The sequence below is a fragment of the Mesoplodon densirostris genome, chromosome 4, assembly GCF_025265405.1.
Source record: "Mesoplodon densirostris isolate mMesDen1 chromosome 4, mMesDen1 primary haplotype, whole genome shotgun sequence".
NCBI classification, from domain to species: Eukaryota; Metazoa; Chordata; class Mammalia; order Artiodactyla; family Ziphiidae; genus Mesoplodon; species Mesoplodon densirostris.
In genome coordinates this window covers 77,685,236-77,824,052 of record NC_082664.1, presented here as the reverse complement: position 1 = coordinate 77,824,052, position 138,817 = coordinate 77,685,236, and the positions used below count along the sequence as shown (strand labels likewise).

The 138,817-nt window shown below is 48.1% G+C and overlaps 9 protein-coding genes, 1 long non-coding RNA gene and 1 pseudogene across 18 annotated transcripts; 7 read left to right on the top strand and 4 right to left on the bottom strand.

Moving 5' to 3' along the window:
• Positions 1-4,398: 4,398 nt before the first annotated feature.
• METTL17 (methyltransferase like 17) lies at positions 4,399-11,206 on the top strand. Its single transcript, XM_060098250.1, has 14 exons — positions 4,399-4,492; positions 4,644-4,797; positions 4,886-5,020; positions 5,936-6,014; positions 6,251-6,332; positions 7,096-7,169; positions 7,633-7,727; positions 8,092-8,162; positions 8,354-8,461; positions 8,733-8,801; positions 9,495-9,545; positions 9,802-9,894; positions 10,120-10,304; positions 10,419-11,206. The coding sequence occupies exons 1-14, from the start codon at positions 4,412-4,414 to the stop codon at positions 10,522-10,524; spliced, it is 1,383 nt and encodes a 460-aa protein (XP_059954233.1). The 5' UTR covers positions 4,399-4,411; the 3' UTR covers positions 10,525-11,206.
• A 1,552-nt stretch (positions 11,207-12,758) lies between these two features.
• Positions 12,759-14,726, top strand: SLC39A2 (solute carrier family 39 member 2). Its single transcript, XM_060098249.1, has 4 exons — positions 12,759-12,873; positions 13,038-13,168; positions 13,414-13,461; positions 13,909-14,726. Exons 1-4 carry the CDS (start codon positions 12,759-12,761, stop codon positions 14,539-14,541), a joined length of 927 nt encoding a protein of 308 aa, XP_059954232.1. The 3' UTR covers positions 14,542-14,726.
• A 6,283-nt stretch (positions 14,727-21,009) lies between these two features.
• NDRG2 (NDRG family member 2) lies at positions 21,010-29,760 on the bottom strand. Of its 5 annotated transcripts, none has more exons than XM_060098246.1 (16): positions 29,740-29,760; positions 28,037-28,103; positions 27,233-27,313; positions 26,124-26,229; positions 25,773-25,893; positions 25,528-25,590; positions 24,515-24,575; positions 24,226-24,312; positions 23,976-24,032; positions 23,697-23,800; positions 23,189-23,233; positions 22,841-22,892; positions 22,553-22,600; positions 22,264-22,299; positions 22,059-22,110; positions 21,010-21,819 (listed from the first exon to the last, which is right to left on the bottom strand). In XM_060098246.1, the coding sequence occupies exons 3-16, from the start codon at positions 27,305-27,307 to the stop codon at positions 21,653-21,655; spliced, it is 1,074 nt and encodes a 357-aa protein (XP_059954229.1). In that variant the 5' UTR covers positions 27,308-27,313; positions 28,037-28,103; positions 29,740-29,760; the 3' UTR covers positions 21,010-21,652. The 5 variants fall into 5 exon arrangements, with proteins under 5 accessions (XP_059954229.1, XP_059954228.1, XP_059954227.1 ...); XM_060098245.1 differs by lacking the exon at positions 29,740-29,760 and adding an exon at positions 29,459-29,548; XM_060098244.1 differs by lacking the exon at positions 29,740-29,760 and adding an exon at positions 29,099-29,185.
• Positions 29,761-34,460: 4,700 nt separating this feature from the next.
• TPPP2 (tubulin polymerization promoting protein family member 2) lies at positions 34,461-36,028 on the top strand. Its single transcript, XM_060098243.1, has 3 exons — positions 34,461-34,633; positions 34,883-35,036; positions 35,840-36,028. The coding sequence occupies exons 1-3, from the start codon at positions 34,461-34,463 to the stop codon at positions 36,026-36,028; spliced, it is 516 nt and encodes a 171-aa protein (XP_059954226.1).
• A 2,970-nt stretch (positions 36,029-38,998) lies between these two features.
• RNASE13 (ribonuclease A family member 13 (inactive)) lies at positions 38,999-39,460 on the bottom strand. Its single transcript, XM_060098242.1, has one exon. It carries the CDS (start codon positions 39,458-39,460, stop codon positions 38,999-39,001), a length of 462 nt encoding a protein of 153 aa, XP_059954225.1.
• An 11,325-nt stretch (positions 39,461-50,785) lies between these two features.
• Positions 50,786-51,253, top strand: LOC132489333 (ribonuclease 8-like). Its single transcript, XM_060098241.1, has one exon. It carries the CDS (start codon positions 50,786-50,788, stop codon positions 51,251-51,253), a length of 468 nt encoding a protein of 155 aa, XP_059954224.1.
• Positions 51,254-65,772: 14,519 nt separating this feature from the next.
• On the top strand, positions 65,773-71,616 carry LOC132488102 (ribonuclease 7-like; annotated as a pseudogene).
• A 264-nt stretch (positions 71,617-71,880) lies between these two features.
• On the bottom strand, positions 71,881-80,023 carry LOC132488404 (uncharacterized). The gene is made up of 4 exons (XR_009531746.1): positions 79,939-80,023; positions 79,500-79,574; positions 74,127-74,250; positions 71,881-72,027 (listed from the first exon to the last, which is right to left on the bottom strand). It is a non-coding gene; the product is annotated as an uncharacterized LOC132488404 (long non-coding RNA).
• ARHGEF40 (Rho guanine nucleotide exchange factor 40) lies at positions 78,295-99,900 on the top strand. Of its 4 annotated transcripts, none has more exons than XM_060096528.1 (24): positions 78,295-78,490; positions 81,063-81,260; positions 81,881-83,132; positions 83,279-83,446; positions 83,580-83,700; positions 84,410-84,506; positions 84,617-84,697; positions 84,808-84,924; positions 88,856-88,951; positions 89,057-89,172; positions 89,531-89,657; positions 91,297-91,419; positions 91,521-91,664; positions 92,161-92,771; positions 92,893-93,127; positions 93,489-93,575; positions 94,176-94,391; positions 95,096-95,266; positions 96,074-96,251; positions 96,979-97,083; positions 97,322-97,465; positions 97,973-98,103; positions 98,520-98,564; positions 98,803-99,900. In XM_060096528.1, exons 1-23 carry the CDS (start codon positions 78,488-78,490, stop codon positions 98,559-98,561), a joined length of 4,563 nt encoding a protein of 1,520 aa, XP_059952511.1. In that variant the 5' UTR covers positions 78,295-78,487; the 3' UTR covers positions 98,562-98,564; positions 98,803-99,900. The 4 variants fall into 4 exon arrangements, with proteins under 4 accessions (XP_059952511.1, XP_059952510.1, XP_059952512.1 ...); XM_060096527.1 differs by having other exon boundaries at positions 98,685-99,900; XM_060096529.1 differs by lacking the exon at positions 97,322-97,465 and having other exon boundaries at positions 78,364-78,490; positions 97,961-98,103; positions 98,685-99,900.
• Positions 99,192-108,381, bottom strand: ZNF219 (zinc finger protein 219). Of its 2 annotated transcripts, none has more exons than XM_060096532.1 (4): positions 107,993-108,381; positions 101,534-102,941; positions 101,069-101,200; positions 99,192-100,794 (listed from the first exon to the last, which is right to left on the bottom strand). In XM_060096532.1, the coding sequence occupies exons 1-4, from the start codon at positions 108,215-108,217 to the stop codon at positions 100,190-100,192; spliced, it is 2,370 nt and encodes a 789-aa protein (XP_059952515.1). In that variant the 5' UTR covers positions 108,218-108,381; the 3' UTR covers positions 99,192-100,189. The 2 variants fall into 2 exon arrangements, with proteins under 2 accessions (XP_059952515.1, XP_059952514.1); XM_060096531.1 differs by lacking the exon at positions 107,993-108,381 and adding an exon at positions 103,239-103,326 and having other exon boundaries at positions 99,193-100,794.
• Positions 108,382-110,764: 2,383 nt separating this feature from the next.
• Positions 110,765-112,549, top strand: TMEM253 (transmembrane protein 253). Its single transcript, XM_060098240.1, has 6 exons — positions 110,765-110,872; positions 111,204-111,314; positions 111,407-111,463; positions 111,745-111,855; positions 111,971-112,117; positions 112,469-112,549. The coding sequence occupies exons 1-6, from the start codon at positions 110,765-110,767 to the stop codon at positions 112,547-112,549; spliced, it is 615 nt and encodes a 204-aa protein (XP_059954223.1).
• The last annotated feature ends 26,268 nt before the right edge of the window (positions 112,550-138,817 follow it).

Here is a 138,817-nt window from a genome sequence, read left to right as displayed (position 1 = left end):
CCATCTTAGGCCAGAGCTCTTTATCCCTTGATCTCTGAAGAAGCAGGGTTCTTTCAATCTGAACTCTGGGTCCAGCCTTCATGGCTCAAGTAGAAACTACCCTCCTTAGGTCCATACAAAGTCAACTTGAGAGCTCATCTGTATTCTGTTTGGAGAACATTTCTAAACTAGTCTCTTCCTGGCCGACAATTCTAACCCTTTCCTGCCCTGAAAACATTCTCTTCTTTTTTGTTCATGCCGAGGCTGTTGAAACTTACTCCTGCAGCTTAGTTTTGTTTGTTTGTTTTGTTTTTTGCGGTATGCGGGCCTCTCACTGTTGTGGCCTCTCCCACTGCGGAGCACAGGCTCCGGACGCACAGGCCCAGCGGCCATGGCTCACGGGCCCAGCCACTCCGCGGCATGTGGGATCCTCCTGGACCGGGGCACGAGTCTGCATCCCCTGCATCAGCAGGCGGACTCTCAACCACTGCGCCACCAGGGAAGCCCTTCTCTTCTTTTTTAAAAGTTCACCAACTATAGAGCATCCAGAGAGCCAGCAACACATCTCTTTCAGGAACTCATCCAATTCACTCAAAAAATTTTTGATCAGATGCTTATTAGGAATCTGCTATGACTATATGCCTGACTTTGCCTAAGTGCTGAAGATATAGCCAGAACTACCCTTAGGCCCAAGAAAGGAGAGCCCCTTCCCTGGGCCTCACATTTGAGGAAGCCCCACAAGTAACTAATGTAGACATATAAATAATAAATTTACTAAACAACAGATGTGCTTCTGTTACTTGGGATCCAGTGCAACCTATCATCCTAAACTTCTGCTTTCAGGACTGATGTGGCTCTAATCCAGGCGAAACACTTTTCCACATCTCTTGCCCAAATCCTTAAAGGTGACTATGTCGAGTGACAAGACTCCTTATAGATTGTGCCTCTTCCAGGATAGGAGACAGGCACTGCTTCCAAATACAGGAAGGACTAGGCAGCAGAAGCATATAGGGAAAAAAAAAAAAAAGACAAATCTGTCAAATTCTTCCTCTCAGAGAGCATGACTGCAGTGCATTTTTATATTATGATGTAACATGGTACAAAGCACCTATTTCTTTTTTTCCTTCATGTTCCAATGCACAGTTCTGAAGGTACTCAAAAATTAGCACAATATCCCCAATAGTTGTACATAGCAGCTGAGGCACAGTTTGCAATAGCCAACAATGTCTTTACTCTTAAATTTGTATATGTAGGTTTGGACAATATGTGTGAACTTGATATGAATTCTTTATAACTATCTATGTATCTAGATAATGTTTTAAGAAATGGTAAAAATCACAATGTAAGTTATAGTACTTTATATAATAAAATAGTCCTTAATATTTAATGTGATCATGTTAATTTAACATATGCAAGCCCATTACAGTGTGAGAACATGGTATATAAAACTACCAGTTCGGGGCCTCCCTGGTGGCTCAGTGGTTGAGTCTGCCTGCCGATGCAGGGGACGTGGGTTCGTGCCCCGGTCCGGGAAGATCCCACATGCCGCGGAGTGGCTGGGCCCGTGAGCCATGGCCGCTGAGCCTGCGTGTCCGGAGCCTGTGCTCCGCAACGGAAGGGGCCACAAGAGTGAGAGGCCCGTGCAAAAAAAAAAAAAATTAAAAAAAAAAAAAAAACCTACCAATTCATTTCCAAATCTAAGTATTGCTTTAAGAACTGTATTAACAATGCCAGTTGCTATGGACTTAACAGAGCAAAATATTTTCAAATTGCATTAACTTTTAAAAACTAATGACTACAATGATTCAAGAAAGACTGGCTAATTTGACATCAATTGCTGTCCAAAGAACATAAATTATGTAGAAATCTGGACTGTAACAACACAGTGATTTTGCTGAAATGAAGGCAAAAAAATTTTTCAGCTGTGCCTTTAGAAGGTCGATCTGTCTGCCCTGCTTCCTTTAAACAGAAGACGCCCCACACACCATTGATTCTCTGCTGCTTTCAACTCCAGTGACCTTGCCCAGACTTTGGAAGGAGAAATTGGAAGGGACATGATTATATGGAAGTTAGAGAGCTACTTCTGGTACAGAGGATTTGTATGACTATAGAAAGGAGGCTTGAGGAGAAGCACATTAGATTCCGAGGCTCTTCACATGTTTCTGGGTCACTGATGCTATCAGCATTTGAGGTCAGTGAGCAGAGGCTGGAGATTTCAAGCATGGGTGGGTCATGCATTTTTTGCCCCCTCCCATCCCAGGGGCCTGTAGATTCCCCTGTAGCCTCCTCTGCTTTCAGCCATACTTTCAATGACCATTTCCTTTTCTTTTCCCAAGATCCTTACCAACCAGGACTGGAACCATCTTTAGTTTGAACCATATTGTATCAAGAGCTGGAACAGAGCTAGAGAATGCTTCATAGAGAGAACATCAGGATCAGAAAAAGGAATAATCTTGATCATTTTCGAAAGCTCTGAATCCCCAGCAAGGAGCCAGAGAGGGCTCTAAGAAAACAGAAGATGAACAGAAGTGATTTCTGAATGAGCTGGAAATGAGGAAGAATGGAATAAGAACCATAGGACAGGAGAGAGAGCTGAGTTAGTTGGGGCGTGGTAACTAGAAACCAAATTCAAGATTGACTCAGGAAGGGACCTGGGAGCTGGGGAAAGTTAGGAAGAACCATGCCAACCACAGGGGGGCACTGAATCCCCATGGGCTAGCCTGGAGTGTGCAGGACCAACAAAGTAGAGAGGTCAGTCAAGGACAGCAAAGCCCTTCTCCCTTGCTCCCAGCAGACAGCATCTCTCCCTCTACCTAACTCTTGGGTTTCTTATAGATGCAGAGGCATCTGTAAGAGAGAGACACACAGTCACCACCCATTTCACACACATCCTCCATGACAGATACACACACACACACACACACACACACGCTCTCTCCTATGTACACACAACTGTAATTTATTCCCTCTTCCGAAGATTACCCTGCTAACAGTGTTATCTTTTTAGGCAAATGTACTGAGAAGACCTGCCCTCCCTTCCATAACAAGCAACAGCAGCTATTGCCAGTCAAGGCTGTTGAGTTCTTTGCCTTTTCCTCATGTTTATCTAGGAGCTGTTTGGTCCACTGATTCCAATTATGCTGTTTCTTTTCTTTAGTGTGGCATTTAAGCACTGCTTGCTGCCTGCCCTGTGTGTGGTTAGCCTCCCCGTTCCTGGCCATAATGGGGCCACCTGCTGCTGATCAAAGAAGTTTGATGATTTCTGGAAATTATTGGTAATCATGAGACAAACCCTCTTTTTTTTTTTTTTTTTTTTTTTTTTCGGTACGCGGGCCTCTCACTGCTGTGGCCCAGGCTCCGGACGCGCAGGCTCAGCGGCCATGGCTCAGGGGCCCAGCCGCTCTGCGGCATGTGGGATCTTCCCGGACCGGGGCACGAACCCGTGTCCCCTGCATCGGCAGGCGGACTCTCAACCACTGCGTCACCAGGGAAGCCCAGAGTACCTCATTCTTGATCTCCACCCTGAACTCCTTTCAGAGAGTGTTAAAGTTCAGCAGCTGCAGCAGCTCATGATTTAATCCTTGTAGAGGTAAATGGCAAGTGCCAATTTGTAGTTGGCACTTCGTAACTTGCATTCTAAGTACCAACATTATGCAGTAGACCATATGTTTAAAGGTGACGATCAGACTTAGACTGCCGAGGTTTAAATCTTGTTTTCACCTAACAAGCTCTGGGATCTTGGGCGTAATAGCCACCTGAACACTCACTTTCCTTGGGTGCAAAATGGGGTTACAGTAACCTACCCTATAGAATTGTGGGGACTAAATAAGGTAGTACCATATAAAGTGCTTGCCACACTATCTGGAACATAATGTTCTCATGGTGGCTATTCATCTAAGAGTACTGGTTTAATATTAAGAGAAACTAACATGCAAAAAACATTAAATATAGTATTACCTATTATTCTATTAAATTCGGACGCCTAAATCTGGCTTTCCTTATTTCACCTTTCCGATACTGCATTCTCTCCGTTTCACACAGGAGGTAAAAATCCCAAGACTTCAGCGTTCTCCAGAAGAGAAAAAAAAGAACACAGCTAGTTAATACAAACAGAAACTCTGCCTGTCTCCGCCGCGTTTCTAGAGACCGCAGCAAAGGGCCCGCCCCTTCCCCCTCCCGCCCTCGGAGGCGGAGACAAATCCCAACATAAGAGTCGAGGCCACCTCGCTTCCGGCTCGCTACGTCGGAACTGAGGCGCACGTATGCTCTTCAAGGAGATTTGACGTATCGATTGCTTATTGGCTACTAGCAAGCACTCGTTCTCCTCATTGGCTGATTCTGCTCCGCGCCGACGTTCCGCGGAGGATGTTCGCCGCGGCGAGTGAGAGGGTCACTGCACCTACATTTCCGGTGCCGGTTCACCTCTGGCTCCATGGCGACCGCTAGAGGACCGGCGTATCTGCTGACATTAGGCAGATGGCGCCGCGGCCTTGGAATAGCTCCCCAGTCCCGAGTGAGTGCTTACTTTCCCTGCAGTCGAAGAGTCTGTGGGTCTCAGAAACAGCTCCGCTCCGAGGAGGAGCGCTCTCGGCCGTCCCTCCCTTAGCCAGCGTCCGCAGCCATGCTTTCTGCCCCCCAATCAGCTTTTCTTTCCCCGCCTGCAGGCGCTCGCTGCCCTCGTGCCCGGCGTATCCCAGGTGGATAACAAATCTGATTTCCTGAGGAAGAGGCCCCATCGCCGGCACCCCGGCATCCTGCAGCTGTCGCGCGTGCGGCTGCCGCAAGTATTGGTTGACGCCACGCAGTTGCTGCTGCTGGGTGAGTAACGGGGGGAAATGGAGGCTCGAGAAGAAGTGGAAACTGGGCCTGCGTGCAAGTGATTCCACTTTTCATCTTTGGTCCTTAGAGAGCTCGATGCCCAATATGGAGAAGCAGGTGCAAGCACTGACCAATTATCTCTGGAGTCGGCATTTACCTGTAGAGCCAGAGGAGTTGCAAAGACGGGCTGTCCATCTTGAGAAAAAATTCCTGGAAAACGCAGGTAGGGCTTAAGAATAAAGAGTAGGCCAAATTGAAAAAGCAGAGGGAAATGAAGAGCAAGAAATAATTTCGCAGTCTCTTAAATAGATACTGCAATTTCTTATTTGACTTTCTGGCGAGAGCAGTTATTACAATGATGCCTTACTAAGAGAAGACATTATTTCAGAGATTGCGCTTGGGGCTTGAGTAAAAGTCAGTGAGTGCTTCAGTATCCTGTCAAAACTTAGATCTTTGGTTTTGTCCTCCAAGTCCACCGGATTAAGACCATCTAAGTTTTTGTTCAAGTAAAATAAAGTTCGTGTCCAGTACTAAAACCCACTACAGGGAAAGGAGAATAATTTATCAGGTTATTTTTATGGTTATGAGTTGTCTCTTATTAAGAGACCTGCCTTTTATTCATCTTGTATTCTCCAAACTTCTCATAGTATCTGGTTCATAGTAGGTGCTCGGTAGATAAGATAGTATTGAACAAAACACAATCATGAGACTTTAGTTTTTCAAGCCCCTTTCCTCCCTATAGGAGCATTAGAGACGTCACAATATTAAGTTTTGGGGAAGTGAAGAAATCCACAAAATACTGTGTTTATTCTAGCCTTTAAATTTTTGTTACACATCCTTTTAATATAGAACAAATCTGTGGGATAGAGTTGGTTGAGTTGAATAAACTGCTGTTAGAGAAAATATACTATCTGATACACTTTGGTGGTGGTGGTGGTCATTGTTATTCTTACCTGAAACTTTTCTCTAGGTTTGACTTCTCTCTTAAGCTTTGAGGCTTTTCCCAGATAGGAATTGGGGATGAATGGGCAAGCAGTCTATTCAAGTATTGGATCTGAGGGCAGGCAGTCTATTCAAATATTGGATCTGAGCCCTGTTCTTCCTAGGTCCTCACTTCCAGTCCTTGTTCTCACCCCAGACTCATGTCAGATGGAAAAACTTTGTAGAGGAGTGCTGCATGCTCTGCGTAGAACTACCTATCATTGGCAAGAGTTGAGGTAAGTGAGACTAGAAGGGCTGCCGAAGAAGGAGACTTGGGGAAGTACAGTTACACAGTTTTGTGTTTGAAAAAGTGACCTGGCTTGTAAGCCTCCCTAGGACTCTTCTGTGTTGAGAAGTGAAAGTGTTGAGCTGGAAGAGCCCTTTCCAAAGATTTCATTTCCTAAAAGTCTAGAGGCTAGCTACTGGATAGAGGTTATTTCCCAGTGGTATGACTCTCTGGTTTTTCTGGCAGCTACAATGAGGGACTGAGCCTGGTGTATATGGCAGCAAGACTGGATGGTGGCTTTGCAGCAGTCTCCAGGGCATTCCATGAGGTGAAATTTGCTCAATTTCCTACAGTCAGTTCCCTTATTCATAAAGTAGTTTTCTGGAGTAGGATACTTGGGACGTTGCATGTGCATTTTTTTTTTTTTTTTTTTTTTTAGGAGGTTCTCTATCCTCTGAAAGGATTTTTTTTTTTTTTTTTTTTTTTTTTTTTTTTTTTTTTTTTGCGGTGCGCGGGCCTCTCACTGTTGTGGCCTCTCCTGTTGCGGAGCAAGGCTCCGGACGTGCAGGCTCAGAGGCCATGGCTCACGGGCCCAGCCGCTCCGCGGCATGTGGGATCTTCCCGGACCAGGGCACGAACCCGTGTCCCCTGCATCGGCAGGCGGACTCTCAACCACTGTGCCACCAGGGAAGCCCGAAAGGAATTTTTGACCCAAGAAAGGTTTAGAAGCACTGTTTTAAGAGCTTTCTATTCTATAAAGCATTTACATTGAATCTTTTTTTTTTTTTGCTGTACGCGGGCCTCTCACTGCTGCGGCCTCTCCCGTTGCGGAGCACAGGCTCCGGACACACAGGCTCCGCGGCCATGGCTCGCGGGCCCAGCCGCTCCGCGGCATGTGGGATCCTCCGGGATCGGGGCACGAACCCGTGTCCCCTGCATCGGCAGGCGGACTCTCAACCACTGCGCCACCAGGGAGGCCCTACATTGAATCTTGAAAGGCATTCATATCTCATTTTCTCTGTTGTGGTCCCCTAATTCATGTTTACCAAGCGTCTACTTTCCCCACTGTGGGGTGTTGTATATTTCTTTAGATCCAAGCTCGACTTCCAGAGTTCCAGCCACAAACCTTGATGGACTTTGGCTCAGGTACTGGCTCTGTCACCTGGTGAGTATCTTTCTCTTTCTCTGTCACTTCTAGCCCTAGAGAGCCATGCTTACACCACATCAATATCAAGAGACTGGAGAACCAGAGGGAGAACAGGAAAGTTGGGGACTGGAATGTTTCTTCCCTCAGATTAGACAAGGCATGAGAAGGTATATGGATTAGGGCCAGAACATAAAGAAATGTCAAGTGAAAAAAAGATCCATGATTAGAAGGATAAAAAAGGAAAGAAATTTAGTCTAGGGTGGAGGTTTTACATATCATCAAGATTTTTTGTGTGCACAAATAGTTTTTGAGTCTGCCTTTTTTTAAGGAGTTGTAAATGAAATAAGAAAATAACGCTATTCGTTTTTCCAACTATTTTAACATAGCACTCTGTTTCTCCAGGGGTGGGTTGGGAACAGAGGGGTCTCTCGCAGGGATGACTCTGTCATGAGAGCTGGCGATTTATTTTTTGCCATTTTAGGGCTGCTCATAGTACTTGGGGCCAGAGCCTACGTGAATATATGTGCGTGGACAGCTCAACAGCCATGTTGGAATTGGCAGAAAAGCTACTGAAAGGTGAGGACAAAGTATAAGGAAGGGCTTTTCCAAAGTTGAAGGAATTAAAGGAGCAAAGGAGTACAAGAGAGGGTCTTTTATTGGGGAGGAGAGGAGAGGGCTAAAAGTTAAAAATGAGTCTGATCTTCCAGTGCGATAGTCCAGCAGAAGATGCTGGAGGCCTTTGTTGGACTGTGAGTGGGTAGGATAAGAATAACAGGACAGGTGACCCAATATTCTCCCGGCCCTTTTTTATAGTTGCTTACTTTATTGCATCTCACCCTCAGCTAGCGTTTTTCTTTGTTCTCGGGGCCATGTTTCTTATCGGAATGTCACTTCAGTTTACACCTGTACACTCATAGTTGCCACATCTCTACTTCTACAGGTGGTTCAGGATCTGGGATGCCTTATGTGCCAGGTGTCTTTTTCAGACAGTTTCTGCCTGTATCACCCAAGGCAAGTGGCGATGTTTTAAAGTATACTAAATGTGGAGTATGCACGTGGAAAACTGTGGCCTTGGCTTTGCAACCTAGTGTTAAGTGTTAGAAAATAAAAGAAAGCAGAAGAAATTTAGTGGGCTAGACCTTTGTTGTACTCTTGGAAGAGGGAGATGTCAGGTCTGTCATGTTCGTTGTCCTGTGCACCAGGTACAATTTGATGTGGTGGTATCAGCCTTTTCTCTCAGTGAACTGCCCAGCAAGGCCAACCGCACTGACGTAGTCCAAACCTTGTGGCGCAAGACAGGTCATTTTCTGGTGAGTAGAAACCCCTTTTTCCCTTCAAGTTTTAAAGCAGCTTCATGGGTTTCATGCCTTTCCTTCTCCCCATTGGAGCTTGTCTTCATTCTTGACCATATTTCTCTTACATAGATCCCTTTGTCCCTCTTTTAGGGTCTCCATCCACATCTTATATATAATGCCCATTTCTTTTAGGGTCCCTATTCCATCTGGGAATGTTCTTACAGAGCTCCTGACATTTATGTTTTCATGTAATTCGGGGCTTCTTATTTTCCCCTTTTGTAATCAGATATTGGTGGAGAATGGAACAAAAGCTGGGCACTCCCTTCTCATGGACGCCAGGGACCTGGTCCTTAACGTAAGGTTCTTTCTCCTTTTTTCACCTTACCCTCCATACCCTACCTATTCTCACCAGTTACTGGCACACCTGTGAAAACTGAAGGGACTCTGTCGTACAGTGGTGAGGATAACTCTCAAGATAGTAGGCATGTGAAGTCATTATGATATAGGGTAGTGGGGCAAACTTGGGCCTGTGGGTCAGATCCAGCCTGCCACCTGTTTTTATATGAGCCGTACTTGTTTGTGTGTCTGTGGCTGTATGTCTGTTGTCTATGGCTGTTTTCACAGTACAAACGGCAGTTGAATAGTTAGGAAAGAAACAGGCCTCCTCTGTGGGCCTTTTAAAAAAAACATGTTTGCCGACCCCTGATCCAGGGCATTTCTGAGCCGAGAACCTTATCTCTTTGGGACAGTATGAGCCAGTGTATAATCATAAATTTAATTGTTTTATAGTGGGATCTTTTTGAGAGTGGAGGTTGCTGACAAGGGAGAGCACCATACTATGTGCCAAGTTTCTGCCTTTCTCCTGCTGCAAAGAGAAAGTTCTTTGTCTGGAGTATTAAAGAAGCAGCCAGCTTAATTCAAAGAACATAGTTAATAATTACCAGAATTGAATGTTAGAGGAGTCCTCAATTTACTGAGTACAGAGATTGAGTTATGAGAATAGACCCCTCAGGCCCAACCTAATTTTTTTGATTTCCTTTGATTTCAGGGAAAAGAGAAGTCACCTTTGGACCCTCGACCTGGTTTTGTCTTTGCCCCGGTGAGTATTACTTCTCCCTTTCCCAGCACGCAAAGATCTGAACTCAGCTGTGGCCAGGAAAAATAAGAGGGTAAAGCTAAGCCACCTCCAGTACTTTGTGTCCCTATCCAGTTTCTCTCTTAGTGATTCCTCTGGCTTTCCTACCCTCTGCTCCTGTGCTCCCTTATCCCTAGCCCTTCCTGACTCTCACTCTTAGTTTTTCGGTTTTATGATCTGTTCTTTTGTCTTACCTCATGTCTTTTGTTTGTGTTCACAGTGTCCCCATGAACTTCCCTGTCCCCAGTTGACAGCCTCTAAGCCCCTGGCCTGTAGCTTTTCCCAGGCCTACCATCCCATCCCCTTCAGCTGGGTATGTACCCTGGGAATACTGTGGTAGGGAGAAAGTAGCCTGGGAGAGCACAATGAAAAAGACTCAGAGGCGGGAGGATTTGGAAAATTCAGAGAATAGCTTGGAGATTTTAGGCCCTGAATGTGCATGACTTATAGAATATGAAAAGGGCTGCATGAATGAGGTTCAAATTTTTTTTTTTCCCTTGTCTTTTACCTCTAAGCCATCTCTATATCCTTATCTTAGAACAAGAAGCCAAAAGAGGAAAAGTTCTCGATGGTAATCCTTGCCCGAGGGTCTCCGGAGGAGGCTAATCGCTGGCCCCGAATCACTCAGCCTGTTCTTAAACGGCCACGCCATGTGCATTGTCACCTGTGCTGTCCAGATGGGCATATGCAGCATGCTGTGATCACAGCCCGCAGACATGGCAGGTATAGAGGGTGTGACCAAAATTAGTGGAAGGTAGCAAGAACCTGCAGCCCACATTGACCCTCTGTTTTATATAGGAGAACCTGCTGCCCACATTGACCCTCTGTTTTATATAGGGATTTGTATCGCTGTGCCCGTGTCAGCTCCTGGGGAGATCGTTTACCTGTGATCACGCCGTCTGAGCTTCCTCCATCACCTGCTCAAGATCCCCCTCAGAGTTGACAAGGATGTGTAACGTGTTTTCTTCCATCATGACTGCCAAGGCTGAAGCTACCTGGTATCCAGGATAGGAGTGCTGGTACTTTTACAGCAAAAAACTAGTTAAAATAGCCTCCATTATAGTAGGCCTTATTCTTTTATCTCACTTGGCCATCCTCTCACAGATGCTTTTCTTTCTTGTTTAATTGCACTTTGCAAATGATTGCCTTCTAGCTAGAATTGTACTATGCACCTGGTATTTACACCTCCAAGGAAACACTCCCTAACACTCCCTTCCCTTGTGAGCATTGTTCCTTCCATGAAAGAAGGTCACCGTGTGATAATCTCAAGGACCACCAGAACCAGTCCGGAGAGCACCTAACACGAGCTTTGAAATTGTCTAGAAGTGAAGAATGCAAGCTTGCATCTACCCTGATCCTTATCTATGGCCCTATTTTCCACTTGCAAACTATAAGACCCCTTGCTGTTCTCTCTTAAGGGAGGGCACAGTCTTTAGGGCATTAGCCTGCTGTGGCCTCCTTTGCCTGGCAAAGCAATAAAAGCTACTCTTATACTTCACCGAAAACTCTGTCTCTGCGTCTCTGTTCAGCACCGGTGAACAGGGCTGAGTTTCAGCAACAGTACCCCTATATAGCTGTGTTTGCTTAGGTTTTAATAATAATTAAAAGTTTTCAAAGAATGGAAATGGATCTTGTGATTCTTAAAAGGTGTAGAAGTCTATTGTCTTGGCCTATCCTATAATGAAGAGAATCCTCAGATTTTCAGTGTTTCCCACACAAATCTCCAGCTCACCCTGTCCTGGAAGAATCCTGCTGCTTCCACCAGATTCCAGGACTTCCCACGGAGTCCTGGAGATAATCTGGAGTAGTGGGGAAAGCCATCCCCAGCTCCCTGAGAACTGGCTCAACAGGTCTCAGGGTTGTTAGGCAGGCCACCTGAATAGGGGAATCAGCAGCTGCTTGGCTTCTATTTTTTTCTCCCTCTTTCCCTTTCAACTTTCTCAGCTCCCTCAGAGTTCAGTTCATACATTTCTCTCGAGTTGATTCCCCTCAGGCCTGAATCTATACCCTCATATATCCAGGCAGGAGCCTTCAGTTTTCCCTTAGGCCTTGCTGTTTCAGAGCTAGAGCAACTTTCTTTGTCTTAAAACTCTCAATCCCTCTTCTATAATTTATATTAGGAAATAGGCGTAGTCAAAAGTTACAACAGGGCTTCCCTGGTGGTGCAGTGGTTAAGAATCCGCCTGCCAATGCAGGGGACACGGGTTCGAGCCCTGGTCCGGGAAGATCCCACATGCCGCGGAGCAGCTAAGCCCGTGTGCCACAACTGCTGAGCCTGCACTCTAGAGCCCGTGAGCCACAACTACTGAGCCTGTGTGCCTAGAGCCCGTGCTCTGCACCAAGAGAAACTACCTCAGAGAGAAGCCCGCGCACCACAATGAAGAGTAGACCCTGCTCACCTCACCTAGAGAAAAGCCCGCGTGCAGCAACGAAGACCCAACGCAGGCAAAAATAAAGTTTTTTTTAAAAAAAAGTTATAACAGTATTGATGTTGTAATACTAGAAATCTTCCTTCTAGCCATTTCCATGCCTGGAGCTATTTTTCTGGTGTTACAAGAGAGGGGAGTCCCCCTCCTCTGCTAGTTCCCACAGAGTGGTGGCAGCTCCACTTCCCAGGCCCTCCTTACCCCAAGTGGCCCCAAATCCCCTCTGAAAGGGTGCAGTTCAGGTATCAGCATAGCAACCTATAAGACTTGAGGTGGGGTAGAGAGGGTATGGAAGGCTTAGATCAAATGTCCTGAGTGAGCCAGGACCAGATTGTCCCCAACACAAAACAGCTGGGGAGAGCTACCATAGACTCCCGTTTTGGATTAGAACAGCCCCAGACTAGAACTAAGACTCCACAGCCCTTGGGTTAGAGCATTGAAAAGGAGGAGAAGACACAGCACCAGGCTGTGCCTGGCAGGGAGTCCGGAGTTTCTGATTTCTAAATTCAGGAAGGCGTCAGCCAGGGGAGGGGCCTCCATGTAGGGGAAGGGCGGGAAGCTGGGGCTGGGCAAGTTTTCTATGCAAGGCTGCGCAAGAAGAGGCCGCACAGACCAGAAAGAAGACCCAATAGCCTTCTGAAACTCCAAAGAGTGGACGCTCCAGCTTTGAGCACCTGAGACACCACTCCTGCTGCAAAGATTGTCACTCCATTTGTTATCCTGAGGCCTCTACTTACCCTGTACCATAAGGATGGAGCCCCTACTAGGAGTAAAAGTTGGCTGCCTGTTTTCCCTGCTGGTTCTCACTCTGGTCTGTGGCCTTTGCCCCATCTGCTTCAAATGGTTCCAGACTGCTTCAGCCACAGGTACAGCCCGACCATGTCTTTGTCCCCAGAACCTAAGCCTGATATCTTGCTCTGATTCTCTCATCATCCCCAAGCTTGGGACGTGGGGTGCTGCCTGTGGCTCTTTAGTCATTGTTGTCTGTCTCCTCTTTGGCAGCTGGATTGTAACTCGTGCTTTTTATTAGGTCGTCACCGCCGGGTCCTCAGCCTCCTGAGCTGCACTTCTGCTGGCATTTTCCTGGGAGCGGGGTTCATGCACATGACTGCTGAAGCCTTGGAGGGAATTGAATCAGAGATCCAGAAGTTGGTGATACAGGTGAGCAGCAGAGTTGCTAAGCTGCAGGGCTGCGAGGCCAGAATGGTGAACAGAACCAGGAGTAGAAAGGGGGAAAGTAGTGAAGCCAAGGACACAGGAGGAACAACAGGGAAGATGACAGCTCTTGCGTGGAATGATGGAAACAGATCAGATTGGCCTTTAAGGAAAGTGATGGAGCTGAAGGCACAGGACAGGAAGCTGAGCTGCTCTTTCCCTCGTCTAATTTGTGCTTTTTTTCTCCCTAGAACAGCACAAACAGTGAGGGGAATTCTGATGATGCTGATTCAGCTTACGTAAGTATCTCCCACCAGCCCCTACCTGGAGAGTAAGAACCAGAGATGCCTTTCATGCCCAGATCTTTTTGAGAGGATTTATGTGTGGAATTCCAGGAATTCCTTCTGCTCCTCAGCTGCGGCATTGTGGAGGAAAAGAGGAGCCACCCAATCCTTTTGGGCTTATGAAACCCCAGAAAGAACTCTTGTTTAGCCTTCCATTCTTTCTCTGGACCCTTTGACATGCTTCATATCATTTTCCCATATTTTTAAACCTATTGATATTGTTTCCCTTAGTTCCTCTGGTATTCTTGTTGTCGAATGTCCATGTCTACTCTTGGCTTCACTTCCCTTTTTTTTTGTTCTATTACCACACTTCCCACTCTCTTCAGTCTCCCAATCCCATGTCCATCCAATGCAGTTTCTTCCCTTCCTTTCCCATCTCACAACCCCTCTTTCTGTTCCTAGATGGAGTATCCCTATGGAGAGCTCATCATCTCCCTGGGCTTCTTCTTTGTCTTCCTTTTGGAGTCCCTGGCATTGCAGTGCTGTCCTGGGGCTGCTGGAAGATCAAAAGTGCAGGAGCAAGAATGGGGTATGGCTAATGTCCTTGAACCCCATAGCCATGGACCTCTACCCTCACCATCACGAGGTCCCCTGCGAGCCCTTGTCCTCTTGCTCTCACTCTCCTTTCACTCCGTGTTTGAAGGTCTAGCTGTGGGACTGCAGCCAACAGTCGCAGCTACCGTGCAGCTCTGTCTTGCCATCCTGGCTCACAAGGGGCTCGTAGTGTTTAGTGTAGGACTGCGGCTGGTGCAGGTAGGCACTGGATCACGTTGGGCCATGCTCTCCATACTGTCGTTAGCTCTCATGTCCCCCCTGGGCCTAGCCCTAGGGCTGGCTGTGCCTCAGGGAGTCTCTGAAGGGGGGCAAGGCTTGGCCCAGGCTGTGTTAGAAGGCATGGCAGCTGGCACCTTCCTGTATGTCACCTTCCTGGAAATTCTGCCCCGGGAGCTCGCAAGTCCTGAAGCCCCTCTGGCCAAGTGGGGCTGTGTAGCTGCCGGTTTTGCTTTCATGGCCTTTATTGCCTTGTGGGCCTGAGAGATTCCTGACTTTTCTGATGGATCTAAGATGATCTCCCTCCCCCCAAGAGATGCCTCCCAAATGACCTTAGCCTTCTGACATTTCTCCACTGAGACAAAGTGACATTCACTAGACATCATTCCATAACCTGGACCCCAGCTTTTCCCTACGCGAGATGCCATTTCTCATGCAGGACTGAGAAAAGGATGTTTCAGTTGAGTGCCTATAAATTAGAGGACTGATATAAAGACCATCACTCCAGATTTGACTCTTGTCCCGTTTATCCTACTGTGTGTAATAAAATGTTCATTTTATCCTTCCCCTTCAGCCATGCTATCCTTCATTTCTCCGGGTTACCTAGGAGGTACCTGGTACAGGAGGTGGTGGAGTGGAGAGCGGGAAGGGTGAGTGTGGGATGCAGTCTTATGTTCTGGAATTGGGCCTCCAGCTATTCTGTCAGTTGCAGGCCATGCCTCTCAAGACATGGGAGAACTGTTGAAATTGCAGCGACCTTCTACCACCTTATGCACAGGTGTTGAGAAATAGCCAGAGTTCCCAGCATTTAGAGAGAAGAGGTTAAAAAACAGAAACCACAGGGATCTAGATTTTTTTCCTGTGCTAACCACACCCACCCCACCCCCAGCGCCTATTATCCGTCTCCCACAAAGTGTCCAACACACTCTTGAGATAAGGCTAAATGGAGCCTATTTCCATCGGGTTCCTATGTTTCACGCTGAGCCCTGTGTGGCTTCAGGGCCACTCTTGCTCTTCTTTGAGTCTCTGTCTCTCTCCAGCTGCCTTGTGCTGAGGGATTAAGAAGCAGTGTGTTTGGAGAGGGAGAAAGGCACCAGAGAAATGCCTGGGGTGATTACTTGGCTCTGCCACGACTTAGCGGTTTTCCTTCTGCATGCCTGACCTGCCGCTAGGGCTCCAGCCCCTCCCTGCTAGACAGTTTGCCTTTCAGTGGAGTAACTCCCACAGTGTGTTGCTTCTCTTAGAAGCTGCTAAGGACATATACATTATGTGCAACTGAGAAGGAACAGGATGGCTGTTGCCCAGCCCCTGACCCACGAGATGGAGGAATATATCAGACTTAGTGGAGAAATTGGGAAAGAGAAGGTGTGCCCTGTGAGCTCAACAGCTTACCACTTTGCCCCTTCTCATATTTTCGGTGTGGAAGCCCAAGTGGCCTTAACATGGACAAGGTCTCCTGAGTTTCATTCTTGTCTCAGTCTGTCCTCTGTCCATCCCATTCCCCTCCCCATAAATTAAGATACACAAACCTCCTCACCAGCCCAGCTTACACACACAGGGATCAGTGAGAAGGCAAGCTTCAGGCAAAGCTAACTAAAAATGTCTGACATGGGAAATAATTTCCCTGAAGCACCATCCTATTCCGTTTTCCCTTCAGTATTAAATGCTCTCACGTGCAATACACTCACAGGTAGTAATAATAGAATTTCTACATTGAGCACCTGGCACTGCACTAGTGCCTTCACATACATTATCTCCCCTTCCCAACCCTGCCAGGTAGATCTTATCCCTGTTAAGTCTAGGGAAGTGCATTTAGAAAAGTGAAATAACTTGATAGCTAGCTGGGGTTCAAACCCGTGTTTCTGTGATTCTAAGAAAAGCTCAAGATGTAGATTCTCTTCTTCCTTACCTTTCCCTCCCCATCTTCTTCGTTAGGGTCTCATAAGAAAGCAGAGAACACATTGGATAAGTGAGGCAAGTTTAATAAAGGGAGTATATAGAAAGGTGTGGGCAGGGTTTAGACAGAGCAACAAAAGATGGTGTAATTCCCTGGGGGTGAATAATAACAACGCTGTTACCTAGGCTGAACAGGGGGAGCAGCTACCAGAAACTAGAGGGCCATCCAGTAAGAGGTGTGGCCTTGGTGCAGGGATGCAAGCAACCTGCAGGGACTTGACCAGGAGGAAGCCAGAGGAATACCCTCACTCTCCTTCTACTCTCTGACCTACTGCCAACGTCTCCTGTTGGCCATACCCAAACCAGGAATGAAAGAAGCCAAACCAAAGAAGCCAAGGATGAAATTGTCTGTTGGTGCACTGCAGACGCGTCAGCCTTGTGAGGTACAGGTCCTAAAGAAGTCTGGAGAGGCAAACAGAATACGTCCCACACACCATTGATTCTCTGCTGCTTTCAACTCCAGTGACCTTGCCCAGACTTTGGAAGGAGAAATTGGAAGGGACATGATTATATGGAAGTTAGAGAGCTACTTCTGGTACAGAGGATTTGTATGACTATAGAAAGGAGGCTTGAGGAGAAGCACATTAGATTCCGAGGCTCTTCACATGTTTCTGGGTCACTGATGCTATCAGCATTTGAGGTCAGTGAGCAGAGGCTGGAGACTTCAAGCATGGGTGGGTCATGCATTCTTTGCCCCCTCCCATCCCAGGGGCCTGTAGATTCCCCTGTAGCCTCCTCTGCTTTCAGCCATACTTTCAATGACCATTTCCTTTTCCTTTCCCAAGATCCTTACCAACCAGGACTGGAACCATCTTTAGTTTGAACCATATTGTATCGAGAGCTAGAATAGAGCTAGGGAATGCTTCATAGAGAACATCGGGATCAGAAAAAGGAACAATCCTGATCATTTTCAAAAGCTCTGAATCTCCAGCAAGGAGCCAGAGAGGGCTCTAAGGGAGCAGAAGATGAACGTGATTTCTGAATGAGCTGGAAATGAGGAAGAATGGAATAAGAACAGGCATGAGAACCATAGGACAGGAGGGACAGCTGAGTTAGCTGGGGCATGGTGACTAGAAGCCAGATTCAGGAGTGAACCTTGATTCTCTCAGCCTTGAGAGATAGGTTGTAGCTGAAGAAAATTAGAATCATGAGAGTTGAAAGATAAAAATAGGAGTGAAGATATACAGGTTAGGAAAGTAGATAAGAGGAGAAGCTAGTTGGAATAGTCACAAGAGAGTTTACATGAATCAGTTTTCAAGTCTTCTCAACTCCTGTGTCCCTTCCCCACCCCTCGTTCTCCACCCCATCTATTTTTTATATATTTAAACAGAAACAAAAACAAAAGAATGAGACCTCCAATTGCCCTCCTGCTTTGAGCCAGCTTTCCATTTTTGCACCAATAAATGATTTTCTGAAGCAACTCCCTGGAGCTTTCCACCTTTCCTTTGCTTACAAGTTGAGGATTGGGTTTGGATATTGCAGTTGTAAGATAAGAATTTGTGAAGAAAGGGAGACGGGGAACAGCATCAAGGGGAAACCAGAGTTTTGTGAATACCCCAGAGCCAGGCGGGAGGCCAGTTAGAGAACACACATCAACAAGATACACCCAGGAACAAAAACCAAAGAGCTCCAGACTAATTCTTAGGAGACAATTCATGCCACTTCGCCCTTCTCTGAAGGACAGCTTTCCAGTGTTTTTCCTCCCTCACCAGAGGAAACGGTCCCTGGCTCTGGGTGACAGAGTACAAGAAACAGCTGCCAGATTTGGAGTGGGCTGGTACATGTGAGTGTGCTGACCGGCCAGATGCCCTCACATTCCCCCCACTGACCTGAGGAAGAGCCCATGGTTACTAGCAAAGGTGAAGCCAAAGGGGTGCAGACAGGGGTTATGCCCACCCCCAGTCTGTGGGGATACTTAAGGACTAAATCTAAAGACGCCAGTTGTCAATGCTTTCCTTTTTATTTCAGTTTTATTCTGAGTTACTGTCTTTAGACTCATTGAATGTCAAAAACAGAAAGCATTCTACTTTTACTGTATATTTTTCCAACTGGCCAAAAATTCTGATGTTGGTGAGGAGAAAGTGTGCAAACGACTACATTGTTCTGGGCATGGTTTACCCTGACCACACCCCTGGCTTCTGGTCAGAATAGACTCTCACTTTCCAGTTAGTCCTAAAATCTCTCTAGAAAGGTCATGTCTCCCACTTTGGCTTTTCCCTATCAGAGGAGTACTCTTTAAAGCTTAACATCTATCCCTCCTGCTGTAGTTTCACTGCTTTGTGTGTTCCTTTAGAGAATCACCCTTTAATAACTCTTTATGAGTTCCAGAATTTTCAAGCTGACAACCCAAGGCTCTCATGACCGTGTTCTTCTAGTTTTAATCTCCTTCCCATAGCACCGTTGCTTAGCTATCTTGGGCTTCTGTTCCTAAAGTCAGGGAAACATTCCTTGAAAATGAGAGGAAGGGAGAAACAGAGTCCTAAGCCTGAAGTCGAGACAAAAGGGTGGTAGTTTGCGGTTCAACATATGTGAAGTCGCCCCACCTCTCCTCTGAGCCTCTGAGCTCTGATCTTGAGAATGGGCAGGAGCCACAGACCACTGCTGACCATGGTATCAGGCCCTCCTGCCATAGCTACTGCTAGAATCACAAAGAACAGCGGGGGACTCAGGAAGGGACCTGGGAGCTGGGGAAAGTTAGGAAGAACCATGCCAACCACAGGGGGGCACTGAATCCCCATGGGCTAGCCTGGAGTGTGCAGGACCAACAAAGTAGAGGTCAGTCAAGGACAGCAAAGCCCTTCTCCCTTGCTCCCAGCAGACAGCATCTCTCCCTCTACCTAACTCTTGGGTTTCTTATAGATGCAGAGGCATCTGTAGGAGAGAGACACACACAGTCACCACCCATTTCACACACATCCTCCATGACAGATACACACACATGATCTCTCCTATGTACACACAACTGTAATTTACTCCCTCTTGCAAAGATTACCCTAACAGTGTTATCTTTTTAGGCAAATGTACTGAGAAGACCTGCCCTCCCTTCCATAACAGAGCAACAGCAGCTATTGCCAGTCAAGGCTGTGAGTTCTTTGCCTTTTCCTCATGTTTATCTAGGAGCTGGTTGGTCTACTGACTCCAATTATGCTGTTTCTTTTCTTTAGTGTGGCATTTAAGCACTGCTTGCTGCCTGCCCTGTGTGTGGTTAGCCAACACCCTCCCCATCAATAACTAGCTCTATAACTTGTATAACTCTGCTGGTCACCTAATACTGCCCCCTTCTGCTCCTGGCCTACTGTATTTAAAATAGACTTGGTCCTGTGAGAGAGAGCGAGGAAAAGCTCAAGATTCAAGAACATATTCCATGCTCCACTTTTATGCCAGTGTATTGGCACCAGACACCAAGCTGCATTAGTCCTCAGCTCAGTTCCACTGAGGAAACTGTAATTGCCTGTGGGGTTTCTATAAGGTAATCTGGCAAATGACCTTGTAATAATCTATCCACAGTCCTCTTGCCAATAATGCTATATGGTTCCTTCTCATTTTTACTTATTATTTTTTTAAGTTTATCTTCATTTTTATTTATTTTTGGCTGTGTTGGGTGTCCGTTGCTGTGCACGGGCTTTCTCTAGTTGCAGTGAGCGGGGGCTACTCTTCGATGTGGTACGCAGGCTTCTCATTGCGGTGGCTTCTCTTGCTGCGGAGCACAGGCTCTAGGCACGTGAGCTTCAGTAGTTGTGGCACGTGGGCTCAGTAGTCGTGGTTCACGGGCTCTAGAGCGCAGTCTCAGTAGTTGTGGCGCACGGGCTTAGTGGCTCCGCGGCACATGGGATCTTCCCAGACCAAGGCTCGAACCCGTGTCCCCTGCATTGGCAGGTGGATTCTTAACCACTGCACCACAAGGGAAGCCCTCATTTTTACTTCTTGTGCCCCAAGAGCCCAAGAATCAGCCTGCATCAGCCACAAAATATCTGAAGTCCTCTTGATGATTGTTCATACTTGAAAAGCTTCTCAGAGAATCACAAACATAGTCTAATTAACTCCCTGATTCAAAGGAGAGATTTCTGAGAGGAAGTCTTCTTTTTTGCTGTGACTCTCCTGAAGGAGTCTTCCTACTGGGATAAACTATGAGCAACCCAACCCCTCTAGCAACTGCATGAGGCCTGGTCTACTGATTGTATCCAACCATCTAAAATGGAATCTAGGTGACCCTAGGGAGGATCCTGCCGGAAAATGAGTCACAAGATGTCCCTGAACACTTCAGTCAGCTTTCTACGCTTCCTTAAGATCACACTGTTGGTGACATCTCTGAAATCCTGTGGCATTTCTCAATGGTCCATTCCACAGATAGGAAGTATCCCAAGATCTGAGTAGCTCCTCCCACCCCAAACTTGAAAATACTATCAATATCGAGGACAATGCCATTCTATTGGAATAGGGACCAGTAACTATGAGGTCACATTTTGTGGTGTGTCGATGCTATATAAGCCCTCTCCCATGGTTTTTGTCACTTTGAGAAGAGAATGTGAGAGCTGGGCAGGGAGAGGGCAGGAAAGGGGCATGAGGCAGGCATACTCAAACAAAGAATAATAGAACTCAGATTCATCTACAGTTTATTGTTACAGCAGAAGTTGTGGGAGACAGGAGGGCGCCCCCCACACATAACGCACTGTGGTCAGAACCCCAAGGCAGCCCTTCCCACCGCGATGCCAAGCCCCAAGCAGCCCTGCCCAGCTTGGCTCCCTCCCCCCCTCCCACTCTAGACACACACTGTCTAGACAGCTACCAAAGTTAGAGCAGCCAATGGCCCCAGCCCCCTTCCTATTGCCCAGCTCCAATCCTTCTGTCACACTTGTTCACTGCCCACCACTTCCCATTCCAGCTTCCAATTCTACACTGAATGTTTCTGTCACATCCTGAGGACCGCTAACCCACAAGCAGTTCTCCCGACACACATTCATTGAGGCCCATACCCTTCAGCAGTTTGAAGGGTTCACGAGAAGCCATATCAGCTTTGGTGAGTTGTGCCCCAGCCCCGAGCCCCTGACTCCTGCAATATGGCAAAAGGAGGCAGAGTCTGGAGGAGGCGCCACGGACAACTACAACCCCCTCTTATCCCTTAGCTACAGACACCCAGAGTGGGGAGAGGGGATACGTGCCTTCTCTGCCTTAACACCATGATGGAGGGGGGTCATTTAGGGGTCTGGGTCCCTAAGAGATATTAGGACGTCTCTCCCAGGAGCTGAGGGGAATCACAGGTTAGAGGTCAAGGTTAGGGTAGCAATCAAAGATCAAGTTCCTCTCCGCACACGATCTGCCCCGCTTCCCTTGCTCACTCTGGCCCAGTGCCCTACGCACCTCCCAGGTTAGTGCTGGGGGAGATGAGGGCTGGGTCCTACACCAGGGCAACAAGGGTCATTCAACAGGAGACCTCCATGGTGTGCCCTGGGGGCCCTGAAGGGAGAGGCCCAGACTCGCTGCTCTGGGACAGGGTGCGAGAGCGGGATCGGTTGCCATCCAGGGATGCGGCACTGGTCAGGGAGGCTGTGCGAGACCGGGACAGGCGAGTCATGCAGGACGAGGCCACTGTGGAGACAGGAGAAGCAGGCAGTCAGAGAGGAGAGGAGAAGAGAGGCTGGGAACTCAGAGTGGGGTGCCTGGCTGGAGAAGAGAGTTACAAATGGGGCCAGGGGGTCAATGAGCTTGATTTGGCAGATGGTGGTAAATCCAGGAATTAGCCTAAATGGGTTGCTCCCCTCAGTGCCCCTCCCTCCTCCTATGCCAACACCCTTGTCCTCATGACAGCCTCTGACCCACATACTCACTATAGCCCATGCCTTGCAGGAAGTACTTGAAGGCCTCGGTCAGCTTGCCTGGCTGTAAAAGTAAAACAAGGAGAGGGAGACAGCGAGGGGAGGTTAGAAGCTGAGCTAGAGCTCACGGCCGTGGCACGTTACAGATGGGGTGTGTGGCAAAGGCTATAGTTCAGGGCCACTAATATCCCACCCCACAGATGGCAGGGGTACTCACCTGAGTCAGCTGGGGCTGACCTCCGGAGTCAGCCATCTGTTCAGGAGAGAGCCATCCAGAAAAAGTGATACACACATAAATAAAAAGCCATGCCGAGAGGTAGAAGAGGGTCTCTCTTCCCCAGGTTCCCCACTCCAGGCCTTTAGGGTGTTTTATTTTTTTTTTTTACTCCATCCACCCACTTGCTCCCATGTAGGACCCTGGAAGCCTAGCAGCTGAATCTAGAGAGGATCTATGGCTCTGGATAGGGGGCCAGGAGTCAGGCTGGGCGTGGAGTACGGTTACTGACCTTGAGGAAAGAAGTCTGGGTGGGGTCCAGTTTTGAGTTACATTCCACCTGGAGTAAGGAAGAGGCTGAATGAATGAGGTCACACTACCTGTGGCCCCTCCCAACCAAGGGGCCCAGGGACCCAGACCCAGTTTCTTTCTTATCAGCCCCCTACCCATCTCCTTCTTACCAGGAATCAAACTCTTATGCCCCAAAGTTGCTCTCCCTGTCCCAAACAGAGCTTGCCTCTTGGCAAGACAGCCCTCTGACTGCCACCCTCCCTCACCCACCCCAAGATTCCCTACTGACCACTGCATCTTCATGGGGTGCTTGGTCTCCTACCACCAGCATCACAGGGCACCTAGAGGCATAGTGTCGGGGAGTCGGCGGTGAGCCCCTGGCACTCCCTCCCCCGTCTTCTCCCAGAAGAGCAGCTGGAAGATGTTGGCTCCAAAGAGGAAACAGCCTTCTGAACCTCGCTGACCCCACTAACAGGATTCAAAGTGGTAAGACCTAGAGGGTCGTGATTTGCTAAATAGGATGGCGGGGGGGCAGGTGACAAGAAAATTCCCTGGCAAAAGACTCTCCTTCTAAAGGATGAAAGCACCTAGGGAAGATCCAGGGAGAGAGGCAAAGTTTTATCCCTTAAAGTCTTACTTGAGGGTGATATCGCTTCCACGCTCAAAGTTCAGGTCTCGGCGACTAAAGTGGGTGCAAAAGAAGAGTAGGAATTTTAGGCAAGTAGTGCTATCCATCCAGACATAAGCCAGGTCCCCCGTGAGGAAGTTATCTTCCTCCCCCAAATTAGAGTCAAATATTGGTGATTACAGGTGGGAACTGAAGGAGAAGGTGGCACACAGGCCTCAAGCATGAGCCCTATGGTCATTTGTGCCCAAGGTCCCTGGTCAGAGGGCAGCGAAGGGGATGAAGGGCACAAGGACACGAGATCATCTAACTTCTGCGAATCCAAAAATCTAAGGAAGTAACAGGAGAGAGGGGGCTGGCTCCTCATAATTCTCCCCCTTGGGTCTGTCCTGCAGCTGCCCCAGCTGCCCACCGAATCCTGCCCACCTTGCACGGCCTACTTCCCAGTCTCCCCTCCCCTTCTCTGTGCCTCCCAGGACCCCCGTTACTGCTTCTACATTTCTCTTACATGCCCACTCACTTGTTGTAGCTGTTCCAATACAGTTCAATGTTCTCCAGGTTGGGGGCATGTGTCATGATATTTCTATACTTTTGTATCAACTCAGAATTTCCAGACAGCTCTTCCTGAAGGAAAGAAGAGGGAGAATAATTAGGGCTTGGAAAGGAAGTCAACAGTTACTGGATGTGAAGAGGCAAGCCCTCTTCCCTCCCCAGATCCTATCCCAAGTAAGGAAGTCACCCCGAGCATTCCAGTCCCTGCTGGTCCCCTCTACTTCTTCCAACTTCCACAACCACTTACCTGGCTGAAAAGATGTCCAAGGATCATCTCCGGAATGGAAGAGGTGAGGCCTGTTAGCTACGTGGAAAGGGCAGGTAAGAAAGCTCAGGACATTAGGTGGAGAAGAGACCTAGGCAAAGTGACATGACTTCTTTCCTGCTCCATCCTCCCTCCTTGAAGCTCACAAGCCAATCAGTTATGTTGTTAGAGCCTGAATGGACCCATACGGGGGAAGCCCGCCCTAGATCTCAGCACACAGGCCCCTCCAAACCTTGTGGGCTGCCCAATCCATCCAGCCCTTGGCATTGGGATCGATGTTGATGAGGACAAGACCCTCGACAGTATCCGGGTGGGTAAGCTGAGGGGCAGTAGAAGGAACGGAAATCAGAGGCATACATGGCCTTACCCCCTCCCCAGTGAGCTCCATCCACCCCAGGCTGCATGGGGCCTGTCTCCCCACCCTCTTACGCACGTCCTCCCCCTAAGCACACACTAGTAAACAATACGCTGCCTGGGCCTTGGACCTGCCTTTCCCTCGTCTGGGGTTTTTTATTTCTTACAGCATATCGCGACAGGACGTAGGCCCCAGCTCCAACACCGACTCCAATTATTGTGGAGAAACTGTGAAAGGGAAATGTAGGTCTAATGGGTCCTGGTGCCCCAAACTTTGACTCTCCAAACTCCTCACCCTCCTTCCCAAGGCCACGGGCACAAAGGACAGAAAGGGACCTTCCTTTGGGGGATGCTGAGAAAGAAGGTGCCAAGGAGCTTAAAAATGGACACTGGTGGTCAGCGTCAGTCCCTGAAATCTTCCCCCAGCTCCCTCTGGGAGAGTGAGTGTCTTGAAAAGAAACACCTGTTCACCAACCAACCAGACACTGTTTCCTGTGTAGCTGTTTGTCCATTCTCAACTTTCAGGAGCTAGTTCAACTTGTTCTGTTTTAGTTCCTGGTTCCTCTAGAGGAACTGGGAAGAAGGGAACTTGAAGCAAGATGTTAAATAAAAGATACAACTTTAGTGAACAATAGGAAGAATGGGGAGAAAGAGAGCCAAAGGGTGAACCAGAGCTGCCCAGGGCCCTGGTGCCCAGGAAAAGCCAAGCCAAGGACAGAGCCCGGCATCATCAGCACTAAATGTGCATCAAGGAGGCCTTGCCTGGTTTCTTTCTTTTCCTTCTCCCACTCCCCTCACACACAGGGTGCCCAGGGCACCAGGTGTGTGTCTGGAGGAGGCAGAGGGGGTGGGAGGGAAAGACAGGTCTGTCTGGTTCCTCGGGGATTGTGTCCCCTCTTTCTTCTCTAGCTTCCAGATCAGAGAAGCCCCTCCTCAGCCTGAGGCAGGGCCAGGCACACAGCTTCCTTTTCTTCTCCTCCATCCCTTAGGGCTACTCTGCTGACTCAAGTCAGTTTTCCACACCCACCCACTTTCAACAATCAGATTGGAGCGTGGAGAAGGGAGGATACTTCTAGTCCAGACAGAACTCGCCCAGGAGCCATGGTGGACACAGGAGCTCTAAGGGCCACCTTGTTCTGGAAAGAGAACTCTGGCTTGGAGGGGTCCCCAGGCCTCTCACTTTAAGTACTGCAGGATGCAGGGGATCATGTCCGCAAGCTGGTCCAGAGATGGGTACTGATATCTGGGGAAGAAAGGAATGTTGAGGAAAATAGAAACCTGCCCTTACGGCCCCCACCTCAAGTGTCCTACTCGTCCTCTCCCAGAATCACCACTCGCCCTCCCTTCCTTCTTCCCCGGTCCAATCTTCTCCATGTCTGCCATGTGCCTCACAGTCTGATGAGGAAGGAAGGAGCTAATTCTCACCCCAAAGGGAACACGGGAGCCCCCTCTTCCATTCCAGGGGCATCCACATGAACCCGCACGAAGTTCTGAATGATTTCCTGCATATCCGCAAATTGAAACAGCGGCTGGAAGCAGGATTTATCTAAAGAGAATCCCCATCACCCCAACAGTAGAATTAGACAGGGAAAATGTCCCCAAGTCAGAACCCACCCTCTTTCTTTCATGCCACAGTCAGGCTAGGAGAGAACTTTTCCTTGACATGCCACATGGCTCCCTTCCCATACTGACCCTTCCCCTCACACTGACCGGGGTTTTACCCTTCCCCGCAGCCTCTTCCCAGAAAGAAATGGGAGGGGAAGTGAAGGTCCTTACAGTTGAGTCCCACATCGTGGTAGGTGAGTATCGCTGGGCGTTTGGGTTTGGGGGTGCCATAGACAGTAAAAGTGATGGAGCCATAAGGTGTCTCCACAGAGTGAGTCTGCAGGAAAACAGGTCACACCATCAGGTAGGAGTTAGGCTAAGAGGAAAAGAGGCAGGGGAGGAACCTCCACAAAAGTCAGGGAGTTGAGGGAAGAGGGGCAAAGAGAGGAGACGGGAACCAAAAAATAGAAACAGGATTGGGCTTCCCTGGTGGCACAGTGGTTGGGAGTCCGCCTGCCAATGCAGGGGACGCGGGTTCGTGCCCCGGTCCGGGAAGATGCCACATGCCGCGGAGCGGCTGGGCCCGTGAGCCACGGCCACTGAGCCTGCGCGTCCGGAGCCTGTGCTCTGCAACGGGAGAGGCCACAACAGTGAGAGGCCCGCGTACCGCAAAAAAAAAAGAAAAGAAAAGAAAAGAAAAGAAACAGGATCGGCAAGATTTCAGTTTAGGTAAAAATGACACTGGAAGATGATTTTGAGGGTGGAAAAGAATAATGAAATCGCAGAGCATCAGGGAACTCTGAGAAGGGAGGAGAAGGAACGAAAGGGGAGAGATGGGGACAGGAAAGGACTGGAATAGGAGAGGAAGCAGAGAGGTGAGAGAGCCAGGTAGCGGCCCTTTCCTTCCTGGGGAGAGGACAGACCCTCCTCCCACCTGCGGCTGCCCCAGGCTGTTACCTGTCCCTGGTCCAGGAGGATTCGGGCAGCTAACTCAGCCCCCTGGAGAAAGACACACATGGACAGATACACACAGAAACACACAGCCACACAGAGTCAGATGGAGAGACAGATACAGATAAAGAAAGGTAGGTAAAGAGAACAACAGAGACCAAAGACAGAAAGAGATTGACAAAAAGAGACATGGAGAGGATGAAGGTTAGCGTAGTTACAGGACAGAAGCCTGGACTCTCAATTGTGGTGTATGGGGAGAGAAACGCGGGTAGACATGGAGAAAGCAGTGGTGTGGTTAGACGGAGATCATGAATTTGGGAAGGTAAGGAGTGAGGGGGATGCCTGAAGGTCTGGAATTCGGGCCTGGGAGTCAGAGGGCCTCTGATAACCTTGGCCACCTGAGGTGTCTGCCCCGGCAACAGCGGCTTCTCCTCCGTGATCTGCACCTCCTGCAGCTCCGCCATGGTGGCCTGGCAGGGTGAGGAAACACGGAGACTGGGGAGGCTGGCTCCATACCCCCGCACCTCCTCAAACAGCTGGCTTCCTCTCTTAGCCCTGGACAATAGGGTGCAGAGGGCCCCAGGAGCTGAGGACTACTCCGGGACACAGAGAGAGCCTTTCCTGCCCCCAGCTCCAGATCCAGGCAACTGGGGAGGAGGGCTTGTGGAGGAGGGCTCAGGATACCACTTCCTTTTAGCCTGGCCATCCCCAACACCCCTCAACACCCACACCTCCGGACCCCTCTCCCCTGTCCTGGATGGAAATACCAGGGTGGGGCAGCGGTGCAGCTCGGGTGTCCCAGCCTATATTTAGGGGCCACCCCACACTCCTGGGTAGGTAGGGGGTGAAACTCGTGGCTCAGTGACTGGGTACTCTAAAGATACTAAGGATGGGTAATGAGAGTTCACCGTGGACTGTGACCTTCAACTAAAGCCCCAAGGTCAGCAGCGCAAAGGGAAAGGGGCTAAAAATGACCTGAGTAACATGACCAAGAGGGGAAGGGGGAAACAAGAAAAGAAGGACAAGGGACATCTGTGTCCAACTGACTCAGTGCCTCCCTTCCTCTCAAGACTCTTCCTCCTGACTGTGAATAAATTAGCATATATTCCATCTTTGGGACCAGGGTGAGGAGCAGAGCCCCTGTGCAGACCAGCACAGTAAAGGGCCAGCAGCCTGGGGGTGGGGTCACTTACTGGGCTCCTATTGGCTGGATGCAGTGGGGTTAAGGGTCAGGGTTCTCACTCCTCCTGGCTCTGGGGTCTGAGAAAACAAGGCAATGAGGTGAATGACATGGGAGACAGACCCTGGGTCTTTTAGGGACAAAAAGCCTAAGCCAAGACCTGGACTACCTGGGTCACCAACCCTTGCCAGGTCACTAACCCTCTCCAATTTGTACCCCCAAGTCCAGTGAACTAGTCTTCCCCAGGCTTCAACTAGAATCAGTACAGGCTGGAGGGGTCTGCGGGGCAACACAGAGAGCAGGTATCAGTCCAGGCGCGGCGGTGGGGGGCGGGGGTGGCTGGGAGAGGAGAGAAGGAAGTGCTGATGTGGAGGAAAGAGCATGGCTTGTGTCAGAACCTCTGGATTCTAGTCTGGGGTTCTGCTGCTACCAGTGTGACCTTGGCTCAGCCTGTCACTACTCTTGCCCTCAATTTCTCATTTGCAAACTACAAGTGGGGACTAGGGGATCCCCAAGATTTCTGACAGCTCTCGAGTGAGATGGGGTAGCAGAGCACGACTGTTTCTCTCCACTATTAAAAAAAATTTTTTTTTAAGCCTCGTGCCTTCGCTTCTCTCCTCTACCCAGTCTCGGTGTGGGTCCGCGAGTGGAGAAGGGGTGAGGGAGCGGGGAGTGAGGGGCGGTCCCACAATCTCTTCCCAGCCTGCCCCGACGACCTGCAATGGCCGAGCGCCGGCTGGGAAGGGATGAGTAGGACAGAAGGGACTGACTGGGCCCAGCCCCCGGGACCTGTCCATACGAGTCCCTTCGCTGCGCGTCCGCGTGGGGACTGACACGCTCGCGCGGCTGGCGCGGAGCGCCCTGGACCCCGGACACAAACTCGCGCACGCCCCAAACACGCCCTGCAGCCCGCAGAGCCTCCGCCTTTGTGCGCGGCGGCCCAGCGGCCCTCCCGGCGGGCCCCTTCCCGCGAGCCGTCAACTCCGAGGGATCGGGATCAAACCTCCCCCCGCCCGCCACCGGCCCCGCCGGCGCCAGCCAGGCCCCGCGGCCCCTCGCCCGCCCTTCCCCATACCTGCTGCCGCCGCGGCCGCTTCCACCTTCACTTGCCTTTGACTCCCCGGCCCGCCCAGGCTCGGGCTCCCCACAGACCCGCCCTGGGCCCGCCCCCGCCCGCCCACGGGCCGCCGGATCCCAGCAGATCCGCCCCAGACCCCTTGTAAACCCGCCCCCCTTCCCCCCGCCCCAGGCTGCCTGCCGCTCTGGGAGGGGCTGTGCTGGGGGCCCGAAGGGAGCTCTAAGGAAAGCAAACTGCTGGGTGCTTCCAGGCTCCGGCCCCGGCTACCCGCAACGGGGCGGCGGTGGGGTACACGGGGATCCCTTAGTCCCGCGGGGGATCCCCACGCCCGCCCACAGCACTGCCCCCGCCCATGACCTGGCTCTGCCTGTCGCACTCAGGCTCCTTGCTTCGCCCCCAGACTCCGAGGTGGGGACGGGTAAAAGGGAGGCGAATCCAGGGCGCTGGCATCCCACGAATTTGACTCCACCCGCCCGGAAACAGAGTACTAGGTTAAGGGAGGATCGCTGCTGAGGAGGCGGGGGTCTCGCCCGCTGGGAGGGGAAGGTGTGCCTGCGCGGACTGGGCGGTGGGGGCTGGAGGTAGGAGCGTCGAGGGCGCAGGAGTTCCAGCTCCGGGGCTCCCAGGGCCCTTGGTACCTCCTCTCTCTCCGCGGTGTCCCGACGCCTGCTCTCCGGCCGCTCCCTGAGGAGTTGGAAAACAAGGCGGGGAGGGGGGACGGGGAGTGCGGGGGGCCGCTATAAATAGAGGGAGATCGCGGGAGCGGGGGGAGAGGATGGCCAACGGGGACTCCCGGGTCAAGGCCCCAAGGGGGGGCGGAGGAGGGGCCAGGGACCCCCAGGGGTTCTGACTCTTGGGTAAACAGGCGCAGGGGTGGAGTTAACTCTGTGGAGGTGGAGTGGGGGCTTGGGGAGGACGCAGTGTCCTGGGCTGGGACCCAAGAGACCCTGTGGCTTCCGTGCTAACCCCTTCTAGTCTGGCCCAGAGAAGGACGGAGAGGCCAGCTCGGCCCGGCGGAATCGCATTGCCCAGGCGCTGGTTTCTCAGGCACTGCTGCGTCTCTCAGGGCCTGGGTGGGTTTGACGTCCTGGACCCCTCACTCGCCGTGCCCTCCCCCCACTTATATGCACCCTCCCTGTGCCCCTAAGAGGAAATCCACCCAGAAGGGGATCGTTATGTGGCTAAAGGGATTCAAAGTTGTCTTAGACAAAAGGACACCAGACTGAATTTCTCCCCACCTGCACCCCTTCCAGGCCCCCTCCCGCCCTGAGGTCCCCACCCTATCCTCCTTCAGCCTGGCTCCCGAGTTGCCATTTCGGGGGCTGGGCGCCAGGCCAGTTGGGAACAATGGCCAATGGAACTGGAGCTGCCAACTGCAACACCAGCTCAGACTGCCCCCCCAAGACCCCCAAATTGCCTGCCCCCTCCTGCCTGGGAACTGCCCACCACCACCACCCTCACCACTCACGACCCAATCCCATCCAAGGAACATCAATGCCCCTTTCATCCCCACTTGGCAGGGTCTATTGGAAAGGAGGGCCCAAGAGGGAGGAGGTGACCCAGAGTAGAACCGGTCAGGATCAAGCCCAGCTTTCAGCAGCCCCACATCTAAAGGATCTCCCTAGATCCCCCAATTTGGAGCACCCAAGTTTTCCTCCATTCCCTTCCCCCACTCCCTTCATAACTATTTACCCAGAAACTGGCACAGAAGCTGGGCACCCTGGCTCCTCTCCTAGTCCCCTCTCCCCTCCGGATGTCATTTTAACACTCTCCTGGACAAGGAAGAGCCTGCTGGAATTGGGACTGTAGATAAAGATGCATAAGACAGAAGAGAGATTTCCCCAGCCCGACTGCAACTAGGGGAGAAAGAGAGCCTAGGGTGAGAGCTTCTGCCGGCAGCCTCCTCTGATGTGTCTAAAGTAGGCTTACTTGGAGTGGGGGAGGGAAGGACCTGGAGGTTCCAGCATCTAAATTCGTCTCTGGGTCAGGATGACTCAGGGGGAACCTGATAAGGGGCCAACGCAGGGGCGTAGGGCAGACAGTTGGGAAATTTCCACTGGGATCTGTTTGCTTCCTAGGCTTGGGGTCTCAGCCTGCCACAGGCAGTAATGAGGCTGCTTCTGATCTAAGATGGGGTTCCTCCTTGTCAGGGCAGGTCTCAGCCTGGCCCAGTGTCAGTGGCCCAACAAGAATACTTCTGTCTCTCATTTCCTTCTCTTAGGCCAGAAGCAGCTTCAAACTATACCTTCCAGTCAGCCACAGTTTTAAGTACCTGCTCCATACAAGCCACTGTATAAATGGAATTCAAAGAAGTGTGATGTCTAGTCATACCCTCTCTAGAGCATAGGATCCAGTAGCTGAGTGAAGGTATAAAGATAGAAAAAATTAAGAAGTGATGTATATATAAATTGTTTAGACAATAAGTCCTATAGCAATAGTTTCCCACCCTTTTCAAGTGGGAGATCAGAGATTTCCATTTCCAAATGATGGTTTTAGAATCTCCTAATGGGGACAAACCGTGAATTCAGCTATACTTCCAAATAAATTTGTTCAGTCTTCTGATAATCGCAACACCTATGCATCTATGCACCTACGTGTGCAAAGCTTATTATTTACTCAACGACCAGTCTTCTGTGTCCATACAGATTGCAGAGGTCCTTGCAATAACTCAGAAACCCTTGCCCCAGGAGGCTGCAGCCCACAGGCTAGGAACCATTATCTTAGTATAATTCAGAGGAGGAAAAGCGTTGGTTTTCTTTTAAAGCAACCAGTGCTCAAGCTGTTTCATTTTGGGCTTTTTTTAATGAATTTATTTTTTACTTATTTATTTTTGGCTGCATTGGGTCTTTGTTGCTGCACACGGGCTTTCTCTAGTTGTGGCGAGTGGGGGCTGCTCTTTGTTGCGGTGCGCGGGCTTCTCATTGTGGTGGCTTCTCTTGTTCCGGAGCACGGGCTCTAGGCGCGTGGGCTTCAGTAGTTGTGGCTCGCAAGCTCAGTAGTTGTGGCTCACGGGCACCAGAGCGCAGGCTTGGTAGTTGTGGCGCAAGGGCTTAGCTGCTCTGCGGCATGTGGGATTTTCCCAGACCAGGGCTCGAACTTGTGTCCCCTGCAATGGCAAGCGGACTCTTAACCTCTGTGCCACCAGGGAAGTCCCAGGAAAAGGGTTTTGTTCCTAGGGTAAACCCTATGAAGAGTACAACAATGGAGTACTTGAGTGGTAAGGAGGGGCATTCTATCCAGGCTTAGAGAGATCATGAAGGAAAGTTTTGGGACAGAAATACACAAGTTACTTTGATGAATTGAATAGTAGCTACTATGTGCAAGGTAATTCCCATATATTATCCCCTAATACTATATAAAGTAAGTACTATTGTTCTCACTATACAGATGAAGAAACTAAAGCTCAGAGATGTTTAGTGACTTGCCCAAGGCCACTCAGCTAGTAGATGACTTATCTAAGACTGAAATCCCCAGATTCATTCCACTCCAAGTTTATTCTCTCTCCACTAGGCTTCAGGTAGCTTGTGAAGCGTATAATGATTAGGCCATTATGGCCCCAGATGAAGAGTAATGTTGATGAAAGGTGGGTGATGTTTGGTAAGGTAGAGTGGAGTCAAGTGTGAAGGTCCTTGAATGACAGGCAAAAAGGTTTGGCATTTCAGAAAGGTTTGAAGATCCATAGAGTATTCTTGAGTAGGAGCAATGGATAAATAATTGTTCTGTGAAAATTAATCTGATGGGGGGTTTAAAAGAGATGGATTATGGGGTGGATAGGGGTGAAGCATTTGACTTAGGAAGGCGGTCATTTAGAAGTCAGGATAATCAACTAGATATGAGATGACAGGGACTTGAATAAAGTGTGGGAGGAATAGCAATGGAAAGAAAGGAGTGCATTTGTAAGACAAGGGAAATTATAAGAATTGGTGACTGATTAGATGGGAAGGAGAGGAAAGTCACCAACCTAGCTGCTCTCTTTTAGGGGCCCTGAAGTTCATTCATCTGTATGGTTTCCAGCCAGAGAAAAGACCAAAGAGAAATCCCTTCTGAAAGTAGAAACAACACATTTAGAAAAAACTGAATAAAATTATAGCATTACTTTAAAAGAAAAAGGGGGGCTTCCCTGGTGGCGCAGTGGTTGAGAGTCCGCCTGCCGATGCAGGGGACACGGGTTCGTGCCCCGGTCCGGGAAGATCCCACATGCCGCGGAGCGGCTGGGCCCGTGAGCCATGGCCGCTGAGCCTGCGCGTCCGGAGCCTGTGCTCCGCAACGGGAGAGGCCACAACAGTGAGAGGCCTGCGTACCGCAAAAAAAAAAGAAAGAAAAGAAAAGGCGGGGGTGGAATTCCCTGGCGGTCCAGTGGTTACTCAGTGCCTTCACTGCCAGGGCCAGGTTCCATCCCTGGTCGGGGAACTAAGTTCCCACAAGCCATTAGGCGCAGCCCAAAACAAACAAACAAACAAACAAAAAAGGAACATCCTTGACCTGCACAGAAAATTATCTAAAGTCTGAGGCTCAACCTCACCCTGACCCACCCAGATGTGTGACCCTCCGAGGCCCGTGCTCTTTCCACGTGGGGCCCAACTTTGGAAGCCATTTAAAGCTCCTATTACACCTGGTCTGCCAAAGCCAGTGGGATTCTCCATGTTGGTCATGAACCTGGGCCTGGAGACTAGAAAAAAGGACAATGCTGGACTGATGTCAACCTGTTTCCATTAACTCCTTCCCTGAGCTCTCCTCAGCTTTTGTTGAGGGACAGAGCATAAGGCAATTTGATCAAGACCCAGAGGACTTGGTCAAGCAGGGCTGAAACCATGAGGGAAGCTTGATCACCCGCAGAGATCAGGAGGTTAGCAACATGCTCAGTGCAGCATGCATTAGGTCTTAGGGACCTAAGAACACCACCCCCAAAGATTAGGGCTGTAACAAGGGCTGAAGATGATGTCACATAAACACTGCTAAGGTCACAGAAACTTCCCTCTTCTCCCCAGTCTTCCCACTGCCACACAGTCTCCCCAGCCACCTGGCTCCCACAGATCTGCACACACTTACTTACAAAGGCTGGGAAGGGTCAGACACCATCTGGGTACTCTCAGGTACACAGAAGTGATGGGGCAGTGGGTGGTGGTGGTGATTATTCAGTATGTAGGATCCACACTAGTATCCCTTGTACTGGGAACAGTAGGTCAGATGGGAATCAGAGGGAAGGGGGGAGGGAGGGAGAGGGAAAAGGGGGTTCGTTCCTGTTGCTGATTCTGATTTTACTTTAACCTTCATCATTATTACTCCTCAGTCCTCCCTTCCCCTCCTCGCTCACACCCACGTCTCCCCCCATACTGTCCTCCCCCACCTCCAGTTGACCATGGCATCAGAAGCAGAAAGAACATTCCAGCGGTTTGCTGTCTTTGGAGGATTGTCAAGCAGTGGCACTGAAATGAACAGCAAGAACTTCTCCAAGCTGTGCAAAGACTGTGGCATCATGGATGACCAGAGGGTCACCTCCACTGACGTGGACATCGTGTTCATCAAAGTCAAGTAAGGGACCAGAGACGGGAGTGGGGGGTGGTGAGTAGAACTAACAAGGTGGTGGGATGTGGGAGGGTTTCTGTGGTGGAACATTTGTAATGTGTCTCCTGAGCACCTGCTGGGTGTCTGGCACTGTGCTAGTCCCTGTCCTCAAGGCACTCAGTGTGTAGAGGCCCTGTCTGAGTAAGGGGAGGGTTGGACATTGGAAGGTGATGAGTTCATGTTCCTGAGTTCCTGGATTTCTGTCTGACTGATCAGGGCCAAGAATGCCCGAACCATCACTTTCCAACAGTTCCAGGAAGCAATGAAAGAACTGGGCCAGAAGCAGTTCAAGGGGAAAAGGCTGGATGAAGCCCTGGAGAACATTTATAGACTCGTGGAGGGCAAGGACCCAGCTACCACTGGTGTTACTGTGAGTGAGTCTTCATTCCTGACCCCTGACCCTACTTCCCTGAGTCCCTGCTGCTCCTGTGTCCCTTCCTCCATGCCGATGTCCCTAACCCCTGCCAATAGCAGCACTGCAGGGAGATAGGGCAGAAGGCCTCTGGGCACTGTTGGTATTGAAACAGACTTTAGAGATCATCGAGTCATTTCAGAGGTGAGGAAACTGTGAGAGGAAATGACTTACCCAAGGTCCACAGCTATTTTAATAGTAAAACTTAGACTCATTCCCAAGCGTCCAGGATCTGGGCCAGGCAACTAGGGCCTGGTGGCTTTTGGGGGACACTGAGTGCAGACGACTTGGTACCTGATCCTCACTCCTCTTCCCGCTCTTATGTAAGGTGAGATATCTGACTTCCTCCCTCTCACCCGCCCTCTGCTCCCTACTTGTCCCCTCTCTACTAAAAGCTCTTCCTATTCTCGGTTTCAAATAGGGCCTTCCCAACAGGACAGACTTTGTGTTTTGGGTCTGGGGTTGAAGTCCTCTGGCTGCAGCCTAGTCAAAATAGCTCCTCTGGAAGCAGAAAAGTCCACACACACACACACACACACCCCACTCATTCCCATACACCAGACTTCTTCCTCACAAGTGGATGGCTCTTATTATAGTTCCTGCCTACAGCTGCACCTGGGCCCTAAGCAAGCAGCACCATGCCAAGGGTTGAACAAGAGCTCTGAGAACTAGTTGAACTACTAGAAGGCCATCTCTAGAGAAGGGGCGTGACAGTGGAGGGGAAGGGAGAGGGCTCAGACGCTTCATCCTCTGGCTTGCAGAAAGCGACGACGGTGGGAAGGGTGAGCCAGCTGACGGACACCAGCAAGTACACGGGCACCCACAAGGAGCGCTTTGACCAGAGTGGCAAGGGCAAAGGCATCGCGGGACGGGAGGACATGACTGACAACTCAGGCTACGTGAGTGGCTACAAGGGTGCTGGCACCTATGATAAGAAGGGCAGCAACTAGGGAGTAGCATCATCTTAGCCTGCCGGCCCTCGACCCTGCATCTTTGTGTGTGTGTGTGTGTGGTACGTGGGCCTCTCACTGTTGGGGCCTCTCCCGCTGCGGAGCACAGGCTCCGGACGCGCAGGCTTAGCGGCCATGGCTCACGGGCCCAGCCGCTCCGCGGCATGTGGGACCTTCCTGGACCGGGGCACGAACCCGCGTCCCCTGCATGGGCAGGAGGACTCTCAACCACTGCGCCACCAGGGAAGCCCCGACCCTGCATCTTTTTTTTTTTTTTTAATTTTATTTTATTTTTAATTTTATTTTTTTGCTTTATAAAAAATTTAATCAGTTATACATATACATATGTTCCCATATCCCCTCCCTTTTGCGTCTCCCTCCCACCCTCCCTATCCCACCCCTCCAGGCGGTCACAAAGCACCGAGCTGATCTCCCTGTGCTATGCGGCTGCTTCCCACTAGCTATCTACCTTACGTTTGGTAGTGTATATATGTCCATGCCTCTCTTTCGCTTTGTCACAGCTTACCGTTCCCCTCCCCATATCCTCAAGTCCATTCTCTAGTAGGTCTGTGTCTTTATTCCTGTCTTATCCCTATGTTCTTCATGACATTTTTTTTCTTAAATTCCATATATATGTGTCAGCATACAGTATTTGTCTTTCTCTTTCTGACTTACTTCACTCTGTATGACAGACTCTAGGTCCATCCACCTCATTACAAATAGCTCAATTTTGTTTCTTTTTATGGCTGAGTAATATTCCATTGTATATATGTGCCACATCTTCTTTATCCATTCATCCGATGATGGACACTTAGGTTGTTTCCATCTCCAGGCTATTGTAAATAGGGCTGCTATGAACATTTTGGTACATGTCTCTTTTTGAATTATGGTTTTCTCAGGGTATATGCCCAGGAGTGGGATTGCTGGGTCATATGGTAATTCTATTTGTAGTTTTTTAAGGAACCTCCATACCGTTCTCCATAGTGGCTGTACCAATTCACATTCCCACCAGCAGTGCAAGAGTGTTCCCTTTTTTCCACACCCTCTCCAGCATTTATTGTTTCTAGATTTTTTGATGATGGCCATTCTGACTGGTGTGGGATGATATCTCATTGTAGTTTTGATTTGCATTTCTCTAATGAGTAAAGATGTTGAGCATCCTTTCATGTGTTTGTTGGCAGTCTGTATATCTTCTGTGGAGAAATGTCTATTTAGGTCTTCTGCCCATTTTTGGATTGCCGACCCTGCATCTTTAACACCGGGGAGCTTGGGGGGACAATAAACATCTGTGTGTGCAGCAGCTCATGGGCTCTGTCTTCCACCAGGGTGAGGGAAGAGGGGCCCCTTGATACAGAGACAGAGAGAGGAGCTGAGAAACCCAAGGATGGGGGTTCTCAGCACCACACCCTTTACTCTACTTGGCCTCCCCACCATTAGGTAGCATCCCCTTCAACAGCTGCTTCTAAGAACACGACTGAGGAATATATTTGGAGATAAGAGAGAAGCTAGATGTGGAGGCAAAAGTATTTGCTACTTGTGTTCACATAATACTGATATCCATCCCCTTTGACCTGCCAAAGGGGAGTAGAAATTCCTGATTGGAGCTAGTAGGACCCAGGTATTAGCAACTAGACCCTTCCCGGTCCCTCCACCTTCCTCATCTGTTGCAATCCATGTTTTGTTGGGGGAGAAATAGAAACCAGAGAGGGTAGGCCAAAGATCTACTTAGCCTAACTCCTGTTATGAGTTTATTCTAGAGCTGATGGGGAGGGAGAATCCATTTTCAACACCCAGCCTGGAACTGAGTTTTACCCCACCCCACCTCCATCATGGTAGACATGGAATGGAAGATCCTACTGACTGCCAAGCATAGCCCAGGAAGATGGCCAGAGGTGGGTGGCCTCCAGGACTCTGAGAGTAGGAGTTCTGGTGCACTGAGGAAAAAGGAATGAAATCAGAACTAATTCAGATGTGTTTTTTATCTTTTTATTTTGCAGTGATTCACAGGCAGATGCAAAAAGTACAGACAGGTCCCCTGTACCCTTCACCCAGTTTCATCCAATGGTTATATCTTACATAATTCAGATATGGTTTTAAAATCTTCTGTGACTACAGCTGGGCCCACTTCACCCCTGCCTTGTCAGAAGCAGATTCTGGAGTTTGGGGGATGTTAGGAGGAGGTTGGGAAGTAAAAGGATGCAGGAATCTGGGGGGAATAGGTCAGAGAAGATAATTTGGAACTCCAGTGAACCAAGCTGAGACGGATGGAAGGAAAAGAGGTCAGAGAAGAATAAAGGGTGACTAAAGAGGTTGGGTGTGTAGGGGAGAGACTGCACTGGGCTCCATGGTGGAAGGAGGACAGAAAGGACAGGTTACATGAAGAGGAAATCAGTGATTCCATAGAGAGGAACAGACTGAGAGCTCGGGGGGAGGGGGCGTGGCCTGGAGAAATGAAGCTAATATGAGTCTAAAACTCTCAGGGAGGTTCCTATAGCTAGAGATACCGACCGTGTGGGTGAGCGAGTAGAGGGAATCATAAGGGAAATGGGGAAGACTGAGAAGGGAAGGGTGGCAGGGATGGGGATTTGAGATTCGGAACTGGTACCATGGTGTGAGCTGAGGCTCTGGGCCTCCAGCCACGATACAGGATCTGGCCCAGTAGATGGACAGTCACTGCCAACTGGACACAGTCAGCTTCTTGGGTGGGTGAAACTGTCTGTGGGAGAGGGAGGGTGGTGGCAGGAGTGATGGGGGGAGATGAACAAGTTAGAAAGAGCCTAGAAGACAACTTTGCATGGTGACCAAAGCTCTGGACATATTTCCTGTCTCCCTGGTCTCTTGGGAGGGGATCCTGCCTACCTTTGAAGCCAGGAAGGAAGCCTTGTACCAGGGATCAGAGCTTCAGGAGTGGAGACAGGCTGGTCTGTAGCGGCAGTAGGGGGACTAGTTCAGACTTAACACCTCCCATCCCTAGTAGAGGCCAATGATATCTATCGGATCAGCATCACACTTTTGGGAGCAGGGCAGATGGAGCCTTTGGTTGGTTAGGGTGCTGGTGTAGTGGCAGCTGGTGGGTGGCTGCTTGGAGCTCAGGGAGCAGGTTGTGAGGGGGAAGGAGTCCTGGGTGACTGTACAATATTCATTGTAATTCTCACAGAAGCTCTCGCTGTACTTGCAGAACTTCTTGATGGCTGTCCACGGGGCATGTAAGACATAATGGACCTTTGGGCAATACCAGCTTTGTTGTCTGCCCCGTACATAGGACATCAGACCATTACAGTAGCCCCAGAAACCCTTTGCGTAGTTAACCTTGGGATAGTCGATATGTAAGGTACGGAATTTCTTGATGGCAAGCTGTAGCTGGATGTTTTCGACCAAGGCTGGCCCTGGAACAAGCTGGAGGAACAGGAGCTGGACCACAGGTGGTGCCATTCTTCCTGCTGGCAGAGTTAAGGTGGTTGGAAGCAGAGGTGGGTCTCGAGTGGCTGTCCGCCCCTTCCCAGAGTTTCCCCCAGCCTTCCCCATGTGCCTTCCCCTATGCCCTCAAAGCCGGACTGTTCTTCAGAGACCATCTGGCCCAAGTCTTCATGCCTCAGAGAGAGGAGACATTTGCCCAAGGTCACCCATCTGGTCAGCCACCTCTAGCTTGGTCTATCTTAGGGTCTCAGCCTCACCCAGTCCGGGAGCTGTAACGCTTACGAAATACGAGATCCAACTGGTCCTTGGGTGATAGACGCTTCCCCTTTATCCCTGGCCCCATTAATCCTTCTGGTAAAAATGCAGAGGGTCCAGAAGGGACAGGCTCAGATACACTTCTCTGACTGAAGTGGAAGGACAGGAGCTGGAGGGCAGCAGGGCAGGGGTGGGATTCTTCCTTCCTGAGGCCAAGGACAGCCCAAAGGTAAGAAGAGGCTAGAAAGGTTTCTGGATGAAGACCAGTCTGGGAGGAAGGAGTGTCCCCTGGGTTTGAGGAGCCCCTGTGCTGAGGGGGGTGGATGAGGGGGAGGAAAGAGACATTGCTTTCTGGTCTCCTCCTCTCTGGTGTCATCAGCACACTTAGTTCCAGCCTCCTTGTGAGAAGTCCCGAAGTTCTTGGGTTTCCTTTGATGTCTTCTCTGGTTCATAGGCCATGCTCCTGTGGAAAGGTGACAAGGAAAGCACCGTCATGTTCCTGAGGAACAAAGTGCTGCTTATTCCTGACCCTCAGAGAACAGAGGGTCTTCTGCCCTCTCATCCCACTCACTAGATTCCCGGAGGCCAGGTACGCAAGGGCCTCCCGCCTGAGTGCTGGGTTGAGAAACAAAGACCTCGGTGTGGACCCCCCCACCAACCCCACCATCAACTTCACTCCAATCGTGATCACACTGACACTCTCACCTGTAACCTCAGGCCCTCTCAGAGTCACAGCACTCCTGGAAATCTATGCATGCTGACCCCGAAGCCTCAAACTTGTCAGGTGGGATTAGACAGCATAGCCTGGACTTGAGGGGGTGTGGACCGCCTGTGTCCAGCGGATCAGATTCTTGCTGTAGTTTGTCATGTTGGAAACAAGGGCCAGGCTCCTAACTCTTTTTCATCAACACCTGCCCCTTCATCAGAACCAAAGAACTAGCTCCCCAGAGCCTGCCAGCCACAGTTCATGATGCCCACAGGCCTCTCAGCCTTGCCTCCACGCACCTGTTGTCCAGGCTGTGGGCTTAGGACAGTTTACCATTCTCTCCCTGGAGAGCGGGAGAAGGGAGTCAAAACAGAGAATGCTGAGTGTCCCAAGGCCAGTGTGTAGTTCAGGAAGGGTGGGGGGCACATGAGAGAGACGCATGGGTGTTCCTCGTTCACAGCCCCCGTACACTTGCTCTTTCTGACAGCACAAAGCAGAGTCCAAAACTGAACCCATCCTTCCCCAACTCGCTTTCCCTCCTGCCTTGTCCCTTTCCTCAGTTACTTATGCAAGAAATCTGAGTGGTCCTCGACCCTGCCCTCTCCTTAATCCCACCTGTTTGGAGGCGGTACTGCATGGTGGTTAAGAGCAAAGCTTTTGAGTAAAACAGACCAGGAATTGCATCCTGGCTCTACTGCTTCCAGGCTGTACACCATCAGTCTAAGTTCACTAAACCAGTATAAGCTTCAGCTTCTTCATCAGTTAATGAGGATAATATTCTGTACCTCGTGGCAGTCTTAGGATTCGTTAAGATGTATATCAAAAGCTCTTAGCCCAGCGCCTGGCACATGGTGAGTACTCAATCCCAGCATGAGTCCATCAGTCACGCAGCTCTGACAATCTTTTTTTTTTTTTTTATTAATTCTTTAAAAATATTTATTGGGCTTCCCTGGTGGTGCAGTGGTTGAGAGTCCGCCTGCCGATGCAGGGGACACGGGTTCGTGCCCCGGTCCGGGAAGATCCCACATGCCGCGGAGCGGCTGGGCCCGTGAGCTGTGGCCGCTGAGCCTTCAAATCTGGAGTCTGTGCTCCGCAACGGGAGAGGCCACAACAGTGAGAGGCCCGCGTACCGCAAAAAAAAAAAAAAAAAAAAAAAAAAGTATTTATTTATTTGTTTGTTTGGCTGCACGAGGTCTTAGTTGCAGTGTATGCGATCTTCGTTGTGGCACGCGGCTCTTAGTTGTGGCTTGCAGGATCTAGTTCCCTGACCAGGGATTGAACCCAGGCCCGCTGCATTGGGAGCACGGAGTCTTAACCACTGGACCACCAGCAAAGTCCCAGCCCTGAGCATCTTAACTAAAACTTTTCCCGAACCAGTCTCTTCCATTCCTATTTCTTCCCCTGCTCAGGCTTTCCCCTCTCCTGGACACCACACACTCTCCAACTCCAGAAGGACTCTACAACTCATAGGACAGAAGACCTCCATGACCTGGCCGCCACCATGTCTCCAACTGCATCTCCATCTCTGCCTGCTTCCCCCACTGGTGCCCACCCCACCTCTCGCTCACGTTATCTCCTCTACGCAGCACGCTGCTCTCTCCTCCCGCTCTCACCCCCATCAGTTCCGCTGAGCCAGCTCATGTGAAGATCAGCCCGGACGTCCTGTTTAAGAAGCGTCTGCTCGGAGCACCTCCCCAGGGAAGTGTGCACAGCCAAGTAAGTGAGGATAAAGCCTACACTGGCAGGTAGCTCATCTGTATCCTTCAGGCTGGTGTATCAGCCAACACCCAGTGGGAATCCATGCAGGGTGGTGCCAGAGCCTGGCTGACTCAAAGTCTTTGTTTCGAGGAAGCTAGCACTTTGTGGCCCCAGATTCAGAGTGTGCCACCTCTTCCTTATTTGCTCAAGGCTGCAGCTTCCCTTGGAAGAGAAAGGGGCTTGTCATGCCTCTTGATCTTCTTCTTTCTTCATTCCTACCCACCCACCACCGCTAACCTCTGCACACAGTGTTACAGAGATGGAACAGCACATAGTAGAGGAAAGAGTTTAGGACTTGATCTCAGATAACCTACTGAGCTTCTGTTTCCTCTTCTATAAAATGGAAGCCTTCCTTACCTCATGAGGCTGCAAGAATAAAATGAGATGGTCAATATGGAGGTGACTTTTAGCCATTAAACAATATATAAATGGAAAATTGGATATGGTCTCCTAGGTCTTATAACAACTCACTTTTCCCCCCAACTCACTTAACATCTGCAAAGCCTTCCATTTTTTAAAAAAATTTATTTATTTTATTTATTTATTTTTGGCTGCGTTGGGTCTTTGTTGCTGCGCGTGGGCTTTCTCTAGTTGTGGCGAGCGGGGACTACCCTTCCTTGCAGTGTGCAGGCTTCTCATTGCGGTGGCTTCTCTTATTGCAGAGCACAGGCTCTAGGCGTGTGGGCTTCAGTAGTTGTGGCACTTGGGCTCAGTAGTTGTGGCTCGTGGGCTCTAGAGCGCAGGCTCAGTAGTTGTGGTTCACGGGCTTACTTGCTCTGCGGCATGTGGGATCTTCCCAGACCAGGGCTCAAACCCGTGTCCCCTGCATTGGCAGGCGGATTCTTAACCACTGTGCCACCAGGGAAGCCCTGTAAAGTCTTATATTCCCCAAATGAGCCAAGTGACCTCCCCACATCCCCACTCTGCCAATCTAGAGCCCTCTTTAACACCTGACTTAAATTCATCTTCACCAAGCTTTCTACTCGTCATGCCCCACATTGATTACTTTTAAATACTTTAAATTGTTGAATACTATCTGAAAAGCACTATGACAAATGTTGGGGAAATTAGAAAGGTAAATAAGACAGTTCCAGTCCAGATTAAATTTACAATTCAGTAGGAACAACACACATATGAACATATGTTCCAAAGGCCTGAGCACGGGCCCAGGAAAAGTGCTGAGTGTGCGATGGGCCTCCAGGTTCCAACCTACTGTCCTACTGGTCTGGTCTTTAAAATCCTATCCCAGAGGAGCTGATCCATAGGATTGCTTCATCCATTCTGACAAAGCCTGAGATTTGTGGAATTGTTACCCCATTATACTGGACTTTACATATGCAAGAATCATCCTAGAGATGAAGAAACTAAGTTTTAGAGATGGATGGTAGCTTGCTCGAGGTCATATGTCTAATTCAGTGGTTCTCAACGGGGAGCAATTGGATCACGTCTGGAGACTTTTTTTTGGTTGTCACAACTGGGAGGTGCTACTGGCATCTAGTGGGTAGAGGCCAGAGATGCTGCTAAACATCCTACATTGCACAAGACGGCTCCCACAGCAAAGAAGTATCCAGACAAAAATGTAGATGGTACTGAGGTTGAGAAATTCTGGCCTAATGAGAGAATCAGATTTCCTAACAAAAGCAGACTTATTTATACTTTATATATTGAAAAGGATTGGTAAATATCCAAGACTGAGAAATATTTTTGTTAGACTTTGCTTGTGATGGTGCTGTCTCTTTTACCAGCAAAAGGATTATTGATAGTTCATCATTGAAACAACTTTTTGTTATTTTTCCCGTAAAAGTGACTTTCTGCATATAACCATCTACACATTCTTTCCCTTCTCCCCTCCCCAATGGTAGGATTTCTAGAACCACTGACTAGAGTGACAAGTGCAGGGGTGATTCCCTATGATTGACGGGAAGGCTCAAGATTTTGCCCCAAGTGAGCTCACTACAATCTCAGTGGCATCACTTTTGCCCTGTCCAACTCATATTGTTCAAAGAGCAAACTGTCCTGGGTTGTCCTTGAACCCAAAGGATTGCTTCAGCCATTTCAACCTTCTTGTCATAGGTTCACCTCCACCCCAGGGTTAAAGTTCAGGAACTGCCTTGTCAGTTCCTCAACTGGGACTGGGATCATTCAAGGGCAGAATGAATGCCTTCTAACATAGAATTTGAATCATTTAGGGTCCCTTATATGCAAGGCACTATGCTACATCCTGTGGGAGGTACAGAAGTAGTATAAGAGATGGTCCTTGTCTTCTGGGAATTGACAGTCTAAACTGGAGGAAAGCAATACATATATATGAAGAAATAACCAATGATTCAAGGCAGAAAATTATACACCTTGAAGACAGTAAATGTACGAATTTAGAGGTGAGAGAGATCCCTCTGAATTAGGAGGGTCAGAGAAAGTTTTCTGGGGAGAGAGGGAGTCACCTGGGACCTCGGGATGCGTCTCAAGGAACAGTTGAGTTAAGCGGAGATAAAGAGAATCATGAAAGGTATGTTTGAGGAAAGAGAGAAAACCAGCCTGGCTGGGGTTGAGGCAATCAGTGGGAGAAAAGTCAGAGATAAAGTTAGAAAGACGGGTTTGCCAGATTACGGCAGACCTTGAATATCAGGCTAAGGAATTTATATTTTATTCTCGAGATAAATGAGGAACTGGCAATGGCTTATGAGACAGAGTGACCTGGTGAGGCCTCTCAACACCAGACCAGGTCCCCCACTCCTACATCCTGGCTTGTCTAAAGGCATCGCGAGCCAAAGATTCCAAACTTCTGTCCCTGCTGCTTCCTCCAGATCCACAGCTGTTCCAGGAAAGGTCATGAGAATTCAAAGACCCAAAGTGAATCCCACATCTGACCCCGAGTTGCTGTTTTTTTCACTTTCCCCGTCTACAAAAATGAGTCAGCTACCTTTATTTATCCCGGGAGCAACACAATCAGGATCACAGAACTTGGATCTGCTCCTGCTTGGAGGGAAACTCTCACGGGCTTTCCATCGGTATCCAGAGGCCGTGTGGAACTCCGGAAGAGAGAGAGGCTGGGCTCTGAAGGGTGGGCACCAATCCAGGCTTGGCCCTCGTCTCTCCCAGCCCCCCTCACCCCCTCCCAGTGCAGGCTAGAGGAAGTAGCAGCTGTGGTCCTGTGGGGAAGACAGGCAGAGGTCCACCTGGCACTATTGGCATTTTCACAACACCCACCCGAACAACTTTAAACACACACACACACACACACACACACACACAGCAGCCTGGGGAGAGGTTAGGCCAAGAGCAGTGACTATGCCGCTAGAAGGAGAAGGAGGCTGGGGAGCTACCTCACATCCCTGGAGAGAGGCTGCCATGTGAGGGGCTTTCTTCCCTCCCATCTTCTCTCCCACCATTTTATTTGATTTTATTTTTGCGGTACGCGGGCCTCTCACAGTTGCGGCCTCTCTCATTGTGGAGCACAGGCTCCGGACACACAGGCTCAGCGGCCATGGCTCACGGGCCTAGCCGTTCCGCGGCATGTGGGATCTTCCCGGACCGGGGCAGAAACCCGTGTCCCCTGCATCGGCAGGCGGACTCTCAACCACTGCGCCACCAGGGAAGCCCGTCTCCCACCATTTTGTCTTCTGCTCTCCCTTCTTTAATTTTTCTCTTTTCTCTTCTGCCAGACTCCCTGCCCAGTCCTTGGCCTGACGCCTGACTCCTTTTGTTCTCCCTAACCCTGTTCCCCTTCCTCCATTCTTTCCTCTCGCCCTATGAATGTAGTGAAGGAAACATGGCAAAATTATCCTACCGAGTGCAAAGTGAAGCGGATCTTGGAAGCTGGATAGTTTCAGCGAAAAAATTAATCACCTGCCTTATCCAAATAATGGAGGTGAAATAAGGGTTTCAGCTTGAACTGTGCAAATAGTAGTTCGACTTTTCAGTTTTCACACGCAAACCTAACCCTTTACTCCCTCTTCCCTTTGAACTGGGACCGCACGGCTGTGTTTACTTTCACAGAGCACTAAGGAATCCTGCTGGAGAACCCCACATGATGAAGTTAAAGGGCAAACTGGGATAATTATAATGACAGGAAAATACAAGAGCAGAGGGCAGTGCAAGCCATGGTTTGGAAACATCTCACCCTAGAATAATGAGAAGTGAGGAGGAGTCCGGGCAGGCGAGGAATCCAAATGAGCTCCTGGCCTCCCACCCCCTCCTCTTACCCCAGCCTCCAGTCCAGGGCTGGCCTGATCCACATTCTGTCCACAGTCTTCTTTAAACCATGGATTTTATCTCCAAACATTTGCATTTCTACAGCAGCAGAGGCATAATTCTCTACCCAGAAGTTCCAACTACAAAGATTCAGGCACCTGAACAAAGCAGTGAATGCTGCTCCCCAGCCAAGGCCTCACAGAGCGGGAACCAGAGAAGCCAGAGGCCTGTGTGAACTGGCTCCTGCTTCTCTGTTGCCACCTAGTGGTGCTTCTGCCTCCAACACCATTTTTTATTCCAAAGATACTTCATCCTGACCCACAGCTATGCTCTCTATCTGCTAAAATGATGTCCCCTGACCTCAAAACAAACACCCATCTTTCTGACTCAGAACCCTAACTTCTGGACCAGAACACAAACTGTATGACCCATATGGTTTGTGTGGGCCTCTCTGCAGTCACATCCACACAACAGCCAGGGGATTTTTTAAAAATTTATTTATTTATTTATTTTTGGCTGCATTGGGTCTTCATTGCTGCGCGTAGGCTTTCTCTAGTTGCAGAAAGTGGGCTCTAGGCGTGCAGGCTTCAGTAGTTGTGGCCCGCAGGCTCAGTAGTTGTGGTGCACGGGCTCAGCTGCCCCGCGGCACATGGGATCTTTCCAGACCAGGGCCGGAACCCGTGTCCCCTGCATTGGCAGGTGGACTCTCAACCACTGTGCCACCAGGGAAGTCCCACAGCCATGGGATTTTTAAACAGATAGGGCTTTTACTCCTCTGCTACTTTTTTTTTTCTTTTTTGGCCATGCCGCACGGCTTGTGGGATCTTGCAGGATCCCAATTCCCCAACCAGGGATTGAACCTGGGCCATGGCAGTGAAAGCCTGGAATTCTAACCATTAGACCACCAGGGAACTCCCTTTATTCCTCTGCTTAGAACCCTCCTAGAGCTCCCCACTCTGTGCACAGCAAAACTCTTAATGGTCTCTGAGGCTTCCCATGATCTGGCCTCTGGTCCCTCTCTGACCCCATCACTCATCCGCTCCAGCCACACTGGGTTCCTTACTGTCCCTCCAACTCCCCAGGCATCCGTCTGCTTTAGAGCCTTTACAATGCTGTCCTCTATGCTTGGAGCATTCTTCCCCAGACAAGCGTAAGTTCACTCTCACCTTGAAATCTTTGTCCCAGAGTCACCTACTTCAATGACCCTATTTAAAAATCACTGCCTGAACACTCTTTGACATAAATCGCAGCAAGATCTTTTTTACCCACCTCCCAGAGTAATGAAAATAAAAACAAAAATAAACAAATGGGACCTAATGAAACTTAAAAGCTTTTGCACAACAAAGGAAACCATAAACAAGACGAAAAAATCCTCAGAATGGGAGAAAATATTTGCAAATGAAGCAACTGACAAGGGACTAATCTCCAAAATATACAAACAGCTCATGCAGCTCAGTATCAAAATAACAACCCGGGCCTCCCTGGTGGCGCAGTGGTTGAGAGTCCGCCTGCCGATGCAGGGGACACGGGTTCGTGTCCCGATCCCGGAGGATCCCACATGCCGCGGAGCGGCTGGGCCCGCGAGCCATGGCCGCGGGGCCTGTGTGTCCGGAGCCTGTGCTCCGCAACGGGAGAGGCCACAGCAGTGAGAGGCCCGCGTACAGCAAAAAAAAAAAAAAAAAAAAAAAAAAAAAAAAATAACAACCCAATCAAAAACTGAGAGGAAGACCTAAATAGACATTTCTCCAAAGAAGACGTACAAATGGCCAACAAACACATGAAAAGATGCTCAACATCACTAATTATTAGAGAAATGCAAATCATAACTACAATGAGGTATCACCTTACACTGGTCAGAATGGCCATCATCAAAAAATCACAAACAGTAAATTCTGCAGAGGGTGTGGAGAAAAGGGAAGCCTCTTACACTGTTGGTGGGAATGTAAATTGATACAGCCACTGTGGAGAACAGTATGGAGGTTCCTTAAAAAACTAAAAATAGAATTACCATATGATCCAGCAATCCAACTCCTGGGCATATACCTGGAGAAAACCATAATTTAAAAAGAGACATGCACCCTAATGTTCATTGCAGCACTATTTACAATCACCAGGACATGGAAGCAACCTAAATGTCCATCAACAGAGGAATAGATAAAGATGATGTGGTACACATATACAATAGAATATTACTCAGCCATAAAAAGGAACAAAATTGTGCCATTTACAAAGACATGGATGGATCTAGAGACTGTCAAACAGAATGAAGTAAGTCAGAAAGAGAAAAACAAATATTGTATATTAATTCATATATGTGGAATCTAGAAAAATGATATAGATGAACCTATTTGCAAAGCAGAAATAGAGACACAGATGTAGAGAACAAACGTATGGATACCAAAGAAGGAAGGGAGGGGTGGGATGAATTGGGAGATTGGGATTGACATATATACACTACTATGTATAAAATAGATAACTAATGAGAACCGACTGTATAGCACAGGGAACTCTACTCACTGCTCTGTGGTGACCTAAATGGGAAGGAAATCCAAAAAAGAGGGGTTATATGTATAAGTATAGCTGGTCCACTTTGCTGTACAGTAGAAACTAACACAATACCATAAAGCAACCATACGCCAATAAAAAACGAATAAAAATAAAAATCATTGCCTACCAATCTCCATTTGTTCTTTTTTCCTTAGCAATGGTGTATTTTTTACTGCCTTTCCTCCAATGAAATGTAAGGATTCCAAAGGTAGGGATTTTTGTATCTTTTATTCACTGATATATCCCAAGCACCTTGGAACATAGTAGATGCTCAATAAATATTGACTACGTGAATGAACCTGAACCCACTATTCTGAGACCACCTACTACTTACAGGTGAAACCTGAAAACAAGAACACTGTTCATCTCAGTTTTCCAGGCCTTCCCATCCACAGATAGTGTTGCTTCTCTTCCTCAGTGTCTCAGTTCTTCTGAGTCTCCCATGCCAAGCTCACTGGAGCTGCCGGAGCAGCACGGACCCAAGCTCTCCACACAGCTGTAACTGCTGCAAGGAACAGGGAATACACGGTAGAGGAAGGTCTAAGCTTGCTGTGGAGCAGCACCACCACCAATAGCATTTTCAAATTAGGACACTAAGCATTGCAAATTTTAATAAAGTAGTAATGGAAAGAGTGAAGGGTGAGAGGTGTTGGGTGCCATCTCCAGGTAAAGCCAGATGACCTTGCTTGACCTTGGAACGGGAGGGACCCAGAGGGATGAATCATTGTAGAATAGCTGAGGTGGGATGGTGCTGTGACTTGTGACTCTGGTGATTGGTCCACTTCCCTGTCTCCTCCATCTCCTCCAAAAGATAAGCAGTAAGTCCTGATGACAGGAAGTAACTTTCTAGGTTATTCCATCTTTATCTCAGATCAGAAAAAGCAATCCTTACCACCACAGTGATTGGCTCTTCCCAGAATCAGAACCAGAGGTGTATATAGGAGATGATAAATGACAGCTCTCATTCGGGGTTGACACCTGAGTCAGGTGCATTATTAGAGTCATTAGAACCATGTGGCTAGGAGTCAGGTCTAGTCTTTGAGTGTGAGGATTCAGGCTTCCTCATTGCTGAAGATGTTTAGGCAGGTGTACTAGCTCCACAGGTATCCACTTAATTGGGACATGTAAGTGAAGAGGCATGAACCTGATTCATTTCCTGATCCACGGCTATTCCCCAGCCTGCCCCCAAACAGAAGCACCACAAGCCGGGCCAGCTCTTAAGGAGTTCGGTGGTGAGAAGAGGCCCTCAGAGGTCTGAGGCCCAGCGGAAAGCAGGTGCGTCCCGGTGAGCCGAAGCCACAACACGAGGATTTGGTGAGGAGGTAAGGCCTGTGGCGGGACGTGAGTGAGGAGATAGGACAGGGAAGGGATGGGTTCTGGCCAGAGAACAGTGTACTCAGGTGAGTGACAAGGTGGACAAAGGAGAGACTCGATGTGGAGGGGGTGAGGATACACACAGGGGAGAGAGGAGAGAGATGCTGAGGGATGGAGGCACAAAACGGGGCTATGGAGGAGATGGGGATGGGGTCATGGAGGGTGTGAGACACAGAGAAAGGAATAAGGACATAGGGACATGGGGACACAGAGGGATGGACCTGAGGGAGAGGAGATAGAGCAAGGAGCGGGAGGCATGAGGGACAGAATGAAGGAGGATAGGGATTCAAGGTGAGGGGGATGGAGCCCTAGCGTTAGGGGGTGGGGTCTTAGTGGTTTGGGGCACCCGGAGGGGAAGGGAGGGAAAAGACACAGGGTGAGGGAGGAAGGAGACAGCAGGGGAGAGAGATGGTGATTGGCTAGAAGGAGCAGGTTTAGGAAGGCTAATTTCCACCTCCTCTGTGCCCAGAGAAGCCAGCCCTCCCTTCTGACTGTTCCCCCCAAGAGAGATGGCACCAGCCAGAGCAGGATTCTGCCCTCTGCTTCTCCTGCTGCTGGGGCTGTGGATGGCTGAGGACCCAGTCGGTGCCAAGCCCAGAAACATGACCTCAGCTCAGTGGTTTGAAACTCAGCACGTGCAGCCCAGGCCTCAGAGATGCAACACGGCGATGCAAAACATCAACAAGTACTCCAATCGCTGCAAAGGCCTCAACACCTTCCTGCATGAATCCTTCTCCGGTGTGGCCGCCACTTGTCAGACTCCCAGCATAACCTGCAAGAGAGGCCGTAAAAACTGCCACCGGAACCAGAAGCCTGTATCCCTGACCATGTGTAACCTCACCTCAGGGAGGTACCCAGACTGCAGGTACAAGGAGAAGCAGCTGAATGCTCCTTACATCGTGGCCTGTGACCCTCCCCAGAAAGGGGACTCTAGGAAATCCAACCTGGTTCCTGTCCACCTGGACGATGTCCTTTAGGTTTCCAGCCAGCCACGTGCTTGGGCCGCGCCTTAAATCCCTCTGCAGGCCCCTGGACCACTCCTCCTCAACCCAGAAGGTTGTCTTCTGACATCTCTTGGGGCCCTTCCTAGCTCAGGCTCCTCTGAGAGGGTGGGGCTGCGGGGAGTTGAGGTGATACATTAGTAGGCTAAGCTCCAGAAGAGATGGTGATCTCTCAACTTTTTGTTGCTGTTTTTCCAGAAGCTTATCCCGAAGAAGCTTAGGGGTGTGGGTTCCTTAGTCTATGCCTCCTACATCTTTCCCCTACCCCATCTTCTCACGGCAGCATGACGAGAGGAGGAAAGGAATGGAAAAGGAGTGTAGGAGATTTATGGCGAGAGCCACTCCTATTCCTAAACTAGGCCTCTTCCCTAGCTCTGATTGGTAGTGACGTGGTTTGTGGGCAGGGAGGTTGCCTGAAGGGAAGAAGACAAAGCAGCACCACTTCATATTTACATAGCATTTCATGCTTTTCACAGTGTGTCCACGTGACTCCCTTGTGAGATAGACATGACTAGGATTACTCATCTTTAGGGATGAGGACGTTGAGATTATTTTTTTTTACATCTTTATTGGAGTATAATTGCTTTACAGTGGTGTCTTAGTTTCTGCTGTATAACAAAGTGAATCAGTTATACATATGTTCTCATATCTCCTCCCTCTTGCGTCTCCCTCCCTCCCTCCCTATCCCACCCCTCTAGGTGGTCACAAAGCACCGAGCTGATCTCCCTGTGCTATGCGGCTGCTTCCCACTAGCTAGCTATTTTACATTTGGTAGTATATATAAGTCCATGCCACTCTCTCACTTAGTCCCAGCTTACCATTCCCCCTCCCCATATCCTCAAGTCCATTCTCTAGTAGGTCTGTGTCTTTATTCCCGTTTTACCCCTAGGTTCTTCAGGACATTTTTTTTCTTAAATTCCATATATATGTGTTAGCGTACGGCATTTGTCTTTCTCTTTCTGACTTACTTCACTCTGTATGACAGACTCTAGGTCCATCCACCTCATTGCAAATAGCTCAATTTCGTTTCTTTTTATGGCTGAGTAATATTCCATTGTATATATGTGCCACATCTTCTTTATCCATTCATCCGATGATGGACACTTAGGTTGTTTCCATCTCCAGGCTATTGTGAATAGAGCTGCAATGAACATTTTGGTACATGACTCTTTTTGAATTATGGTTTTCTCAGGGTATATGCCCAGTAGTGGGATTGCTGGGTCATATGGTAGTTCTATTTGTAGTTTTTTAAGGAACCTCCATACTGTTCTCCATAGTGGCTGTACCAATTCACATTCCCACCAGCAGTGCAAGAGTGTTCCCTTTTTTCCACACCCTCTCCAGCATTTATTGTTTCTAGATTTTTTGATGGTGGCCATTCTGACTGGTGTGAGATGAGATCTCATTGTAGTTTTGATTTGCATTTCTCTAATGGTTAATGATGTTGAGCATTCTTTCATGTGTTTGTTGGCAGTCTGTATATCTTCTGTGGAGAAATGTCTATTTAGGTCTTCTGCCCATTTTTGGATTGGGTTGTTTGTTTTTTTGTTATTGAGCTGCATGAGCTGCTTATAAATTTTGGAGATTAATCCTTTGTCAGTTGCTTCATTTGCAAATATTTTCTCCCATTCTGAGGGTTGTCTTTTCGTCTTGTTTATGTTTTCTTTTGCTGTGCAAAAGCTTTGAGGTTTCATTAGGTCCCATTTGTTTATTTTTGTTTTTACTTCCATTTCTCTAGGAGGTGGGTCAAAAAGGATCTTGCTGTGATTTATGTCATAGAGTGTTCTGCCTATGTTTTCCTCTAAGAGTTGATAGTGTCTGGCCTTACATTTAGGTCTTTAATCCATTCTGAGCTTATTTTTGTGTATGGTGTTAGGGAGTGATCTAATCTCATACTTTTACATGTACCTGTCCAGTTTTCCCAGCACCACTTATTGAAGAGGCTGGAGGATGTTGAGATTTCAGAAAGATTTGTTAATTAAAGAGATTGTCAGGTTGGTTAGTAGCAGCAGCTGGACTTGAAACTAGGTCTCCTGACTCTAAATACAGCGCACTTTCTACTTTACCACTGGGTGGAAAAGGAGAGTCCTCTGCAGGGACCACAGGGGAACCAGGTAAGATTTCACCTGTGAAACAATGTCCCGAGAGCTCTGAAGAGCCAGTTACCCCATGTTGGCTGCAGTAAAGGTCATTACCTCTCTAGCCAAGGGACTGTTTATGAGATGCTCCAAGGATCTTAATTCTCTCTCTCTGTCTCTCTCCCTCTCTCTCCCCCTCTCTCTCTCCCTCTCTTTCTCTCTCTCTCTGCCCCACCCCACCTCTCTGCCCTCCCCCTTCTCTAGTCCACTCCTCTTCCTTCCTGGGCCCTGGTCCTGGCTCTAGCTTGATCGCCTATAGCCCTGAAGGCACAGTGTCAGGGGGGTGTCCCAACTTCATCTCCCTGCTCTGGGATCACATTTCCCTTGACCTCAAGGGACTTCCGTGGCCCAGCGCCTGCTTGTCACAAACAAGCTGGTGGGAGCTGCCAGAGCTTCCTTCCTCCTGATAATGATCTCTCCTGCCTTGGTGCTTCCCTGGCTCTCTGCTCTGGCAGTCCGCCCAGGCCGGAGGGGTTGAGATGTGGAAATGCCATCTCCCCGTCCTCCCCCCACCCCTCCAAACCCCGGCTGCAGACACCACTTCTCCCTTCCTGGTGAGCAGAACTGGAGAAGCTATGGCTTTATGTAGACTCGGTCCTGATAGCTTCCCACTCCTAGCCCACACCCAGCATTGCCTACAGCCTTGACCATCACCAGCCCCTTCTCTCTTCCTTAATCTCAGTCCCAGACAAACTGCACTAAGCCCCATGCCCGCCCCACGCCCACCCTACTTGAGCACCCAAATACTACCTTGTTAGACCTTCCCTTCCCAGCTGTGGAGTCTACTATCTAATTATCCCTCTCCCATACTCCAGTGCTCCCTTATGCCTTACCAGAGTCAGAGTAAGCTTTGGAGCCAGATACCATTGGGTGTAAATCTTGGCTCAGTCCTTTGTGGCTACATGACCTCAAGAAAACTGCACCTCTTTGCAACTATGTTTCCATATATGGGAGTAATACTACCTACCCAACAGGATTTCAGGAAGATTTAGAAATGACATTTATGAGGCCTTAGTCAACCCCAGGCACTGGTAAGCATTCAATAATGATAGCTAGCTGTAGGTAACAGTAGCAATAGCCCTGTCCAGTCATATTCACCTTTGGCAAACACGCAGATACCCCTTTGGCAAATACCCCATTCAATTCTCCTTGAGGTCTTTCTTCTGCTAGAATGATGTTTATGAGTAGGCTAGAGAATAAGTCTGCAGGCAGAGTCCTGCTAGGTGGGCTGGGTGGTTTGAGATGGTGAGGAGAGAAGGTAGGGAAGGGATGATGAAAAGAAAGGGGAGCAGAACATTGAACAATTCAATTCAAGCAGAGTGAGGGGCCAATACGTTGATGAGTCTTGAAAGTAGAGGGGCAATAAAAATACTTTATAGCCAAATGCCAAATGACTGAATGTAAAATCTATATATCCTGTGGTCACTGTACTAGACATTTATCATTCTAAATACATGATTTTCAACTGAGGTGCATAGAAAACCAAGTCTCTTAGGGGTAGCTGATTTTTCTTTTCACTTTATTCTTTCTTCACAACTCTTTTTTTTACTCTTTATTGATGATTTTTCTTATGGGTGTTATGGTTTTGGAGACATCCTCCTCACAAACTATTTAAGTGGCTAAAATTATGCTTTTATTGTATCCTCTCGAAATAAGAAGAATTTCCAAATATGGCTTTTTCTTGAAATACTCATGATCTAAATAGTATTAAATAACTAAACATTAAACATAATTCTAAAGCAATCTATGGTGTGGTGATAGCAGTCAGAATAGGGGTAACCTTGGGGAGTGCTAACTGGGAAGGTGTAGGAGGTAAGCTGGAAATGTTCTATTCTTGCTCTGGATATACTTACTTTGTGAAAAATTATTGAGCTGTACACTTAAGATTTGTGTACTTTACTGTAAGCAAATTATACCTCAATTTTAAAATCTTCCTAAAAAGTATATTTTTAAGGATTAATTTATTTAACATGAGAAATGCTAATATATCAATTCACAAAGATTATAATATAATGAAATCATGGACTCATGATCTAATCTAATTTCTATTGTTCTGCTTTGTACTATTTGTTAAATTAAATAGTAGTTGTGCTAATTATTAAATTGTTGTAAATATTTTTGGTTCAAAAAATATATAAGGTTTTTTCCTAAAGTTATCCAGCTAATCCATGCTCTTCTATTAGTTGTATAACTGTCAACTAATTTTCCTATTTAACTATGTGAAAATTCTTAATAAAATTTATATGCAGTATAAGATTTTACAACCATTAATTATTACAACATTTTTCTTAAAATAATAAATATGCATTTATATTTCCCCTGACTGATAGGATTTCAACATTTTTAATGTTCATAAGGAAAATTTCACTTCCAGTCACATTCAGAGTACTCACCAATATCTGATTATTCAGATATTAACAATGAACCCAAATGACCTGCCTTGTTTTCATACCAATGCTTTAACAGATTAGATTTGACAGTCACCCATTCCTTCACATGATCCTGATCACAGCCAAGTTCAGGGATGCCAGGAATTATGTTGAAATAAGCATTTGGCTATTCAGCCTTTCAAAGGCTGAAGCTGAGGTCCAAAACGAATAACAGGGTTGCGCCAATTACCAAGGCTGCATCTTGATACATGCCTACTTAAAGGCTGAAAAATGGGAAAAGGAGACTGATTACTTATGAGATTTCTGTTGCTGGGGGTGGGAGCTTGGAGGGGGGAGGAGGGTGTCTAGGGGAGTATTGTCCAGCCTTGTGTAGATGGCTCTAAAGAAAATTGTTTCGACCTGGATCTAAGGAGCAGAAACAGAGTCCTGTAAAGAATGTAACCCAAGAACTGGAGCTAGTGTGAACTAGCTTTCTAGGAGTAAGACTATCTGAGATAGCCTAGGTAGGATACTTTTCTACATGACCCTAGTTCCCCAAAGTCTCCACACTCTGAAGAAAATGACCCATAGACACTATGAAGAGGGCCAGCTGAGTCAACAGAGAGAGAAGGGTCCTGATCTCAAGGGCAGGGTGTAGGAAGAGGAAGTGTCCTTGAGTCTGGGACCCTTTTGCTCACATTGATTCAGACAGCCCTCTTCATAGTGTCTCTGGCCCTAGGGGATGACCTTAGAGCTACAGCAGCAGAAAACAGACCAACGCAGTAACAGCAACCAGGGAGACTTCTCTGTGAGAACCCTGGCCCATTTCACCACATTCCTCCTACGCTTCTGTACAACTGGGCCTCCAAAAGGGCTTCGAAGACTTCAGATCCTCATTTTAAAGTCCTCCTCCTACACCATCCGCCCACCCCCACCCCCACATTCTACCATGGAGAGATAGAAAGAGCAGTCAGAGCTCTTACCAGGATGTGTTCCTGTGCAGGACTCCAAAGCCAGTAAGCTTGGGAGCATCCATGAAGCCATGGGGGCATGAGAAAACATTGCTAGTGAGGCCTTGTAGGAAGTTCACAAGAGGTGAGATAAGGAAAGATGTCTACCCATAATGGATATACACCCATGATGAAAAGTCCTCTTGATTTAGAGAGATTGGAATTTCCTCATCTATGCAAAGATCACCTACTTCATAGAGTATTATGCAGATTAATGTGACAACATATATAAGGGGCTTAGTACAGTGGCTGGTGTGTAGGAAAAGTTTGAGAGATGTAATCATTTATATTTATTACTGTGATGTCAAATGTTGAGAGGCCAAACCTGTGATGGATGGAGCAGGCCTGACTTCCATGACAGAAGAACAAAGGACTTAAACAAAGGAGGCCAAACTCCTCCTCAGCCTCCTCTTGCCAAAAAAAACCTTCCTAGCCAAGAGTATATAAGGTAGGGTTCAAGGTCAGACAAAAAGGACAATATGTATTAATTTCTCTAGGTAAGGTAATTTGGAGTGGGGTGGATGGGGGTAATGCTTTCAATTAGAGGGGGAAGAAAAGGCTACTGAGTATTTATATTAAGACTACTTAAGGGGTGTTTTCTCATCTCTACCTTCCATGAATCCAGAGATATGGAAAGAAGGCAGAGGATTTAGGGTCACTAACTTTTGAGGGTGTCCTCCTTACCAGCTCCTCTCCAAAGGGTTCAATTATCACAGCAGTTGATGGAGAGAAGGCTCTAGTGACATTTCCAACTTCCCCTCCTGAGTCATTTAAACTAGTCCTTAGGTAAGCTTACTGTCCCTTCGCCTCCCTTGTGGAAGATCACTTGTATTTTTCCCACCGTCTGATTCAGCTCCATTTCCTAGTTTGTCTTCCATTACACAAGACTACCACCAATGGTGGTTCACTGATTTCCAATGGATTGGTTACAATGGGAAAACATCACACTTGTTACTTTCTATGGTCTTCACATAGGAACTTAGTTGAAGTTACACCTTTAAAACATAAACTGTATACCTGAAATTAACACAACATTGTAAGTCAACTATATTTCCATTATAAACAAACAAAACAAACAAACAAGCAAACAAACTGACCTAGTGAGAATCAATACAAATTCCTGCTTGGGCCATGGCATTTAGCACAAGACAGAACTTCACATCTGCATAGCTTTAGGCTCTTTCAGTAGATATTCATAAAATCATGTCTTAAGAGATTGTAGGGCTTCCCTGGTGGCGCAGTGGTTGAGAGTCCGCCTGCCGATGCAGGGGACATGGGTTCGTGCCCCGGTCCGGGAAGATCCCACATGCCACGGAACGGCTGGGCCCATGAGCCATGGCCGCTGAGCCTGTGCATCCGGAGCCTGTGCTCCGCAATGGGAAAGGCCACAACAGTGAGAGGCCCGCGTACCGCAAAAATAAATAAATAAATAAAAAAGAGAGATTGTATCCAGTGACCTCAGAGATCATCTAGTCCTCCCCTCCGCATTTTGCAAATGAGAAAAATAAGACTGAGGGGACCCAAGATCACATGATTAGTTAAGTGAGAATTCAGGTTTCTTGAACCAGTCCAGTGATGTTCCCAAAGTGTCATTCTAGTTGATGGTCCCAAATAGATCTCAGACATCTTCCAAGGTCAAACTCACTATACCTGGACTGGCAAATCAATCAGCAAATGGACAGGTTCCCAGATTGAGACAAAAATATGTTCATTCAAAAAAGAGTGTTCAGTGCCCATGATCCTGAGGTGTTTACATTTCTGCCTCTCACTTGCGGACCACATCCCCTTCACCTGAATGCTCACACTGTATCAGTGAGATGGAAAAAATAGTAGCACTCAAGAACTTGATGGTAAACTAGTCAAACATGTCCCTGGACCATGCCATTGGCTGTTGGAGACATAAATAAGGGCATGCAGCAAGAAAAAAAGTCTTCACTTCCAATCTGCTATTTGGGGCCAGGGTGAAAACATTGCAGAGATCCCATTTGGTGGACCTCCAGATGGGCCTGAAACATCCGAAATATTTTATCTTTGGTAAGTATAATCATTCTTTTTGTTTGAATTTTATTTTATTAATTTTTTATACAGCAGGTTCTTATTAGTTATCCATTTAATGCATATTACTGTATATATGTCAATCCCAAACTCCCAATTCATCACACCACCACCACCAACCCCCGGCCACTTTCCCCCCTTGGTGTCCATACATTTGTTCTCTACATCTGAGTCTCTATTTCTGCCCTGCAAACCGGTTCATCTGTACCATTTTTCTAGGTAGGATCAACATTCTTTACCCTCAAAGTTGGCACATCCAGGGCTGGGTCTTCATGGTCAACTAGAGCCCACAGAGCAATGTTTCTCAGACTTTTCCCCAAAGTGCTAGTAATGGCCAAGGGGAATTAAGCACCTAAAGTGATGCCCAGCAGGAATGAGCTTTCTCTGAAGCCTCTTTCTTTTACTTAACTAATATTTATAAAATAACCAAGTGCACAGATTTTTTTCCCCCCATACTGCGAGGCTTGTGGGATTTTTAGTTCCCCAGCCAGGGATCAAACCCAGGCCCTCGGTAGGGAGAGTGCCGAGTCCTAACAACTGGACCACCAGGGAATTCCCCCAAAGATGTTTTATATGTTATCTTCAAACATCATTTGTGGTAATAATGGATCAATATTAATTTCCTGGTTTTGATGGCTGTACTGTGGTTATGTAGGCAAGAATACTTGTAATTAGAAAATATTCATTTCTGTATAAAGGGATAATGGAGCATTTTATCTGTAACTTAGTCTCATATAGTTCAGAAATGTTAATAATTAGGGAATCTGGGTGAAGTAGATAGGGGAGCTCTGTGTACTATTTCTGAAACAAATATAAATTTGAAATTATTTCAAATCAGAACCATTTAAAATTATTTTTTTAGGGACTTCCCTGGTGGCGCAGTGGTTGAGACTCTGCGCTCCCAATGTAGGGGGCGGGGGTTCAATCCCTGGTCAAGGAACTAGATCCCATATGCATGCCTCAACTTAGAGTTCACATGCCACAACTAAGGAGCCCACCTGCCACAACTAAGTCTGTGCAACCAAATAAATAAGTAAATAAATTTTTTAAGTAGTTGATTTGAATTTTTCAATATACTCCATCAAAGTTTTATTTTATATAAAAACAATGTTTTAAATCACTTCCTTTCCCCCAAAAAATAGTTTTGGTAAAATTGGGATAGAAGATATTTATCTTGTGGCTTTGTGTGTACTTTGTGCATATCTGTATTCAACCTAGGATAGGAGTATACTGGCCTTAATGAGGTTTTCCTTAACTTGTTCGCTATGGGTTATGCCTCTGACCAGTATTTCTTTTTTTTTCTTCTTCTTTTTTTTTTTTTTTTTTTTTTTGTGTGTGTGTGTGTGATCGGTATTTCTCTTTAGGAACTGAATGAGGAAGATAAGGTAGCCATGGAGCCAGGGCAATAGGAAGGTTCCTCATATGCTAAAAAATGAGAAAATAGACATCGAACACTTGCAACAGTGACTGGGACCTAGAAACCCCTCAGTAAGTGTTTGCTCTGCTTTTATCATTGTCATCATCATCCCTGGGAGGTCCAAACACTGAACACAGGCTTGAAATAAGTCAAAGGCAACAAAACACATGTGAGGGGAGCCACATGCCTCCACTATGACTGGACAGAAGACTACATCCTCTCCTTCTTGAGGACAGATCCTATAGTCAGGAACTAACAGAGGCATTCCACTCACTGAAGCAAGATCATGGTGGCACTGGGCTCCCTGAGCAGGCCCCAAAGAGCTACACAGTAAAGAAAAATGGACCTGGTAAGAGAGAGAAGGTCAACCACTGGGTACAGAAGGAGGCTTCCCAGTAGGAGTGCAGCAACCAGATTTCCTGTGATAGTGCTCTGAGGCTCGGAGTTTAGAAACCAGGATCCAGGACATCTCAAGGCCATGGGCCTTCAGAGTCAGGGACCCCTCTTGGAGGAGACTCCTTCTTGGAGAGATTCCCTGTGAAAGCTTCTGGCAATCTGAGACCAACCCAACTCCTCTGGCCTGGCTGTTGACTCATTGCCAAGACCAGAGGTCTCAGCAAGCAGAGCAGGAGAACTTTCGGAGAAGTGGGGCAAGGTAGCCCTGCTGTCCTCCAGAGCTGCTCCGGAGCAGGACACTGCCCTGTAGGCTGCCCATCCTTTTCATTTCCCTCTGGGCTTTTCCAGCCAGAGCTTGCCTCTACCCAGTTTCCTGGACTGTCGTTCAATTTGCATTTTTCTCTTTTTTTCCCTCTTCTCTCTCTCCTGGGGATATCCTTATACATACTCACAAAGTAATCAAGGAGCTGAGTATTCACAGTCTCAGTTTTCTTTCTGAATTAGCATCGCAATAGTGTTTCACAACAGAGCTAGTCAAACGCCAGGGTGGCAGGGCATCCATCATTACGAGTAAGTGCTGCTTCCAGTCAGCTGTCCTAGCCCTAGGTGGTCCTCCTGGATGTGTGAGCTGTTTGGCAGAAGCTAGCTGAAGATCTTCTGTGCTGTGCTCAGAGAAACAGAAGACTATCAGCAGCCACCTGCCTCCTGAAGCTAAAGTTACACCTTCATTCAGCTTGTCTCTCCGGTGAATTTCACTTCAGAGTATCTGCACCCCAGCCCATCTCAGCCTTGACACCTTCAGAAAGCGGCAAGCGGCGTCAGCAATAGCTCTTCTCACAGGCTGTCAGGACTAACTTAGCGGAACAGCGAAGCTTCCAGCTGGTTACTCACAGTGGAACCTGTCCTCAGACACAACCTCTATGAAAAGATCCCATCAGTGCCCTCTACTGAGGGGCCAGGAATCAGTTCTGGACAATCTCACACAGGACCCAAGCAGAGGATCAGAAAATGCACAGCCCCTTCTCCCCTTAGCCACAGCTGGTCATTTGTAGTGGCCCCGGCGCCCCCTACACCAGCCCCGCTCTTCCAGAACCCGCTTCTTCCTGAAGAAGCTACCTTTCACCTCCAGGGGGAAGCCTGACAACCATACTGGAGGTGGCATTTGGAGTTCAAAGGCTACCTCAGGCCAGCAACCCAGACAGACATTTCTGGTCCCCTCACCCATATGCCTCTAGGCTATCCTGAAAAAACTAGTCTCTACAGGATCATTGCATATTCTCTACTCCCCCTCTTCTGAGCTACCTTTGGGGTCTTCCTGAAGGGCCTCTCCTCACATTCTAGCCTAGCTACTAGCACTTTGATGTTTCATCTTGTCTCATAAAGTCTTAGAAGCGGGCGGGGGGGTGCTTTTTAGAAATTATTCAGCTGAAACTCTTTGGGTTACAAATGATGAGGAGACTAAGAGGACCAGAGTGGCGATTCAGTTCAACACACAGTTAACTAAGTATCCCTCTGAGCTATCCATATGCCTGACACTATGGAGATACAGAAGCATGAAAGGGCCTGATTTCTTTCCCACGAGTTTACCATCTAGTTGGGAAGATCTGATACACACGTAAGAGTCAGATAACAAAACAAGGTAGTACACTATGGAGCACCCAAATGAGTGGTACCTGGAGTTAATGCCGAAGGCGGTTACGTTCAGGAAGCATTCACCTGAGGTAGAGTTGTACAGGAAGGTTCACGCAGGTGGTTATGCACAAGCTCATAGGACCAAGCGGAGATCTGAAGGATGGTAATAGTTGAGGGAGAGCCCTTAAGGAAGAGACAGAAAAACAGAAGTAAAGTTGAAGAGAGCAAAACCTGTCCAGGAGATGAAAAGGAGCCCTATCTATTAGAATAGTCACAGAGTGACTGTCAGCCCATAAGGTAACTATCAGTAAACAGGGAAGCAGTGTGGCAGGAAAAGAACAATAGCTTTGGAGGCAGACCTCCCTCATTTTCAATCCTGGGCCTGTCACTTAACACATCTGTGACCTTAGCCTCTCTAAGCCTCAGTTTCCTTTTCTATAAAATGGAGGTAATAACATGGAACACACAATATTGTTTTGCATATAGCATTACACATAAAGCACAAGGCCTTGGCACACAGAAGGCACTTTTTAAAAGAAAGCTATTATCCGTAACCAAGTACCTAGCACCGTGCCAAGTGCATATTACATGTTCAGTAAATGGTGGTTAGCAGTATTCCTTTCTTCCTGCAGCTGTGGTACAGCCCTGTGCTGACCTGACCCTAAAGTAAGGTGACGTGTATTCTCGTGGCTGACTTTAGGAGAGTAGTAAGTGATACACTCAAGGCAGCTGGCCCTAGAATGTCAAGGGCTATGTTTAATACCCCCATACCACACTAGACATTTTAACATTTTATCATGCCATATTGAATATATAAAATGTATGCTCCTCATTCAATATCATTCTTGCAGATGTGTACCTGAAATGATTTTTAAAGTTTTACTTCTGAAATTGTTTGACTTCAAGTAATTTGGGATTGGCACTGCTCCTTCTGCAATTGTGGTATTGAGAATTCCCATAAAAGGAGGAAAAAAATCTAACCTAAGATTGTTTTCCAGCATAATAAACTTCTTATGGGTGCCAAATTCCCAAATAAGTGAAATCAACTTACCTGCTACCACCACGTGACTGTGGTAGCATGGAAGTAAATATTTTAAATTTGATTTTATAGTTGACTTTTCCTATATTGGAGCCAATTTTTTTTTTCCTAGTCTCAAATATTGTAGGCCCCTGAAAGCCTCCCAGACCCTAGTCACTGGGCCTCTAGTGCTTAATGGGTAAAACAGCCCTGAGACTGTAGCACTTGGGAAGACATGTGATGAATAACTAGGATCAAATACACAATCCAAGGAACCCCTTCTTCAGGCCTCCCTGAGTGGGGCTGGCCAGCGGCAGGGTCAGCACCTACTTGAGGAAAAGCATGTTTGCAACTTAACAGGATTCAGAGCTTGCAGAGTCTGTGGTCAGTCATCTTGGTCGGCATGAAATGTTCGTGCCAACCCTTGTCTCCTGCTGCCATCCCTACCCTCTTGCACAAAAGCCCAGAGGCTTGGCTCTGCAACTGTAAATGAATAATCACATGGTAATCCTTCCATCCCAATGGGAAAGGCTCAGCTGAGGGCCTGCAAAAGAGAAATGACTTCCTGAATAAATATATATATATATTTGCTCTCTGAGGCCCAAGTCAACTGCTTGCTGGATAATGTTCTCCTGGGTTGAAAAATCAATGTTTTGTTAGCTTTGTGGGGAGGAATGCAGGAAGGGATTCCCCACTATGAAAACGGTGAGCTCTGTTGATGAACCTGGCTCCACCTTGGAGACAGAAAGGCAAACATCTCAGAAGTTTCCCATCTGGCAATGCAGATCATAGGAGCCTAAGTGATTTTTGTCACTTTGCAGAGCATTTTATCTCAAAGGCAGTGAAGTCACATGGAGGTCAAGATGCTGGGTAGGGCTCAACACACCAGCAAAAACCTGAGAGGTCGGGCTTCCCTGGTGGCGCAGTGGTTGAGTCCGCCTGCCAATGCAGGGGACATGGGTTCGTGACCTGGTCCGGGAAGATCCCACATGCCGCAGAGCAGCTAGGCCCGTGAGCCATGGTCGCTGAGCCTGCGCGTCCGGAGCCTGTGCTCCGCAGCGGGAGAGGCCACAACAGTGAGAGACCCACGTACCGCAAAAAAACAAAAAACAAAAACAGAACTTGAGAGGCTATAGCCAAAGCAAGATCCCTCACTTCAGTCATTTGCTTCCTCCCTTGATAATTGCTGCAATACTGCCAGTATAATAATTTACTAAATATGTATGTATGCATTTAGTTCAAATAGTTCTTTGAAAATGAAACTGTGTAACATCATATTTCAAAGAATACTAGGGTCACTTAATAAATAGAAGCAAAAATAAATATAGTGAATGCCATCCAATTTTTAAAAATTCTATCCAGATATTGCTTTCAGCTGAAGACTCAGCCTGGGGTCTGTTGTCTGTACTGAAAAGTGGGGAGAAACAAAGCCTAACTTTCTTGCTCTAATAGGAGACCTTCTTCTAAATGTCATCAGAAGGATTAGAAGAGAATTACCGAAGGCAATGTTCATGTTTCATTTAAACCACAAACAGACACACACTGCACTCTGTTCCTACGGGAAACACTTCCTCCTTCCCTTTTCAACCTGGCACTAGACCAAAGGGATGGGCTGAAAGTCAAGAAGCTCTGGCCCCAGCTCTGCCACTCACTTGGTGGCCTTCGGAAGGGCAGTTGCTCTTTCAGACCCTCCAGGCCTTTCATCTGTAAAATAGAGTTGCTTGAGATGATCTTGAAAAACTCTTCTGCTCTGATTCTCTATGATTCCAAGACTTTCTCCAATAGAGCAATATGTCAGTCACAGAAAGAACCCAACTCACCATACTGCTTTGCTGGCTAGAGAAGTGAGAGTGACTTTTTCTAGCTTCAGAGAGAAATTGGACCACAGAGCAGAGAGGAATTAGCCTGACTCCACAATCTTAATACTGACTTTCAGGAATGACTGAGCTAGACTGGGAGGGTGAGGTACGGATGCTTGGCCTACTTTTCTTCCAAGATTAGTTTCCTTTTGTGGTCTGACTTCTCAGAGTTTCAAACAAGAAACATGGGAGTGTAGAAAGAACAGGGGGTTTGGAAGCCAAGAAGCATTGATTCAGATCCTGTGTTTGACGCTCCCTAGCTGTGCGATGATGGGCAATTTCCTTAACTTTTCTGAGTCTCAGTTTGCTCATATATTAAAAAAAAGAAAGAAAGAAAAGAAAGAAAGAAAGAAATCATACCTCATAAAACTCTTATGAGGGAAAAACAGTATAAGTGCTTATTGGGGGCATAAAAATGTACATTATCTGCTGGAACTGAACAATAAACAGCCAGTAGTGTTTTTAAATATCTGAGGCTATACGAGCCCTGCAATAATTGACTTACAGTATGAAATTCTTAGAAGGGCTAGCAGGGCATCACCCATGGTGACCCAGTCACATACCTCCCACTTCTTCTGTGCCACTGTGCCCCTTGGGAGAGATGGCACCAGCCAGAGCAGGATTCTGCCCTCTGATGCTGCTCCTGCTGCTGGGGCTGCGGATGGCCAAGGACCCAGTCGGTGCCAAGCCCAGAAACATGACCTCAGCTCGGTGGTTTGAAACTCAGCACGTGCAGCCCAGGCCTCAGGGATGCAATGGTGCGATGGCAACATCAACAAGTTGTTGATGGCAACATCAACAAGTACTCCAATCGCTGCAAAGGCCTCAACACCTTCCTGCATGAATCCTTCTCCAGCATGGAGACTCCCATCATAACCTGGAAGAAGGGCTGTAAAAACCGCCACCAGAGCCAGAAGTCTGTATGCCTGACCGCGTATAAGCTCATCTCAGGGAGGTGCTCAGACTGCAGGTACAAGGAGAAGCAACTGGATGCATTCTTCATCATGGCCTGTGATCCTCCACAACAGAAGGATGGCCTAAGGTACCAGCTGGTCCTGTGCTTTTGGATAATGTTGTCTAAGGCCAGGTGTTCCCCCACCCCAAGCTCTGCAGACTCCCGATGCTACAGCTGCATTTCCTCCCTTGAGTTCTTCACTAATCCTTACCCTTTTTGCAAATACCACTTCTCTCCCACGCAGCCAACTTCACATACTCTTAATTCCTTACGGGGTTTTGTGGATGCTCCAAATGGTGAGGGAAGAGAGGTGATTCTCCTTAGCCCTTCACTGTTGCTTATATTGCTTTCTGAGTGTGGATACCATGTGGCCCTTCAAGCACTAAGGCTCTTAGCAGAGGTGCATCTAGGTTTTGTGGGGCTTATGGCATATGAAGTTTTGGAGACCATCTTTTTTTGTTGTTGTTGTTTTGTTTGTTTGTTTTTGCGGTACGCAGCCCTCTCACTGTTGTGGCCTCTCCCGTTGCGGAGCACAGGCTCCAGACGCGCAGGCTCAGCGGCCATGGCTCACGGGCCTAGCTGCTCCACGGCATGTGGGATCTTGCCGGACCGGGGCACGAACCCGTGTCCCCTACATCAGCAGGCGGACTCTCAACCACTGCGCCACCAGGGAAGCCCTGGAGACCATCATAAAGAAGAAGAATAGTCAGAACCTTAGAAGAGCTGTGGTTGGACAGTTCAGAGGGAACCCCGTCGGGGGAGGCAGAGATTATCTAAGGACGGAGGGCTGGAGAATCTGTGCCGGCTTCCCTGTGTTGGGCAAAGGAATGTGTCTGATTTTGTTGCAATAAAAGACCCTGCTTTTCCTGATTGAGTGTGTGTATTACTATCCAAGTGAAAGTATGGAGGTTTGGAAACCCCTCCTTATCTCTGTGAAGCTTCAGTATCACATGCCCTGCAGGCAGAAGGGAGGGCAGCTCCCTCAGCAGGCCTGGGCTTGGAGGAGCAGCCTGGGCTCTGCCTTCCACCCCCTTGAAAATTGCCTGGTGGTGTCATGTCATGTGAAGGGGAGGAAGGCAAGGAAGGGCAGGCGGAGCCCTGGGATGCCAGTCAGACCTGAGGCTGGACCCCCTTGTTTATGCTCAAGACCTGACCTTATGCCTCATTGGTATGACCCAGAGCAGGAACCTCAGACTTCTGAAGTGAATTTACCCCCCTTGGAAATTTCAGAATCAGGACCTTCTAAAAATCTTGATCTAATTCTAATTAGTGCTTCTCCAACTAACTGTGATGATGGAGCAGTTTTATATGAATCTGCCATAGACCAGCACTTTCATAAAATACAATAAGATGAATTGCTGGAAAAATGAAACAGAACATACAGATATAGAAAACACAAGGCCAAATTTTTTATTATTAGATTCAATTAACATAAAATCAGCGTATCAGATTGGCATAAAAGTTTCTCAGTGCTTTCTCTCAATTTCTATACTTATCATGATAGATACACAGCGAAAAATATATACATGTACACATATAAATTAAACACCAACATAAGACATACACACCCACACACATATACATACACAGGGGCACATACTCACATACGTGCACGTGTGTACACAATACAAATGCACGTATACAAATACACACACTCAACCATAAGGCAACCACTGTCCTTCCCTCTTCTGACTCTGCCTCCCCCATACACTTCCCTTCCCATATTTAGAAAGAGATTTTCCTACACAGACTAGGGCTCAGAATAAGAAAAGGATGATTGGTGAAATGGGAAATGGCAGGAAAAGCAGAGAATCCAAAAATTCTGACTCCCAGCCTGTTTCCCTGCTTTCTAGAAAGAGATCTAAGGCAGAGCTCCTTGCTACCTACCACACCCACACTATCCTATCCCAAATATAGCTTCCCCAACAGCGGCCCTGCCATACCACAGTCTGCCCATCACCATCACTACTGAGCCCACCCTGTGCTTCTGACCAAGGAAGACATACTGAAAATGAGAGGAAAACAACATTCTTGTACTCCTCTGGCTTCGCCCCAGTATCGTGGGCAGGCTCCACTTTCTCTGTCTGCACCTTAAATGATGGTGTTTCTCAGGGTCCTATTCTTAGCTCTCTTTTCTTCCCACACTGTACTCTCTCTTTTTTTGTGTGGTACGCGGGCCTCTCACTGTTGTGGCCTCTCCCGTTGCGGAGCACAGGCTCCGGACGCGCAGGCTCAGCGGCCATGGCTCACGGGCCCAGCCGCTCCGCGGCATGTGGGATCTTCCCGGACCGGGGCACAAACCCGCGTCCCCTGCATCGTCAGGCGGACTCTCAACCACTGCGCCACGAGGGAAGCCCCCGGAAGCCCCCGGAAGCCCCCACAAGCCCCCACACTGTACTCTCTTGAGTGACTTGATAAAGTTCCATGGCTTCAAGTGCCACTTACCTGCTCCCAAAAGCACCTCCCCAGCTCCAGTCTCCCAAGTTCCAGGCACATATATCCATCTCCCTACTGTTACTAGCTGCCTCAGCATCCTGCAGACATCTTAACAAAAACACTTAGAACTGGGCTCAAATCTGCCTGGCTGCCAAACTCGCCCCTCCTCCTGCCATCTCTCAGTCTTGGTTAGGGGAAACATCAGAGCCAATCATTCAAGATCCTAATCTAAGAGACACCTGTGTCTACTCATTCTTTTTTTGTTTGCTTGCTTTTCCAGTAATTCCCCATCTATCCCAGATACTACCTTAGGAGGGCGCAAAGGTTCTTGGATTTTCTTTTTTCCATATATCACTGGGTTCCTAACATAGGTCAAACACACATTATGATTTTGGAGGGGGTTGTGAATTGAAGCTAAGCAAAGACACCTAGGTGGTTGCAATCAAGGATTTACTGTCTAGCTTAGGAGGCAAGAAAAAATAATACCTTTAAAACACTATCAAACAATAACAGAAGAGTATAATGAATCAAATGGATTCTGTAACATTTTTCTGCCACCTCTCCCAGGGTTTCATTCATCCTAACCTTGTTCCCTGTTAAATGTTAATATTCCTGATACATGTCTCTGACATAATGTTAGGTCTGTAACCAGAGTCAGGCAACACCAGGAGAAATTAAACCACTCAATATCTGTAAGAGTTGTGGCTCCAGAAGCTGGCAAGAGTGTGGAAAGAATCCAGAATAGAATGGATCCTTAAATAGATTAATTATATCCAAACAAGTGGTGTAGCAGCCTGGGTAGGAGTTTCTGACTTCCGTGTGTAGGTTGAAGAATTAGAGGGAGTGTAACTTGAATCTAGGGGCCATGGACTATGAAACTGGCCCATTCAGAGACTAATGACACAGCATCCATAAAACAGGGCCCAGTGGGGAAGCTGAGGCCTGAGAAGAGCTACCCAAACGCCTTGGGACTAAATCTCTGCTGGTTATACTCTCTGAGCCACTGAGAATGTGTTTGCAAAAAAGTCACTCAGGAAGGAACTTCCCAGATATTTAGGATGACATAATTATTACCTAGTGGGTAAGTGTGTTTTAATATCCAGAAATTTTTTAATTAAGGATAAAAATATTTACGTGAATCAAATACATGGCATTAATGTGTCTGTATTAAGGACTTTGTGCATATTTGGTATTTTAGGTATTTGCAATGTTTAAGAGAATTTAGCCTGTTACAGTAAGAAATTGGTCTTGCCATTCTAATTTTTTTTAACTTTTAAAAAATACATTTGTTTGTCTATATATTTATTTGTTTGTTTGTTTGTTTGTTTTTGGCTGCATTGGGTCTTCATTGCTGCACATGGGCTTTCTCTAGTTGCGGCGAGCGGGGGCTACTGTTCGTTGCGGTGCGCGGGCTTCTCATTGCAGTGGCTTCTCTTGTTGCGGAGCACGGGCTCTAGGCACGTGGGCTTCAGTAGTTGTGGCATGTGGGCTCAGTAGTTGTGCCTCGTGGGCTCTAGAGTGCAGGCTCAGTAGTTGTGGTGCACGGGCTTAGTTGCTCCGCGGCATGTGGCGTCTTCTTGGACCAGGGCTCCAACTCGTGTCCCCTGCATTGGCAGATGGATTCTTAACCACTGCACCACCAGGGAAGTCTGCCATTCTAATTTTAAACGTATAATTAGTTTAGATGTGTGGTTTGAAATAGAATTTTCCTTTAAAATTAGTTTTGGAACATTTAAGAAAACAGGAATTTAATCACCATATTCATAAATTGTCAGATTTCTAAGAATTTTTTTAGGTATTCAGGAATGTATAGTTGGTTAGCACAGATAACTGAATTACTTTGTAAGGACATGGAGTATGTTAAACTTATAAAGTATATTTTTAAATGTTCAAAGGAGTATTTTAAACTACATTTATAAATGGTACCAAATAGTCATCAAATACAACCATTTAAAGTGATTATTAAAATATACTTGTTTGTAAGTTAAACATAAAAGCTTAAGGAAGAACTGAGCTTCTGATTTGCATCTTTAACATAGAGAACATACATTTGAAAAAGCCAAAGTAGCCCCCTAACTGTTCTTTCCTGGGCACAAAAGAACATTTTAAAAATTTGCATTGACCCTGCGAGACCAGTCCATTTTCTGGACTGTTTTCATCTACACAGTGCAGAGTAGTTTCATTGATTGTATTTCCTGGTGTTCCCATGTTTGCTGGTTTTACTGAGCCTTCAGAAGAGAGAGTGGCCTCTGATGATGCAATAGCTGAAGCCAGGGACTGGCACAAAGCTGGCAGTGGTGGCACTGGAACTGAACCCGGCACTGTCTCTCCCCAGCGCCCCCCTTTCTCTGCATTGTACTGCCTCCAGGTGGATCATTCTGCTGACTTGAAGAGTGTCTCCCACTGCATTGTGGAAGAACTGAGAAACGGGAGCAGGGCTCCCCTGCCGCCGGTGTGGTCGTTGCAGAGGAGTTCAGCTAAATATACTCTAAGAAAAAGTAAAACTCAGAGACCATATAATTGAGTCTCCATCCTCAATAGGGACTTTTCCTCCCTGGTCAAAATTGGAGTTTTGAGACTACATATTTCCAAGTAAGGTGGCTTTAAAAAAACAAAAACAAGAAAACAACAGATTGTTAAGCAACTGGTTCCTTCAATAAATCAGGCTGCTTGCCTGGAAGTGTGTGTGTGTGTGTGTGTGTGTGTGTGTGTAAACACACGTGCTCATGGTGGGGAGAAGTTATGTTAGTGGAATTAGGAGTGCTATATTCCACCAATTACAGATTCTTTGGGGACCAAAACTCCTCATTTGAAGTACAAATATCTTTTGACAGAAATAAAAAACAAGATAATGTAACAATTACTTGGAATCAATCAGTTAGGTACTGGTGCATTTGGCTTGGGAGCATTTGGATGCATTGCATAGTGTATTGAAAGTTTTGTAACAAATGTCTTAAAAATAGGTGGAATATGGGCAGAGATGTGGAAGTAGAAAATGAGCACAGAAAACGAGATGTCAAGGAACTGGAGACAAATTTGCACCCACCTGCTTAGCAGTTCTGAAGACTGGGGTGTTGGGAGTGGGGATGGAGGTGTGACTTCATGCTGTTGTATTTCCCAGGTTGCCGGCCCCTGGAGGCTCAGGTGGGAGTCTGCCAATGAGAGCTGCAGCTGCCACTGGATATACCTGGCACGTTTAGATCTTAATAAATGTTCATTTAACACAATTTGTTTTCAGAGCAAAGGAATGGGGCTAGGAAAATATACAAATCACAACTCTGGAAAGTTTATAAAACAATTTATTTTAAAACTCTCGGTGTTTCCCTGGTGGTGCAGTGGTTGAGAGTCCGCCTGCCGATGCAGGGGACACGGGTTCGTGCCCTGGTCCGGGAAGATCCCACATGCTGTGAAGCGGCTGGGCCCGTGAGCCATGGCCGCTGAGCCTGTGCGTCTGGAGCCTGTGCTCTGCAACGGGAGAGGCCACAACAGTGAGAGGCCCGCGTACCGAAAACAAACAAACAAACAAACAAACAAAAAACTCTCTCATTATGCTTTAAAATTTCCAGAGAGGGGGAATTTACTACCTATGGAGACAGCCTGTGCCATTTTCTGGCAGCTCTAAATACTAAAAATTCTCCTATAGAGAACCTAATCTATATCTCCATCACTACAGCAATTCACTGATGCCCTATCACTTTGAGCCATTCAGAATAAATCCAATTCCTCATCACACTCAACTTTTTCAATATTTTCAAGAGTGTTTCATGCCCTTTGCCCTCCAAAATTGCCTCATCAGACAACAACACAAGCTATAAAATGGCCTCTAATGTTTGATCCAATAACTCTACCAAGTAAAGTATGCTAAATGGAACTAACTCAAAGTGAGGAGGAGTGAACTTGTGCAACCTGTTTATACTTTTCTTTTCGTAACCAAAAAAAAAGCTTAGAAATAATACAAATTCCCCAAAATTGAGAGTGACTAAACAAATGATGGGGCAACTACTTACAGTGCTTTAACTGAAGTGTCAAGTCATCACCTTAACTGAAGACAAATACACAGAAATTACATTGATGCATGGAAATGTGTGTGGGCAATGCTACATGAAGAAAAGAGAACATAAAACTCTATTTCCAAGGGACTTCCCTGGCAATGGTTAAGAATGGTTAAGTGGTTAAGACTCCACCCTACCACTGCGGGGGGCACGGGTTCAATGCCTGGTCAGGGAATTAAGATCCTGCATGCCTCGTGGGCAAAAAAACAAACAAAAACAAACAAAAAAACCCAGTATTTTCAAATGGATTACAACTATGTAAAAGAATCCCTGGTTTTGTACACCAATAAAGTCCATAAGTGAATTTGGAACTTTTCCAGAATTCCATCTCCAAACCAATGTTTCCTCCAGATTCAGCTAGCCCAGTGAACCTACATCTGACCCAGAAGACATTCCACATGTGCTTTTTTTTTCTTTTAATTAAAGTATAATTGACATATAACATTTTACCAGTTACAGGTATACAACATAATGATTCAATATTTGTATATACTGCAAAATGATCACCGCAATAAGTCTACTTAACATCCGTCACCATACATAGTTACAAAAACTTTTTTTCTTGCGATGAGAACTTTTAAGATCTAATCTGTTGGCAACTTTCAAATACACAATACGGTATTATTAATTATCGTCACCATGCTGTACATTGCATCTCATGACTTATTTTATACGTGGAAGTTTGTATCTTTTGATCCCTTTCATCCATTTCACACACCCCCCATGCCTCTGGCAAGGCAACCAGCAATCTGTTCCCTGTATCTATGAGCTTTTTTTTTTTTAATTTCACATGTAAGTGAGATCACATAGTATTTGTCTTTCTTTGACTTATTTTACCTAGCGTAATGTCCTCCAGGTCCATCCAAACTGTTGCAAACGGCAAGATTCAATTCTTTTTTTATAGTTGAATAATATTCCATTGTATATACATACCATATTTTCTTTGTCCATTCATCTATCAGTGGACACTTGGGCTGATTCCATATCTTGGCTATTATAAATAATGCTGCAATGAACATGGAGGTGCATATATCTTTTCAAGTTAGTGTTTTCGTTTCTTTTTTTTTCAGCCACACTGAGCAGCTTGTGGGAATCCTAGTTCCCTGACCAGGGATTGAACCCAGGCCCTCGGCAGTGAAAGCAAGATGTCCCAACCACTGGACCACCAGGGAATTCCTCAAGTTAGTGTTTTCATTTTCTTTGGACAAATACCCAGAAGTGGAATTGCTAGATCATATGGCAGTTCTAGTTTGAATTTTTTGAAGAACCTCCATACTGTTTTCCATAAGGGCTACACCCCACATTTCTTTTTAATTCTGTCCTGTGTATTTTCTACTTGCAAATATCAACCAACAGACAAAGAACTTGGGAGAGCTAAGGCCAGGAAGAAAGGAAAGCTAAGCAGCAGACTCCATGCCTTGGCCTCCCCACTTGCTCTTGGTTTCTATCTCTCACCTGTTCCCACCACAATTCTTATTATATGGGGATTTCTGCTCCCCCTACAGTCTTCACCTGGATTGATGACATCTTTTGGAAACTTGTCAGACACTATCTAGAATACAGCGGTGACAAAACAGACAAGGTGCTTGACTTCACGAAGCTTGTTTTCAAATGATATGTGGTGGCAGAGGTGGGCCTATTATGAGAGACAAGAAATATCCAAAGAAATGAATACATAAACAAATAGAGATAAATGCTGTGAGAAAAACAAAACAAAAACATACATTATTGGGAGAGACAACAGGTGAGAGACCAGTTTAGTCCACTTTAGGTCAGGGAAGACATTTGAGAATGTAAAACTTCAGTTAGGACCTGAAGGATGAGAGCCAGCCCTTAGAGTTGTGAAAAGAAGCCTCCAAACAGAAGGAAAAGAGAGTAAGAAGGCCGCAAATTAGGAATAAGCAAGGCCTGTGTGAAGAACTGGAAGGCCACCACGGCTGGAGGATCACTAGTGGCTTCCCACAACAGGGTCATGGTAAGAGATGAGGCTGGAGAGATAGGAGAAAAGGAGTCATGATGCAAATGGGAGGCCGTTAGAAAGGGTTGATGTGATCTGATTGAGGTTTTCAGAAGATCACTCTAGTGAGGGTGCAGGGAACGCCTTCTCGGGTGGGGAGAGTGGAGCATGTAGACCAGTATGGAAACTAATGCACTAGTGAAGGCAAGATGGTGGTGGTGTGGGCCTTGGCGACACCCAGCTCAGAGCAGACAAGTTAAATATAAATGTTTAAAGGAATATTAGCAATAAAATAAAACCAAAACTAAGGGGAAATTAAACAAAAAATAGAATCAACGTATGTATACTATACAGATTTCTTATCCTGCAATAGCTAAGGTTTGGCCCCCAGTTTCCTTGGAAGGCATGAGTAACAAGAACATGTTCCCTCAAGTCTGTCCCTTCCTGTCCCCCCAATTCTCCTTTGTGGTCCTTCATTAATTCCCCCTTAACTTGAGGCATGCAGCTCAAGCAGAGCCCTAGTCACTGCTACTCTCCAAGTGGACAAGTAGTGAGCAGCCTGAAGTCCCAACCCTATGTAGAATGGCCATTACACCTCTTGGTGCACATAAGCCAGGTAATAAACATTAAAGACACAAATGTTTCTTTCACCATCTCTCATGTTTGCATAACACTACTTTCCCATAAGAACCACACTGGAAATTTCTTGGGGATTATTTTAACTATTACTTACTCTAGAACAAGACTAGGGGGAAATGGCTTCAATTTCTGACCCACAGTGACATATTTAACACTTTTAGAGACTTTTTCAGCACTGGCTACTATAAAAATAAACACTTTTTTAAACATCTTTATTGGAGTATAATTGCTTTACAATGGTGTGTTAGTTTCTGCTTTATAAGAAAGTGAATCAGCTATAAAGTTAACACTTTTTAACATGATGGTTAGGTGGTGGAAAAGGTGATATAGTGTTCAAAATGCTTCTTTTATGGACCCTTGACAGCTTAGATGAAACCCTATAACTTAGTGGTTGAGAATGAAGCCTCTGGCGTCAGACTGCTGGGTTTCAAATCCTGGCTTCTCCAGTTACTGTGTAGCTTACAGCTAGTTTTTTAATTTCAATAAGCCAGAATTTCATCTGTAAAATGGGAGTTTGAGGGCTTCCCTGGTGGCGCAGTGGTTGAGAGTCCGCCTGCCAATGCAGGGGACATGGGTTTGTGCCCCAGTCCAGGAAGATCCCACATGCCACGGAGCGGCTGGGCCCGTGAGCCATGGCCGCTGAGCCTGCGCGTCCGGAGCCTGTGCTCCGCAACGGGAGAAGCCACAACAGTGAGAGGCCTGCGTACCACAAGAAAAAAAAAAAAGGGAGTTTGATAAGCTCCAAAGACTCTGAAATTGGAGAAATATAGTGAGAACTGTTTGTGAATGCTGGAGAGAGCTTCTAAATCTGGTCTATTCCCAGCCTCTATTTCCTTCATTTTAATCTTTCCACTTCACATCTCCCCAAAAACATACACATCAACACACACTTTATTGCACAGACACACAGGTAGCACACACATACACCCTCTATTAGGTAAGAGCCTACATTCTTGGAGAAAGTGGTATTTAACCACTGTAAGCATGTCTGTCACCTTATTTAATAAAATAAACCTTTCTAATTTAGCACAGATTAAAACTCCTGGAAAGGAATAACTGGATCCCAGATGCTGCATCCAAAATCCCTCACCCCATAGGCTCAAAAACTTTCAATAAGTCCCCTTTTTTTCCCATGGGGAAAAAATGATCCACTCATTTTTTCCCCAGGAGTCCACAGACTCCAAGAGCCAGTTTAATTTGTATGCCACTTCCTAATTGTGGGAACCTTGGATTCTACAAACTGTTCCCCAATTTGCTTGAGTATAAAGAATGTAAGACCTGGTAAGGGAAGGTTCAGACTCTGTCAACACTAGGAATGGGCGAGCTGGGTTTGAAACAAGTGAATAAGGTTCATAATGCACCCCCTAAGAAAGTTCCCTAAATTCTGGCTCTGTAACCAACCGCTGGGCAGCATTTACAGAGTGGACACCAGGGGGTAGCAAAATCTCACTCTCCCAGTTCTCGGCACTAATTATAAGGAAGCTGGAGAGTCTGGATGACTAGAGGGCCCATAACCCATTGATGGAAAAGATCTCCAGCTCCCTGCCTCTAACTCTGCTGGGAAGATGGTCACTGAGGTTCGATGCCCTAGATTATGTTTGGGTTTTTTTTGTTGTTGTTGTGTTTTGCTTTGTTTTGTTTTTTTGATGCTATGGAGCAGAGGGATTTTCTTGCCTCCAAGAAAGATGAACATTTTCTCTCTCCTCTTTTCCAGACCCGGAGGAGTGGAGAAAGGACGGAGATTAGCGTTCTGAGGAGGTGAGAGAAGAGCCCATCACCTAGGCGACGCCGTGCCCCCCTGCTTCCCCCCCTGCCCGCCTCTGTGCCAAAGACTTCCCTGAGGTTCCGGCCTCCTGGCTTCGTAGGAGCTGCATCCACGGGCAGGACGTTTTCCAAACGCCACCCCGCAGTCGCAGTGGTACTTGCCTTCACGTCTGTCTCTGGGGTCTATTTGGCTTTCCTACCTTCTCAAATGCCCACCCTTTAGAAGCGCCCCTCCCCACGCCCCCCAGCCCTGCAGGGCTTCCCGGTGCCTGCTCAGAGGAGGGGCAAGGCATCTCCCTGCTATGTCTAAGCCTCCCCCAGCCCTCCTGGGGGACCCTCGCCAGGGCTTCATTTCCCATCCAGACGCGGTGGAGGATGGGTGAGAATAGAACTTTCTTAACTAGCCTACCCCCTTTGTCTACTGCGTCAGCCAGCCATCCCCGCCGCCAAGAGCCCTAGCGACCCTGGGAGACTCTCTTTCGCCACCCCATAAGAAGGAAGGGTCTGGTATCCAGTGCCGGATCGTGGGGCTGAACGGGGGTCTGGTGCCTTCCCTCCGCTAGCTAAGGGAGAGATAGGGGATGCGGAGGGGAAGGGGCAGCGAGGAAAGAACTCAGAAAACGTCCGCCGAAGCGCACGCCCCTGCAGGAGGATCCTAATCCCGGGACCCTGCGCGCATTCAGCCTCGACACCCACCCCCCTCCCCAGGCCTTCACCGCTCCCTAATTCCCCCACGCCTCCGCCCTCCCCAGGCCGCACAGAGGAGCCCATTGTCGGAGCACGAAGGCTCGAGGCCCGAGGAGATGGGAGGGGAAGGAGGAAGGCGGGCAAGTCCCTGGAGAGTGGGAGGAATCCCCCGATTTTCCTGCCCTCGGCTCCACGGGAAGCGGGCAGGGATTTGGGGCGGAGGTCTCTTCTGATCCCCAGGTGCTGCCAAAGTCTGGCAAAGGAGGGGTGAAGAGGTTCCAAGGCGAGTTGGAGTCAGGAAGCTTCCGGCCATCAAACGACACCAGTCCTAGGCTGGGGACCCCACGGATTTCACGCACGCCCCAGCCTCTGGACTGTCCCTTGCGGAGACTAAACTGATCCCGTAGGGAGCTAGGCGGTGGCGGGAAAAGAGGGGCGTCCTCGGCGGGACGGGCCTCCGAGGGTCAGGGTCGGGGCTACCGGCTGGAGGGCGGGGAGAAGGAAGAAGAGGGTTGCGGGAGAGCTGGGCAGATCGGGTGGGGGCGTAGGGGGAGCAGCCAGAGGCAAGGCGCGGGAGAGGGAGTCCCGGCTGGGGGTCCGACGCGGAGGCGGAGGCGGGCACTGAAGGGCGGGGCGGGGAGGGGCGGCCGTCTCGACCCTCCCTGGCGGGGCCCCGCGGCCTGGGAGCCCGAGCTGGCCGAGCCGCCACCGCGGCCGGAGCTGTCCCCTAGCCAGACCCGGCGAGACGCGAGCGGCGGGAGGGAGGCGGCGGCGCGCCCGGCCCCGCCCGCCCGCCCGAGCGTCGGACGCGGCCCCGAGCCGAGCCATGGTGAGTCCCGCGTCGCAACCCGGTGTCCCCTCCGCCTTCCCGCAGCCCGCTGTGGATCGCCAGACCCCAGCTGGGTGCCTCTCGCTCTTGCTTGGAACTCTTGAGCGCTCCTGGGACTCTCCTCCCTCCCATCCCCCCTTCTTTTCTTTGATCTGTCTGTCTGCCCCACTGTCTGGCTCTGTCCCCACTGGGTATTGCCCTCACTCCTTTCTTCCTCCTCTTCTCCGCCCCTTCCCCCAACCTCCCTTAGGTCTCTCCCTCTAATCCACACACCTCCCCTCGACCTCCTCTGTCCCGACCTGTGCCTTCCTTTGCAGGATCTTCCCTCCCCCTCCCGGTCCCAGCTCCTCACCCGCGGGAGACCCCCGCGGGATTGGGCTGCAGTGGCCCTGGCAGGGGCCCGGGCTCAGGTCATGAGAACTGACCTGCCTGGCACCACCATTTTCCATCCCAGTCCCCAGCCCGGTGAGCCGGGCCCACCCATCCGGCCCTGGGGGACCGGCCACAGCTGTGGCTGGGCTGGGGCCAGGGACCTGGCCAAAAAGGGAAATTCCCGCGGAGAAAGAGAGGCTGCCTCAGAGTGGGGAGAGGGCTCACGGTGCCCGGGGGCGTGACGCTGCCAGAGGCGACACGAGATGCGGTGCGGGGGGAGAGGAGTGCCCCCGAGCTCACGCTGCAGGGGGCAGAAACACTGTCCCAGAGCATTCCCGCTGCAGAGGGGAGGGGACACCGGCAGGAGCTCCCTGCCGCGGGTTGGGGACCCTGGCAGCAGCAACTCAGGGCACAGGAAGCAGGAGGGCGCTGTTAAGGGACGTCCATGCCAACAGGAGTGGACACTATCCTGTGAACTCTCGCTCCAAAAGTACTCTCTGAAGAGTAATTGCAGGTGTGGGCACTGCCAGGGAGAGCGTCCACTGCGGGAGGGATGGGTGGATGGGGGGGTACGGCCAAAGGGGCGCTCACCGCAGGGAACAGAGGAGGGGGAGAGGCCCTGCCAGGGGGCGCTCACCGCAGGGTGGAGAGGGGGAGGAGAACCACCGGAGCTGCTCCTCTACAGAAGGAAGGGCACCCCCTGGCAGGGAGGCTGGAACAAGAAGAAAGAGGAACTGGGCCAGGGAGAGCTGACTCAGTCTCTCTGGTCTCCTCTTTGGTCCGGGCCGGCTGGAGGCCGGTCTCTGAGCTCCTGCCCGCCCTCTCCCACCCCAGACCCCTCCTCCCCTCCTGCCGCTGCCGTTTCCTGTGGCTGAGACTCTCACTCAGCCATGAGCTCACCGCCTCTAATGGGTTGCAGCTGCCTCGCAGCTCCAACTCTAGCTCCCCCTTCCAGGCCTCGGAGAGGACGGCCCACTCTGCCTCCCCCCCGCCCATCTCCACCCTCCCCCCACCCACGCTCCCGGCGCTGGCCGGGTCCCCGGAACACTGGGGGGTCTGTCTGCTCGCCCACACACCTTGGGGCCGGGTCTCTGTGCTGACGCACTGACTGTCGGTCTCCGGAGTGGCTGCCTCGCTTCTCAGACGGTCGGGACAGGCAGGCAACACTCAGGCTGAGAGGACTTAAAGTGAAATATGCAGTATTGTCCTCAGGGCGAAGGCGGGCGGTGGGGGCGGGTTGCAATGGGGAGTAGAGAACTAGATAAACACTTCAGCGAGCAACCCCCTTGCCCGGTTACAGCAAAGAAATCTGATAAAAGGAATTTCACAGCCACCTTGAAAGACAAATAGGTTTGCAGAGGAATAGCCTGAGGGGTGGCTGTTTGGGGTATGAGATGGAGAAAGATATCCAACTGATTCACTTAGGGATGCGAGTCTGGAGGAAGCAAGGCTGAGACTTTTGAGATAGTGACTCCGGGTGGAGGTTGGTGGAGAGGCCCTACAGGAATCAGAAAATATTTCAGCTCCAGTACATACCAGCAAGGCCTCCTCCTCCCTTCCCTACAAGTTCCCTTTGTGACTTTTTCCTCTTTCAACTGTCCCCACCCAGGTCTTTGTAACCCAATCCCACATGCTCCGGGAATGGGTGATTGCTTTAGAGCCACTCTGGGAGAGGATGAGGGGTGCTCGAAAGACTCAAGACAGATAGCCCTTCAGTCCTTCTTCCCACCCAATGAGCATCTCTAGCATATGATTGTTCATGGGTGGTGGCACCTCTACTTAAGATGGGGGTCTCTGTGGGAGGCCCTGAGAAGAGGGACTGGCAGGAGGGCTGTGTAAAAGGGCTCCACCCTCCAGCGCTCTCAGCCATCAGTGACTTCCCTGATGGCCCAGGGGCCCATCTCTTCCTGAGGAGAGCCTATTCAATCCTTGCAATTTACAAGAACCAGGCTCAGCCCTAATCAAAGTCCTTCACAAAAGAGTCTCCTCAGATCTCCAAAGCCAAGGTCTCAGAGTACACTGCTAGGGCTGTGCACTCTGACTGGGCCAGCCCCACTCCCATCTCATTCAGCCAGCCTTTCCTGTCGTCTCTCTGCACACACTCTGTACATGATGGGGCCCCTGGGGGACACAGCCAGCCTCCAAGGAGCCATGCTCGGGTGATCTCTAGGGATCTGCAGCCTGGTCTTGTGTCTCCCAGGAGCCTGAGCCAGTAGAGGACTGTGTGCAGAGTACTTTGGCCGCCCTGTACCCACCTTTCGAGGCAACAGCCCCTACACTGTTGGGCCAAGTGTTCCAGGTGGTGGAGAGGACTTACCGGGAGGATGCGCTGAGGTACACGCTGGACTTCCTGGTGCCCGCCAAGCACCTGCTTGCCAAGGTCCAGCAGGAAGCCTGTGTGAGTGAATGCATCCCTGTTCTATCTCCCCGAAGAGCCACTGCCTCACCCGAGACACCAGTCAGACTGAATAATTTCCCCTCACCCAGAGACATCGCCTCCCCTGATACTGGTCCCCCCATAGGCACTTGCCATTCGCATGCTAACACATAGACACTCATCTTCCCCAAACACTGACCCCTCAGAAACATCAGCTCCCAAAGACCCTGACCCTCCAGACCCAATTCCAGACATTCCCTCCTCATATCAATTTTTCAAGATACTAACTCCCCCAGAAATGACTCAACAGAGTCACTCCTACAGATATAAAGAACTTCTAAGAGTCTCCAGCTCCTCCAAGACAATGGCATCTGCTGACCATGTCTTTATAATGACTCAGTTCTTACTCTCCCACTCATGGAACTAGCTTCCTAGAGAAGCTTCCTACCACCAGAAAATTGATCAGTCCCAATCCTTTCCTCTGTCACATGCACACCCCAAGATATCTCCTCCCCCTCCCCTGGAGTTATAACCCACCAGGCATAAGGCCACTCCTGCCTAGGGTAGCCCCATGCTAACTGCCCCCTCCTGCTGGTTTCATCAGCAGAGGCCTGAGCACAGCCTGCCACCTCTCTCCCCAGGCCCAGTACAGCGGTTTCCTCTTCTTCCACGAGGGCTGGCCCCTCTGCCTGCACGAGCAGGTAGTGGTGCAGCTAGCAGCACTCCCCTGGCAGCTGCTGCGCCCAGGAGACTTCTACCTGCAAGTGGTGCCCTCAGCAGCCCAAGCGCCCCGCCTGGCACTCAAGTGCCTGGCCCCAGGGGGTGGGCGAGTGCAGGAACTGCCTGTGCCCAATGAGGCTTGTGCTTACCTGTTCACACCTGAGTGGCTACAAGGCGTCAATAAGGACAGGCCAACAGGTCGCCTCAGCACCTGCCTTCTGTCCGCACCCTCTGGGATTCAGCGACTGCCCTGGGCCGAGCTCATCTGTCCTCGATTTGTACACAAAGGGGGCCTCATGGTTGGACATCGGCCAAGCACACTTCCCCCAGAAGTGCCCTCCGGGCCCCCAGGGCTCCCCAGCCCTCCACTCCCTGAGGAGGCCCTGGGCACTCGGAGTCCCGGGGATGGGCACAATGCCCCTGCTGAAGGACCTGAGGGCGAGTACGTGGAGCTGCTGGAGGTGACGCTGCCTGTGAGGGGAAGCCCCACGGACGCTGACGGCTCCTCGGGCCTCTCCAGGACCCGGACGGTACCCACACGCAAGGGTGCTGGGGGGAAGGGCCGGCATCGGAGACACCGGGCGTGGATGCACCAGAAGGGCCTGGGGCCTCGGGACCAGGATGGAGCCCGCCCACCCGGTGAGGGGAGCAGCACTGGAGCCTCCCCTGGGTCTCCCCCGGGAGCCGAGGCTGAGGCTCTCCCTGCGGCAGCAGCCCTGGAGGTATCTGAGCCCCCAGCGGAGGCACTGGGGGAAGCCTCTGAGTTTTGCCCCCTGAGGCCAGGGGAGGTCGGAGGAGGAGCAGGCCAGGGGGCTGAAGGGCCACCCGGTACCCCTCGGAGAGCAGGCAAAGGAAACAGGAGAAAGAAGCGAGCTGCAGGCAGAGGGGCTCTTAACCGAGGAGGAGACAGTGCCCCACTGAGCCCTGGGGACAAGGACGAGACCAGCCACCAGGAAGCCCTTGTCAGTCTGCCCCCACCAAGTGAACACGAGCTTCCAGGATGCGGCCCAGTTAAGGAGGAGCACGAAGGCTCGGGGAAGCCAGACCCTGAGCCGAGAGAGGAGCTCAAACCACCAGATGAAGAAGAGCCTCGGCCCCCAGAAGCCTGTGGGCCTGTAGAAGAGAGGGCCGGAGAAAGAGAGCAGGAGGGGCCGAGGCTGGTGCGCGTGGCAGGTGAGATGACACCAAGGCCCGTGGGGCAAGGGCCAGGGTAGGTGAGGCCTAGGGAACGGGGCTGCGGGAAGAGCAGAGGTGAGGGTGGGAGCAGAATAGCCGGACCTGTCCTCACTCCAGGCCCATAGCTCTGCCTGTGCCTGCAGGGCCCAGCAATCCAGAAGGGCTCCTGTCTGAGCCCCTGGCACCATCCCCAGAGACTGTGCAGGAAGTGAAAGGGGACAGCATCCCGGAAGAGGCCCCTCCAGTCTCCAGCTCTGATGACCCTGGTGTAGCTTGGGACTTAATGTCGTCTGGATATCTCGTCCTGACTGGTCAGTGGGCAGCAGTGGCTGAAGGGAAAGGGGTCGAGGAAGGAGAAGCCTCCAGGGTGGGCTGGGGAGGGAGGCAGGGTGGATGGGAGGTAGCCAAGGCCTGCCCCCAGTCGGGACCATGTTGTGTCTTCAGGAGGGGTGGATCAGAGTGGGCGAGCTCTGCTGACCATTACCCCACCGTGCCCTCCTGAGGAGCCTCCACCCTCCCAAGACATGCTGAGCACTGCTCTTCATTACCTCCACTCACTGCTCAGGTAACTGAGGCCCAGGCTGGCTGCTTACACACTAACCTCCTGGGTCGTGAGCACCCTGCCCTCCTCTCTCCTCAAGATATTGACCTCTAGGATACCTACTTCTTCAACCCTCAGATTTTCAAGTCATTGCTCTCTGACCTTACCGACCCCTGACTTGCAGCATATCTTCATCAATCCTCAAAATCAACACTGCTGACTTTCAGTATCCTAAGACACAACCTAGTTTATCAGAACCTTGATTAACTCATTCAACAACTCTTTCTTGAGCACCAGAACCGATTAGGCAGTATGCTAGGTGCTGGCATTGAATTCATACCCTTCCAGAGCACAGAATTCCTAACCTTTATTTATTTATTTATTTTTTACATCTTTATTGGAGTATAATTGCTTTACAATGGTGTGTTAGTTTCTGCTCTATAACAAAGTGAATCAGTTATACATATACATATGTTCCCATATCTCTTCCCTCTTGCGTCTCCCTCCCTCCCACCCTCCCTATAGAATTCCTAACTTTTTAATCCCTGATCCCATGACCCAGTAGCCATGTGAATACAGACTCCTAATTGCTAGGTCACTACCTCTTGGACACATGTCCGAGACTTTGACACTTTGCCCATCGCCAGGAACTAACTTCTCCTGAGGATGAGTAACATTAACACACACACACACACACGCACGCACAACCTCCTTGGCTCTTCTGCCCCCACAGGCCTGACCTACAGGTACTGGGGCTGTCCATCCTGCTGGACCTTCGCAAGGCACCCGCACTGCCTCCAGCACTCATTCCTGTCCTGAGTCAACTTCAGGTAAGCAACCGCTTGAGACAAGTACTTCTTCTGGGTCCTGACTCTTCCCTAATGGTCATTCCAGGCTACCCCGTTGCCCACAATTCAGGGTTATTCTTCTCTGCCTTCAGGACTCAGGAGACCCTCCCGTCATTCAGCGGCTGCTGCTTCTCACTCATGATGACCCTCCAACTGAACTCCATGGATTTCAGGTTTGAGCCCCTCACTCCCACCTAGAGAGAAGAACTGGCTGGAGCCCCAGGCCAGTCCCTGAATCCCTAGGTGCCCAGGCCAGAAACCCCCTGCCTTCACATGTCTACAGGGTGCTGAGTTGCTGTCAGAGAGTGATCTGAAAAGAGTGGCCAAGCCAGAGGAGCTGCAGTGGGACTTGGGAGGTCACAGGGACCCCTCTCCCAGCCACTGGGTAGAGACACACAAGGTAAGCTTCACCTCCCCCACTCAGGACACTGGGAGCCAGGAGTGACCCAGCAGAGGACATTTTAGGAGAGAGAGGACAGATCTGAGACATGACCAAGGGGTTGAGGAAAAGTGGTTTCCCTTCCATTTAGTTCAATAAATATTTATGGTTCACAATTCAACAAGTGTTTATGAGCAAATTCAATTCAACAAGTATTTATTAGCAAAAGACTGTGCATGTGCCCTGGGCTACTGGGGAGATGAGACGAGTATGTTAAATAAATTCTTTCTTTTTGCTTCTAGTTTTGAGTTATAATTGAACAAGCACTGAACAAGTTTGAGGTGTACAACATAATGATTTGACTTACATACAATCATGAAGTTGTTACCACTAGTTTAGTGAACAGCCATCATCTCCTATGGATACAAAATTAAAGAAATAGGAAAAAATTTTTTCCTTGTGATGGGAACTCTTAGGATTTACTCTTAACAACTTTCATATATAACATACAGCAGAGTTAATTATATTAATATTTATCATGTTGTACATCACATCCCTAGTGCTTACCTGTCTTATAACTGGAAATTTGACTATCTTCATCCAATTCCCCCTCCCTCTCATCTCCTGCCTCTGGTAACCACAAATCTGATCTCTTTTTCTATGAGTTTGTTTTGTTTGTTTGTTTTTGAGGTATAATTGACCTACAACACTATGTTAGTTCTTGGTACACAACATAGTGATTCAATATGTCTATGCATTTCACCATAATGTCTAGTTGTCATCTGTCACCATACAAAGATATCACATAATTATTGTACATTTTATACCTGTCGCTCATTTATTTTGCAACTGGAAGTTTGTATGTCTTGATCTCCCTTACCTATTTCTCTCCTCTCCTCACCCCCCTCCCCTCTGGCAACCATCCGTTTGTTCTCCGTATCTATAACTCTGCTTCTGGTTTGTTATGTTTGTTCACTTGTTTTTAAGATTCCACATATAAGTGAAATCATACAGTATTTGTCTTTCTCTGTCTGACTTATTTCACTTAGCATAATACCCTCTAGTCCATCCATGTTGTCACAAATGACAAGATTTCATTCTTTTTTTATGGCTGAGTAATATTCCATTGTATGTATATACCACATATTATTTAGCGGGAATTTAAGTTGCTTCCGTATCTTGGCTATTGTAGATAATGCTGCAGTTAACACAGAGATGCATATATCTTTTCTAATTAGTGCTTTCACTTTCTTGGGATAAATACCCAGGAGTGGAATTGCTGGATCGTATGGTAGTTCTATTTTTAATTTTTTGAGGAATATCCATACTGTTGTCCATAGTGGCTGCACCAATTTACATTCCCACCAACAGTGCATGAGGGTTCCCTTTTCTGCACATCCTCACCTACACTTGTTATTCTGACAGGTGTGAGGTGATATCTCACTGCGGTTTTCATTTGCATTTTCCTGATGATTAGTAATGCTGAGCATCTTTTCATGTGCCTGTTGGCCATCTGTATGTCTTCTTTGGAAAAATGTTTATTCAGATCCTTGGCCCATATTTTAATTGGGTTGTTTGTTTTTTTGATGTTGAGTTGTGTGAGTTCTTTGTATATTTTGGATATTAACCCCTTATAAGATATATCATTTGCAAATATCTTCTCCCATTCAGTAGGCAGTCTTTTCATTTTGTTGATGGTTCCTTCGCTGTGCAAAAGCATTTTAGTTATACATAGTCCCATTTGCATATTTTTGCTTTTGTTTCCCTCGCATAAAGAGAAGTATCAAAAAAAATTACTAAGACAGATGTCAAAGAGTGTATTGCCTATGTTTTCTTCTAGAAGTTTTATGGTTTCAGGTCTTACATTCAAGTCTTTAATCCATTTAGAATTTATCTTTGTGCATGGTGTGAAAGAGTAGTCCAGTTTGATTCTTTTGCATGTAGCTGTCCAGTATTCCCAATACCATTTATTGCCGAGGTGGTCTTTTCCCATTGTATATTCTTGCCTCCTTTGTCATAGATAAATTGACCATATGTGTGTGGATTCATTTCTGGGTTCCCTATTCTGTTCCACTGATCTATGTGTCTGTTTTTGTGCCAGTATCATACTGTTTTGATTACTGTAGCTTTGTAGTATAGTTTGAAATCAGGGAGCATTATACCTCCCTTGACTTTGTTCTTTGTCAAGATTGTTTTGGCTATTCAGGGTCTTTTGTATTTCCATACAAATTTTAGAATTATTTGTTCTAGTTCTGTGAAAAATGCCATTGATATTTTGATAGGGATTGCCTTGAATCTGTAATTGTCTTGGGTAGTATGGACATTTTAACAATAATAATTTTTCCAATCCATGAGCACGGTATATCTTTCCATCTGTTTGTGTCATCTTCAATTTCTTTCATCACTGTGTTATAGTTTTCCAAGTACAGGTCTTTTACCTCCTTAGTTAGGTCTATTCCTAGGTATTTTATTCTTTTTGATGCAATTGTAAATGGAATTGTTTTCTTAATTTCTCTTTCTGATAGTCCAGTATTAGTGTATAAAAATGCAACAGATTTCTATATATAGATTTTGTATCCTGCAACTTTACTGAATTCATTGGTGAGATCTAGTAGTTTTTTGGTGGTGTCTCTAGGATTTTTTATGTATAGTATCATATCATCTGCAAACAGTAACCATTTTACTTCTTCCTTTTCAATTTGGATGCCTTTTATTTCTTATTCTTCTCTGATTGCTGTGGCTAGGACTTCCAAAACTATGTTGAATCGAAGTGGCAAGAGTGGGCATCCTTGTCTTATTCCTGATCTTAAAGGAAATGCTTTCAGCTTTTCATCATTGAGGATGATGTTAGCTGTGGGTTTGTCGTAAGTGGCCTTTATTATGTTGAGGTATGTTCCCTCTTTATCCACCTTGTTGAGAGTTTTTATCATAAGTGGATGCTGAATATTATGAAAAGTTTTCTCCACATCTATCAAGATGATCTTGTGATTTTTATCCTACATTTTGTTAACGTGGTGTATCACATTGATCAGTTTGCAGATGTTGAACCATCCTTGCATATCTGGAATAAATTCCACTTGATCATGGTGTATAATCATACACCATGCACTGTTGGATTTGATTTGCTGGTATTTTGTTGAGTGTTTTTGCATCTATGTTTATCAGTGATATCAGATGATATCGGTGATATTGGCTTGTAATTTTCTCTTTTTGCAATTCTTAATATGACATTAAACAGCATATCATTTTTGGTGGATGATAAGTCAGAAACAACTGGAGAAGAGTGCAAAAGAGTATCACTGGGGTTCTAGAAAGAGCTGAGAGTCAGAGAGCCTGGTTCTGGTTCCATGTGATCTTGAGCAAATTAATATACCTTACTTCCGGAGATGGTGCCTTTCTGTACCTGCTCCCTGCACCAGCATTCCAGCCTCAAGATCATTGCCCTCACAGTACAGCAACTGTGACATAATCTCTGATTCTATGAATCTAAATTCTGTGAGTATTCAAGAAAAGAGGTATGAGCATGATCTGAGCCTAGTATTAAAGGGGGTCTGTAACATGGCCTCTAAGCTGTGGATCAAAGGGGAAGTGCATCTGAAGAGGCAGAGAAAAGGGTTTTATAGGGTCAAGAGCCAGTGCAGATGAGGGAAAGGAGATTCATGTTTACTAAGCTGTAAGATGCGCCAGGCCCATGATACCTGCTTACCTAGCATCATCTCTTTAAACCTTTAAATCCAGTGTGTCTTATCATGACTTTACAGTTGAGGAAACTGAGGTTCAGGAAGGTTTCTGGACCTGCCTAAGGTCATACAATTAGTAAGCGACAAAGTCAGGAACTGAACCCAGCATTGCCCCCATAAAGGTCTCTGGGGTTGCCCCTCCTCCATCCTAGGGCTTAGGCCCCTTATCCTGAACTCTGTCCCTGGACTCCATTCCTGTGTGTTTGTCTCAGGAAGTGGAAAGGTTGTGCCGCCTGTGCCGAGGTGTGCTGGGCTCTGTACGGCGAGCCATTGAGGAGCTAGAGAGAGCAGCAGAGCCAGAGGGAGAGGTAGGAAATGAGATGGGACAAAAGGGGATGAGGTGGGGATGGGGCTGGGCTGAGCCGAGGACCTCCTGGTGGAACCCCAACTGTCAACTTCTCCCTGCCCCGCAGGAGGCGGCAGGAATGCCTGAGCCCCTACAGAAGGTACTGGCAGATCCCCGGCTGACGGAGCTGCAGAGGGATGGGGGAGCCATCCTGATGAGGCTGCGCTCCACCCACAGCAGCAAGTACGAGGGATGGGTGTGTGGGTGCAGGTGGACGTGGAGGATGGAGACACAGCAGGGGGCTGCCAGATAATTCTTACTAAGCATGTATCTGGACAAGATATGCTTCTCCACTTATCTCATAACTCTCACAACATCCCTAGGTGCTAATTATGATGATCAATGGGGATTTGGAGGATCAGAAATGTTTAATGTCTTGGCCAAGGTTGGTCAGTAAATGGAAGAGTAAAGATTCAGATCCAGGCCCATACTCTGACCCAGGATGCCGTGCCACTCCTCACGTTGGGATGCAAGGATGGGATGGGGTTGCGGGGCAGGCTTGACAAAGGCAGTGGTTCATTCTGCCCCCCTCCCTACCCAGGCTGGAGGGCCCAGGCCCAGCTACACTGTATCAGGAGGTGGACGAAGCCATTCACCAGCTTGTGCGCCTTTCCAACCTACATGTGCAACAGCAGGAGCAGCGGCAACGCTTGCACCGACTCCAGCAGGTGAGCCAGGACCTCCTCCCCCATGTTTAACTCCACCTGGGGGCCTGGCCTCCAGCACCCTTTCCCACTGATACTTACAGTTGATGGTGTTCTCCTAACCTGGCTTGGTCGAAAGGCCCTCCCTCTCTCCTCATCTCCCCTGGAAGTTGATCATGGTCAGTGTGAGATTCAACAAGAGGGAGATAGCATCTCAGCACCCACTAAGAAGAGAAGCCAGATCTCCCCCTCCCACTGTTGATGTTTGATCAAGGATCCTTAGAGACTGTGAGAGAGGCTTAGGTGCCCTAGGGGATTCTGGGAAGAGCCGATTGATTCTGAGTGCCTACCTCCTTAGCTTAAAAGCAACAAATGTCTATCGATACCAGCTCCCTCCACCCCTTGTGCAATGTCATCCCCAAACCTGAGGACGGAAAGGTCCCACCTCCCTCCACCTTGGAAGGAGAGGACAGTGGAAACTGCTAAAGGCCTTGGAAACCAAGGCCTCTTTGTGGGAAAGATTCAGGAATAAAGCTGGCTTCTCTGAGCCTTGATTCTTTTCTCCTGGGGTTAAGAACTCCATAGGGATTTGCTCTCCACCCTACCTTGTGGGGTCGCAGGGGCACTGAAATCTGATTGCTCCTCCATAGCTCCTAAGTGTGGTAAGTGAACACCTCATGGACCTGCATGTGGCCTTAGGGGAAAGGTCATCTCAGGGTCAGTGTTAAAGCAGGGTGGGGGCAGGGGTCTCTGTTCCTGAGATTTCTGCATATTTAGCTTCCTCCATCCCAGCATCCAAAGGTTTGTATCTCCTACTGTTTGTTTGTTTGCTTATTAGCTGTTTTCCTCCTGTCTAAAAACTATTAGCACACAGGATCTGGAGTCTAAAGTGTTCAGCTTGAGTTCTCTGCTAGGAGTGAGATATTGGACAAGTCTGGAAGCATCTCTGAGTCCCCAAGTCCTCATCAGCAGAATGGGGGGTGATAGTAAGGCTTACCTCACAAGGGTGTTCGGGTGATCAAATGATTTCAGCAAAGGACTGTAGAAGTGTTTATTGTTGGCACGGGTTATTGGGAACATTCTCAAACTTCCCGTCCTCAGGCTGTCTCACCCCAGATTCCAGCCTTTCTTCCGAGGGAAGAATTACCATCCCTTTTTGGTCAGATATCCCAGAACCAACACGAGAGTACCTAGAGCCCCATAATAGGCAACTGGAGCTACACACACACACACACACACACACACACACACACACACACACACACACACACGCCTGGAGTGTCTCTCCAAGCCTGGTCCCTGTCTCTAGGCTCTATGAATGTGAAATTTCTCCTGGCCCTCGTGCCTCTGGCTCACCCCAGTTTTATCTATTTCACCTGGAGGCATAGCCCTGGAACCCTAGCATGCGTCTCTCAGGGCTTCCTGCCAGCCCAGCCTCCCCTTCAACTGGTGCTTTACAAAGATGGCTTACTCACTTTACTTGACCCTTGTGGAAACTACCACCATTCCCTGTTATCACTTCCACTTTACAGCTGAGATGAAATGGTTTCCCCCAAGGTTCTACAGGGTGGGGCGGTGGGGTCAGAGCTGGATCTCAGCTTTCCTTTCCACTGCACGGCCCCTTCTCCCTCATGGCCCCGCTCTCCCACCCTGTCTGCCCCAGGTGCTGCAGTGGCTCTCGGGCCCGGGGGAGGAGCAGCTGGTGAGCTTTGCTGTGCCCGGGGACTCCCTGTCTGCCCTGCAGGAGACAGAGCTACGATTCCGGGCTTTCAGTGCTGAGGTTCAGGTGAGAAGGGGGAGAGGGGCAGGTGAGAGGAAACACATGGGGAGGGAAGGGGAGACTGACTGGACTGAGGGCCAGGTCTGAGAGCAGCCTCCCTTCTCCAGGAGCGCCTGGCTCAGGCGAGGGAGGCCCTGGCCCTGGAGGAGGACCCTGCCTCCCAGAAGGTTCTGGATATCTTTGAACAGCGCCTGGAGCAGGTTGAGAGTGGCCTCCACCGGGCTCTGCGGCTACAGCGCTTCTTCCAGCAGGTATGTGCTGAGCCTCTTCCTTCTATGCCCACCACTGCCTTTCTTCTGCCTGGAGAAGCTAATGGGGTAGTTGTTAGAAGCAGGGACTTAGGAGGCCGTCTTCTGGGCTTTGACTCTTGGCTCTGCCGCCTACTTGATGAATGACCTGGGACAGGATACTAAACCTGAGTGTGCCTCGTGGCACCTACCTTACGGGGCTGAGTGACGATTACGTAAGCAGTATGTAACAGGTACTTAGTACAGAGTCTGCCACTTGTAAATTCTAAGTATCGGCCATCCTTTCGTCTAGGCCCCTCTGTCTCCATACCAGCTCAGAGTGACACGCTAGGCCGTGATGCCGGGACAGTGAGGGGAGGTGTTCTAAGAGGACTGGGGTGTGGTGGGCCTTGGGAAGCCATCAGCGAAGGAGGACAGGAGCTGTTATCGGGCAGCGTGTGGAAGTGGCACAGGACCTCACTCCTTCCCCTCGCCACTCCCCACCCCTTTGGCCTTGTAGGCACATGAATGGGTGGACGAAGGTTCCACGAGGCTCGCAGGAGCTGGGCCGGGGCGGGAAGCAGTGCTGGCAGCCCTGGCCCTGCGGCGCACCCCGGAGCCCAGCGCTGGCACCTTCCAGGAGATGCGGGCCCTGGCCCTGGACCTGGGCAGCCCGGCGGCTCTGCGAGAGTGGGGCCACTGCCGGGCCCGCTGCCGAGAGCTGGAGAAGAGGGTTCAGCAACAGCTGGGAGCGGAGGCGAGTCCACGGGGCCACCGGCGACGACGGGCAGACAGTGCCAGCAGCGGAGGGGCCCAGCGGGGCTCCCACAGCCCCTCACCCAGCCTCCGTTCCCTGCTGCTCCCCAGCAGTCCCGGGCCGCGGGCAGCCCCGTCCCACTGCTCCCTGGCGCCTTGTGGGGAGGACTATGAAGACGAGGGCCCCGAGCTGGCTCCGGAAGCAGAGGGCAGACCGCCGAGGACGGTGCTGATCCGAGGCCTGGAGGTCACCAGTACGGAGGTGGTAGACAGGACGTGCTCACCCCGGGAACATGTGCTGCTGGGCCGGGCCGGGGGCCCAGAAGGGCCCTGGGGAGTAGGCACCCCCCGGATGGAGCGCAAGCGAAGCATCAGGTGAGAGCCCAGCCCAGCTGGTGCCCAAGAGGCAGGCCCAGCTGGCCCGCGGGAAAAGAATATGATACTGTTGGCATGGTCCTCCCATGCCACAACCTCCCGTCACTCATTGTACCTGCAGCGCCCAGCAGCGTCTGGTGTCTGAACTGATTGCCTGTGAGCAGGAGTACGTGGCCACCTTGAGTGAGCCAGTGCCACCCGCTGGGCCTGAGCTGACCCCTGAACTGCGGGGCACCTGGGCCGCGGCCCTGAGTGCCCGGGAGAGGCTCCGCAGTTTCCACCGGACACACTTTCTGCGGGAGCTTCAGGGCTGCGCCACCCACCCCCTGCGCATCGGGGCCTGCTTCCTTCGCCATGTGAGTCAGCCTCTGAAACTCCTTCCGGGGCTTCTCCCTTCACATGTCTCAGCCCCATCTGCTTGTCCCTCCTTCTCAGTATCTGCCCCCCGACCCCACCCACCACCAGAATGTGTGGCCCCAAACGCCGGTGCCTACTGCCGTTTGCTGGGCTCCTGGATCCACTCAGCTCATGTGTCCCCGACGTCCAGTGCTGCCTGGCCTTCGCTCTCTCCACGGGAGCCTGTCATTCCCCAGGCAGACTGAGTGTTCCCTGGTGGCCTGTCCCTCCTTCGGGCTCTACAGGATGCGGAGGAGGAAAGGGAGAGGCTTGTCTGCAGGGCCTCACTGGAAATGACTTAGCGCTTCCCTACCGGCACAGGGGGACCAGTTCAGCCTTTACGCCCACTATGTGAAGCACCGGCACAAACTGGAGAATGGTCTGGCTGCCCTCAGCCCCCCAACCAAGGTAACTTTTTCTCCAACCCTCACGAGAAGCGGAGGGGCCGGGAAGACCTAAAATCCACCCAACCTCAAAATCTCTCAGGGAAAAAAAGCTTTCCTGGATGTACCAGGAACGTCACCTACCAATAATCTCCCAGAGTTGCTGAGGGTGGGACAAGCACTGGACTGGGAGCCAGGTGAACCCGGGTTCTTATCCAGCGCACCTGAGGACTTTGGGCAATAGTATTGATTCCTGTGGGCCGCTGTTTCTTCATCTAGTGAATGGTGGCAGTATTCGCTATAGCTAGCTAAGAGAGTGCTCTGAGGGTCAAAAGGCCTCACATCCAAAGATGTGAAAGTGATTTCAAAAGTTAAAAGCCAGAGAATATAAGGGATTACTTGTATTCCTCTTCCACTCTCCCTCAAGATATAGAGGACAGCGGAATCTCCTGCAGCCCTCCTGCCTCCTTTCTTTCTGGCGGAAGGTTTTTCGCCTTACCTTTGGGTGTATCTGGGCTTGACCTACCCCTAAAAACCCGGAATACCGCGCATCTTCCCCGAAGGGCTCAGACCCGAACAGCTCCAGCCCCTCCCCTCATTCCTATCTGTTTCTGCCCCAAACTAGGGCACCATGGAGGGGGGCCCTCATCTGCCCCGGGCCCTGCAGCAGCCCCTGGAGCAGCTGGCCAGGTATGGGCAGCTCCTGGAGGAGCTCCTAAGGGAAGCTGGGCCTGAACCAAGTTCTGAGCGCCAGGCCCTTGGGGCTGCCATGCAACTGCTCCGGGAACAAGAGACCCGCGGCAAAGACCTGCTGGCTGTGGAGGCGGTGCGTGGCTGCGAGGTGAGGCCGTGGCTCCAGACACTCCAGCTTGGGCTGCCTAGCCTTGTAGCCTGTGGGCTGGTGACCAGAAAACTAGACTCAGGGTCAGAGGGCTCCAGGCTGTAATTTCTAACCAGCTGGATAGCTTTGGTCAAGTCACTGAACTTCACTGGGGCTCAATTTCCTCGTCTATAAATAAAGAAGCTATGTCCTGCACGACATCCTGTGGCCCTATATCTGCCTGTGCTTTCCTACTCCTTTCCTAATTCTCATCTCTATCTACCCTGCACTTCATCCTGTATCTCAACATTCAACATATACCTTATTCTCCTCTCCTTAGTCTCTTTCCAGTCCTGAGGTTCCAGAACAGGTTGGAAACCTACCTCCTCTAGGATAGACCTCTTTTCCCTTTGGTTCTTTGCTGATTTGATTCTCTTCCTGGGGCAAAATGGTGCTTTGGTCCCCAACATGCAAAGGCTTACCCATTGGAGGCTATAAACCCTACTGTGTGATGTACCTTCTATCTTCAGGGCTGTGCTGCTGGGCCAGGTGTGCTGTGCGTGGTGACCAGTGGATGGATTCTAGGCCAAGGGCTTCCCTGATTTCCTGACTCTGCCTGAGAACCAGTGCATTCGGCCCCTGGCCCTATAAATCCCATTTTTACTCCCCGTAAAATATATACAAAGGGCTCCAGGGCCAATGACCTTTCCTTTTGCTTTCCCCAGATAGATCTGAAGGAGCAGGGACAACTCCTGCATCGGGACCCTTTCACAGTCATCTGTGGCCGGAAGAAGTGCCTTCGCCACGTCTTTCTCTTTGAGCATCTCCTCCTGTTCAGCAAGCTCAAGGGCCCTGAGGGGGGGTCAGAGACCTTTGTTTATAAGCAGTCCTTTAAGGTACAATGCCTGGGGGTGGGGTGGGGGTGGGAAACCATGGGGATGGGACAGGAAGTCATGCTCTTCTTGGGAACGCAGGATGTTCTGGAAATTCAATCCCAACCCAGGTTCAGAATCTGTATCATCTAGAACAGGCTTTGGCCTGTAATCAAACATCAGGTTAGGGTGCCGAGGTGACAGAAGTCCCTGTCATTGGTCTACTCCATGGGGTTCTCCTTATTCATGCAGGAGATTTATGAGGCATTCCAAACCAGAAGCGGGGAGGACCTTTCCCATTAGGAACACACATGCTTTCTGAGTTAGGGATGGTCCCTGAGGGAGGAGGAGAAAGGACACTATAAATATAGCTTAACTTGATGGAACTGAAGAACCCAAGAGGAGGGAGGCCTTGCTTTAGGGAAACAGCCTTGATATCCAGATAAACATCAATAGCGGCCTAGTCCCAGATCAGGCGTTGTGGCATGACTCTTAAGAGTTTCTGACTTTGTCCCCCTACACTAGTTCCAGCAGAGTCCAGTATAGAGAAAAAAGCCTAAGTTTGGAATAACATAGCCACGAGTTTGAACTCTTTCTCCAATAAGCTATGATAAGCCCTTGGACAAGTTGCTTTGTGTGTCTGGGCACCCCCCTTCTGTAAATCGTGCTTGTTACAAAGACTAAACGCAGAGCACTTGGCTCATGGTAGGTGTTGAGCAAACATTTACTAAGCATCTACCAGATGCCAGGCTAAGTGTAGTGCTTTTCCACGTGGTATCATCTAGCCAGAATGCACTCCGTCTTCACCCACTCTCCTCCGCTTTTTCTCAGACTGCTGACATGGGGCTAACAGAAAACATCGGGGACAGTGGGCTCTGCTTTGAGCTGTGGTTTCGGCGGCGGCGTGCACGAGAGGCGTACACCCTGCAAGCAGCCTCACCAGAGATCAAACTCAAGTGGACAAGTTCTATTGCCCAGCTGCTGTGGAGACAGGCGGCCCACAACAAGGGTACCAGGCAGAGCTGGGAGAGGGTGTGCTTGGGATCAAGGTTATGGCAGGTTAGCTGGAGAGTGTGGAGAGTGCCCCGGGGAAAGAGGATGTAGGATGGAGAATGACGTATGAGAAGACTGAAGATCTGACATGAGAGAGATTGCTGATAGAACTTAATCTAAGGTGCACCAAAAGGAAAGAGGAAGCTAGCAAATTTCAGGGAGGCAAGCGCAAATGGCTGGGCAAAAGAGAGTGAGAGAGTGCTCACCGGACCTGCCTTCCAGAACTTAATTGCTGTGTTACCAGGATTAGTTTGTTTGTTTTGTTTTGGGGGGGTCTTTTGCTAGTTTTTGTTTTTTAATTCTCTGAACCTCATTCCACTAATCTGAAAAATGGAAAGCAACATCTACATCTTGGTATGATAGGAAGGATTAAATAAGGTGATATATATGGAAGCACTTGATAAACTGTAAAGGTATGTAAAAACGTGAGTTTTGCTCTTAATGTCCAAGATAAAGGGAAGAAGGTATTAGAAGAGAAGTTGGGAAGCCGGAATGACAAATGGGCAGGATGCAACATATAGGAGAGAAGAGACAGAAGTCTGAGGGGGAAGTCGAGGACCACGATCACCATCCATGTCATAACAGTCAACAGGAAGCATAACAAGAGATACCAGAGGAATGAGAGGGAGGAATGAGAGTTGGGAAGGAGCCAAGAGGTTGGTAACAGGGTCTCTGTTCCCTAGAGCTCCGAGTGCAGCAGATGGTCTCCATGGGCATTGGGAATAAACCCTTCCTGGACATCAAAGCCCTTGGGGAGCGGACGCTGAGTGCCCTGCTCACTGGAAGAGGTGAGGGCCAGAGTGCTGGGGGTGGGGGGGTGGCCTCCAGCAGTCAAGACCTTGAGAGTGAAAGTACGGTGAGGAGGCATGGTGGAAAATGAGCAAAGGTCATGAGTGGATATGTCTTCCCAGAAACTGTGGGACTGACTGGGAGGCCCTCTATGAACTGAGGGGCATTTCAGGGAGCCAGGAGGGCTTTCCCACACCAGCACCCCACCCCTCCACCCCCCCACCCCGCTCTCTGCAGCCGCCCGCACCCGGGCCTCGGTGGCCGTGTCATCTTTTGAGCATGCCGGCCCCTCCCTTCCCGGTCTTTCCCCGGGAGCCTGTTCCCTGCCTGCCCGCGTCGAGGAGGAGGCCTGGGATCTGGACGTCAAGCAAATTTCCCTGGGTGAGGCACCTCTCAAGGGGTGGCTCCCAACAGCTGGGTCATCATGGTGATGTTCAGGCTGCTTGCTGCTGAGCAATTCCTTTCTCTAGCCAAGGGGCCCAGCTGCCATGACAACTATGTACAGCTTCCCCATTGCTAAAAGAGCCTTCCATCTGGTTGCTAGGGTAATGCTTACAGCAGCCTGTTGCTAAGAAGCACTTCCTCTGTACCTCTCTCTCTCTAGCTCTCCTTGGGTTTCTATGGAAACTGCTTCAGCTTCCTGTTGTACCCTCCTGGTTCACCACGGCAATCCTTATAGTTTCCTGTCGCTTCCCCTCTGGTTGCTCTAATGATGCTGCTGACAGTTTCCTGCCTCTTGGTAGGGGGGTTCTCTTGCAACTGGATTGCTATGGTGACTTACAGCTTCCTGTTGCTCTGGAGCTTTTTCTTCCCTGATGGAGCAGCTTGGTTACTTAAGGTAATCTAGAGGGGTTCTATACCCTGCTCTCACCCTAGCTTCCCCTCCAGCCCCAGAAACATTTGCCTCTTCTGGAGATGTGTCCCCAGGACCAAGAAACAGCCCCAGCCTGCAACGCCCACACCCTGGGAGCAGCACTCCCATCCTGGCCAGTGGAGGGATCTTAGGGCTATCCCGACAGGTAAGTCCTTGCAATAGGGCTGAGAATGGGGTAGTCTCTTCGGACACTTTCTGGGTGGGCTCTTCTCATCATTCAACCCATGAGGGGCAGGGGGACCAGTGAGCCTGTGCTCCCAGCAACGCTACAGGTTGGAGGGATGTATTGTCCAGTCTGCCCTTCTCCTCTTCCCCAGGCCCGGCTGAGAGGGCTCAAGGTCAGAAGTGAATCTTTAATAAGGAGTGGAGGGCAGGAGTGATAGAACGGGGAGAATTCCAACAGCCTGGACTTGGATTAAATCAGCAAAATTCAGGAACGCTGGGGAGGAAAGAGGGGTGAACTAACTGACAGGCTTGGAAGAGAGAGAAAGGTTATATAACCTCTCTATATAAGAGGTCGTTTCTTATCCTTTAAATTCACTGCAGTTTCTCTTCCCTCAGAGTCATGCCCGAGCCCTGAGTGACCCCACCACACCTCTGTGACTGGTGAGTTGGTACCCGCTTTCTACCACATACTACAGCCTTCCCTCTTCCCTTCCCCAGCGGCTTGGGAGTCAGCTTCTTCTCTCTCCCAACTCATCTTCCCTCTTCCTTCCTGGCTTCTAGAGAAGATCCAGACCTTGGCTACAGGCCCTCCTCTCAGCACGCTTTGGGCTGGGATGCTGGGGGGACATAGTGGAGGACTGGAAGAGCATTGAATTCCTTCCCTCTGCTTCTTGGACAGAAAGGAGGTCAAAGGACCAGTGTGTTTCCCCGCTACTGCTGTCTCTAGCTCTCCCCAGCCAGGTGCCTTCCTGCAGGAACCAGAGTGTCCACACTTGCTTGCCTTCATACCCTGGAGGTGGGGAAATTATCCCTCGTCCAGTCCTTCCCCATCCGGGGCCACTGCATACTCCCAAGACACCGCTCCGTGTCAGCCCTTCCCCGACAGCCTGTGTTCGCCCCTTCGTCCTGCCCCCTGACCCTCCTTGAGAAGACTCATCTCTGCCAGTTCCTGGTGACTCCATTCTGGGGTGTCATAGGAAACGGAGCTATGCAAACCATTATAGAAGGGTGGGCTAGGGAACCGCAAACTTTATATATGTAATAACTGTTATTTTAATACTATTGTTATATTAAATATATCTACTCACACTTTGTCTCTGAAGAGCTAGAGCAGACCTCAGGGTTGAGGTGATACCACTAACTTGAGCACTTCCACTCACCCAACCATTAACTAGAACACAGAAAATAAAACCAAGGCTGCAAGGTACCCTGTACCCCTTACTGGGCCAAAGCTGGGCCCGTGCCTGGGTGAATGTGTGCCCTCCCAGAGGAGTGGCCCCCAGAGGTTCAATGCACCCTTTGAAGTTCCTGCTCTCATGCTGCACCCACTTCTTGAGGCTGAGCTGGTCACAGTCAAGCTGGGGTCCAGCACCATTCAGCAGTTCTCAAAATGAGGTCCTCAGATCACAGTACATGAGAATCCCCTAGGCTACTTGTTAAATGCTAGTTCCTGGGCCCTGCCCCTGAGCTACTTAAGCCAAAGCCTGAGGGTAAAGCCCAAGTTTCTTACCAAGCTCTTTGGGTGATAAAAAGTGCCTGAAAAGATGACTATTTTCTGGACACAGTGGCCCAAGGAGGACAGGACATAGGCAGGCAGACACAGTGCCCTGTGCCTCAAGACACCTGTTTATTGGGGACACAACTCTGCGACAGGGATGACAGGAATCGTACCAAAAATAGCAACGTCTACAGGGCCCCTGGAGGGGCTAGAAGGGTACAGTGCCCCCACCCCCACCCATTGTACAAAAATAAACTCTCACGCCTATGGACCAGCAAAGACTGGCAAAGCTGCCCCTCACCAGGAGCACTCCTCTCTGCCAGCCCTGGGACCCCGTTCTTTGATCCTCACCCCTGCCACTTCTAAGGCACTGTGACTCTCTCTTGGGCTGAGTGGGTATCGCCCACCCACCCTCCTAACGCCCTCTGCCCCCTCCACCTCTGATCCGCCCGGGGCTGGGGTATGGGTCCCACGCTGCCCCCTGCTGGCTGCTCTACCCAACTACCTCTAGCGCGGCCCCGCTCCTGCGGGGTAAACTCACTAAGCTAACAGCCCGTAAGAGGGCCCCCTACCTTTCTTGCCCCCCCAGCCCAGCCTCTCCTGAACGCAACAGCCCGGGGCCCTCCTCCCCTTCCTGCGGAGGACTGGGAGGGGTCTCTCCGGACGGTGCTCGGGCATAGGGCGGGGATGCATCGGCCTGGGGCGGCCTTCGGCCCCGAGCCCTGCGGCTGTGGTGCACTTGCAAGTGCAAGGCCATAAGCTCGGGGGCTCCAGTGGCGAAGGGACAAAAGAGGCATCGGTGGAGGGCACCCCCCGGCCCAACCTCGCCTCCCGGCCCTGCCCGCAGGGACAGGTCGAGGGGTTCGGCCTCACCGCCTCGCCCGTTGCGCAGGGTCCTCCCGGGGCTGGCGGGCTTCCGACGGGACCCCGACGCGGCGCCGCTCGAGGGAGGCCGGGAGCTCGCTGTGCCCTCCACCCAGGTCGCAGGCTGCGCAGCCGGCTTGGCTCCCGACGACTGGGTTGCACCCCTCTGGGAAGGGGGTGGCGGCTCTGGAGGAGGCCCGGGGCCTGCCCCGCTCTTCTGCTCCCGGTGGTGGCGCTGCAGGTGATACTTGAGCGACCCGGACTGGGTGCCCGCGTAGTCGCAGTGCGGACACTTGTAGGGGCGCTCTCCTGGAGGGCGGGGGGTGCGATAGGGCCCGAGTCACAATCACTGCCGGCCCTAACCCGCAATTCACTCCGAGTACAGACCTCCGGGCCAGGAGGAAAACCGAGCCTCTCCCACGCCTCTCCCACGCCTCTCGTTTAATTAAGAGGCGTTTCCTAACGATCTCATCTGGACAATCCGAAGGCTGCAGAATGTCATCTCCCGGCGTTTCCCATGGGCCTCTCGCCCCCCTTCCTGCCCTCCAGTCCCCTCCCCACCCCGGAGGCTGCCCCCCCTCACCTGTGTGCACTCGCAGGTGCACTTTGAGGTGATGCGCTGAGCGGAATGATTTTCCACAAAAGGGGCAGTCCTTGCCGCTGGCCCCCCGGCCCCCTTCAGGCCGGGCCCCTCCAACTAAGAGCCCATTCTCTTCTGCAATACACACATTACAAGAAGTCAGAGGGACCCTTTGCCCTAACCCTATTAGGGCCATTTGTCCCCATACCCACCCACAGGACTGCTTCCCCTCCCAGCCCAGAAGGAAACAGCATGTTTGCGGGAACTTGAGAGGTCTGATTTGCTGTGAGTGGAAATGTACCCTCAAAAGGTTGTAAAGCCTCCAGGGGAGGAAAATTGAGAAATAAGAAAATTCTTAAAAATAAGAAATAAGAAACTGCCCTCCTGTCCCCACTCAAGGAGGGCAGTGGTGGTGACAGAGTGCGCCCAGGATGCCGAAATCCTCAGAGAAAGGGGACCCTTACGTACCCTGCGTGGCGGTGGACCTCGCCGGGGCCCCCGCAGCAGTCGCAGAGTGCCCTGGGCCCTCGCCTGGGCGTGGGGGCAGTGAAGCCAGAGGGCCCACCGCCCTGCTCCGGGCCCAGGTCTCTTCCTCTGCCTCCACCACCTCCTCTTCCTCGTCTGGCTCCTCCACGCGGTGCCGGCGAGCCCGGCCTGGGAGAGCAGAGGGCAGTGGGCGGAAGCCTCCAAAGCTGCGGCCAGCCCCAGGCTCAGCGCCCTCACCATTGGGCCGGGCCTCGCCGGCTCGCAGACTCAGGTATCCCAGGAGGCTCGAAGGCTCACGGCGCTCAGCTGGGGTGGGCGCCGGGGCCAAGAGGAGCGCGGGGCCCAGAGGCTCATAGGCCAGCAGGCCCAGATCAGGAGGCTGGGGGGCCCGGGCAGGCCCAGAACCAGGCCCCGGGGCACGCAGTGGGCCCAGCTTGCTGGCGTGCACCTTCATGTGGTTCTTAAGGAACCAGGGCTCCTTGAAGCAGCGGCCACAAACAGGACATGCATGATCGAAGGAGGCCTTATGCTTGCGCATGTGGCCCTTGAGAAACCAGGACTGCGTAAAGCTCTGGCCACACACTTGACAGCGGAACTCCGGAGGCGCAGGGGGCTCCTCGGGAGCAGCAGGCGCGGAGACGGGGGTTGCCTCACGTTCAGGCTCCGGCTCGGGCTCAGGGACGGATTTGGGTTCAGGCTGGGGTGGAGGCGGAGGCTGGGGTGCAGCCGAGGTGGCCGCCAGGGGGCGCTCAGGAGCTCCGTGGGCTGTCAGGCTGTGGTGCAGCAGCTCCTCCTCCTGGCTGGAGCCGAAACTGCACAGGCCGCACTTCCAGGGCCTGTGCAGAATGTGCAGGTGGCGTTCGCGCTCCGCCGCGGTGCGAAACTTGCCTTTGCAGAAGGGGCAACGGAAGGCGGACGACGAAGGAGCCTGGGACCGCGCCAGGCCCTCAGTGGCAGGGGTGGCCTGCAGGCCCCCTGAGCTTCGGGGTCTCCCCAGCCGCGCTTCCCGCAGTAGCGCGCGCTCCTCCAACTCCAGCAACAGGCGCGCGGCGGGGCTTCGCGGGCGCTCAGGCTGGTGCGTGCGCAGGTGCGAGCGCAGCAGGGCCCGCTGCGCGGCACGGTGGCCGCAGTGCGGGCACTGGAAGGCCTGGGCGCCTGGGTGCGCCCGTAGGTGCAAAGCCAGGATAGAGTTGAAGCGGAAGCGCTTCCCGCATACAGGGCAGGGGAAGCGCCGTTCGCCTGTGCGACTCTCAGACCAGCCCACTGCTCCCATACCCGGAGACCCGGCGCTTACGCCTGGCCCGTTGGAGTAGCGCTGCAGATCCAGTTCGCCGTCAAAGGCCGGTGGCGACGGCGCTAGGTGGCCGCCCGGGGCGCGGGGACGTGAGCCCTGTGGAGAAAGATGTGAGTAGAGCAAAAGGTGGAGAAGGGAGAGCTGTGGGGAAAGCAAGGGCATGGAGAGCCAGAGGAACCCGAGGGAGGGTGGGTCAGGGCCTGAACCACGAACACCGGGTGCCCCTCCCACTCACACTGGGGAGGCTGGGGGATGAATGGGAATTGAGCTGTGAGGGCCATGAAAACAACTTCTGATAATGGGAGGCCAGAGAGAGAGAGAAAGAGAGAGAGGTAGGGAGGGGAGGAAGTATAGTTGCAGGTACTCATAGGTTCAGGCCAGAGCTTCACTCACCTCCATGGACCCCCTTCACATTCTTTGGTTCTGAGGAGTGCAGGGAAGAGGAGGAGGAAAAGCTGCTAGTGAAGGCAACAGGTGCTGAAGAGCTAAAGCAAGAGAGACAGATTTGGAGGAAGAGGTGAGCCCTGATTTTCAGCAGTGGGAAGAGTTCACCCCGAACCCCAGACTCTTAGCACTCTGAAACCTATCCCTTCTCCTTCCTTACATCCTGAGACAGGAGGGGGCTGCTGTCTTCAAAACTTGTACTCCTTTATTTGCCCACAAGTCTCCCTGATAACCCAGATTTCTTCCCCCAAATTATTCATATTAAATGCCTTGTCCAGAACAACCACTACCATCACCAAGCCCCCCCCACCACTTCCTCTCCACCCTCGTGGTGGAGGAGACCATCACAGTATACCCTTCTCTCATTTAGGTTGGGCTGTGCAGCTTGAAGAGCAAATGGGGTGGGCTTGCCATGCTCCCCAGTTATCCAAGTGGGACCAGTTGCTCTCAGACCGTTAACTGACCAGCCAGCCAAACATTCTTCCAGGCTCCATAGTTCTTCCTTCTGCCTTTACCCTGTCTTTCTGTCTTTCCCCCTCTTTCTTCCTCCCTCCGCCTGGATTCCTGATCCATTCATTTCCATTCATTACAGAGACTCATTCATGCATGGGAGAGAAACACCTCCCAGCAGCAGAGTCTGGAGACAGACAGAGGGGGAGGGGCATGAAGGGGGAGAGAGCCAGAGGGAGACGGAATGAAGAGAGAGTTGGGGGAGGAGTGGAAGTTAAGGGGCGCTGCTGGCTTTGGGAAGGGGTTAAAAACTGCAAATACCAGATAGGATTCATCCCCTTGTTTCAAACCTTGGAGCCTGCAGTTTGATGGGGCATCTCAGCCCCTTTGTCCAGGGCTGTTCCAAAGCAGGCTTTCCTCCTCTCTGCAGGGGAGAGGCTCCCTCACACAAGAGGAGGATTACACAGGCTCTGAGCTCAAGAGGCTGGAGTGAGGGATGGGGGGCGGGGCTGGGCCATCTGCACAGATAGGGGCTCAGCACATACTCTGAGCTGGAAAGGGTTAAAGTTCTCCAGGCTAAAATTCTCTGGGCCTGGGATGTACAGAGCTCCAGTTCTGAGGATGAAGAGCAGTGAGAGGAAGAGGACTTGGTGGCCGGTGTGTGTGGGTGGGGAATCTCCTGATTCTAAGCTGCAGAGGAGGTTAGCATTAGGACTTAGAAGCAACCCCAGAATTAAGATTCATGGAAACAGGCCTAGGAGAATGGACCAGAAGTCATCCAGTCTATCTTTCTTACTTACATACAGAATTGTTTCTGGTCAAGGCTAGACAAATGTGGGCCTAACCTTTTTTTTTTTTTGCCTGAGACAGAAAGAATATTTGAGATATAAAGAACTTCCTTACAATAGGCATTGTGAAACTGAAATCGGTTACTGAGAAAGAAAAGGACTCAGCATTACTTTGCTTAAGGATCTTTAATAAAAGAGAACTGAGCCAGGAGTCAGCCCTGCAACGAGAAAAGGCTCTGGAGATCCAAGGCTTCTTTAATTTTTGACATTTAGTAGATAGGATAAGACTCTATGAAGGGGCAGGTACCTGTTACATTTGGAATCTGTGTTATGGGAATTTTATTGAGATTAATTAACAAAATATCTTTGTCCAAGGATCAGTAAACAACCTCCAGCACCACTTTTAATATCTGTATTTCTGTAGCTCCAAATTAAGGCATCCACCCTCATTTTCTGGATCCTCCAAATAAGCCCCTTTACTGAGACCAAGAGCCTAGCCAAATTCGCTGAGTAGTATAATGAAAGGTGAATTAGAGTACGACTGAGGGGTGCAAGACTACTGTGGGCCCAGTCAGACCATTAATAGTTCTGCAGTCCTCAGTAAATCACTTAACCTCCTGGTTTACTCATCTGTAAAATAAGAGGGTTGGACTAATTTATACTGATGGTCCCTTCCAGTTCAAAAGTTTTGTGGTTCTGAGTCACAGGACTCTTCTGGACCCCAGAGAGATGCTGAAACAAAATGGTCATTCCTTCAGTACCATGGAGAGTGCAGTGGGCTACCAGAGGAGCCACTTTGGCCACCTCTGTACCATAGAGCAATGACGTACTAGAGGGGCCACATTTGCCATTTTAGCGCCACAGATAAGGCACTGAGAAAAGCCAGAGGATTTGTAAAAATTCCTAACTGGAAACCATAGAGGGGGAGAAAAAATAGTGGTACCAGAGGGATTATTTTGGCCTTTTGGATGTCACTGAAAATAGACAGATATAATAGAAAATAGATGTAACTAGAAGAATTTTAATTAGCTATAAGGAGTGTTCTGACAGTTACAGTTTGTACATCCTGGAATGAGTTACTGAGGCATCGTATTTGGGTCCATCACATTCTGTTGCTCTCCTGGGGATTCCCGGAACATCCTGGTGTACAGCCAATCTGGTATATTCAGAGGAAGCAGATGGTGGGGGAGGAGGGGGGAGGCTGGGAATACTGCATGGTCATAGCTGACTAACCTATGGGCACATACTCTGATTCTGAGAAGATTCTAGGGCCCCTAAAACTGCCTATAGGATAGTAAACAAAATACCTCATGGGAGGCTGACCTCATATCCAAGGCAAGTAGAGTAGGAATTGGGCAAAAGCTTCCTCCCCCAAAACAAAACAAAAACAAAAAACCTGCTTTGCACATAGCAGTTTCCAGGATGGAAATCCAGTGATATACAAGAAGGCCCAAATTGAAGCTGAATTCCCAAGAAGGGAAAGTTTCCCCAGAGGGTGGCCTCAAATCAACAAAACCACTGAGAGACCCTCCTAGGCCTAGTCAAGGTCTCCTGAATCATCTCCTCACCAAATGGGGTCCCAAGAACCTGATCCCATGAGTTTTTCTCAATAGGAGAAAGCACTGACAGAGCCCCAGATTTTATTAACTGACCTGGGACCTAGATCATGCATGTATTGCCTGTGGGCAATAGTCAGAGTTTTCTATAGTCAGGACAATTTCTATAGTCAATTTCTATAGTCAGGACTAAACACCATCCATGAGACTTAGCCAGACAGTAGCACTGACCTACTTTCCACCCCCACTGGGAATCAAGGGTTATCTTACCCTTATTTGGGTTCTATAGGGATGCAGGGCCAGGGATAGGGATCCAAAATCTTTCCAAAGCAACAGGCCAATTCCTTTTATGTGCTAGGAGAGCTGGTGTGGACCATCAAACCTTACTGAGCAGGGAAGGATGGAAGGGTTGGTGAGAAGACTCTTAGAAACAACTGGGACAAGTACACAGAAGCATATGCTGACTGGAGGACCATGAAGATTGTCCCTCAAGCTTTGTGGTTCAAAAGTTTTTAGGGTCAAAGTGTAAGGGGCAAGTGTTCAGGACTTGAAGTATATTTGTGACTAGGTCTCCGCCTCTGGTCATTTCTAATATTGTACTTGATGTTTTTCCCTCTGAGAATCCTTATACCTTCCAAGTCCCCTAACAATTGATTAACGCTGCACTAGATGGAGTTAAAAGGGAACTCCTTAGGTGGTCTAGAGTCAAGACCACCTTTATCACACAGACATGCCAGTAGTTCACTTTTATGGTCTCCTCTCCATGGTCCTCTGAACCTCATTGCTCAGGTGGCTCCCCCAAACTGACCCCACAGCATAGCTTGCCCACCTTTTAGATTGAGTTCTTGGGAAAGACTCCTTCCCTCCATCCTCACTGCCCTGAGTTGGGGTTACAGACCTCAGTCATGGGTTTCAAATGTACAGCATGAGGTGAGAGGAAGGTACACCTGCTCACCTACTGCCACCCCACCATGGAGAATCTTATCCCAGGGGCATGTCCCAACTTGACCCTTCTTCTGAAAGTTCTGGAACACCTGGATTTGGGGGAGGGGGCATGTAGCCAGCCCTAAGCCCCTTTAGCTGGAGCTGACCCTAGAAAGGTCAGAGTCTTGGCACCCATATGAACCTCAGTTCTCAGATTAGGGGGTGGGGAGTGGGTAGGAGAGCCTCTGGGAAAATCTCCCTCCCAGAAGTAGATTGGCAAGTAGGGCAAGACCTTTCATCCTGTGCAAGAGCTTCTTCCAGCAGCACCCCAGACCCCTCCCGGGGAAGATAAACCAGAAGGATGATGGGGGACAGGGTTGGGAGACTGGGAGGCCAGGGCTCAGCTACCCGGGCCGGGAGAACAAAAGCTGAGTTGCAGCCGCCTCCGCCGCTGCCGCCGGCCGAGCTCTTTGTGACACTTTGTTTGGGACGCAGAGAGGGAAGCACCCCCCATCCTCTCCCCTCCCCCACCCCCCGCTCCCGGAGAGTTTGGGTCCCTTCCCCCTCCTCCAACAGCCCTACCTGGGCCGGGGGGCACTCATCCACTCTGGCTCCCAGCTCTGCCGCCCCGCACCCCCAGGCCCCTCGCGCCCTGCCTTCGGGCCCCTACAAAGACGCCCGCCCCCCCGCCCCCGCTGGCCTTTCCCCTTTGGTGTCCGCTTTCCCGGCTCCCCCACCTGCGCCCCTCCCTCGAGGCCCCCCTAGCTCTCCGGGCTTCCGTGGCCGCCGCCCCCACCCCGCCCCCCAGGAGCTCTGGGCGAAGTTTGCTTGGGGCCGAGCCGGCGCCCCTCCCCCGCCCCCGCCCCCTGCACCTGCTCCGAGCCGGGAGCGCGTAACGGCCCCCCCTCCGGGAGGGGGGGCGGGGGCCGGGGGCGGGGGCCGGGTGGCGGAGGGGGGGCCGGGAGTGGGGGGAGCGGCTACTCACGAGCCCCGGGCGGGCGGCGGCGGAGCGGGCGGCGGCGGCGGCGGCGGCGGCGGCGGCGGCGGGCGGCGGGCCGGCGGCGCGGGCGTCAGCGTTACGTGGGGCCGGGGGAGATGCGCCGGGCCCCGGCCCCCCCGCCCCCGGCCCGGCCCCCGCCCCCTCCCCGGTCCCCCGCCCCCGGCCCTGGCCCGCATTGTGTGCGGCGGGAGGCGGCCCGGCCATTAGCATGCGGGGGGCGGCGCGGCGGGGCTGGGAGCCGCGCGGGAGCGAGAGCGGGAGCGGGGCTCTGGCTCCGGGGACAGGGAGCTGGGGACCCCGGGAGCCGCGAGAGGCGGCCGCCAGGGGCGGGGTGCGGGCCGTTTGGAGACTGGGGGCGCTGTCGGAGGGAAGGAGGGAGGGAGCGGGGGTGGGGCGCACGGATGATTCCAACAGGAGACTGGAAGAGATTTTGAAAGGTCATCTCGTCCTTCCCCCAGCCTCCAAGCGGACTGCCCCTCCCACCCTAAACCCGGACATACCAGGGAAGGAGCTGGCTCTGCCGCTCTTTCTGCCCCAACATGCACAGACTCGGGAAGTTCTTCCTGGGGTTTTATCTCAAAGCCTCTCCCTTACAATTTCTGTCTCTCTTTTGGGGGAGGAGGAGGGGCGATTATAGAGATAGTTAATGTCTGCCGTATAAGAAACATTATTAAAGTTACTCTCCGGTCCTTTCTCTTCTTGATAAACAATTCCTGCTCCTTCCTCTCGAATTCTATTTTTCCATTCCTTAAGTCACTTTAAAGGCTCTTCAATACAACAAATATTTACAGAGTGTTTACTAAGTACCAGGCACCTATGCTCAGCGCCGTGGGGGGTGAACACATGAGGGGAATGTAGTACTCTCTCTGGAGGAGATTGTAATCCAGACAGGGACGACAAATTTGTAAGTAGGATACTTAGATTTAATCAGTATTTACCGAATACCTGTTCACATATTTAATAGTATATAATCTTTCTAATAACACTGTGAAATATAATTGGTCTGCATTTACAGGTAAGGGAAATGAGGCTAAAAGAGTCGCTTTCCACTGGCCTACCAGCTCAGGGATACTCAACCCAACATCTCACATTCTATCAGGCCATTGCCACAAAATAAAATTAATGTACATAAGGATCGAGGAGGGGGTAGACACACAGCAGTTCTCAGGATCCCTTTAAATGTGATTTCCACTCCCCAGGAAAGAAGGGTGGGCACAGTGTTCCAGTGAGTGTTGGCCCAGCACTGAGCAGGGCAGAAGTGGCTTACAAAGGCCACTTGCCTCCCAGGACCCTGCCTCCTGGTACTAACTCCTGGAGGTCTTCTGGCTCAGTCGTCTTCTGTCATCAATAATAATAATAATAGCCACTAACATTTATTGAGCATGTATGTGCCAGGTGCTGGACTGAGTTAGTTCATACGCATTTTCTCTTTTAATATTTAAGGCAATCTCTTGAGATTGGTATTCCCCTTATTGATAAGGAAACAGCGAGATTAAGTACCTTGCCCAAGGTCACCCAGGTAGATCTGGGCTTTGAACATACGTCTGATTGCCCCCAGACCTCAGGCTCTGCACCAATATGGACTGTTCCTATTTTTGATGTACAGAATATATATTTGGGCCCATGTGATTTTGCTTCTTATTGTATGAATAAATGACCCCAACTTAGCTTCTGAATAAGCCCTGTAGTATATGAGATACATCAGTATGACCTCATCAGCACCATTAATGGTTATTATGCACCTACCCTGAGTTAACAACCCTTCACAGTCATATTATTATCCCCCTTTTAATCACTCAGTTTCAACAAACTGAGGTTCAAATTGGTAGAATAATGTATCCAAGGCCACACAGCTCGGAAAGTGGCAGAGCTTGCCTGGCTGCAAGGCAACTTCTGTCCCTCAAAAATATTAATTGTTGCAATAGTGTCCTTCCCGAGACTGACCATTTAAGGACCATCTTCTATACATGTCTAGCTGCAGGTTATCACTGAGTCAAAAGCAATCCCTACTATAAATAGGGCTCTCCATCCACTTAGTCAGTGTCCGATCCAGAGTAAATCCTTCAAGAAAGGAATGAGAGAGGAGAAACTGTCCAGAAAGTGAGAGACAGGAAGCCAGGTCTTGGCTGGTCTTGGGACAAATCTTCAAGCAGTAATGACGGGACTAATTCAGAGAGTAATGTGGGATTTCCCTAGGGAACAGCAAGTAATTTGAGGAGGAAGCCCCCTAAAAAAAGGAGAAAGATTAGATGGAACTGAGGGGGGAAATTGGGGCCCAGGGGGGTAGTGTCCATGTATAAGGTGAGTGGATGAGGTGAGTGATCAGAAGAGGAACCCAGGATGGGCAGAGATGGGGTCAGTAGGAAACAGGAACAGAATGAGTTAGGGCTGGTGTCTTGTGGAGTGAACTGAGGCTGGTGTCTACCCAGCACCACTCCCTGGATCCTGAGGCCCTCATAGGGACCTTTGCCCCACCACACCCCAGCCCTGATAGCCTGTCTCTGCCAGGACAAGTTTGTCTTCTGCTCTGAGCTACCAGGCCCTACCAGGAGCTCCAGGGCCAGCTGGGACCCATCCCTTTAGAGTAGCTGCTTCAGACTAGGTAAGTGTGAGGCCCTGAGCCTCAACTCCCTGGATATTGGAAGCAGGCAGAGGGGCAGCTGAAAGAGATGTTGCTGTATGTCCTGTCTCCTGATAGGTGCCATAATGAATTTTTCCCAGGCTAGGAAGCACTGAGCTCTGGTGGTCAAGGGAGCCATGGAGGAGAGAGCTGGTCAGCGAGAGCAAGACAGACCAAGCCTTCGTCTGGAAAAGCTACAGCACTGGGCCAGGCACAGGCAGAGTGGGCACCTCTTGGTGCTGGCGGTGAGGCCAGGCTGCCCCACCCCAACTTGTACCCCAGTTCAATTCCACCCATGTTTAGTGAGCACCTATCATCTGCCTGAAACTGTGCTAGGCTCTGAGTGGGAGGAGGGTGGAGGAAACAGAATAAACAATGCAAGACCCTTAATCTCCAAGTAGCTTCCATCATGTGGGGAAAACATATAGTTAAGTAACTGAACTATGACATGAGGCAGAAAAAATTAAATGATACCCCCTTCTTTTATGGCTCTTGGTTGACTACTCTCCACCACTTGGGAGGATGGAAGGGAATCCCTAACAGTTCTCCTTCAACTACCCTGCATCCGGCCTCCAGGTGAGCCAGCTATGGCTGGCAGTGGCTGTGGTGCCCTTTGCTATCTCAATTGCCTGCCTGAACTCTGCTTGTCACATGGCCACAGCACTGCCACTTGGGCCTGGCGTACTGGTAAGAACTACCATATGGGAGGGTGGAAGGAAGGTCCTGGGGGCCCCTCCCTAATGGGCCAGAGCTCACCACTTGCCTTTCTCATCATTCAGGGTCTCCTCACTGGAATTGTAACCCTTGAGCTGCGCAGAGCACCCCGTCTCTGGAAGGTGAGAGGGGAAAAGAATGTAGTACTATTCTCCCACCCCCTAAAACACACACACACCTCAGCCCAGGAAGTGGATTTCTAACTGTTGACTAATTGTGTTAGTTATCTGCCCATGACTGGTCTAAAAGACTGAGGAGGGAAACAAGAAAGTTAGAGGGCTGATGGTCCCGTTTGGAGGTGGAAAAATAGGAGCTGAGTTTTGTTTTCAGCTAGGCTACAGGTGGGGCTTGGGGTTGCAGTGAGTCCCCTAGGCTGGGCAGGGCTGAACTAACTCACTGGCAGGTGCACGCCATGATGCTATTCAACACCTTCAATCTGATCTTGGGCTTCATCGTGTTGGTGGTCGAAGTGGTGAAGACAGCCTTGATGTCTGCCCCAACTGTCCCCTCCCAGGTACAAGTGAATAAAGGAGAATGTGGGAGGATGAGGAGGCCAGAGGAGGGGAGAGGGCAGGGGCAAATAGGTGCAGGGTCCCCTGCAGCACACCCTCAGCCCTATCTACCTACAGCTAGCCGGCTTGCTGGTGCTGGAGCTCAGTGCTGAGGCCTTCACCCTAGGGGGAGTGCTGGTCTCAGCATACTCCCTGTTCCTGCTGAGCCAGAGGAAGCCAGGATGCTGCTGGAGCCAGAGTCTGCACTACCAGGAGCTGCAGGAGGTACTGAGGGCAGGGAGGAAGCAGCTAGCTAGCAGTTCATTTTTTCACTGGCTATCCTGGTCGATGGTACTTAAGGGAAAACAATGGGGCAGCCCGGAAAGGAAGGGGTCCTAAACTGAAACTGATTGGTTTTCTGGCTTTGGACATTTCTCCCCTAGTGGTGGGTAAGAGTGAACTGGGTATCTAAATGGGGCTAAAAATGTGGGAGAGCATTAGATATCTGCGTAAATATTGGAAGGGCTATGGGAACACGAGAAAAAAAAAAATGGGAGAGGAGGAAGCTGCATCTGTCTGGGATTCCTCATTTCTCACCCTTACAGTTTGCTTGCCTCACACCTGTCTGGTTTTCAGGGTCTCTCAGAATTAGAGGAAGTTCCTGATTTGGAGACTGGTCCCACGGTGTCTAGCAGAGCAAACAGAACAAATGAGTGAGCTGGCAAGGGGAAGCAGACAGGTGTTGCTTTCCTACCTGGTGGGAGCATTCTCCAGACCCTCCTGCACCCCATCCCACCGAACTCAAACTAGATGGAGTCCCCTGAGACCTACTTGAAGTCTGGTGGAGTGCCTTCAATCTTCACTCACACTAGGCCCCTTTCTTTTTCCTCCCCTGCTGCGGAAAGCAATACCTAGACCGAGTTTTAAACCACCTCACCGCCCTGAAAATCTGCCCGCCTGCAGGATATCCTTAAGCCAACTTTCAGCTAGACCCATTTTCTCCCTTCTATCCTCACCCTCCTTCCCCACTGCCTCCCCACCCTGCTTCACATGTGCCTCATCTCACTATTTCCAAGATTTCCACCTTTCACAATCCCATCCACTAAAAACCCGTACACGCCCACTCTCTGAAATCAATTCACAACGGGTGCTTTCCTTCTCTCGCTTCGATCCGGTTCCTTTCTACTCTAGCGGAGACTACAAATCCCAGGATGCCCAGCTACCCTGTGGCCCGCTGGGAAATAAAGAACCTTCCCTCCGCGGTAGGGGCGCTGTGCATCGGCTAAGTGACGCGAAACCCTGGAAGTCGGGGCTTAGCTGAGAGTTTCTTCGGACGCGACCACTGGCCCAGCGTGCAGGGAGGAGCCGGACGGGCTATTCTGCGCGGGGGCGCCACCACCCCAACCTCGGTAACGGAGAGATGATTGTGGGTCTACAGTCCTACATCCGGCAGCTTCGGAGACGGGCAGGGGCTGAGGGCTGGCCGTCGGCAGAGCTAGGGTTTCCCAGATGCTGTCGCTGTGCCCCCTCCCACAGTGCCCAGGTGCAAAGTCCTGAGACTTGGAGCGCGCGCGAGAAAGGGGTTGGAGATGATGAGTCAGAAGCCCAGGGCACTTCTCATCCCCCTCCCCCAGGGCCTACGCGCCTGAGGAGGACTGACTGGCTGGGCAGACGGGTGTACAGGGCAGGAAGAGGGAGGGACACGGCGACCCGACCTAAGGTTTCCCGCCTCTTGCGAGCACGCCGGTGTAAGGAGCCCGCGTTGCCGCCACCCTTTCTCTCCAAGGTGGGAGCGGGACTGCGCAAGCTCAGCCTCTCGGCAGCCCAGCCGACCTTTGATCCCAGCTGTGGGGCGGTTGCTGAAGTTCTGGTTTTGCTCAAACCCCACCGTTTATGATCTTTGCAAGTGTGCAAGGATGGCAGGCTCAGGTGGGCTTGAGAAAACCCCAGAAAAGCGGGGGCACCCTGTAGCACCAGCCCGACAGCTTACTAGTGGCTAGAAAAACTAGAAGTTGACCAGAGCTGCAGTACTAAGAGAACTCACCCCAAATTCACATAGTGCCCAGGATGGGTGTGCGCCTCACACTCATTTTTGTTCCCACTTGAGAAGGCTTCTTTCCCTAGAGAATGCTGCTTCTCCGGGCTTAGCCAAGCCCAGGCACCAGTGAGGAAAGAGCGCAGCCTGGCTGCGTTGCCCTGACATTGCAGTGGCGCCAGCTGCAGCTCCTTTCTGTTTGTGACACCTTGGGTAATAGTCGCCCTATGACAAGATTGTGTGACTATTAGTGGGTGGGGACAGTTCTGGGATTAGGCTCTGGAATGGTGAAAACAAGATCTGGGCCTCCCCCTTCTTCTCCTCCCAGTCTAAATGCCAGAATAATGGAGAGCTCATCTGTGAAGGACTCAAAATGCTTTCTTCAAAATCAGAAGGTGGTGGTAGCTGAGGAAGCTGGGGGTAAAAATCAGTTCATTCTCACTGTCTTCCACTTAGGAGCAACAGCTTTTCGTGATATGATCAGATGTCTAGAAATTGCATTTTAGTTCTTGGAGTTCAGTCACCACGCAGATGAACCTTGTATCAGGTTAGGCTAGGTTATGCTGTGGTAACAATGCCAAAACCTCAGTGGCCTAAAACTAAAGGTTTATCTCTCACACTACATGTCTAGGGTAGTCTGGCAGGGTTCTGTGCTCCTTGTAAGTGATTCAGGTAACCAAGCCCATGGAGCGCCACCATTTTGAGATCCTATCATGTAACCATGAGACTAATCCCCCATATCCCCACCCCCTTCCCCAGTTGTGAAGTAAGCATGAAGAATTGTTCGTGGGCTCTTAAATGTTTCTGCCTCAAAGGGATACATATCACTTCCACACACACTTCATGGGCCAAAGCAAGTCATATAGCCGCACCCAATTTCAGGATGGTTAGAAGGGCAATCTCTTCATATGCCTGGAAGGGGGGTAGAAATACTTCATTAAAAGAAGGGGAGGTAGTAATTTGTAATGATTCTTGAACAGCTTAGCAGTTGGAATTCATCCATTCCAGCAGTTATGCCCACATCTACTTCTTTGGTTTTGTTCCATGAACCACTAAAATGAAGTTCTTTTTTTAAAAAATTAATTTATTTCTTTTTGTTTGCGTTTGGTCTTCGTTGCTACACGGGGGGCTTTCTCTAGCTGGGGTGAGCTACTCTTCGTTGTGGTGCACGGGCTTCTCGTTGCAGTAGCTTCTCTTGTTGCAGAGCATGGGCTCTAGGTGCACGGGCTTCAGTAGTTGTGGCACGCGGGCTCTAGAGCACAGGCTCAGTAGTTGAGGCGCACGGGCTTAGTTGCTCCGCAGCATGTGGGATCTTCCCGGACCAGGGCTTGAACCTGTGTCCCCTGCATTGGCAGGTGGATTCTTAACCACTGTGCCACCAGGGAAGCCCCTAAAATGAAGTTCTTAATAGAAATTTTCCTCCCAGAATAATACTGGGAGTCAAGAAATCTAGACTGTGGTTTTGATGTGTAAGTTTGGGCAAGTCAGACCTCTCTGAACTACATTTTGCTTAAATGGAGATTATAATATTTACCCTCTCTACCTTACTGGAGTACCAAGGCTCAAATAAAATCACACATGAAAAAATACTTTAAAACTATAAAGCACTTCAGAGGTTGAAAATAAATTGCCTATAGGGACGAGGAGTGGTGTAAATGAGTGAAGCAGATTAGGTATGAGTTCATAGGGAGTGGTGGGAACTATGGCAAACTAGAGAGCCCACATTCTGTTTAAAGACTAACCGCACTCATCTCTACCCAATTGCCATGTGGGACTGTGGGCTTGGTATTGCCATTGTTCCAATTTTCCTATAAAAGAAATTGACTTTTTAAATGTGAAATCTTCTGATTTTAAAATGTTGATAACTGATTTTTTTAAAATTGAGAACCAGATTTGGCCTATAGTCCTTCAGTTATTGTCTCTCCATTATACAAACATACGGTAGAAATTCAGGTTTTAGATACGCAATATGGTTCTTGTAGGCCCTTGAGGCCTGTTCTGAAATTCAAGAGTCTTGGAGAGATTTAACATTAGGTTCTTAAAACCTTTTTTTTTTTTTTTTATCATATCCCTCTCATATTGGTTCTCAGGGAGGGGGCATTTTGCCCCCAGGGGTTATGTGGCAGTTTTTGGTAGTGACAGCTTTGGGGGGAGGAGGAATAAATAACCAAAGGAGCATTAGGTGATAAGTTGGAAGATCAGAGATTTAGCCCCAGTGCTACTGATCCCCCTTTCCTGTGCATTATCCTCTGCCAACTGCAAGTGAAGACTGTGTGAGACTTGGACTGTGGGCCTCATTATGCCCAACCCCATCCCACCCAACACTGCCTATTGCCAGAGTCCCTAGCTGCTCCATGAAAGCATTCTGCTTTGCTGCAATGCTGCCCAGCAACCTCTGTATCTGCCCCTTCATCAGTTTGGCAGCCTCTGTGAAAGTCACTCGTATTTTACTTGAATTGCTGCCCATTGGAACTTCACAAAAAGAAGTGACTGTGACAAGGTTCCTGCTGACGTCAGTTTTTAAAGGCCTTGACCCCTATCAGTTCTTTAAGCATTGGAGAAATATGTGGCTTCATATGCAGCTGAATTCTGTGGTGGTTGGGAAATTCTCCATGTTGATGAATTTTACCCTCATTTCTTTGAAATTCAGTAATGTATTCTGGCCTCGAATACATGATTATAGACAAGTGACCTTTCCCCAATGAAATATCTGCTTTTGCAGATGGTTCAGGATGTGTGTCCTGGGCTGCGTCCTCTGCTGCCATCTCGTGGCCTCTTTGCTGCCCCGGTCGAGGTCTCACAAAGGGCCTTCCCGCAAGGTAATGGCGTGTGTCAGCGGCTTAGTTGGAGAAGGAGCCTCTGCTCTTTGCGGGGCGTGCTCCCAAATCCCTCCCCTGCTGTGAGTCCACCTGAGCAGCCACACATGCCGCTTGGTGCGTCGCGAGTAGGCTGGAGGCGCAGGGCCCTTCCGGGTCATTCTCAGCCCCTTGGGCCTCTATGTGTTATGCAATCCTGGACTCGAGCCACGAAATCAGTAAACTCAACTACCCAGGAGTCATCGGAGCTGACCTCGCCTGCTTGGCCTGATGAATGCCCCGCAGCCTCTCGCCACTCGCCATCCGGGGCTGGGATGTTCTTTCTCTTAGTGCAAAGAGATGATTGCCCCGTCAGGTTTCTGGATTTCGTTTTCTTGTCTAGGCCCATTGGGGTTGCTTTGTGTACAAGCGCTTCGTTCTTGACTTGCCCAGCAGCGCTGCCTCAATTTCGATGTTTGATTGCTGGCTTGAGCAGGATGGTGGCGGTGTGTCACTGTTAGGCAGTGTCTCCTTTAAATATGACAGGATCTGAGAACTGTAGTGATCAGAGGTCCATCTCCAGGGCACAGGGAATCTAGGAGACTGCCCTAGTAGCTGGGTTACTGGTGACTGAGCAGTGAGTGACTCGTGCAGGAGGAAAGGCAGGAAAATTTTATTTGGTGCTCATTTTTTTTCATTGTAATAATGTGTTTAAAACCTTCCAATTGTTACAGTAAATGTGTAGAACTGTCCCTTAGTTGTTAGCCTCAGCTGTATGCTTTACACATGTTTGGCTTCTTCTGGAGAGCCCTGACTCTACCAGGCCCCCCTTATCCCTAACCCCAGAATTGGAGGAGGAAGAGGAAAAGGAAGGAAGAGAGGAGGAGGAGGGGGAGGAGAAACCGCTGCCTTTAGTGTTTGTTTTAATCTGCTTTTCCCTGTATAAAAATTCAGGGGGGGCTTCCCTGGTGGCGCAGTGGTTGAGAGTCCGCCTGCTGATGCAGGGGACACGGGTTCGTGCCCCGGTCCAGGAGGATCCCACATGCCGCAGAGCGGCTGGGCCCGTGAGCCCTGGCCGCTGAGCCTGTGCGTCCGGAGCCTGTGCTCCACAACGGGAGAGGCCCCGGCAGTGAGAGGCCCGAGTACCGCTAAAAAAAAAAAAAAAAAAAAAAAGGAACAAAAAGTCAGGGGGAAGGGCCTCCTTGTATGGCCTCCGCCATTTCCTAGGCTACTAACACTGGTGTGCATTGCCGCTCTTTAAAATTCAGATGCCGCGTACTTAATGAGAGTTGTCTTCTGTTTCTCTTGTTTTTCCTTCTTTGCCTACATTTTTTCAGCCATATTTATATTTTGTGTTGCATGTTATTCTTGATTCTACTTATCATCTGAATCTTTGGTTTATTTTTCTTATCAGAAACTTCCTGTGTTCTGTCCAGAGGGAATGAGTCATCTTTGTTGATTCTTGTTTGTTTTTCCTTGCCTTTGTAAAGTTTTCTTGTTTATAATATTTTCCCACAAGTCCAAGCTCCCCAGATATGATTTAATTTGTTTTGCTTCTTTATAATTATGTGTTCACTTTATAAGGAAGATGCTTTGCACCCACTCTTATGCTTTAGGTAAAGTGAGAGGACTCAAAGTCATGGCATAAGAGAAACAGGACTGATGTCTTTGGAAATCTCAAAGATGATTATGAGGAAGAGAAACTGTTCTTTGTGAACCTAAGAAGTGAAGCTGGATCCAATGGTTATGTATTATAGAGAGGCCAGTTTTAGACCAAAAAAGAGAAGCTGAACACCTTTCAAAAGATGAGCTGCTTTGAAGTTAGGCTGTCAACCTCTGGGTATGTTTGAGGTGTTCTGTGCAATGCACTTCTGCACAGATAGGTTGTTGAAGCAAGTTTTCAAATATCAACTGAATGGTTGGAATAGATAACCTTTAATTTCTCCTCCAACACTAATATTTGGTTTCTCAGCAGTGGTGGTGTTTTTTTAGTAGACCCATCCATACTCTCTAATCTGAATGACCGGAGCTGAGCGGAAGTGTAAAGTATTCCTCTAGTTCCTAGAACAGAGTTTATCAACTGTGGCACCACTGACATTTGGGCCAGATAATTCTTTGTTGTGGAAGGCTGTCCCTTACACTGTAGGATGTTTAGCAGCATCCCTGGCTTCTAACCTCTAAATACCAGTAGCACTCCTCCCCTTAAATGTGACAACTAAAAATCTCTCCAGACATTGCCAAATACCCCTAGGGGAGCAAAATTGCCCCCTCATAGGGCATGAAAACCAACGCCCTAGAGAGATATGATCAGAAAGATTTCAAGAACTTAGTGCTTAACTTCTCCAAGATTCTTATATTTAAAAAGAACCTACAAAGACCTGCAAGAACCATATTGCGCACTCAAAACCTTAAATCTTCTCTTTGTGCCCCCATTCTCCCTTCTGGATTTTCTGGCATTTTTTTTCCTTTTTTTTTTTTTTTTTTTTTTCTTTTTGCGGTATGTGGGCCTCTCACTGTTGTGGCCTCTCCCGTTGCGGAGCACAGGCTCCGGATGCGCAGGCCCAGCGGCCATGGCTCACGGGCCCAGCCGCTCCGCGGCATATGGGATCCTCCCAGACCGGGGCACGAACCCGTATCCCCTGCATCGGCAGGCGGAATCTTAAGCACTGCGCCACCAGGGAGGCCCTTCCTTTTTTTTTAAAATAAACTTATTTATTTTTTGTTTATTTATTTTTGGTTTCGTTGGGTCTTCATTGCTGCTCACGGGCTTTAGTTGCAGCAAGCAGGGAGCTACTCTTCATTGTGGTGCGCGGGCTCCTCATGGAGGTGGCTTCTCGTTGCAGAGCACAGGCTCTAGGCATGCGGGCTCTAGAGCACAGGCTTGGTAGTTGTGGTGCATGGGCTTAGTTGTCCCGCAGCATGTGGGATCTTCCCGGACCAGGGATCGAACCCGCATCTGCTGCATTGGCAGGTGGATTCTTAACCTCCGCCTTACCAGGGAAGCTCCTGGGTTTTCCATCTTAACTGGTATTATCACTTGGTCATATAAGCTGAATGCTAAACTCTCCCTCATTTCCTGTAGCCAAAGGCTCACCACACTCTATAGATTTTCTTCCTGCTCTTGAATCAGTCTTCTCCTCATCACCACCACCCCTGCCCTAGTTCAGGCCCCCACCACTTCTCACCTACTACAGAAAAAGCTTCCTAAATAGTTTCTGTGTTTCCAGGATCATCCTCCTGGAGGATCTTTCACATAGCCACATAAACATGACCACATAGCTTCCCTGCTTAAAAGCTCTTCAGTCATCTCCTTCCTATAAGATCAGCTCCAAGCTTTTTAAAATGGTGCAATGATCCCTGTGATCTGGCCCATGCCTTTGCAGTGTCATCTCCACATCCCCTCCCTTGCACTACACTCTTCAGTGACAGCAATCTGAGGAAGGTGGCATTGGTGTGCAGCCTTAAAGGTTTGTTTTAATGATTAATTAATATGTATGAGGAGCACTTCCACCCCATCTTTGAGCTTTACCCTCTCCCTCTTATTTTTTCTTTTTGATTAGCCCAAGGATGATGATGATGACAGCAATGACTCAGTGATGGGCAGGGTGGGGGTCAGGGCTGTTTTTTGCGCACATTAATAAGTCAGAACAATTAAAACACCGGTGATAAGTCAAAGCCATGTCCTGTCAAAATAGCTAAGTCAAAACATCTCACTTTGGCACATATGTTTCTTTCTTTTTGGACCTTTAGTAATTTTTATTTTTGCAGTTACAAATAATGCTGCATTGAACATTCCTATACATGCATCTTTTCATAATTCATAGTATTATCAGCAGGTTAAATTCCTAGAAGTAGAATTCTTGGGTCCATGGCACATATGTTTCTTACTTCCATGCCTTATTCAAGCTGTTGTAACTAGTCCTAACCCCATATTGCTAACTGGTACTGTTTCTTTAAGACTCAGCTTAGTCTTCACCTACTTTGGGAAGCTTCCCTGACCGCTCCCATCACCACCAAGACTGTACTCTTACAGTGCTCTACACACAGTTCTATACGTATTGTGAAGAGGATCAGAATTCACCACCCCAAAATGTGCCACATTGGCATGGGGATTGTTTTTATTGGAAGACAAATAAGAAGCAGCAAACTCAGAAAATGCTCTCTTCCCTCCCCCTATCTGAATAAAAATGAGATGTAAATTTCTCTTTGTGAGGGTCTTCCCCGCCCTCTCTCATAGCAGGAGGAAGAAAAACAACCATTACACTGCAGACAGAGAGTCAGCACCATGAATGGGTCTATACAAACAAACCTTACTAAAATCACACTTACCTTCCATCAGTTTCCCCTATATAGTTACTTTCCTGCAATCTACGACCCCTAGGAGCCCAAAATGCTTTTTCTTTGTCTTGTCACTTCTCCACAATTTCTCACCCTTTGTTAAAATGGTATATAGGACTTTGCTGGTGGCATAGTGGTTAACACTCTGCCTGCCAATGCAGGGGACATGGGTTTGAGCCCTGGTCCAGGAAGATACCACATGCCGCGGAGCAACTAAGCCCGTGAGCCACAACTACTGAGCCTGCGTGCCACAACTACTGAAGCTCGTGCACCTAGAGCCTGAGCTCTTCAACAAGAGAAGCCACTGCAATGAGAAGCCTGCACACTGCAATGAAGAGTAGCCCCCATGCAGCAATGAAGACCCAATGCAAAAAAAAAAATGGTATATAATACCCTGTGTCTAATCACCCCCGAGCCTTCATTTCTTTTCTGTGAAGATCCTCTGTATACATAAAAATTGAAATATTAACATCAAGTGAAATGTGTATGCCTTTTCTCCTGTTAATTTGCCTTTTGTCAATTTAATTTGCAAGCACCAGCTACTAAACCAAAGAGGGTAGAGAAAAGTTTTTCCTTCCCCTACAATTGAAATTATCATTTATGTGCCCACCTTTGAAGAGAGAACCGTGTTTTATTCATCTTTATAACCCCAGAACCTAGCTAAGTGAATGGCATAAGGAGACATTCAATACATGTTTACTGAATGAATGAATAAATTAAATCAGAAGGAGTCTTAGAAGGCATTCTACTCAACACAGAAACATCTGTGTAACATTCTGATAGTCATTCAGTCTCTGCTAAAACATTAACAGTAATGGTGCTACTAGAGAAAATCACTCAAACATGGCAGCTGGTGCCACAAAAAATTCATGATCTCAAACTGCAACTAGATCCTAAAGGCAACCCCATAATACTACTATTGGCAGTTCTAAATTTCCACAGCTTCTACTTCAAGTTTTTTGTATTGTTTTGTTTTCAGTAGTTATTCTAAAGTGCATCTGGAAGAATAAACAAATGATAAAGAAAGGGAAGGAAGAAAGGAATGAAGGAAGGAAGGGAGAAAGAAGGAAGAAAGGGCTTCTAACAAGAAGAGTAATAAGGTGAGACTTGGTCTATCAGTTATTAATGTATATTATAAAGATGAAAAATTAAAACATTATGGTATTGACATCAGAATAGACAGATAGATGAATGGAATAGAATAGAGTCAAAAAAAGAGCTCAAGTATATACAAAGATTTAATATATTTTAGTAGCACTATTTCTTATCAATCAGTTAATCATAAACTAATTTTTTTCAATAAGTGATGTTGGAATAACTGCATAACTATTTGCACTAAGTTACACTTCTGTCATACTCCATGCACCAAAATAAATTCTAGACTTAAATGGAAAAAATCAAAACCATAAAAATAGGAGAAGAAATATAGGTAATTACTTATATAACCTGGGGCAGATGAGAGCTTTTAGATATAACACTAATAGCAGAAACTAAAAAGAAAAAGATTGATTTTACATTAAAAATTTTAGGCTTTCTATCAAAAAAATCACACTAAAGATAAAGTTCAAATGTAAAGTTAAGGAAGGATGACTGAGAGTAACATATAGCTAAAAGATTGTTAGTATTAATATTGAATCTTTTCTTGTAGAAAAACTGATAAAGACAAAACAGCCAATTTACCAAATAAAGAAATTTAAATGGCCAATGAATCTATGAAAGATGATTTGTATTCATAGTAGTTAAATAACTACAATTTATTTATTTTTTGGCTGCACCTTGCAGCATGAGGGTTCTCTGGTTGGGGAACTAAGATCGAACCTGTGCCGCCTGCAGTGGAAGTGCAGAATCTTAACTACTGGACCACCAGGGAAGTACCTAAATAAATGCAATTTAAAACAGTAAGATGCCATTTTGTGCCAATCACATTGTTATTTTTAAATGCGTAAAACCCATCACTGGTGAGTGTGCAAGGAAATAGGCACTTTCTTATACCTCTGATAGGACGGTAAATTGGTACAACTGTAATGGAAAGCAATTTAACATCTTGTATATACAGGTTAAAAATTACCTACCCGGGCTTCCCTGGTGGCTCAGTGGTTGGGAGTCCGCCTGCCGATGCAGGGAACACGGGTTCATGCCCTGGTCCGGGAAGATCCCACATGCCGTGGAGCGGCTGGGCCCGTGGGCCATGGCCGCTGAGCCTGCGCATCTGGAGCCTGTGCTCCGCGACGGGAGAGGCCACGCAATGAGAGGCCCGCGTACCACAAAAAAAAAAAAAAAAAAAAAATTACCTACCCTTGGCCCAGCAATTCTGCATCTAGGAATTTTCTGCAGGAATACTTTTGGACATGTATAAGGAGTTACCTATTGAAATGTTCAGTACAGCATTAATTTTTCAAGTGCAAGCAGTTCTAAATGTCTAACAATAAGGTAGTTGGTCTTTAAAGTATAATAAATGTAGAGATTGAAATATTATACTATATTATACTGGCATAAAAAAGACTAAAAGATGTCCATGGTATATTCCTAAGTGGAAAAAAAAAAAAAAAGCACACTGCATCATTGCATCCAGTTAAAAAATGGCAAAAGTCTTGAATAGACATTCCTCCAAAAAATTTGCAAATGACCAAAAAACACATGAAAATGATGTTGCACATCATTAGTCATTAGGGAAATACAATTCAAATCCGCAACAAGATACTACTTTACCACTTCACGGCTACTAGGAGAGCTATAAAAACAACAGCAACAAATGGAAAATGACAAGTGTTGGCAAGAACGTGGAGAAATTGGAACTCTCATGTATTGCTGGTAGGAGCGTAAATGCTGCTGTGGAAAATAGCTTGGCGATTCCTCAATAGGTGAAACATAGAATTGCCATGTGAGCCAGCAATTCTGCTCCTAGGTATATACTAAATAGGTGTTCAAACAAAAAGTTACACATAAATGTTCATAGCGAAAAGATGGAAACAACTCAAATATCCATCACCTGATAAATGGATAAACAAAATGTGGTATATATCCATATAATGGAACACTTCTTATTCCACTATGTACAACATGGATGAACCTAACAACTATGCTAAGTGAAAGAAGCCAGACACAAAAGGTCACATATTGTGTGATTCCATTTATCTGAAATATCCAGAATAGGAAAATCCATAGAAACAAAAAGCATTTTAGTGGTTGCCAGGGGCTGGGAGAAGGAGAGAATGGGGCATGACTACTTAATGGCTATGAGGTTTCCTTTTGTGATGCTAAAAGTGTTCTGGAAATACATAGTGGTAATGATTGCACAGCACTGTAAATGTACTAAATGCCACCAAATTGTCTATTTCAAAATAGTTAAAATGGTGAAATTTATATTATGTGAATTTTACCACAATACAAAAAGTGCATTACAAAACAGTAGGTATAGTTAGTTTTGTTTTTCTAGAAGTATATGCATAGGAAAAAAAGTGTAGAAGGATAAATATCAAACTACTCTGGTCATCCATGGTTGTCATTTAGGACTAATGTCCTAAATTTTCTACAATAATCCTCAATTACTTGACTCCTTTTTAAAACATGCTGTAGAATAATATTTAATGAAAGAGAGGAGCGTTCATCATGTAATGCCCTCCAAGTCCATTCATGTTGCTGCAAATGCAAAATTTCATTCTTTTTTTTAAGGCTGAGTAGTATTCCACTGAATAGTTATACCATTTCTTCTTATTTGTTCATCTGTTGATAGACACTTAGGTTGCTTCCACCTCTTGGCAACTGTGAATAATGCTGCACTGGGGTGCATCCAAACCAGTATATTTGAACGAAATCAATTTTATTGTAAAAACACACATATTGCATAGAACAAAAACCTACTGGAAGTATATATGCCAACGTATTAATGGTTATATTTCAGGGGGTGATTATAGGTGAATTTTATTTACTTTTAAAAACTACATTTTCAAAATTCTTCCAGTGAAGCTGTATATATATATATATTACCTCCACAATCTGCGTTTTAATTATTTAAAGTTTTCCTGGGGGATACATGAGCATCGTGGTAGTGTGAGAAGCTCCCTTTGTCTCACCCCTTCAATTTACAACGAGTAAAACATCCCTAACTCAAGAAAATTTCCCTACCCAACACAGCAGAATGCTAGAGAGATCCACACATCTGTGCATGTGAAGGTGGGTGCATTGGAACACATAGAGGAGGCAGAAGCGGGGTGAACAGCAGAGACAGTGCCCATGATCCCAGCCCCCCGGCCACAGCAGCTGAACCCGGAGCTCCAGAGAACCCTGTGGCAGGAGGAGGGGCAGCAGGCACAGCTTCAGCCTCCTGGCTGCACCAGTGCCTATTGGCGCAGGAAACTAGGCAGCAGCACTGGTGAGGCCGAGACTCAGTCCTTCCAACCCTGGAGACGCCCACAACGCTCCCCCCTCCCCCGCCCTCACCCACTGCAGCGGCGCCTGCAAACCAAACAACCCCAGACATGGCGGAGGTGCCCATGACCCTGGATCCCCCACCAATCCTCTCCCCTCACTATGGTGGCAATGCCTGCAACCCAGTCAACCCTGGACAAGGCAAAGGTACCCCCATCCCAGTGCCCCTGGTGGCGACGCCAGCAACGCCAGAGGCACAAGCAGCTATGACAAGGCGGCCAGTGACACCTCTGGCAGAGGCAGTGGAAGATGGAAAGTGCCGATTCTCAAATATAGACAGAACAGCTCAGGTAAGAGAAACCAAAAACTTGTGCTATAGCGCCACCTACTGAAAAACAAAAGAAAGGCCTTCTAGTGACCAATCTGTTAAATTGTTATAATCAAAGTAAACAAAACTACCTAAAGAAGAAAGGTGTTCGCTACTTCAGATACTCTGGCAGAGGACCAATTCATCAAGCACCATAAAAGAAAACATGCTAACACAGTATCAAAAAAAAAAAAAGAAAGAAAATGACAAGTCTACAGAAATCAAAGTCACAGAAGATTTTAATCTATTAGAGAATTCGAAAATAGCTGTCATGCAGAAATTCAGCAAGAAAACACAAAAAGGAAGCTCAATGAGCTCAGGAATAAAATCAATGAACAGGGGCTTCCCTGGTGGTCCAGTGGTTAAGACTCCACCTTCCAATGCAGAGGACATGGGTTCAATCCCTGGTCACAGAACTAAGATCCCACATGCCAGGTGGTGTGGCCAAAAAAACAAAACAAATAAAATAAAATAAATGAACAGAAGGAATATTTTACCAAAGAGAATGAAACTCTAAAAAAGAACTAAGTAGGAAATCTGGAGCTGAAGAACTCAATAAATGAGATGAAAAATGCATTAGAAAGCACTGGAAATAGAGAAGACCATATGGAAGAGAAAATTCACAAGCTCAAAGACAGAAATCTAGAAATGATTCATGTAGAAGAGGAGATAGAACTAAGTTTTGTGTTTTGTTTTGTTTTTTAATGAAGAAATTCTATGAGAACTATCTAACTACCTTAGGAAAAGCAACATAAGGATAATGGGTACCCCAGAAGGAGAAGGGGGGAAGAAGGGAGCAAAAAACTTATTTAAAGGAATAATAGCTGAGAATTTTCCAAATTTGGGGAAGGAACTGGATATATACGTTCATGAAGCTAATACAACACCTAATTATATCAATGAAAAAAGACCTTTTCCAAAACACATTATATTAAAACTGTCAAAAGTCAGTGACAGGGCCTCCCTGGTGGCGCAGTGGTTAAGAGTCCGCCTGCCGATGCAGGGGATACGAGTTCGTGCCCCGGTCTGGGAGGATCCCATATGCCGCGGAGCGGCTGGGCCCGTGAGCCATGGCCGCTGGGCCTGCGCATCCGGAGCCTGTGCTCCGCAACGGGAGAGGCCACAACAGTGAGAGGCCCGCATACCGCAAAAAGAAAAAAAAAAAAAAAAAAAAAAGTCAGTGACAAAGAAAGAATTTTAAAGTCATTGAGGGGAAAAAATACAGTAACCTAGAAAGATACCCCAATAGGCTATCAACGTATTTCTCAACAAAAACTCTACAGGCCAGAAGAGAGCAAAATGACATACTCAAGATACAGAAAGATAAAAACTGTCAGCCAAGAATACTCTATCCAGAAAAGTTATTCAGATATGAAGGAGAAATGAAGTCTTTCCCAGACAAACAAAAGCTGAAGGATTTCATTACCCCTAGACCTATTTACAAGAAATGTTGAAAGGAGCTCTTATACCTGAAACAAGAAGGCAAAAGTACACAAAGCTTTGAGTAAGGTGACAAATAGAATAAGAAAATTAGAACTCTATATCAGAATAGATTATAGATTGTTAAACAATTATAGCATAAAGGTTAAAGGGGAAAAAGTATTAAAAATAACTATAGCTACTTCAATTTGGTAATGAACTCGTAACATAAAAAAGGACAATTTGTGACAATAAAAACATGAAAGGGAAGAGGAAAAGGACAAAATCTGTATAGGCAAATGAAGACAAGATGCTATCAGCAGAAAAAGAAACTATAGTCCTAAAAAGGACTATTTTATCTATGAGATGTTTTATACAAATCTCATGGTAACCACAAAAAAAATTTGGAGCAGAGACATGAAACATGAAAAAGAGGAAACAGAAAAATATCATGGAAAACCACTAAACCAAAATGACAGACAGAAACACAAGGAAAAAGAAACAATGGAGATAAAGAGGAACCAGAAAACAAAAGGTAAAATGGCAGGACTAAGTCCTCATCTGTCAATATTCACCTTAAATGCAAATGGATTGAATTCACTAATTAAAGGACAAAGAGTGGCTGGATGGATTAAAAAATAAGACCCAACTCTATGCTGCCTCCAGGAGACTCAGCTCAGCTCTAAAGACAAACAGGCTCAAAGTGAAGGGATGGAAGATGATACTCCAAGCAAATGGCAGCCAAAAGAAAGTGGGTATAATTAATACTCATATCAGGCAAAATAGACTTCAAGAAAAAAGGTAACAAGAAATAAAGATGGACATTATATAATGACAAAGGGGACAATCCATCAAGAAGATAAAACATTTATTAATATATATGAACATAATATAGAAGCACCAAAATATATGAAGCAATTATTAATAGACCTATAAGAGAAACTGACAGTAGCACAATAATAGTTGGGGACTTTAACATCCCACTACATCAATGGATAGATTATCCAGACAGAAATTCAACAAGAAAATACCAATCTGAAATCATATGGACTTAATAGATTTATACAGAAGACCCCATTCAAAAGCAGTAGAATACACATTCTTCTCAAGTGCACATAGAACATTCTCAAGGATAGACTAGATGTTGGGATACAAAACAACTCTCAGTAAATTTAAGAAGACTGAAATCACATCAAACATCTTTTCCCTACACAACAGTATGAAACTAGAAAGCAGTTACAAGAAGAAAGCTGGAAAAATCACAGATATTTGGAGACTGAACAACATGCTACTGAAAAACTATTGGGTCAATGAAGAAATCAAAGGAGAAATTTAAAAAATATACGAAGACAAATTAAAATATGACATACCAAAATCTATGGGATGCAGCAAAAGCAGTACTAAAAGAAAAGTGTGTGGCAATACAAGCCTACCTCAAGAAACATGAAAAATCTCAAACAATCTAACCTTACACCTAAAGGAGCTAGAAAAGAACAAATGAAGGCCAAAGAAGGAAATAATAAAAATCAGAGCGCAATTAAATGAAATAGAGACTTAAAAGATATCAGAAAAGATCAATGAAACTAAGAGCTTGCTCTTTGAAAAGATAAAAAATAGAGAAGACTCAGACAAAATCAGAAATGAAAGAGAAATTACAACAGAAACCACAGAAATACAAAAGATTATAAGAGAATACTATGAACAGCTATAAAACAACAATTACACAACCTAAAAAATAAATCCTTTGAATCATACAGCAAAGACTGAATCATGAAGAAATAGAAAATCTGAATAGACTGATCTATAGCAAGGAGATTGAAACAGTAATAAAAAAAAAACCTCCCCAAATACAAAAGTCTAGGACAAGGTGGCTTCTGTGGTGAATTCTACCAAACATTCAAAGGAGATTTAATACCAATCCTTAAACTATTCCAAAAAATCGAAGAGGAGGCAATGCTTCCTAACTCATTTTACAAGGCCATTATGCTCATACCAAAACCAGACAAGGGCAACACAAAAAAGAAAATTACAGGCCAATATCACTGATGAATATAGATGCAAACATTCTCAACAAAATATTAGCAAACCAAATACAATAATACATCTAAATGACCATGCACCATGATCAAGTGAGATACATTCCAGTTATGCAAAGATGGTTCAACATTTGCAAGTCAATCAACGTGATACACCACATTAATAAAATGAAGGATAAAAATCATATGATCATCTCAATAGATGTAGAAAAAGCATTTGACAAGATTCAACGTCCACTTACGATAAAAACTCTCAATAAATTGGGTACAGAGGGAACATACTTCAACAAAATAAAGGCCATTTATGACAAGCCCACAGCTAATACCATACTCAATGGTGAAAAACTGAAAGCTCTCTCTCTAAGATCAGGAACAAGACAAGGATACTACCCACTCATAATTTTTTTTTAAATAAAATTATTTATTTATTTTTGGCTGCTTTGGGTCTTCGTTGCTGTGCCTGGGCTTTCTCCAGTTGCGGCGAGCGGGGCTACTCTTCATTGCAGTGCACAGGCTTCTAATTGGGGTGGCTTCTCTTGTTGTGGAGCACGGGCTCTGGGCATGCAGGCTTCAGTAGTTGTGGCACACGTGGGCTCAGTAGTTGTGGTGCACAGGCTTAGTTGCTCCACGGCATGTGGGATCTTCCCAGACCAGGGCTCGAACCTGCGTCCCCTGCATTGGCAGGTGGACTCCTAACCACTGAGCCACCAGGGAAGTCCCCACTCTCATCATTTTTATTCAACATAGCATTGGGAGTCCTAGCCAGAGCATTTATGCAAGAAAGAGAAATAAAAAGCATCCAAATTGGAAAGGAAGAAATAAAACTATCACTATCTGCAGATGTCATGATTTTATACATAGAAAACCCTAAAGATTCCACTAAAAAACTATTAGAGATAATAAATGAATACACTAAAGTTGCATGGTACAAAATCAGTATACAAAAATCAGTTCCATTTCTATATGCTAACAATGAACTATCAGAAAGAGAAATTAAGAAAACAATCACATTTACAATTGCAACAAAAAGAATGATATACATAGGGGGGGCCTCCCTGGTGGCGCAGTGGTGAGTCCGCCTGCCGATGCAGGGGATACGGGTTCGTGCCCCGGTCTGGGAGGATCCCATATGCCGCGGAGCGGCTGGGCCCGTGAGCCATGGCCGCTGGGCCTGCGCATCCGGAGCCTGTGCTCCGCAACGGGAGAGGCCACAACAGTGAGAGGCCCACATACCGCAAAAAAGAAAAAAAAAAAAAAAAAAAAGAATGATATACATAGGAATAATTTTTTTTAATTTTAATTTAATTTTGCTATACAGTAGGTCCTTGTTGGTTATCCATATTCATAGGAATAAATTTAACCAAGGAGGTGAAAACCCTGTACACTGAAAACTATAAGACATTGTTGAAAGAAATTGAAAAAGACACAAAGAAATAGAACCATATTTTGTGCTTATGAATTGAAGAACAATTTTTAAATGTTCATATTACCTAAAGCAATCTACAGATTCAATGCAATCCCTTTCAAAATCCCAATGACATTTTTCACAGAAATAGTACAAAAAATTCTAAAATTTATATGGAACCACCAAAAAAAAAAAAAAAAAAAAAAAAAAACCTCAAACAGCAAAGGCAATCCTGGGAAAAAAGAACAAAGCTGGAGGTATCATACTCCCTGATTTCAAATTATACTACAAAGCTAGAGTAATCAAAACAGCATGGTAGGGACCTCCATGGTGGCACAGTGGTTAAGAATCTGCCTGTCAATGCAGGGGACATGGGTTTGAGCCCTGGTCTGGGAAGATCCCACATGCTGCAGAGTAACTAAGCCCGTGCACCACAACTACTGAGCCTGCATGCCACAACTACTGAAGCCCGTGTGCCTAGAGCCTGTGCTCTGCAACAAAAGAAGCCACTGCAATGAGAAGCCTGCACACTGCAACAAAGAGCAGCTGCTGTTGGCCACAACTAGAGAAAATCCATGCACAGCAACGAAGACCCAATGCAACCAAAAATAAATAAATAAATAAAGTTATTAAAAAAAACAGAAAAACCCAGCATGGTATTGGCAGAAAATCAGACATACAGATCAATGGAACAGAACTGAGAGCCCAGAAAAAAACCCAAACATATATGAACAACTAATTTATGACAAAGGAGTCAAGAACATACAATGGGGGAACAGAAAGTCTCTTCAATAAATGGTGTTGGGAAAACTGCACAGTCACATGAAAAAGAATGAAGCTAGACCACCATGTTACACCATACACAAAAATTAACTCAAAATGGATTAACAACTTGAATGTAAGACCTGAAATCATAAAACTCCTAGAAGAAAACACAGGCAATATGCTCTTTAACATTGGTCTTAGTAATATCTTTTTGGATATGTTTTCTTAGGCAAGGGAAACAAACTCAAAAATAAACAAATGGGTAGGAATCCCCTGGTGGTCCAGTGGTTAGCACTCTGTGCTTTCATTGCCAAGGGCCTGGGTTTGATCCCTCATCAGGGAACTAAGATCCCACAATCAGCTTGGCACAGCCAAAAAATAATAATAATAGAATAAACAAATGGGACAACATCAAGCTAAAAACATCTGCCTAGCAAAGGAAACCATCAGCAAAACAAAGACAGCCTACTGAATGGGAGAAGACTTTTGCAAATCATATATCTGATAATGGGTTAATATTCAAAATATATAAAGAACACATGCAACTCAACAAAAACAAAAAAAAACCTGATTGAAAAATGGGTGGAGGCTATGAATAGACATTTTCCAAAGAAGACATACAGATGGCCAACAGGGAAATGAAAATAAATTCAACATCACTAATTATTAGGGAAATACAAATCAAAACCACAATGAGATATCACCTCACACCTGTCAGAATGGCTATTATCAAAAAGACAAGCAATAACAAGTGTTGGAGAGGATGTGGAGCAAAGGGAACCCCCATACACTGTCGGTGGGAATGTAAATTGGTGCAGCCACTGTGGAAAATAGTATAGAGATTCCTCAAAAAATTAAGAATAGATCTGCTATATGATTCAGGCATTCCACTTCTGGGTATTCAAAGAAAACAAAAACACTAATTTGAAAAGATATACGTACCTCTATGTTTATTGCAACATTATTTACAGTAGCCAAGATATGGAAACAACCTATGTTCTTATCGATGGATGAATGGGTAAAGATGTGGTATATATATACCATTCAGCCATAAAAAGATGAAATCTTGCCATCTGGACAACATGGATGGACCTTGAGGGTATTATGCTAAGTGAAATAAGTCAGATGGAGAAAGACAACTATCGTATGATTTCACTCATGTGGAATATAAAAAATAAATAAATAAATGAACAAACAAAACAAAACAAGGGGACTTCCCTGGCAGTCTAGTGGTTAAGACTCCACCCTTCCACTGTAATTGGTGAGGGTTCAATCCCTGGTCCAAGAACTAAGATCCCACATGCCACATGGCATGGCCAAACAAACCCAAACAAACAAACAAAAAAACCTCAAAAAACCCACATAGACACAGAGAACAGATTGGTGGTTACTAGTTGGGAAGGGGGTTGAGAGGGAGGGTGAAATAAGTAAGTGGGGTCAACTGTACAGTGATGAATAGAAACTAGACTTTTGGTGGAAGGCACACTGTTGTGTATTCAGAAGTCAAATTATAATGTTGTACACATGAAACTTACCTCAATTTAAAAAAATAAAATAAAATAAATATGCCATTTCCCAATCAAACTGAAAAATGAAAGTTACATCAACTTGAAGCAGAAAAAAAAGTTTTCCTTATATTGAGGCCAAAACTCGTTTTACTTGTTAAATGAAACCTTTAGTTAGGGAAAAATTGATAGAGTTTTAAAGGTAAGTAACACCAAAGAATCTGGAAACTACTAAAATTATGATGGAAGAGAACATTCAGAGAGACAAGTAAGCATGTGCTTAGAAAGGAAAAAATCTCTTTTATAGCTGAGTCAAAGATGTTGTTATTGCAGGGGAGAAATACCTTTCAAAAAGAGAAAGGCAAGCAAAGAAAAGAAAATAAGGATGCAACAGAATCATATTAAGAGGTACAGAGTAGAAGTTCCTTTTGCAATAGATTGTAACAAACAGTGCCAGGGAATTAAAAAAGAACTCAGGAAGAAATTAGAAAACTATTGACTGAATCTGTGATCTCTGACTACAGCTGCCAACTGGGTTGCAAGACATATGGGTTGCAAGTGTGGTTTGTGTTCATGAAAAAGCCTTCAGAAGGGGTCTGAGAAAATAGCAGTTATGAGCAGTCATGTAGCATTTATAATAATAATAATTATTATTTTCTTTCTTTTTTAAAAATTTATTTATTTTTGGCTGCATTGGGTCTTCGTTGCTGTGTGCAGGCTTTCTCTAGTTGTGGAGAGCGGGGGCTACTTTTCATTGTGGTGCACATGCTTCTCGTTGTGGTGGCTTCTCTTGTGGAGCACGGGCTCTAGGCACGCGGGCTTCAGTAGTTGTGGCATGCGGGCTCAGTAGTTGTGGCTCATGGGCTCTAGAGCACAGGCTCAGTAGTTGTGGCTCACGGGCTTAGTTGCTCCGTGGCATGTGGGATCTTCCCTGACCAGGGATCAGACTCATGTCCCCTGCATTGGCAGATGGATTCTTAACCACTGCACCACCAGGGAAGCCCCCAATACCTTATTTCTAATGATAATATTAACGTGTGCCTTTGTCACGCTTACTCTGTGCTTGACCCTGTCTTAAGCACTTCTAGTGTTTTAACTCACTTAATCCTCACAACATCCCTAAAAAGCAGGCATTATTATCCTTTTTTACAGTTAAGGAAAATAAAGCACAAGAAAGTTAAGGTCACACAGTTAGTCAGTAAAGAGCCAATTCACATCCAGGAGTCCCTGCTCTAGAGTTCAGGCACCTTAACCACTGTTACACTGCCTCTACAGCCAAAACATCCCCTCCAGCTGTGGTTCACAAAGGACAGTCCTTTCAGGAAGTCCAGGAGGTCAAAACTATTTTCAAAATAATACTAAGATTTTTTTTCTTCCTTTTTCATTCTCATGTTTTTATGAGTACACAGAGGAAATTTCCAGAGGCTACAGGAAGTGTGATGAGATCATCACTCTAGATAATAGAAAATGTGTTTGTATAGTCTTGTGTTTTCTGGAATTTTCTAAGGCAAGCTGTTTGGGATCCTGAAACCAAAAAATTTGAGAACCATTGCCCTAAGGTAAAGTGTTCTCTGGTTTCTTAAGGAATAATCAAGACTGATTGCCATAATTTATTTATTCATTCATTCATTCAATAATTATTGAGCACTACATTCCAGGTATTGTGCCAGGTGTGGGGATTACAGTGGTGGGCAAGAGTGGCATGGTCCCTTGACTCATGGAGTTTGGTGAGATGGTCCTAAAACATTAGGGTGCATGGGAATTACTTGGTAAATTAATTAAAAGTACAAATTTAAATGCTGATTCATTTTTTAGGGGATGGGACTCAGGAATTTTTATTTTTTTAAAAAACAGCTGTTAAGTCAATTCTGAAGCAAAATATCCACTAACTACACATTGGAAAACACTGGTCTAGTGGTTGTTTAGCTTGAAGAGAAAATTTGGGGAAATGAAAGTGATCTCCATATATAAAGACCTGTGTGACTCCAGAGAGCAGACTAGATACCAGTAAGCAAAGCTAATCTGGAGGCAGATTTCCATCTAGTATTAGTTAGGAATGGTCTTCCACGTGAGGCAGAGAATTCCCAATTAACTGCAAGTTTTGAGTCAGCTAGAGGGCCATACCATAGACATCATCATAAAAATTCTTACATTGGGTGTGAAATTTTTCTATATGACCTGTAAGCATGAAGGAATTTTATAAGAACCAAAAGGAAGGGCTGATAAAAGCCACAACTAATTTAATGCACTATTTTAACCACTAACTTTCTCCAAAAAACTATGTCAACTCAGATGATAATACAAATTCCAAAGTGACCACTTAGGCTACGACAGACAACAAGGGCTGGCTAAAGTTCAAGAACTTTGAAAATGAGAGGATGAGGACTTTGGGAATGAGGAAAAAGTGGAAGCAGCTTCCCAGACCTTCCCTTGTTCCTCATGGGGCTGCACCCAAAGTTCAGTGTAGCAGTAAGGGCCTTACCTCTGCAGTAAGAACCAAGAACAGCATTCTTCCATCTTGGGAGAGGAGTTCTGTCAGGCTTCATCATCCCAGCTAACACCTGAGTTCCAGGTTCATAGATCCTTTCTGTGCCATAGAAATATAATCTAACTAAGAAACCCATACAAAACATTTTATGTAACTTAGCTACTTGCAAGTTTCATCTCTTGCTGGCAATTAGGCCTACTAGAGATTTCAGTACAGCAAACCTAGCCATGGCCTATATACTGTACATGACCTACCTGCACGTGCATTACCCCTTGGAAGCAAACACTATTATCCACATTTTAGAGATGAACTAGAATTAAGTTTATGACTCATTTCATATTTTACTGAGAAAATAGGAAAATCTAACTAAAAACTACTTCGTCTTCTTCACCAAGCTACCGAACTACCTGGGCCTATACCCGTCTGCCTTCTTTCCTGTTACAATGGATGAACTATTCTCACTACCATCTAAGGCCAATCCCCTCATTTGTGTACAAGACTCCAAACCCTTTTCCTTACTCACGGGCTCTGCTCTTCTAGTTATACCCTCTCTCTTCTGCGCCATCAATTTCTTCCTCTATAGCCTACAAATATGTTATAGTAACTCCCATCTTTGGAGAAAAAAAAAATTTGTTTCTACCATGACACTGCCTATTTTCTCTGCTCTCTTATGTCAATGTCAGTGTGAATTATGTTTAGTCACATATAACACAAAATCCAGAATAGAGTAGTATATATAAGGCAGGGTTTGTTTTCTTTTATATAAAAGAAGCTCAGAGGTAGATATTATGGGTTCATATTGTCCCTAGGGACCCAAGCTCCTCTGTCTTCCTGCTCTGCCATCCTTAGCGTAAAACTTCCAGCCTCAATATTACCTCATGACCCAATATGGCTACTGTACTCCAGACATTTTATCTATGTCCCAGGCAAATAGAAGTAGAAAATTGGAGGAGGGAAAAAAGAAGTAAATCCTAGGCTTTCCTCTGCACCACTGTACTGAAAATGCTTTTGCGAATTTCCCCAGTTACTTCCATATTTTCAAATTTCATATTAAATTTTCTGTTCTCATCCTATTGAACTCTCAGCAACATGGGACATACTAACCCCTCCTTAGTTTTGAAACAATGCTTTCATCTGACATCAGAGACTCCACATTCTCCTGGTTTCTTTGTACTTCATTGGCTGCTGCTTCTTAATTTCCTTTACTGGATCCTCCTTCTCTTCCCAATCTCTAAAGATCAGTTGCCTCAGGCTTCATTTCTTGGTCCTCTTCTTTATATACTCTGTTTCCCTAATGATCTCATTCAGTCCCATGACTTTAAATACTCTCTATATACTGCTGATCGCATCAGTTTATATCTCCAGACATGACTCTGTCCTGAATCCTAGACTCATATATTATCTCCACTTGGATGCCTAATAGGGATCTCAAGTATAACATGACCAGAACAGGACTTCTAATTCCTACCTTTAAAAAAAATCTTCTCTTCCCCCTCAATCTTTCCCATTTCAATTAATGGCACTACCATTCACAAGTTCTGCTGGACAAAAACCTCAGAGTCATCCTTGATTGCTTATTTTCCTCCCCTTCCTCATCCAATCCTTTAGAAAGTCTGGTCTACTTAATGTCCAAAATATATCTCCAATCCAATAACCTCTTATACCGCCAACATTCTTGCCCACACCATCATTGCCTCTCATCTGGTTTATTATAATAACCTCTAACCCTTTCCCTTCCTCCAGGCTTGTTTCCACTGATGGTCAGGGTTAATAGTTACAAAAAACAGAAACTAACCACTGATTTAAGCAGAAAAAGAAATAATTTGAAGGAATATGGGCAGGGAATTTGGAGGTAAACTGGTGTGCAGCATTGGTAGGGAGGATAAGAGAACACAGCAGATAAAATCATGACATGCCATGCATGGAAACAACCCCCATGGATACCATCCCCAGTGGTCTAGGATGCTGCCACTAGTTTTACCATGAAGGGGCAGGCAGTGACTGTCTGTCTCAAAGCAACTCTGCAGAAGGAAAGAGCAGAACTTTAAGAAGCTTTTCTTCACCTACCTTCTCACTGCTACCCTCCACCATAGTGTAGCCCCCAGTCTCTCTTTCTCTCCTCGATACCCATCTTCTTCCCCCCTTCCCACACACTCTAATTCAAGATAGACTTTTTAGTTTCCCTAAGGGTTTCTCACAGAGGTAGTGATTATGGTGGTTCATTCATGGATTCTATGCTTCCCTCTTACTTTACATTTTCTCCACGGTTGATTTTAGAGGAAAAAGCCAGTGACCTGAGCTTATTTGCCAGTTGCTGGTGTTTTCTGGTTCTTTACAAGTTCCTGTAGTTATTGGAGGAGGTTACTGCATTGTTATTGAAAGGAGGGGTTGGCCCAGAGGTATTTTTAACCCCCAAATTGTACAACTTATAGGAGGCTGATTTAGTGTCATCGATGCAATAATCCCTGGGAAAGGATCTGGAATACATTGTGGATTCACGTTCATCTTAATTAACTCAACGAATACTTAGGTGGTTATTGTAAGCTAGGTGTGGTGCTGTGTACTAGGGGGAAAAAAAAAAAGGAATTGTCCCTGCCCTCTAGTGGAGGAGGAGAGGAATTACCTATTATAATTATAATATTGTAAATAAAGATAATTGCATACCTTAATAGAGACATGCACAGGGTCATTAAGTATATAGGATCCTTGGCAAAGTGCTGTTTCATGGAAAGGTAACATGTGAGCAGGGAACTTGAAGAATGTGTAGGAGTTTTCAAAGAAAGCAAACAGAAGGAAAATGTTACAAGCAAAGAAAAAGTACAGTATGAGGCAAAGAAAAAAGGCTTGAGAAAGCATGGGAAAATACAAAATACATCAGTATTTCTAGAACATAAACTGAATGAAAATAGGTGCTGTAATTCATCGCTGATAGGTGTGTAAATTCGTTCGACTCTTCAGGAAGGCTATTTAGCAATAACTCAAAATATTAAATACATATACTATTTGGTCAGGACTATGTATCCTCCAGCATTGTTTGTAATAGCAAAAGATTTGAAACCACCTAAATATCCATGAAAGAGGGAATTGGTTAAATAAATGATAGGATATCCAAACAATGGAAGAGTATGAAGTTATAAAAAAGAATGAAGCAGATCTGTAGGTACTAATATGAACTAGTTTTCAAGACATACATTGTTAAATGAAAAAATCTGGGTGCTGAGCACTGTGAATACAACATTATAATCTTTGATTGTTTGTTGGAAGGGGCGGGGCGACTTCACACAGATGCATAGAATATCTGGATGAGTTCACAAGGAATAGGTAACAGGAGCTGCCCCCTGAAGATAGGAACTGGGGATCTGGGGTGGGAGGCAGTGACTGACAGGTTCTAAAATGGTCCCAAATCATCTCTGCCTCCTAACAGTCATGCCCATGTGTAATCCGTTCCCCTTCGAGTGTGGATA

Excerpts from the sequence above, each read along its gene's own strand:
- METTL17 (XM_060098250.1), top strand. The coding sequence starts at position 4,412 with ATGGCGACCGCTAGAGGACCGGCGTATCTGCTGACATTAGGCAGATGG. Across the intron at positions 8,163-8,353 it reads TTCTGCCTGTATCACCCAAG|GTACAATTTGATGTGGTGGT; the intron begins GCAAGTGGCGAT and ends CCTGTGCACCAG. Across the intron at positions 8,802-9,494 it reads CCAGGGACCTGGTCCTTAAC|GGAAAAGAGAAGTCACCTTT; the intron begins GTAAGGTTCTTT and ends CTTTGATTTCAG.
- SLC39A2 (XM_060098249.1), top strand. The coding sequence starts at position 12,759 with ATGGAGCCCCTACTAGGAGTAAAAGTTGGCTGCCTGTTTTCCCTGCTG. Across the intron at positions 12,874-13,037 it reads CCAGACTGCTTCAGCCACAG|GTCGTCACCGCCGGGTCCTC; the intron begins GTACAGCCCGAC and ends GCTTTTTATTAG. Across the intron at positions 13,462-13,908 it reads ATGATGCTGATTCAGCTTAC|ATGGAGTATCCCTATGGAGA; the intron begins GTAAGTATCTCC and ends TTCTGTTCCTAG.
- NDRG2 (XM_060098246.1), bottom strand. The coding sequence starts at position 27,307 with ATGGCGGAGCTGCAGGAGGTGCAGATCACGGAGGAGAAGCCGCTGTTG. Across the intron at positions 25,894-26,123 it reads CCACGATGTGGGACTCAACT|ATAAATCCTGCTTCCAGCCG; the intron begins GTAAGGACCTTC and ends GATTCTCTTTAG. Across the intron at positions 22,111-22,263 it reads GTCAGCCCCAGCTGACTCAG|CCAGGCAAGCTGACCGAGGC; the intron begins GTGAGTACCCCT and ends TTACTTTTACAG.
- TPPP2 (XM_060098243.1), top strand. The coding sequence starts at position 34,461 with ATGGCATCAGAAGCAGAAAGAACATTCCAGCGGTTTGCTGTCTTTGGA. Across the intron at positions 34,634-34,882 it reads ATCGTGTTCATCAAAGTCAA|GGCCAAGAATGCCCGAACCA; the intron begins GTAAGGGACCAG and ends CTGACTGATCAG. Across the intron at positions 35,037-35,839 it reads CAGCTACCACTGGTGTTACT|AAAGCGACGACGGTGGGAAG; the intron begins GTGAGTGAGTCT and ends TCTGGCTTGCAG.
- RNASE13 (XM_060098242.1), bottom strand. The coding sequence starts at position 39,460 with ATGGCACCACCTGTGGTCCAGCTCCTGTTCCTCCAGCTTGTTCCAGGG.
- LOC132489333 (XM_060098241.1), top strand. The coding sequence starts at position 50,786 with ATGGCACCAGCCAGAGCAGGATTCTGCCCTCTGCTTCTCCTGCTGCTG.
- ARHGEF40 (XM_060096528.1), top strand. Across the intron at positions 93,576-94,175 it reads CCCTCAGCCCCCCAACCAAG|GGCACCATGGAGGGGGGCCC; the intron begins GTAACTTTTTCT and ends GCCCCAAACTAG. Across the intron at positions 95,267-96,073 it reads TTTATAAGCAGTCCTTTAAG|ACTGCTGACATGGGGCTAAC; the intron begins GTACAATGCCTG and ends GCTTTTTCTCAG.
- ZNF219 (XM_060096532.1), bottom strand. The coding sequence starts at position 108,217 with ATGCTAATGGCCGGGCCGCCTCCCGCCGCACACAATGCGGGCCAGGGC. Across the intron at positions 102,942-107,992 it reads CCGCCGCCCGCCCGGGGCTC|GGCTCACGTCCCCGCGCCCC; the intron begins GTGAGTAGCCGC and ends CTTTCTCCACAG. Across the intron at positions 100,795-101,068 it reads GCACCTGCGAGTGCACACAG|GAGAGCGCCCCTACAAGTGT; the intron begins GTGAGGGGGGGC and ends CCCGCCCTCCAG.
- TMEM253 (XM_060098240.1), top strand. The coding sequence starts at position 110,765 with ATGGAGGAGAGAGCTGGTCAGCGAGAGCAAGACAGACCAAGCCTTCGT. Across the intron at positions 111,464-111,744 it reads GAGCACCCCGTCTCTGGAAG|GTGCACGCCATGATGCTATT; the intron begins GTGAGAGGGGAA and ends ACTCACTGGCAG. Across the intron at positions 112,118-112,468 it reads ACTACCAGGAGCTGCAGGAG|GGTCTCTCAGAATTAGAGGA; the intron begins GTACTGAGGGCA and ends TCTGGTTTTCAG.